A 144,179-nucleotide genomic window follows, 5' to 3' on the forward strand; every position below is an offset into this window, starting at 1 on the left:
GATAGGGCAAGGTGAAATTAAAGTGCAGTGAAGACTATTGAGGGGAGAAGGACTAAGTGGCAATAAAAGCTTAATGGACTTTTACAAAAAATAGTATGCTTTAGTTGAGAGGAAGAGGTGGGAAAAAACGTGGAACAATGAAAAGTAAGAGCGTGCGATGGGCAGAAATTCTTCAGAATCTAATTTAGCGACAGTCAGTAGTAGGCAATTGTTAAATACATTTTGTTGCTCTCCTTTAGCAGAAGTAACGAACATTAACCTACATTGTTATCTAGTCATAATAGGAGTGACTGGATTACCGTATGCAATCACGGTTAACCTTAGTGCTTTTTTGTTGTTGTTGCCAAATGTCTATCTCAGCTTGCTTACTCAGTTTGAGGAACAATGGTTTCAGATGTGCACATCGAACAAGCTCACCCAATTAAGCATTTATCTGGAAATCATACCACCAGCCCTGATATTCTAACTATTATAGTACATGCATTTGGGAACACACACTGACAATGCATACATTCCTTATGCACACACACACACACTCAAACAACATCATGTTTTGGCATAAATGTCCCTGCAATGACACAGCTCCCCATCCATCCCTTAGGCGCACATCTTTTGTTATTGATGACACATGGTAATGTAATGGTATATGCCTCACCCTTCCCAGCCCTATGCACAAAAGCAAATATAGCCTATCACACTGCAGCGCACACAGACTGGTTACCCTTGTGCCGGGAGCTCCCCAGCGCTTATTCATCAGAGCGAGAGATCCTTGTATTTTGCTGTATGACTGAGTTGAGCTGAATGTTGGCGATGTGCGCAGAGAGGAAACCACCGCACGCAACGCTAAGAATGACACTTCGGTTTATCGGTCGGCTTCGAGAACTTTGGATGTTTAGCTGCTATTTCAACTTTTAGCATTAATGGAATCAACAAGAGACGAGTAAAATCGCTGCCTTCACAGCACCAGCAAAACATGTGTTGGAATTTAGGCTAAGAAGCAGCGGCTACAGATTGAAATAATTAGCCGTTTTTTTTCATTCTTCAAAACAACAACAGTGATATACATTAGGCAATAATTCAGTCGCCTACTTCAGAAATTCACATAACTTTTGTGTTATTTATGATCCCAAATACCAGCCAGAGCTTAGAGAATTTTCCTATAGGCCTAGTGTTGCCAATTTAGCTTAGCCTATAGCCTAGTTGGTAGACACTCCTGGCATACCTAGAGAGCTCTTTTTTAAATAAAAGGTTTTCTGGGTTTAAAAAAAAGTAGGCAATTCAAGAAAACAACAGTTCAAATCTACTGTTCAAACTAAATTGAAGGAACGTGTCAGGAGATCAAGGATTTGCACTCTAGTAGGAGTGGTGCGCAACAAAATGTTCCTCGCGCGAAGCGCAATGTCTTTACAGCCTCGCATCTCCCATTGACAGGACAGCGGGGAGACAATCAACCAAGAACATCTGTGCCACTTGTGGAAGAGATACAAAAAAATGGCGAGAAATAAACATCGACATTAAGGTAAAAATTTAATTTTAATTCAATTTAGGCCAATCATGGAAAGTTTCACGCAATAGTCCAGTGTTCCCCAACTGCCATCCCACTGGTGATTTTATTTGGGGGGGGGGACATAAAATACTGTAAAAACACCAGCAAATCAGTTCGAAGTGATTTTAATTTTGGAAATCTCTTCCGAAGTACGCACGCACAATAGAGAGATGTGATCTTATACAAATGTAAGCACGGTTTGAAATGCTTGTTTTAGTCAAATTGTATATCTGCTTGGGCTTCTTGCGGTCAATTTGCAGTCTACAAATTATTTGTAATTAAGTTCTAACCCCGTGACCATCTTCTCAAGAGAAAATCGGCTGAATCAAGTTGATGATCCCTACAATAGGCTATCTGATATTAACAGTTCGAGTAGCTAGTCTATTTGGCTGCAAAGATGAGCACGCACTGACAGCTGGGTTAGTTTTGGCTTCACACACGCAATGGCATGGTAGTGAATCTTTTTAACTAGTCACAGGTTGGCTACGGGGTTATACTACATTTTTTGGTGTCTCAAGTAAGAAACTGACTGTTATGCAATTGCTATATAAGCTATTTAAAGTTAAGTATACAGTGGCAGGTCTAGCCATCCTCACTAACAAAGCAGTCAAATGCTAGACTTTATCATATCATGTGTCTTATCCACACACACCAAATAAGTAGATTAGAACCTGTTAATACCATGATGCTTCCCTTATCCCCCACCACCTTTTTTTAACCCTTATTCTGTCAATCGCCATCCATCCAAATTCCATGATATTTCACATAGAATAAATTCAACACTGCTTTGGTAGTCTTATCTAGTGGTTATTCAAAATCCTGCTACAGAATTGAACTGAATCGAAGAATCATTCAAAATAACAGCCACATGCCTCTGGGAGTTGGGTTGGTGTCATGTTATAAATCATTATTCACAGGCCACCTCATGCACTGTGTGTTTGTTCCTGCCAGCCCCCCTGTGGTTGATGGTGATGCCTGAGTCCAACCCAGCAATGCAGAGGACGAGAACCTGGTGGTGGCAGGGACAACTGGGGGTTTCTCTGCTGTTTCTGGTTTTCCCGCTCCTCAGGACCGAACCGCTCCAACTCGAGCTGTCTTTCAATGGACTTTCGGAACCCCAGAATGTGACACTGGCTGCTATTCTGCCTTTGAGCAACACTGAATACCCGTGGGCCTGGCCTCGCGTGGGGCCCGCTCTGATGAGGGCTCTGGAGCGAGTCAATGACGACCCCACTCTGCTACCGGGCCACCGCCTTCGAATAGTCTACGACAGCAGCGAAAACAAGGATGGCGTCTGCTCCGACTCAGTGGCGCCATTGGTGGCCGTGGACTTTAAGTTCTCCTACGACCCATGGGCCTTCATCGGCCCTGGCTGCGACTACGCTTCGTCTCCCGTGGGCCGCTTCACTACCCACTGGGACGTTCCCATGGTGACGGCCGGGGCAGCGGCCATCGGCTTCCACTTGTACACATCCATCACCAACACGGGCCCCACGCACAAGAAGTTGGGCGAGTTTGGGGTGCGCCTGCATCGGCATTTTGGCTGGCACAGACACGCCATGCTCATGTTCAGCGACAACAAGAACGACGACCGGCCGTACTACTTTACGGCCGAGGGGTTGTACACGCAGCTACAGCTGGACAACATCACCACAGCAGACAAGGTCTTCAATGAGCAGAATGGACCGGTCCAGTATGATGACCTCATCAGTGACATCAGCCAGAGTGCCCGAGGTGAGCTCCATGTCTAATCTCTATCCATCTGACCTTTATCCTTTTTCTACCTAAAGTCTTCTGGACACCCTCTGCCATTATCTGGGTGACTGTTCCTCGTTATCATCTTGATAGTAATTTTTGTTTGTTTGTTTGTTTGTACAATTGCAAACCATGTTGACATGGTTTTCTCATGCCAAAGACATGAGAAAATAGCTCTCAATCGGTCACAAACCCAGGTAGCAGTAGATTTGGTCAAATTTTTATCACCGCGCATTAAAGCCATATGTTTCATGTGTGAAAATAAGTGGCCTGAATAATTGCTGTTGGCAGTAATGGTATTTTAATTCCATTATTTCATGAAGCTGTAGCGAGCAGTCATTCCCAGTTGGTCCTTATTTTAAGACCCCCCATGTGTATGCTTTTTTCATTTCCAACCACTCTTTTAATTATTTTGAATTGACCTGTAAACTTACTAATTATGTCGACACATGACGTCCCAATTACCAGAATTAGGCCTTCTTGCACATGCACAGTTTAAGTCCAATAGATTGAATGATATTATTTGAGTTTATGTTTTGTTGACCTAGTGAGTCAAACAGATGGAAAATTTAACCAAAAGCCTAATTAATGCATTGTCCTGGCAGATCGAGTATTCAAAATGCTGTCAACTTGCCACAACGACAATTAACACACAACACAGTGAGGGAGAGAAAACAGACATCTGTTAAAACACAATTAACAGACAGCATGACAATGTACACAACAAACACAACGCATATTTCACTCTCCACTTTTAAAATCCACCAAGGGATCAACTATTTTGGAGAAATTCAAATTAAAGCAAGGCAACAGTAAACATCTCGTCCTCCACGAACGATCTCTGTGGCAAGCCGTATCATTCACCCAAGTATCGTCAAAATTGGGCCAGTGCTGTGAGAGATGTCGCGTGTGACTAACGTATTAACGGACGGAGACAAATCCACAGTCCCCTCCCCGATTTCATTGTGGGGGACAATGAATCCTGGCAGGTAAAAAAATGGAGAGTGGAGAGGGAGTTAGAGTGAAAAAGAGAGCATGTGCACAAGCAAAGTGATGGGTCTGTCAAATATATAATGGACAAAACAGGATGGTGAGAGATAAATAAAGATATACAGATAGAGTGCAAATAGTTAGACGACGTAGTCCTGCTGTCAGAGAGACAGCAAGTGTTGAAGTACAATAGTGTTGAAAGGAAGTAGAATAGTACTCCCTGCTTTGCTGGGCTATGGATGGTATTTGGTGTTTTTGGTATTTTATTAAGATCCCCGTTAGCTGTTGCAAAAGCAGCAGCTACTCTTCCTGGGGTCCACATGAAACATGACATAATACAGAACATTAATAGACAAGAACAGCTCATGGACAGAACTACATCATTTAAAAAAAAAACTATCTAGGTCAAATATGAATCATAAATAGTCCACTCCTCTGCTTTAGCTCCGTGTGTGGCAGTGGTCCTATCCATATGGCAGCAGGAGAACACCCTGTGTGCACATTCTGAAACGACATCTCACCACGTCTTCCCATTTAAGAGATGCTGCGTCTGGCACTGTGTCTGCAGGTGTGAGGAGCCTCGCTGGCATCACCTTGCTGCAGCCAGGCCACACAGGCACTAAAGTTTAGGAGAGAAGTAGAGGAAATGCGTCCAGGAAATGCTGACAGAACATGTTCCTGAAAACTCTCTCTCACACACACACACACACTAAGTTGGGCACCTCCCCACCAAATAGCAATGGAAAGTTAAGGCCAACGTCAGCAGAGGCAACTCCACTTGGCATACAGATAACCTTATTATGTACTTGAGTGCTTCATTGTTATTTCAAATATGTAACTAATTAAAGGTGCACTATGCCAAAATTGCTCAGACATTTCCTGGTTGCTAAAATTCGAATAGTTGCCTAATTTAAATTTTATGTGACATAACAAGCAAGTATAGTGTAGAGAATCACTACCATCTAAACCGCTGTGAAATATATTGTCCATAACCAAAAATATTGTTATTTCAGCTGTTTGAAGCTGGTGTGCAAAACCGAAAGTAAAAGACACAAAAACTAAACTTAAGAATGGGAAGCATAGAAATAGCGCACATAGACCAAATCTACCACTTCTTAGACTTGATTTCAATGAGAATGGCAGAACTATAACTCACATTTCTATGTTAATTTTTTTCGATCGCCCAAAGAGTTACATATTGCAGGTATAAGTGCTCCCTGGCTAGCGCCCTTAACTGAACCACTACCAAGCAATCAATATATCCAATATGAAGTTTGCGAGTACTATGAACTTTAATTCGATGTAGCTTTAATTCGGCTTTAATTCGTTAATTGTCTAGTTCAGATGTTGAAATGTGTTGTCAGACTGGGTCGTCCCCCAAGAGAGAGGCCAAGACATACTGGAGGAGGCCACCTAGAGAGAGAGAGAGAATAGGAGGAAGAGAGAGAGAATGAAAATAAACATGTTTTGGAGCCCTTCAGTTGGTGTGCTGTTTGAGCGTGAAGTTGACCTGAGACAAAGCTGTCATGTCCAGGCAAAATAACTCTTGTACAAAGGGCAAATGTGAACGGAAGAGGGAGATGTACAAAGGGCAAATGGGAATGGAAGAGGGAGCTTGTTTTATCTTCTGAGACCTACAGTATTTCATTAGCGTTTTTTCACACTACTAAGTTTTTTATTTTGGAATTAATCCACAAAGAAACTGTATCTAGTTGGCTGTAAAATCCAACAATGTGTGAATGGGAATACTTGATTGTTTCTAGTTTGATTGTAATGGATAAAGTCTTTGTTTCCTTTAAGTAGACCTGCATTTCTGTTGCCAGTACTTTGTGTTCTTAGCCTCAGGACACACTGAAGAAGGTACATGAAATCACATTGAATGATCAGAACTCATTTTCTATAGATTTTACTTTTGACTTCTTCAATTTGATCATAAGCTATTTTATTATTATTAGCAGATGGTATTCATTTTAGCATGGCTTCTTTCAATTTATTTGGCTTGCTGCATAGCTGTAAATGTGGAATTTTGATAATGTGGCTCATGGTTTCTGAAACAGGACATTACGTGAACTTGAATGGTAGAATGTAGGTGGTATAACTGCCCCTGTCAGGAACCACCTCGCACTGTGCCCGGCCTCAGCCCACTCCCCCAGTTCCCACATGGACAACATTTCTAATTAAAAGTCCCAAACTTAAGCAAGAGGTCAATCCAGTGGCCCCTCTTTGACTTTATAAGGCAAACGGCTTGGGACATTTCTGACACCAAGATATTTCCTGTGAAACATAATTCGTCTAGATTTTTTTGTTCTCTAATGTTTTGTAGGGCTATTTCTGGTACCGGCCCCGTATGATCGCCATCTGAGTTTATTGACTGTCAGACAGTCGTTTGTCTCACCTAGCAACCGGGGAATCAATTTTCAGGCTAAGCTGACCCAGCAGGGGCGAAGTGGTGATGGGTGGGAGAGAGAAGGAGAGAGAGAAGTGGGATGGCTGGCTCTTCAGCTTTACCCCAGTCCATTGTGGGGGATGCTCCGTTCTCACATGGTCTTCACCGCACTCCCACTCCCTCACCAGGAACCTCACCAGGAAAGTTTTTGTGGTTGGTCAAAATAATACAGGACCATCAGTGCCCCCCTGCCTCTCTTCAACAACCACCGCTTCACGAGATTAGGTAACCAATGGGAACCACTCTTAACTGGTCAGAACACACAGTTTTAAAATGAATTATTCTTTCAATTACCCAGGGCTCCGGACAATATCAGAGTGTTTTCCTCTTGTATTTTAACAGTTATAGCCTGTCCAAGCCCCAGGGCCTCTGGAATGATTTAAGGCTGGTGGTAAAAGGGGTTTGGGGTTTGGGTTTTGGGGGAGAGGGGGTGGGGGGGGAGCTCTGTAACAACGTGATTTGCAAGCAGAGATCTATATCGGAGTCAGCAGTCCCATTTTTAAAAGGCATAAAAATAAGCCTGGTTTCTCTGGCTCTTTGGGTTGGAGTGGAGGCAGAGAGTGCCCCTAATTCAAACAGCATGGAGACTTCCAGTGTGGGATTACTTAGTGGTGCTGTGGCTGTCTCATCCTTCATGTTTACCCAATCCCCCCCCCTCCCCCAGCGGTATTTAGCAAATCAAAGCTGGGGATAGTATCGGTTTGTTAGACTGGAAGGCTAGAGAAGGGGATAGAGAGAGAATGAGAGAAGGAAAACAGTTTTCAGAATGTTTTCTAATTGATTTGACATTGGGAATGTTTTCAAATAGTTCAGAGAACATTAAGAAACAACGTTCTTCTGAGGGAATTTCAGTACTTCAGCATAACGTTTCTTCATGGTTCTATTTAAAGATGCACTATGCAGAAATCGCTCCGTCATTTCCCGGTTGCTAAAATTTGAATAATTTCAGTTTTTCTGACAAAACAAGCAGTCATTGTGTAGAGAATCATTGTACCATCTAAACTGCTGTGAAATACAGTATATTTTCCATAATCACAAATATTGTATTTTCAGCTGTTTTGAAGCTGGTGTGCAAAACCGAAAGTAAAAATCATCAAATTAAATTGTATTTGTCACATGTGCTGAATACAACAGGTGCCGTGAAATGCTTACTAAAAGCCCTTAACCAACAATGCAGTTTTAAGGAAAATAAGTGTTAAAGTATTTATTTACTCAAATAAACTGAAGTAAAAAATAAAAATAAAATGTACATGGAGGTAGAGGAAAAGTGACTATGTATAGATAATTAACAGAGTAGCAGCAGCTGGGGGTGGGTGAGGGGGGTCAATGCAAATAGTCCAGGTAGCCATTTGATTAGCTGTTCAGGAGTCTAATGGCTTGGGGTTAGAAGCTGTTAAGAAGCTAAAAATAAACTTAAGAATGGGAAGTATAGAAATAGTGCACATAAAACAGATCTACCACTTATTAGACTTACTTTCATAGAGCATGAAAGATCTATAACTTGCATTTCTATGATAATTGGGTCGGTCATGTTCTGAAATTGTTCTGAGAACATTAAGAAAACTTTCCATAAAAACCACAATTTTAAGATTCAGAGAAAGTTCTAAGAATGTTATTTAAAAATATACATGCCATTCTCAGCATCAACAAAACTCTTATCCTCTATCTTGTTTTATGTGTTCAGGTGTGTTGGTGGCACCCACTGATTGGCCACACCTGATTTTAATCAGTGCTTTGTTCCTTTGAATGGGGTCTGTTTCAATAGACTAAAATGAACAGCTTTGAATGCGTAAAAAACTTATGACATGCTAGCTCCATTCTGGTGACACAGTGGACTCATTCCATGGATAGAGAACAGAAGATTATAGGTTCAAATCTCACTGATGCCATGTCACAATAAAAAAATGTGTTTGCATGTTTATGCCTAAGGTAATTAATTTCCATGTGTCCTATCTGTGATTGGTTCAACGAAGTTAACTCAAAATGAGCTAGCAGTGTTATTAAAAGTCTTAATGAAATGTTCAATGAACGTTTTTAGGAAGTTATTCAAAAACCTCCAAATAACCTATAATTTCCATTCTTAGTGTTAATAAAACCTCCCAGGAAAATCTCCAACGAACCAGAGTAAAACATTCTCACAACCTTCCTGCAACCTAAAAATTAAAGTTCCCAGAACAGGCAACAATTTCACTTCTGTTCTCAGAACGTTTAAAAAATGTTCAGTTTACCGGTCAGGAAATGCATGGCTTCGTTCCCACAACCAATGTGAAACCAAAATTATACGTTCCCACAGGTTCCAAGAAACCAAATGTGCTAGCTGGGAGAGATTTTGTAATACTGTTCCATTATTACTTCTAATTTCCCTGGCAGCATTGCGTCTTTCACAGTCATACTGATAAAGAGTACTTGGATCACAACATTCATTTGCCAGAGTCATAGATCTCACCAGAAGGGGAGACTGAGTGTGTCAGAATGTGGCAGCTTGTCAAACAACCCGAGGGGCAATGAGAGAACTGTTTGGTGTAACTTGCTCCCAGAGAAATATGCAAAGTCATTTTTTTGATCGCATTCCAAATGATTTAGTTCTGGCTGTTTTATCTTCCCGTTAAAATTTCAACCAATTGTAGTACTTTACTTGAATCAATATTACTGTCCCTGTGTCGATGCAAAGAAAGTTACAAAACAAGTAGTTGGAAACATAGAAACGAGTGAGAGAAGTAAAGACAGAAAGAGATGGTGGAGTCTTGGCCAGTGAGGGGTGTCTCTGAGAAAGAAAGAAAAATACCGAGAGCCAAGGCAGAAGGAATGCGAGAAATACACATTTAGTGTGAATGAAAGCACAGAGCTGTTTTGTAAAGCTCACTACGTCTAAACCGCATCTTAGCTGGATTTGAGAGTTTACCCTTCACTGAGGAGGGATTATGAGGCCCTGGCACTGTCAAGCTATTTGGATCGATGCTCCATTTTCTTTCCTACTCTCGATGTGCCATGATGAAAGTTTGACGGACAGGAGGATCCGCAATCATGTCTGAGCCGAGGAGATTGTTTCCATGGCGACAGGCAGCATCTGCGCGGGAACGTGTGGGCATGACAGGAGCTGTCACCTGCCCTCCCGTGTCGTATATTTTCATCGGGCGCACAGTGGAACTGTCAGTGTGACCATCACACTGTACTCCCTCTCTTTCACATGCTCTCAAACATACAGAAGCACACAGTCTCTCTCTCTCTCTCTCTCTCTCTCTCTCTCTCTCTCTCTCTCTCTCTCTCTCTCTCTCTGTCTCTCTGTCTCTCTGTCTCTCTGTCTCTCTGTCTCTCTCTCTGTCTCTCTCTCATATTCAAATACACACAATAACCATATGTTCAAAAACATGTCACATTGTCTATGCATGTGCACCTGACAGGGTAAATTGAACGTGTTGATGTTCAATGCTCTCAGATACACGTAGATCAAATCAAAGATGTGCTTTTTACCTAAACATCTAACTGGACTCATATGAGAAAAAAAGCATGCAATTGCCATAAATAATTTACAAGCCAGGACTTCGAGAACTGACATATGGATGCTTCAGCAGAGTAACTTTGGACTAGCCTTTTATTACCTGACTGAATCCGTGTAGGACAACAGAATGTAAGCTCGCAAGACTTCCAGATGGTTGTACGAGGTTAACTTTGGACTCCCATTTAATCACAATCCTATCTATTTTGACCCTCACCTCAATTGCTTTAAATTGCTTGTCTTTTTCTAAATACAAGGATGTAAAACAAAACGGACCAGTTTCTACAGGAGCAATATGGCAGAGCCTTACCTCATCACACTCTAGATGGAATATGTTGACAGGACTCTGCATTCTTAGAGTATCTACAATGAATTGTACCCCAGGGAGAATTCTTTTACATTTGAACTCTGGCGACATGGTTACAAAATGAACAGACAAACTAGTGATTGCTTTAATTGAAGTGACTTGTTACATTGTTAGGTTGCTGAACTGTAGAGATTATTTGCAAGCATTTATTCACTTTTTTCAACTTGCCTGGATTTGATTCACTTTAAACTAGAAATTGGTTGTGCAAGCAAGGGCATCGCTAGACGTTTTGTCGGGCACATTAATTAATGTAAAATAAAGCAACTATTCCCATTCATTAAACTATGTTCTGTTTTATCTATGCAACTGCAACTGCTACTGTGAAATGTTTTATTTGCCACGATCTACAACAGTTTAAGTCACATCTTTTCGTATTGGCAAACTAGGTTGCCTTTTTTCTTCTCATTTTGGCAGAAAATGCTATCACACCTGTTAAAAAACAAAACAAGCAACCCCTTTCAAATGATCCAGGTTTGACAGATATCCACCTTAGATGGTCCATGGCGGTCAGTACGGATATGAAGTACAGTTGACCGGACATTGCTGAACGCACCCTGAATCTAACACCCCCTCCAATTGAGCCAGATGTGAAAGACAACTGAAGAGGAATCCACCTGAGGGGGGTCAGTGTTTAGGCCTAACACTCAGACAGGACGATGCACCTGGACACCGGCGCGGCTACGCAACAGACGTGGCGTGTTCTTTGGCTGAACCACTGAAACGCGGCTCCGGGGTCGACGCCTCGCTAAATGGCGCAACACACACACACACACACACAACACGGGAAGACACACAGAGGAGCGAAGGGTCTGACCCTATCTGATTTATAACGGCTGATACTGTTGAGCGTGACTCTGATAGATTGATTGCTGGGCTGGTTAGCATGGCAAACGCTCCCCTGGTTTCAGTGGGCTATAATAAAGGGGGCCATCTGTTGCCGCTGGAGATGCGAGGCCTACGTGCCGTGTGCCAAGACAGGAGCGGCTGTAATTGCTGCTGTTTGCCGTATGCAAGGCCCGCCGTTGCTCGTCATGGACGTGCTGGCCGTAGTGTGTAAACAAGATGGGCCTGCTGCTGCTTTTCTTTCACCACGTAGAAGCCAACTCTGCCATATGTACTTCCTCGACACAAGAAAAATGGGTTAGACGGAATGGAAATATGTTACTCCGAGCTAAACATTTGAACATAATGTCAGAGAGCTTAGTCAACCTGCTAATATTCCCTGGCAAGAAGCAAATATAAAATTTCTTACTAACACAAAGTCCTTATTCACCTTCACCCCTAGAATTTAGAATTTTTGAATGTACATCAAGCCAGGTATAGTTTTGTGGTTGTAAATTATTTAGGCAGGGCACTTTGCATGTACAGATCATGCAAATCGCTGTATCCAGGATTGATAGAACCTTTCACCCTACCTTCCCCTTTGTAGAGTGAGTGTGAGATTATGGAGTCTGGCAATTCAAGTTTAGATCGGTAGTCATTAAGATTGTGAGGTTTAACATTGGAATAAAATCCAGGCTTTTATACCCTAGTCGATGAATTGATTGGTTGCAGAATACTTAGGGCACTTTGCATTCCACCGATGTAAAACAAATGCATGTTAACAAATCCATGTATGCAGGATAGTGACTAAGATTGCGGGGTTTAATACTGATTTAAAATCCAGCCTTTTAGACCCTTGTCAATGTATTGATAATATTCTGTTTGACATGTTGCTTCCATTAACCAGAGGGTCTTTTTGCATGAAATCTGCCTGCCCTTCATGCAAATGACTACAGATCTGGCAACTCTCACCCGTCCCAACCCTCATCAATCCTCTGCACGGGGCAGCCACTAATCAACACTGTGGACAGATGACACTCAGAGGACATCCCTGCATCTACAGTGCCTTCAGAGAGTATTCATACTCCTTGACTTGTTCCACATTTTGTTGTTACAGCCTGAAATCAAAATGTGTTAAATAGATATATTGTCACGCCCTGGCCTTAGTATTCTTTGTTTTCTTTATTATTTTAGTTAGGTCAGGGTGTGACATGGGGAATGTTTGTGTTTTGTTGGTTTTGGGTGTTTTTATGGTAAAGGGGTTGTTGGGTATAGTATATGGGTTTGTGTGGAGTACATGTGTCTAGTGTTGTCTATGTATGTTTAGTTGTCTAGGAGAGTCTATGGTTACCTGAATGAGTTCCCAATTAGAGACAGCTGATTTCGGTTGTCTCTGATTGGGAGCCTTATTTAGGGTAGCCATAGGCTCTCATTGGTTGTGAGTAGTTGTCTATGTGATACGTTTGTAGCCTGTGTGTGCACATCGTTGTTTTAGCTTCACGATCGTTTTCTTGTTTTATTTAGTGTTTAAGTGTTTTGGTTTCGTGTGCCTTCTTCGTTTAATAAAAAGGAGATGGCTTATTTTCCTAAAGCTGCGTTTTGGTCCGTCAATCCACCACACGATCGTGACATATATTTTTATCTCACCTATCAACGCACGATACCTCATAATGACAAAGTGAAAATATGTTTTTAGAAATGTTTGCAAATGTATTGAAAAATTAAATACAGAAATATGTAATTTACATAATTATTCACATCCCTTAGTCAATACATGTTAGGATGACATTTGGCAGTGATTACAGCTGTGAGTCTTTCTGGGTAAGTCTCTAAGAGCTTTGCACACCTGGATTGTACAATATTTGCCCATGATTCCTTTTAAAATGATTCAACGTCTGTCAAGTTGTTTGTTGATCATTGCTAGACAGCCATTTTCAAGTCTTGCCATTGATTTTCAAGCCGATTTTAAGGCAGAACTGTTACTCCAGTGTATATTTGGTCTTGTGTTTTAGGTTATTGTCCTAACTGAAAGGTGAATTTGTCTCCCAGTCTGTTGAAAAGCAGACTGAACCAGGATTTCCTCTATGATTTTGGCTTTGCTTAGCTCTATTCTGTTTCTTTTATCTTAAAAAATAACCCCCAGTCCTTGGTGATGACAAGCATACCCATAACATGATGCAGCCACCACTATGCTTGAAAATATGAAGAGTGTTACTCAGTAATGTGTTGTGTTGGATTTGCCCCAAACATAACGCTTTGTATTCAGGACACGAAGTTAATTTCATTGCCAAATTTTTTGCAGTTTTAATTTAGTGCCTTATTGCAAACAGGATGCATGTTTTGGAATATTTATTATTCTGTATGGTCTTCCTACTTTTCACTCTGTCATTTAGGTTAGTATTGTGGAGTAATTACAATGTTGTTGATCCATCCTCAGTTTTCTCCTATCACAGCCATTAAACTCTGTTTTAAAGTCACCATTGGCCTCATGATGAAATACCTGAGTGGTTTCCTTTCTCTTAGGAAGGACGCCTGTATCTTTGTAGTGACTAGGTGCATTGATACAACATTCAAAGTGTAATTACAAACTTCACCATGTTTAAAGGGATAGTCAATGTCATTTTTTAAACGTATTTTACCCCATCTACCAATAAGTGCCTTTCTTTGTGAGGCATTGGAAAACCTCCTTGGCTTTGTGGTTGAATCTGTGTTTTAAATTCACTGCTCGGCTGAGGGACCTTGCAGATAATTGTGTGTGGGTTACAGAGCTGAGGTAGTCATTCAAAAATCATGTTATACACTATTATTGCACAAAGAGTAAGTCCATGCAACTTATGTGACTTGTTAAGCACATTTTTACTCCTGAACTTTTATAAGCTTGCCATAATAAAGAGGTTGAACACTAATTGACTCAAGAGATTTCAGCTTTTCATTTGTAATTAATTTGTAAACATTTCCAAAAACATAATTCCCCTTTGACATTATGGGGTATTGTGTGTAGTCCAGTGACACAAATTATCAATATAATACATTTTAAATTCTGGCTGTAACACAACAAAATGTGAAAAAGGTGTGAATACATTCTGAAGGAACTGTACATCATCGACAAGATAGAAACCATATGAGCAAGGGAGAGAAAGGGCAAGAGTGGGGAAAGTGGAAAAAAAGAGAGTGAGAGAGGGAAATGAGAGAGCAATGGAAGAGAGCTATGCAAAAGAAAGGAGAGAGACGACCGTGTATAAATAATGAGTGATTAAAAGGAAAAAGAGGAGAAAGGAGAGATAGAGACAGAATGTCTGTGTGAGAAATGGATTAGCCCGTCCTCCAGTAATTAAGTCTCCCAGCTCCTCAGTCTTAAGTCTCTCACCACGTCAAATTTACTTTAGCCGCTTCACAGCCACATCCAGCAGAACCATTTAATTAGGCAGAATTTGTTTAGAATAATGAACCTTTCTTTGAAGCTTTACATTTGGTATTAGGCTAGGGAATAGTTTGTGGCAGTTGGTATTGTTTTTGTCCATATAAACCTGGTTGTTTTGTCAGGTATAGGGATGGATTTTTTCAGGAAAGGTTGATTTATGCCACAATTTATACATTATATTGACCAGATACTACAGTGGCCACTTTTCAATTAAAAGAAATGTCTTCAGAAATGGAAGGCAGTCTGGAGAAGGTCAAATGGGACCATTATAGCCAATGAGAGTGCAGATATGCGTGTGAACAACAGGTACAAACAGTTCCACTAGTTATCACAGCCACAAAGTAAAAATTGGCTATATCATAAATATTAATGAAAACAAAAATGTGTTTTTTGGTCATATTTTAAGGTTAGCAATGTGGTCAGGGTTAGAATCAACATTTTTTTTTAAATTAAACTTTTTTCAACCACCACAAATTTCTTGTTAAGCTATAGTTTTGGCAAGTCGGTTAGGACATAACAGCAACATGGGCTGTTCACATCATACTGTCATCAGAACATCTGCTGTGAATCAGTTTGAGACCTTCACACAGAACCTGTCAACATATTCGCTCTGTCTATGTAGTTTACTGTATGTCTTCCCCTTAGAGTGGTTCTTGGTATGTTGCAGAATGCACTTCATGTTGTGTGTCTTTACTAGTTGACCTTGTGTATAGTATTCCTCTAACTTGTACCCTATAGTATAAGCAATAAAGAACACTATTTCTATGGAAAATCACCACAACGCGGGATGTAATGTAGTCAAGTATTATATCTTCTCTCTGACACAATGTACACTACAGGACCAATGGCGTGTACTCATGGATGCCAAGGGAAGCCAGGTTTCCCCCCAAAAATGTATTTTAATAATGTATCTTTCGTCTCTCTGTGTTTCACAATTTTACTTCAATTCGCAAGAGGCTTAATGTCTCACTGGAGAAAGCATCCGAGCGAGCGAAACAGCGCCCTTCTTTCTCAGGATGTGTTGCCCATGTTTATTTATTTATTTTTTATTTCACCTTTATTTAACCAGGTAGGCAAACTGAGAACATGTTCTCATTTACAATTGCGACCTGGCCAAGATAAAGCAAAGCAGTTCGATACATACAACAACACATAGTTACACATGGAGTAGAACAAACATACAATCAATAATACAGTGAAAAATAAGTCTATATACAATGTGAGCAAGTGAGGTGAGATAAGGGAGGTGAAGGCAAACAAAATATTTATAAAAATAAATAAAAATATAAAAAGGCCATGGTGGCGAAGTAAATACAATATAGCAAGTAAAAAAAACACTGGAATGGTTGGTTTGCAGTGGAAGAAAGTGCAAAGTAGAGATAGAAATAATGGGGTGCAAAGGAGCAAAAATAAATAAATGAATACAGTAGGTAAAGAGGTAGTTGTTTGGGCTAAATTATAGATGGGCTATGTACAGGTGCAGTAATCTATGAGCTGCTCTGACAGCTGGTGCTTAAAGCTAGTGAGGGAGATAAGTGTTTCCAGTGTCAGAGATTTTTGTAGTTTGTTCCAGTCATTGGCAGCAGAGAACTGGAAGGAGAGGCGGCCAAAGGAAGAATTGGTTTTGGGGGTGACCAGAGAGATATACCTGCTGGAGCGCGTGCTACAGGTAGGTGCTGCTATGGTGACCAGCGAGCTGAGATAAGGGGGGACTTTACCTAGCAGGGTCTTGTAGATGACCTGGAGCCAGTGGGTTTGGCGACGAGTATGAAGCGAGGGCCAGCCAACGAGAGTGTACAGGTCGCAGTGGTGGGTAGTGTAAGGGGCTTTGGTGACAAAACGGATGGCACTGTGATAGACTGCATCCAATTTATTGAGTAGGGTATTGGAGGCTATTTTGTAAATGACATCACCGAAGTCGAGGATTGGTAGGATGGTCAGTTTTACAAGGGTATGTTTGGCAGCATGAGTGAAGGATGCTTTGTTGCGGAATAGGAAGCCAATTCTAGATTTAATTTTGGATTGGAGATGTTTGATGTGAGTCTGGAAGGAGAGTTTACAGTCTAACCAGACACCTAGGTATTTGTAGTTGTCCACATATTCTAAGTCAAAGCCGTCTAGAGTAGTGATGTTGGACAGGCGGGCAGGTGCAGGCAGCGATCGGTTGAAGAGCATGCATTTAGTTTTACTTGTATTTAAGAGCAATTGGAGGCCACGGAAGGAGAGTTGTATGGCATTGAAGCTCGTCTGGAGGGTTGTTAACACAGTGTCAAAAGAAGGGCCAGAAGTATACAGAATAGTGTCGTCTGCGTAGAGGTGGATCAGAGACTCACCAGCAGCAAGAGCGACATCATTGATGTATACAGAGAAGAGAGTCGGTCCAAGAATTGAACCCTGTGGCACCCCCATAGAGACTGCCAGAGGCCCGGACAACAGACCCTCCGATTTGACACACTGAACTCGATTAGAGAAGTAGTTGGTGAACCAGGCGAGGCAATCATTAGAGAAACCAAGGCTGTCTAGTCTGCCGATGAGGATGTGGTGATTGACAGAGTCAAAAGCCTTGGCCAGGTCAATGAATACGGCTGCACAGTATTGTTTCCTATCGATGGCGGTTAAGATATCGTTTATGACCTTGAGCGTGGCTGAGGTGCACCCATGACCAGCTCTGAAACCATGTATCTGAGGCTGTCTGGTAATTAAGAGTATGACATTGTTTTCGCCCGTAGCATTGAATGCAAGGGAAGCCAGCGAGTATTTGGCCTCCCTTGATAAAAACAAGTCAAAATAATAGCCAATCAGCATTGAGCTACACTGAGTGAGCTCATCTGTGAATTTTCCTAAGCGGTCATGAACTTTCGTCAGCCGGTGATTGTCAAGCAAATAACTATCTGTCTCATGGTAATTGACCGTTAATTAACATAAACCCATTTAGCATCTCCTGGCTTCCACACAAGCCACTGATGCAGACCTTTGGAACGTGTACATTTTAAAAGGTCTAATAAATCCATGTAATATAGCCTACACCTTCACAATGAATTCATTATTTATTTTAGACATGTCTAAAGAAACATGATATGAAGAAAATGTAGTCTATTTCAGAAGAACAGAATAGCATACTCTGAGTTGTCCTGATCTGGCTATGCCATATAGCTGTGGGCTACAGTAGGTCATTTAGCAGACAAGATTTGCTTAGAATTCCGTGGAATTATTTTATATTATTTTATAGTATGAACAATACAACCGAACAAAGCTGAATAAAATAGAAAGGATATTTTCTCCAAACGACTTCAAGGAGTGCGCACATGTGGCTATTCTGTGTTGAGCGGTTTACAAAGAATAGATACTCCTATATGCTTAATTTACATTTATTAATGTAACTGTAGTTGTTATACAAACGTTGGGCTATATGTTGATTTTTAATATATTGTAACGTTGCATGATGCGACTCTAATGATGATTTGAAAAAAGTTACTTGAAAGGCATGAGGTCTGCTTTGTTTTTTTGCACAGGCTGAACACACTTCGTCAGTCTCTCGTTCACAATTTGAGGAGCACTTGATAATGCCTCGAATTTCCCAGAGGCATCCCCTTTGTGTGGCCATAATGCACCCCAAAAAATCCATGCCTTTTACAGCCCTTCTCCCTGAGTGCTGCCTGCTCCGAAGCACCTCTCACTCACACAACTCTCCATCAGGTGATTGGGTCTTTCTCACAGGCTATAAGTGAAGACAGACACATAGGGGACTCAACTGCGCACATCCATATCCATATTGGAAGAACTGTCCACATTTACTTTTCGTCAGTCAACAAGATGAGTAGGCCTAATGAACAGTAGATGTCAATCTACTATCCCCCATAGTACAAAAGTTGACTAATTCTGTGCGAAAAATAATTATTCCAAACTTAGTCTGGGACAGTTGTGGGATGCGATAGATCCCAAATAAATACAACCACTAGTATCAAAAATATTTTTTACGCAATGAGGTTGGCGCAACAGATCAGAACGATTAGCTTAAAATGTTGATAAACTGTTAGGCTATTTCTTCACATTATAAGCACAGCGCGAATGTTCCATTTGCGTGAAAACAATTATTTTTTCGCACATTATCAAAAGTCACCACAAATGCGATTATGCATGTAATTCTTTTATTATTAAGGTGCATTTTTATGGTGAAAATTATCTTCCCCAAACTTGAAACTCACCTCCTGCTTATGTACAGTTGAAGTCGGAAGTTTACATAGCACACCTTAGCACACCTTAGCCAAATACATTTAAACTTAGTTTTTCACAATTTCTGACATTTAATCCTAGTAAAAATTACCTGTCTTAGGTCAGTTAGGATCACCACTTTATTTTCAGAATGTGAAATGTCAGACTAATAGTTGAGAGAATTATTTATTTCAGCTTTTATTTATTTCATCACATTTCCAGTGGCTCAGAAGTTTACATACACTCAGTTAGTATTTGGTAGCATTGCCTTTAAATTGTTTAACTTGGGTCAAACATTTCGGGTAGCTTTCCACAAGCTTCCCACAATAAGTTGGGTGAATTTTGGCCCATTCTGTCACGTTCCTGACCTGTTTTCCCTTGTTTTGTATTTATTTAGTATGGTCAGGGCGTGAGTTGGGTGGGTTGTCTATGTGTTGTTTTCTATGTTGGGGTTTTGTGTGTTCGGTCTGGTATGATTCTTAATCAGAGGCAACTGTCAATCGTTGTCCCTGATTGAGAATCATACTTAGGCAGCCGGGGTTTCACGTGTGTTTTGTGGGTGTTTGTTCCTTGTTAGTGTTTCGCCACACGGGACTGTCACGGTAGTTTAATTTTGTTATTTTGTATCGGATATTTGTTTTCGTGTTATTAAATTACCATGGAAACCAACCACTCTGCATATTGGTCCGATCCTTCTCGCCTCTCCTCGTCCGATGAGGAGGACGATATAGACTATCGTAACACATTCCTCCTGACAGAGCTGGTGTAACTGAGTCAGGTTTGTAGGCCTCCTTACTCGCACACGCTTTTTCAGTTCTGCCCACAAATTTTCTATAGGATTGAGGTCAGGGCTTTGTGATGGCCACTCCAATACCTTGACCTTGTTGTCCTTAAGCCATTTTGCCACAACTTTGGAAGTATGCTTGGGGTCATTATCCATTTGGAAGACCCATTTGAGACCAAGCTTTAACTTCCTGACTGATGTGTTGAGATGTTGCTTCAATATATCCACATAATTTTCCTCCCTCATGATGCCATTTATTTTGTGAAGTGCACCAGTCCTTCCTGCAGGAAAGCACCCCCCTACAACATGATGCTGCCACCCCCGTGCTTCACGGTTCGGATGGTGTTCTTCGGCTTGCAAGCCTCCCCCTTTTTCCCCCAAACATGATGATGGTCATCATGGCCAAACAGTTAAATTTTTGTTTCATCAGACCAGAGGACATTTCTCCAAAAAGTACGATCTTTGTCCCCATGTGCAGTTGCAAACCGTAGTCTGGCTTTTTATGACTGTTTTGGAGCAGTGGCTTCTTCCTGGCTGAGCGGCCTTTCAGGTTATGTCGATATAATACTGGTTTTATTGTGGATATAGATACTTTTGTACCTGTTTCCTCCAGCATCTTCACAAGGTCCTTTGCTGTTGTTATGGGATTGATTTTCACTTTTTGCACCAAAGTACATTCATCTCTAGGAGACAGAACGCGTCTCCTTCCAGAGCGGTATGGCGGCTGCGTGGTCCCATGGTGTTTATACTTGCGTACTATTGTTTGTACAGGTAAACGTGGTATTTTCCGGTGTTTGGAAATTGCTCCCAAGGATGAACCAGACTTGTGGAGATCTACAGTTTTTTTTCTGAGGTCTTGGCTGATTTATTTTGATTTTCCCATGATGTCAAGCAAAGAGGCACTAAGTTTTAAGGTAGGCCTTGAATACATACACAGGTACACCTCTAATTGACTCAAATGATGTCAATTATCCCATCAGAAGCTTCTAAAGCCATGACATCATTTTCTGGATTTTTCCAAGCTTTCTAAAGGCACAGTCAACTTAGTGTATGTAAACTTCTGACCCACTGGAATTGTGATACAGTGAAATATAAGTGAAATAGTCTGTCTGTAAACAATTGTTGGAAATATTACTTGTGTCATGCACAAAGTAGATGTCCTAATCGACTTGCCAAACCTATAGTTAGTTAACAAGAAATTTGTGGAGTGGTTGAAAAACTAGTTTTAATGACTCCAACCTAAGTGTTTGTAAACTTCCGACTTCAACTGTATTCCAGTTAGGCTCTACAGCCCTTGTAAAGCTAATTAATGTGCTTAATTTGAAGAAGTTATTTGTCCACTTTAGTTGTGATACAAACCTTATCAAAACATATAGGCCTATAGGCTAGGCTACATGAGGTGTGCGACTATGATTAGAAAAAGTCACAAAAAAAGGCATTGTTTCTTGTCTTACGCTGGGCATCATTCACACGTAATAATATATAATTCACAAGTGATAGACTAATGTTGTCACCCATCAGACTATTCTAAATAATATATGTGTGAAATATTTTTGATTTAGAATGGAACATTACCATGCACCTGTCTCGAAACATACATGTCATCTCTGCACTTAAGTAGCGAATGGAGGACGCTTTTGTCACGTTCCTGACCTATTTCTGTTAGTTTGTTGTATGTGTTAGTTGGTCAGGACGTTAGTTTAGTTTGTGTTAGTTGGTCAGGACGTTAGTTTTCTGTTTCTATGTTGGTTTAAGGGTTGCCTGGTATGGCTCTTAATTAGAGGTAGGTGTTTGGCGTTTTCCTCTAATTGAGAGTCATATTTAGGTAGGTTGTTTCACAGTGTTCGTGGTGGGTGGTTGTCTCCTGTGTCAGTGTTTGTCGCACCATACGGGACTGTTCGGTTTGTTTTGTACATCGTCATTTTGTGTAGTCTATTTTCCCTGTTCGTGCGTTCTTCTTGTTTAATGTAAGTTGGGGCTGGGGCGGGGAGGTAGTGCCGGAAATACCGGACCGTGAAAGCGTACTGGCTCCCTTGAGCACCGAGCCTGCCCAACCTTACCTGGTTGAATACTCCCCGTCGCCCGACCCGTGCGGGGAGGTGGAATAACCCGCACCGGGCTATGTAGGCGAACCGGGGACACCATGCGTAAGGCTGGTGCCATGTAAGCCGGCCCGAGGACACGCACTGGAGACCAGACGCGTTGAGCCGGCCTCATGACACCTGGCTCAATGCCCAATCTAGCCCTACCAGTGCGGGGAGGTGGAATAACCCGCACTGGGCTATGCACTCGTACAGGAGACACCATGCGCTCTACTGCGTAACACGGTGTCTGCCCGTACTCCCGCTCTCCACGGTTAGCCTGGTAAGTGGGCGCAGGTCTCCTACCTGCCCTTGGCCCACTACCTCTTAACCCCCCCCCAAGAAATTTTTGGGGTCTCCTCTCGGGCTTCCAGCCACGTCTCCTTGCTGCCTCCTCATACCACCGCCTCTCTGCTTTCGCTGCCTCCAGCTCAGCTTTGGGACGGCGATATTCTCCCGGCTGTGCCCATGGACCTTTCCCGTCCAATATTACCCTCCCAAGTCCATGATACCTGTGTAGTCTCCTGCTCGAACTCACGCCGCTTGGTTCTGGATTGGTGGGTGATTCTGTACCGGCTTTCCTCCTCCTCTTCATCAGAAGAGGAGGAGCAGGGATCGAACCAAAATGCAGCTGAGTTTATCGACATGATTTATTAACGAAAAAACACGAATTTGACTATACACTAACAAAACAAATAAACGGTGTAGACAGACCTAGACGACGAACTTACACAAAACATGAAGAACGCACGAATAGAGAAAACAGGCTACACAAAAACAACGATGAACAAACAAACCGAAAACAGTCCTGTGTGGCGCAACGACATACACAAACACAGGAGACAATCACCCACAACGAACACTGTGAAAACACCTACCTAAATATGACTCTTAATTAGAGGAACGCCAAACACCTGCCTCTAATTAAGAGCCATACCAGGCAACCCATAAACCAACATAGAAACAGAAAACATAGAATGCCCACCCAAACTCACGTCCTGACCAACTAACACATATAACAAACTAACAGAAATAGGTCAGGAACGTGACACACCTGTTCGAACTTGTTATCAGTATAAAAGACACCTGTCCACAACCTCAAACAGTCACACTCCAAACTCCACTATGGCCAAGACCAAAGAGCTGTCAAAGGACACCAGAAACAAAATTGTAGACCTGCACCAGGCTGGGAAGACTGAATCCGCAATAGGTAAGCAGCTTTGTTTGAAGAAATCAACTGTGGGAGCAATTATTAGGAAATGGAAGACATACAAGATCACTGATAATCTCCCTCGATCTGGGGCTCACCCCGTAGGGTCAAAATGATCACAAGAACGGTGAGCAAAAATCCCAGAACCACACGGGGGGACCTAGTGAATGACCTGCAGAGAGCTGGGACCAAAATAACAAAGCCTACCATCAGTAACACACTACGCCGCCAGAAGACTCAAATCCTGCAGTGCCAGGCGTGTCCCCCTGCTTAAGCCAGTACATGTCCAGGCCCGTCTGAAGTTTTCTAGAGAGCATTTGGATGATCCAGAAGAAGATTGGGAGAATGTCATATGGTCAGATTAAATCAAAATATAACTTTTTGGTTAAAACTCAACTCGTTGTGTTTGGAGGACAAAGAATGCTGAGTTGCATCCATAGAACACCATACCTACTGTGAAGCATGGGGGTGGAAACATCATGCTTTGGGGCTGTTTTTCTGCAAAGGGACCTGGACGACTGATCCGTGTAAAGGACAGAATGAATGGGGCCATGTATCGTGAGATTTTGAGTGAAAACCTCCTTCCATCAGCAAGGGCATTGAAGATGAAAAGTGGCTGGGTCTTTCAGCATGACAATGATCCCAACACACCGCCCGGGCACTGAAGGAGTGGCTTCGTAAGAAGCATTTCAAGGTCCTGGAGTGGCCTAGCCAGTCTCCAGATCTCAACCCCATAGAAAATCTTTGGAGGGAGTTGAAAGTCCGTGTTGCTCAGCAACAGCCCCAAAACATCACTGCTCTAGAGGAGATCTGCATGGAGGAATGGGCCAAAATACCAGCAACAGTGTGTGAAAACCTTGTGAAGACTTACAGAAAACGTTTGACCTCTGTCATTGCCAACAAAGGGTATATAACAAAGTATTGAGATAAACTTTTGTTATTGACCAAATACTTATTTTCCACCATAATTTGCAAATAAATTCATTAAAAAAAAAAAAATCTCATTTTGTCTGTCATAGTTGAAGTGTACCTATGATGAATATTACAGGCCTCTCTTATCTTTTTAAGTGGGAGAACTTGCACAATTGGTGGTTGACTAAATACTTTTTTGCCCCACTGTATATGATAAACAGAGAGTAGCAGGAGCGTAAAAAGAGGGGTGGGGGGGGGGCACACAATGCAAATAGTCCGGGTAGCCATTTGATTACCTGTTCAGGAGTCTTATGGCTTGGGGGTAAAAACTGTTGAGAAGCCTTTTTGTCCTAGACTTGGCACTCCGGTACTGCTTGCCATGCTTTAGTAGAGAGAACAGTCTATGACTGGCTGGGGTCTTTGACAATTTTTAGGGCCTTCCTCTGACACCGCCTGGTGTAGAGGTCCTGGATGGCAGGCAGCTTAGCCTCAGTGATGTACTGGGCCGTACGCACTATCCTCTGTAGTGCCTTGCGGTCAGAGGCCGAGCAGTTGCCGTACCAGGCAGTGATGCTCTCGATGTTGCAGCTGTAGAAACTTTTGAGGATCTCAGGACCCATGCCAAATCTTTTTAGTTTCCTGAGGGGGAATAGGCTTTGTCGTGTCCTCTTCACGTCTGTCTTGGTGTGTTTGGACCATTCTAGTTTGTTGGTAATGAACTTGAAGCTCCAAGGAACTTGAAGCTCTCAACCTGCTCCACTACAGCCCTGTCGATGAGAATGGGGGCGTGCTCGGTCCTCCTTTTCCTGTAGTCCACAATCATCTCCTTAGTCTTGGTTACGTTGAGGGATAGGTTGTTATTCTGGCACCACCCGGCCAGGTCTCTGACCTCCTCCCTATAGGCTGTCTCGTCGTTGTCGGTGATCAGGACTACCACTGCTGTGTCGTCTGAAAGTTAATGATGGTGTTGGAGTCGTGCCTGGCCATGCAGTTGTTGGTGAACAGGGAGTACAGGAGGGGACTGAGCATGCACCCCTGAGGGGCTCCAGTGTTGAGGATCAGCGTGGCAGATGTGTTACTACCTACCCTCACCACCTGGGGGCGGCCCATCAGGAAGTCCAGGATCCAGTTGCAGAGGGAGGTGTTTAGTCCCAGGGTCCTTAGCTTAATGGTGAGCTTTGAGGGCACTATGGTGTTGAACGCTGTGCTGTAGTCAATGAATAACATTCTCACGTAGGTGTTCCTTTTGTCCAGGTGGGCGAGGGCAGTGTGGAGTGCAATAGAGATCGCATCATCAGTGGATCTGTTTGGGCGGTATGCAAATTGGAGTGGGTCTAGGGTTTCTGGGATAATGGTGTTGATGTGAGCCATTACCAACCTTTCAAAGCACTTCCTGGCTACAGACGTGAGTGCTACGGGTCGATAGTCATTTAGGCAGGTTGCTTTTGTGTTCTTGGGCACAGGGACTATGGTGGTCTGCTTGAAATATGTTGGTATTACAGACTTAATCAGGGACATGTTGAAGATGTCAGTGAAGACACCTGCCAGTTGGTCAGCACATGCCCGGAGCACACGTCCTGGTAATCCGTCTGGCCCTGCAGCCTTGTGTATGTTGACCTGTTTAAAGGTCTTACTCACGTTGGCTACGGAGAGCGTGATCACACAGTCGCCTGGAACAGCTGATGCTCTCACGCATGCCTCAGTGTTGCTTGCCTCGAAGCGAGCATAGAAGTGATTTACCTCATCTGTAGGCTCGTGTCATTGGGCAACTCGTGGCTGTGCTTCCCTTTGTGGTCTGTAATAGTTTGCAAGCCCTGCCTCATAAGAGGACCGTCGGAGCCGGTGTAGTACAATTCAATCTTAGCCCCGTATTGACGCTTTGCCTGTTTGATGGTTCGTCGCAGGGCATAGCAGGATTTCTTGTAAGCTTCCGCGTTAGAGTCCTGCACCTTGAAAGCGGCAGCTCTACCCTTTAGCCAGTGACTGATGTGGTGTATTCCTCAATGCCATCGGAAGAATCCCGGAACATGTTCCAGTCTGTGATAGCAAAACAGTCCTGTAGTTTAGCATCTGCTTCTCATGACCACTTTTTTATAGACCGAGTCACTGGTGCTTCCTGCTTTAATTTTTGCTTGTAAGCAGGAATCAGGAGGATAGAGTTGTGGTCGGATTTACCAAATGGAGAGCTTTGTACGGGTGATCTAGAATTGTTTTCCCTCTGGTTGCACATGTTGATGGAAATTTGGTAGAACTGATTTAAGTTTCCCTGCATTAAAGTCTCCGGCCACTAGGAGTGTCGCCTCTGGGTGAGTGGTTTCCTGTTTGCTTATTTCCTTATACAGCTGACTGAGTGCGGTCTTAGTGCCAGCATCTGTCTGTGGTGGTAAATAAACAGCCACGAAAAGTATAGCTGAAAACTTTTTAGGCAAGTAGTGTGGCCTGCAATTTATCACAACATACTCTACTTCAGGCGTTCAAAATCTAGAGACTTCCTTAGATTTCGTGCACCAGCTGTTGTTTACAAATATGCACAGACCGCCCACCCTCGTCTTACCGGAGTGTGCTGTTCTATCCTGCCGGTGCAGCGTGTATCCCGCTAGCTGAATATCCATGTCGTCATTCAGCCACGATTCCGTGAAACATAGGATATTGCAGTTTTTGATGTCCCGTTGGTAGGATATTCATAATCGTACCTCTTCTAGTTTATTGTCCAATTATTGCACGTTGGCGAGTAGTATTGACGGTAACGGCAGCTTTCCCACTCGCCTTTTTCGGGTCCTGACCAGGCATCCGGTTCTGGTGTGTGTACAGCAGCAGAGGCTATGTTGTTCTCCAAAGGCTGCACAAGTGTTTTTGTCTGTCATTCTGCTTTAGTAGTGTCCCTAAAGTCTACTATTCATAAACAGTAGATGCTACAGTATGCTACAGTATACTCTCTCTCTCTCTCTCTCTCTCTCTCTCTCTCTCTCTCTCCTCTCTTCCTCTCCTCTCTCTCTGTCTCTCTCTCTCTTCTCCTCTCTCTCCTCTCTCTCTCTCTCCTCTCCTCTCTCTCTCTCTCCCGATCTCCCTCGCTCTCTCTCTCTCACTTTCTCCCCTCCCTTCCTCTCTCTCTCTCTCTCCTCTCTCCTCTCTCTCTCTCTCTCTCTCTCTCTCTCTCTCTCTCTCTCTCTCCTCTCTCTCTCTCTCTCTCTCTCTCTCTCCTCTCTCTCTCTCTCTCTCTCTCTCTCTCTGTTGTCTGTCTTTAGTAATGCACACAGCACAGTGGTTGCTACATTCTTTCATCTTTGTCCTTTTTCTTCAGTGGTGCACCTGTATTGCCCATTAACAGTAGTAGCCAATTCCCCTTATTGTTTTCTCTCCACCCTCTGTAGTTGCTCACAAACAGTACCACAGGGGTAGAAAACTATTTTCCTGGAGTGCTGCAGGTACTGCAGGATTTTGTTCCAACATAGGCACCACATCTGACCAACTGAGCTAATTGATCAGTTCAGTGATTGCCTAAATTCAACACACACAGAACATGGGTAAATTGCACTGTGAATCACAAACAGTAGCACATGGGTAAATTCCACGGATATACATGTCGTTGATACATTCTCTCTTCTATGTCTCTTCTTCTTCAGTGGTGTACATGTGCTGCTCACGGGACACTTTCCGGATGCTGATGGTACAGTTTTGGAGGGAGGGCTTGCCCCCGGAGGACTATGCTTTCTTCTTCATCGACCTGTTCGGCCACAGCCTGAGGAAGCGTCCCGCTAGGCCCTGGTACAGAGGAGACGCAGACGACCACGCCGCTAAGAAGGCCTTCAGGGTGAGAGGGAGATGACAGAGGGATGGATGAGGGAGGTCTGTAGGAATGAAGGGAGGGGTAGATTGAGTAGGGGTTATAGGAGATGAATTTAATGGGATTTAGTGGGGACGCCATCTTTGGGTCCGGGAAAAGCACTTTAATCGGATGTATTACTGTCATTACACTACAGTTATGAGTGAGATTTGACTGGTATGAAGGAGGGATGAGAGAATTGTTTTATTTAATTTAACTCTACTTTTACCAGATAGCCTAATAAAGAGGAATGTAGGGGATATAGGAGAGGAATTTAGTTGGATACTGTACTGTAGTTTTAAGTGATATTATAAAGGCAGGGAGGGTAAATGAGTGATGACTGAGCAGCAGATAAGAGAAAAAAGGCATCAGTCATGCAGCTGTATTGGTAGGTAATGAGAGGTACATGATACATTTTGAGAATATTATGAAATAGGACGTTTTATCGCAAGTTCAAGGAAATAGCACTAACCCAGTAAAAAATTGGAGAGTGGTTGCCTAAACATGCATCTTTTTTCTGTGATATATATGTACCTTTTTCAAGAGAGAAATGGATGAGAGACTAAGGAATGAGGAAAAGGAATGACTGAGGAACAAAGGACTATGGCAAAAATGTAACCAAACATACCAGCTGTAGCGTATCTTCCATTACACTGTCAGATAGAGTAACACTGAGTGAGGAATACAGGGTGTTAAGCATTCAGATGACTTGTCTTGATGACAGTACCCAGACAGCAAAACTATTACGGCCCAAATCCAGTCCACATCTACAATGTTACAGCCAGTTATAACTTGGTATTACGGTCAATTAACCCAAGCTACTCCATTTTCCCGGGCATACTAAACCATTTGACAAAACAAACTTGCAGAGTGAATTGAAGTTATGTTTGTCTCTCTGGCGGACAGATGCAAATAGATGCAAGCTGCACCACACTACTGGGGAAAAAACGTGCATCTCAAGGGGTAGGCCAGCTTTGTACAGCGCTGTCAGCATGTTTTCTCACCCTAAATAGCCATGTACTGTAGTCTGTACTGTAAATCAAATATTTTTCACTCCTTCACAAATAAAATCTGACGCTTCGTTAGCATACTTACTGTGTAGTACACGCTTACAAAAAAAGGTGCTAACTGGAACCAAAAAGGGTTCTCCTATAAGGACAGCCAAATAACCATTTGGAACCCTTTGTTCTAAGAGTGTACAGCATAAAGTTTGGTAGGATTGTTAGATTTTTGCAGAATGCATGCTCTGAACATTATCGCCACATTCCTAAATTACAGCCATGTTTTTACTCACAAGCTCGTGGGAGATCGGGCCCCTCGTCTTAGAAGTGTCATATGTAGCACAGAGCCTATTCGTCACACATTCCTAATTATTACATCGATAGAATATGTCTCACGTCCTGAGCATTATAGATTGCCTAAATGTATACAGCCATGTTAAATGACTAGTTACTTGGTCTATGGACAGTATGTACAGTTCAGCGGGTAATCTTTTGATTGCCGTCTACAATACAAGAAGAAGAGTGAGCAAGAAAAATGAATAAAAATAGATTGGAAAATTGAAAGAAGGCAGCAGCATGTCACAAAGATGTAGTGAATGTTTTGAACATGTAAAAATACAGGGAAAAGGATGATGAGTCGGAGGTAGGGTAGGGAAACAGTATCCACACTAGCATACCACTTAACCTTCTAGACTAGAGTCTAAGCCTTTAGATGGCGATATGTACTAACTTATGGAATTGTTTTACGATGGTAATTTGCCTACCCAGACTCCTTGCTCTGGCTAAACGCTACGCCACACCCACGCACGTTAGTTTCTCTTCCTCAATGACTTCCTTCCCAACGATTTCTAGATTGAAAACACATTCTAGTCCCAAAAACCGATGGGTTGGGACAACTATATTAATTTGGGGACAGGTTGAAACACACATGAAACATTTATGGACATTTAGCTAGTTTGCTGTTTCTAGCTAATTTGTACTGGAAAATAAACATTGGGTTGTTATTTTACCTGAAATGCATATAGTCCTTTTTTTTGCTGGATCTTTGTCGAATTTTGATCCATGTTGATTCATACAAAATATTTTCTAGATTGTTTTTCTCCTTGTTCGTTCTTCTTTTTCTTAAGATTTTTACAATTTAAAATATATCTGTGAGCAGCAATGAACGAAGTTCATAGGATGTCAGAAAGGACACAAGATCAGTTGGATAACAAAGAAGGCACTCTATCGTGTAGGAACTACCTTCCTTTATGTCCCATCATGAGACAAATACAAAATCTGGAGTGAATCTGACTATGGTTCATGAAGAGAAAATTATTTTGAGAATTAGCATTACATATGCAAAGAATGAGTTGCTAGTAGTTTCCTTGTTTTTCAAGATGGCAATACCAAATTCATTGTGGTTTTTGAAGTATTTGTAGCATATCTTAGCATATGTACTAATATGCATCTACTAGAATAGTGTAGCCATCAACGTTATTTTCACAATCTCTTTAGGGACAATTGTGATGAGTTCAAAGACTAAATTTGAGTGAATCTGACTTTTAGTCCATGAGAAGATTTTCACATAATCAAAAGTGAATTTTTAATAGTTTCCTTATTTTTAAAGATATCAATGCCAAACTAATACAAAATAGAACCTGGTTGTTTTCACCCACACTAAAACAGTTTATTTTTTAAACATATGAAAAATATATATTTTTATAATTATATATATTTCAGCAGCTTAGGGAAAGAAAAAAAATGCATCATGGTAATATCTTTGACGATCCTAAAAAGTTCCAAGTGTTAAGTTGATTTACAGAGGAGTGGATTTACAAAGGATTTAAATGGACATGTAAAATCCGATTTCCTGATTTATCAATAACTCAGCTATCTCTTAACCAATGCCATAGCTCAAACTAAGTTAAGAGATTTACTATGGTCATACATACTGAATATGGTGTTATTTGGACTTGTGTTTTTTAAAGATTTTCCAAAAGTTCTAAGATGGAGGAAAGTCTGTCCTGATGGACCATATGTGTTCTTGAGGCAAATTTGTTCAGCATGAGGAAAGACCGCTACATGCAAAGTTCCAAGTCTCTAGGTCATACAGGGCGGTGGATATGAGGGTTTAAGTGAGACTGCTTATAACAACGCCACCTATTGGCCAATTGGTGCAATTATAATTTTTTTTTTTTCACAGCTTTGCTGTGAACCCCTAATTACAATGAGACGGAGGAGTTGACGAGTGTTTGTACAATATCTAACATGAGACTATGGCAATGTGTATGTCATAATCAATATGTTATGTTATTGCCTTTTTCTGACTGGTTGTCATTCATTTTTATTGACAGAGTGTGAAGATCCTGACCTACAAAGAGCCACAGAACCCAGAGTACCTGGAGTTTGTGTCCAACCTGAAGACGGACGCATTGAACATGTTCAACTTCACCGTAGAAGACTCACTGGTAAGTGGGGATGGCTGATTGGTTGCTTGACTGGTTTGTTGGTTGATTGACAGGCATTGGGAGGTCAGAATTTAAAAAAAAATCTATTTTATTTCACCTTTATTTAACCAGGTAGGCAAGTTGAGGACAAGTTCTCATTTACAATTGCGACCTGGCCAAGATAAAGCAAAGCAGTTCAACACATACAACAACACAGAGTTACACATGGAGTAAAACAAACATAGAAAAATAAGTCTATATACAATGTGAGCAAGTGAGGTGAGATAAGGGAGGTGAAGGCAAAAAAAAGTCCATGGTGGCGAAGTAAATACAATATAGCAAGTAAAACACTGGAATGGTTGATTTGCAGTGGAAGAATGTGCAAAGTAGAGATATAAATAATGGGGTGCAAAGGAGCTAAATAAATAAATACAGTATGGGGATGAGGTAGATTGGATGGGCTATTTACAGATGAGCTATGTGCAGTGATTTGTGAGCTGCTTTGACAGCTGGTGCTTAAAGCTAGTGAGGGAGGTAAGAGTCTCCAGCTTTAGTGATTTTTGCAGTTCGTTCCAGTCATTGGCAGCAGAGAACTGGAAGGAGAGGCGGCCAAAGGAAGAATTGGCTTTGGGGGTGACCAGTGAGATATACCTGCTGGGGCGTGTGCTACGGGTGGGTGCTGCTATGGTGACCAGTGAGCTGAGATAAGGTGGGGCTTTACCTAGCAGACACTTGTAGATGACTTGGAGCCAGTGGGTTTGGCAACGAGTATGAAACGAGGGCCAGCCAACGAGAGCGTACAGGTCGCAGTGGTGGGTAGTATATGGGGCTTTGGTGACAAAACGGATGGCACTGTGGTAGACTTCATCCAATTTGTTGAGTAGAGTGTTGGAGGCTATTTTGTAAATGACATCGCCGAAGTCGAGGATCGGTAGGATAGTCAGTTTTACGAGGGTATGTTTGGCAGCATGAGTGAAGGATGCTTTGTTGCAGAATAGGAAGCTGATTCTAGATTTAATTTTGGATTGGAGATGCTTAATGTGAGTCTGGAAGGAGAGTTTACAGTCTAACCAGACACCTAGGTATTTGTAGTTGTCCACATATTCTAAGTCAGAACCGTCCAGAGTGGTGATGCTGGACGGGCGGGCAGGTGCGGGCAGCAATCGGTTGAAGAGCATGCATTTAGTTTTATTTGCATTTAAGAGCAGTTGGAGGCAACGGAAGGAGTGTTGTATGGCATTGAAGCTCGTCTGGAGGTTTGTTAACACAGTGTCCAAAGATGTACCAGAGGTATACAGAATGGTGTCGTCTGCGTAGAGGTGGATCAAAGAATCACCAGCAGCAAGAGCGACATCATTGATGTATACAGAGAAGAGAGTCGGCCCGAGAATTGAACCCTGTGGCACCCCCATAGAGACTGCCAGGGTTGGGCAACTGGCGGCCCGCTGGCCCCCCTTTTGTAGGCCCGCTGACCAATAAATAAAATCAAACCAAAGAATATTTTGGAACTCAGTCGTGGCCCAAATTACTGTTGCGAGTTATAACAATATAATACAATAAAAGGTTATAATAATAAAAGGTGCAATTTCAAAATTTGGTTGTACATCAGCAGTCACTCAATTATCCCATGTCAGCAAATTATTTTTTAGATTGATACGTTAGTCTAGCGGCCAGCTATCTAAACGTGTAGTAAGCATGGTCGAATCCCCAACCGGGGTGGGGCTCATTGATCATCAGTTATCATATTAAAAACAGCGAAATCTTTCCCTCAGCCCCATGGCAAAATGTGTAGAATTACAGGAAATGAACTTAACATTTTTTGTTTTCGCTGTCATGAAGGGGATCGCTAAAATGTTTTGCTCGCAAGGTGGGTAACTGGCTCACTGTTACCGATGTGGGCCCAAACTGTATCGCCTTTACCTGCCTTCACAATGCATGACCTTTCAAAGTGTCACGCGGGACTAGGTGGGTGAAAGAATCAGACGCAGAGAGAGAGCCGCTTGGGAAAAATATTCCTTTTTACTATTTCACAAAAATGATAAGCTCGAACATCCAGGGCGCAGAGAAACACTTGAAAAACCCAAAACACACACACGTAACCAAAAGACAATCCCGCACAAAATAAGGGCGGGCCAAACTCCTAAATATAGGGAAGCTCATTTATGAAAACAAAAACCACAGGTGCAACTAATAAGACAAAACAAACAGACAAACGAAAAAGGGATCGGTGGCGGCTAGTAGGACGGTGACGACGACCGCCGAGCACCGCCCGGACAGGCAAGGGAGCCAACTTCGGCGGAAGTCGTGACACAAAGGCTGTTGGGACAAGAGAGGACATCCAAGAGGCTGTAGAATTTTCATGATTTTCCCTCAGTCCTAATAGATCTCATGGTAAAAAAACATAGGTAGGTTTATTCTTTGCCAATACAGATGTTCTGCAATGTGATGTGTGTAACACTAGTCCTTAAATGGTATTTGAATCGCAACCATAGATATGGAATATTGTCATTTGATGCACCATTGTCAACGATTTAATTCGGTCCTATGAGGATTGGACGGAAAATTGTACGATACACTTTTATAGTAATTCCTCATTGTCCCCAATAGAGATCCTTGGGTTGTCCCATTCCATCTACAGGGTTTACTGGATAAATGTTGCTTGTATGAGTTATTCAGGGCAGAGCATGCCATTTAAGCTTCTGGTGACTTAAATGGGGTGGTTAAGACTCTGGCCCCTCATATATCAAAAAACACCTTCACAATTTCCTCTACCCTCTCTTTTCTCCTCTCCCACTCTTTCTCTTTATTTAGATAGTTCTGCTCTCTCTCTCTCTCTGGACATGGGATTACCATTAACAACAACTACAACAACAATATTAATCAGAACAACAATAAATTAAAGCAACAGTAGTAGACCAGTGTCAATATGACTTGAGAAGACATATGACCTGGTATGAAAGACAAAACAAAACTAAGCTAAATGGGAAATATTATCAATATTACTTTGCATTTTTCACTGGCTGTCCCTCAGGTTGTGGCAGGAGGACACATATTTGGCTGCCAAAACTGCACATTTTGGCTTTTCACCCAATAAATATTTGATTTTTTCTTCATCTTTTATAGTTTCAAATTCTTTGTATTGAGTTATAATTTTGGGAAAGAAATATCTCTCTCTCTCTCTCTCTCTCTCTCTCTCTCTCTCTCTCTCTCTCTCTCTCTCTTCTTTCCTGTTCTAAAACCAGCTGTAATTATTTATATAAAGGTGAAGATTGGAGTCTATGCTTTGAATCTACACCCTTAGAAAAACCAAAACGTTTTTTGGGGTTGAACCCTTTGAAGAACCCTTTTTGGTTCCAGGTAGAACCCTTCTACCTGGAACCCAAAAGGGTTTTTACCTGGAACCAAAAAGGGTTCTCCTATGTGGACAGCTGAAGAACCCTTTTGGAACCCTTTTTGTGTAGAGAATTAACATTCTGGCGTTTTGCCTTCTGGCTCTGGCTGGATTTGCTAGTATAGAATTACCTTAATTACCAGTATGCAAATATCAAACTGTAAGTATAGGTGTTGCATTTAAATTACAGTATTTTAAAGTCAGTCAGCGATCGCTGTGGGACATCTAGAAATGGTCATTTCCTTGCACTTGGTTTGCACAATCCCTAAGTATGATTGTCAAGTAAAATTACAACTTAATTAGACTGTTGTCTTGCAACAGATTTAGATGTTCCACTTAAATGCTAGATTCTGCATGTTGGGACATGCAGTTCTGGTAACCATTGCTACAATAAATGGTTAGCTATGCATTCATTAAAAAAACAGTGTTCTTTTTGGCTATGCTAATATAGTATAGGTTATAGAACCGATAACAAGCTCTCAATGTGATATACTGTACAGAAGCATCTTGCAGAAATTAAACTTGGCTGAATGCCAGTGACTTACTGCTTTTTCTGTCTCTGAGAATCCTGGTGTTGAAACAGACAGTAGTAGCATTCATGAATCTCATGCGTCACCCTGTTTTCTAAGTGGATTATTGGGCTTGCTAGAGTGTATATTTTCCACACAAACCTGGCTTTCGATGGATGAAGTTATGCCACAGGTCTTTTTATACTGCAAACAGGGATTTATCTGTCAAATAGAGCATATTGAGTTACATATCTCCCCTTGGGAACATTTTGGGGATCTTTTTTGGTGTGTGGCATCATGTTGTTTATGGAAAATAACAAACTGTTGCTTTATAGCCACTGCTGGGTTCAATGTCAGTGAGCTGAGGTTGTTGGAAAGTCTCTCACAGACTCTCATAAGCATGGTGGGGCTGAGCTAATTCGAGTGATAGGGCTGTGTGTCACACCCCAGTGTCTCTAGTCTCAGCCCAATCAATGGCCCCTCAGTTAGGAAGCTAGCGAGCTGGTCACTAATTAGCGCAGCAACAGTCCAGGAAAGGTAGAAAGTTACGCTTCCCCTCTCATTTGGCACTTAGGAAAACTTGATGATATCGTAATTGCCATAGCAACACGGATCCGATGTAGAAATGTCAGCCATTATTGCACAGTGTACTTGAACAGCCCTGCTTATTACACTAGGAGACAGGGGTTAAAGTTCAGGCTAAACATCTATGTGGATTTGTCAGCTCGTGAAAGCAGTTCCATGCATCTTTAGATCACATTGCATTTGTGCGGTAGACATAGTAAGTTTCACCTAAATACACAAATTGAAATGTCTCTATGAACATTTTGTAAATTACACGGTTTTTGCAAGACATTCATTGTGTGAAACCATGTCAAGGTATATAAATGATGTTATTATGTTTGAGTTGTGGGTGGTAATAGAGGTGTAGGGGGAGTGTGGGTGTAGAGAGCTGCCTGGCTAAAATTCTGGGTTTTCCTCTGTAAGAGAGCTTAAATTGGTACTCAACGTCCCTAGGTGGTGCCAGCTAAAGTGCTGAACGAGAGATGTGGGGGGCAGGCGCTCCACCTTTATTTGAGCCAACGAGGGATGAAGTGTGGGGACGGTTGTTTGCTCAGGGGCCAGCTCATGTACCTGTGTCTGTCTGTGTCTGCCTGCCTGCCTGCCTGTTAAAGGGCCAATGCAGCCATTTTTATCTCAATATCAAATCCTTTCTGGATACAATTAAGTACCTAACTGTGATTGTTTTCAATTAAAATGGTAAAAATAAACAAAAATAGCTTCTTAGCAAGAGCAATTTCTCAAGCAAGAATTTTACTAGGACTGTCTGGGAGTGGCCTGCAGACTAGCAGTTATTGGCAGAGAGGTTTGGAACTCTCTTTCTTATTGGTCTATTAACCAATTTACCGTGATGTCACCAGACAGGCCAAAACCCCATCCCACCAAACAGTTCTAACACTAAAAGGGCATTATTGTCGTTTTCACAATTTCACAGTATTATTCTAACTTCATAGTGTGGAAGAATATGTAAAGCACAGAGAAATCACGTTTTTGACTGCACTGGGCCTTTAAGCCACATTTATGGTAGAAAGGTGGCGTCCTGGTGAGTCACAGACACAATTCTGTGCAACTCCACTGTGGCCAACACCTACTTCATTTTGTCTGCTTTGCCGTCACATCTGTCTGCACCTCACCAGGACGAAACTCGCCTTTTCTAACATCAATTTGGCTTTTGTCTGTCTGTCCGCCTGTTAGTCCGTCCGTCTGTCCTTCTGTCTGTCTTTTACCAGTGAACAGCTCTCTCCATATCCCAAGCTTTATTTTTCTCTCTTCCATGTGTCTGTACTGGGCTTGAATCAGTCCACCTGGCCACTGTTTTTGACATATTAAGTCTTTCAGCCCCCCAACACGTTAAATGCCCATATTGGAAGTTATTTTTCTCACCCCTACAACTAATTCTGCATGCTTTGGAGATTCATTATAGATTCATAGTTTCATTATTAAACTCCTTTATATCTTCATCTCTTGTTACCTGTGGGCAACAACGGCAGCGTCTGTCAAAATACCTACCACAGCACGAGTCACTGAAATCCAATCACTACTGTACTTATTGATAATACACACTGAATCCCACAACATGTACAGAGTAAAAGGTCAATTTAAATAGAAACAGATGGAGAAGAGAACTGGCTAAATACGCATTAAATGTTTGTTTATATTAAGCTTATGTTTGATTAATGTATGAAGGAATAGTTGGTTGGTTGGATGGGTGGGTGTATAGTTTGTCGGCAATGTTTTAGCTAACATTGCTTGGATTTTAAGGTTTGCTGGTGGATGGGTGGGAGGATGGATAGATGGATGGATGGATAGATGGCTGGCTGGCTGGATGAACGACAGGTAGCCTTGTGGTTAAAGCGTTGGACTAGTAACCGAAAGGTTGCAAAATCAAATCCCCGAGCTGACAAGGTAAAAATCTGTCATTCTGCTCCTGTACAAGGTAGTTTACCCACTGTTCCTAGGCCGTCATTGTAAATAAGAATTTGTTCTTAACTGACTTGCCTAGTTAAATAAAGGTAGAATAAATGGACATACAGTCAAGTCCAGAATTATTGGCACCCTTGATAAAGATGAACAAAAAGACTGAATAAAATAAATAATACAAATTGTATCCTCCCAAAAACATTTTTATTTTAAACTAATACAAGGTCCTGGGACTCTTCTTAAGGTCAATGGCATCATGAACCTTACCCAGTACCTGGACATTTTAGCCAAAAACCTGTTTGCCTCGGCCAGAGGGCTGAACATTGTAGTCAAGTGGATCTTCCAGCAAGACAATAACACATACAAATCCACAAAGAAATTGTTAATTGACCAGAAAATCAACATTTTGCAATGGGCATCACAGTCTCCGGAATTGATCTGAAAAGATTGTGGAGGAATGGTCTAAGATCCCTCCCAAAGTGTTCTGTAGTCTCATAAAACATTTTAGAAAAAGTGTCAGTGCCGTTATCTTTGCACGGTGAGGTATTGGAAAGTACTGAAAACAGGGGTGCCAATACATTTGACCCCTATGTTTTTAAGATAAAGAATTATTACTTGTTAAACAAAATCTCTTTCTCTGACATTTTTTTTTAGCACACGCTCATTATTTCTATGATTTATTTCATACAGTCTTTTTTTCTCATATTTTATCAAGGGTGCCAACAGTTCTGGACCTGACTGTAGATGGCTTGAATTATGATTCAGTGAAAGATACGAAGCTACTCAGAGGATATTCCAGTGGACTGTGCCATTTACAGCGTCGTCAAGGTTCATTTACAGGGCTTCTCCAGCTGTCCCAAGTCCGCAGTGGGAGGTTAGACATATTTCTAACCACAGGGGAATAGGATCTATTTCTCCATGTCTGAGTGGTGTGGGGATATGGCCAATTTTGGCCCAATGTAAATCAAAGCTCCTAGTCTGGGCTCTAACTCAAACAAATACAGGTTTTACTTATGAGCCTGTGTTAGGCATTCTGTAATAGTTCATATTTATAGTTACACAGTTACATTCGGGGCCAGTAAATAATCCCTATGTCAGCGTGAACTCTTTCAAGGTCCATTCAAGACACACAGTCGTGCTTACAAACACAGAGTAACATACAGGCTTGACTCTGGCTCACACACACACACGCGCGCACACACGCACACACGCACACACGCACACAAACATGTAGACAAACACACACACACACACCATTACACGCACAAACAAAAACACTGTTATGGATACTCTCAGACACACTCAGACGTGTGTCTGAGAGAGGTAGAGGACTAAAAAGTGAATGAAAAGATAGACAGGTAGGAAACAAGTAACAATAAACAGATGAAGAGGAGAGAACAGCAGATGGTATGAGAGTGGATATAACAAGATTTGATGACGATCCTCCTCCCTCCATCTTTCTAGACGAACCTGATAGCAGGAGGCTTCTATGACGGGGTAATGCTTTACTCTCAGGCCCTGAACGAGACCATGGCCGAGGGAGGGGGCCGGCCGCGAGGGGACATCGTCACCAAGAGGATGTGGAACCGCACGTACCACGGTGAGTCAATGCAGATACACACACACAAACAATGCCCTTATCAATACAATATTCCAAACTTATTTTGCAGTAGTGCCATACCGTCCATTTGAAATGATATGGTTGTTTTTGGTAAGATCACTATTTAGCTCACTTTAAGGCCTGTGCATTGGACAGAAAATGTCACCCATCATCTGTACACTTTTGGGAAAAAAGGTGCTATCTAGAACCTAAAGAGTTCTACCTGGAACCAAAAAGGGTTCTCCTATGGGGACAGCCGAATAACCCTTTTGTAACCCTTTTTTCTAAGAAGTATACATATAGCTTACACAATGAGATAGATGACACAATATGCTGTACAAAATATTACAATAACATGATATTATTATGTGATTAATCCCACATAAAAAATACTATGGTATACAATGGTATAAATACTATAGTATTCACTGTAGTGTTTTTGAGAAATTTACTGTAGTATTCACTGTAGTATTTACTGCAGTATACAGTAGCATTTATAGTTAACTATAGTATAAATAATGTAGTAAAATATAACTGTAGTATATACTATATTATATACTGGGTGGTTCGAGTCCTGAATGCTGATTGGCTGACAGCCGTGTTATTTAATGGCATCAAGGCACTTCTGGGGTTTGTGGTATATGGCCAATATACATCGGCTAAGGGCTGTATCCAGGCACTCCGCAAGAACAGCCCTTAGCCGTGGTATATTGGCCATATACCACACCCACACAGGCCTTATTTCTTAAGTAATTAATGTAGTGTTTTTGCAGATTGTAGTATACTGCAGACTGTAGTATATACTGTAGTTTTTTCAGACTAGTATACTGTAGTGTTTGCAGACATTAATCTATTATTTACCATAGTGTTAATATCTATGACTTAAAAATTTTGTCTTTCTCCTTTTATTTGATTTAACTAGGCAAGTCAGTTAAGAACAAATTCTTATTTACAATGACAGCCTAGGAACAGTCAGTTATCTGCCTTGTTCAGGGGCAGAACAACACATTTTTACCTTGGGGATTCGATCTAGTAACCTTTCGGTTACTGGCCCTACTCTCTAACCACTAGGCTACCTGCTTCCCCAAATTCCTCCTTGAGGAATTAGTTTTATTATTACTATTTTAACTGAACCTATATTTAACTAGGCAAGTCAGTTAAGAACACATTCTTATTTACAATGATGGCCTACCAAAAGGCAAAAGGCCTCCTGTGGGGACGGGGGCTGGGATTAAACATTTAAAATTAAATTAAAATATAGGACAAAACACACATCACGACAAGAGAGACACCACAACACTACATAAAGAGAGAACTAAGACAACAACATAGCATGGCAGCAACACATAACACAGCATGGTAGCAAACATAATGGAGAAATAATAAAATAGCACATTTTCCATAACCTGTAACAATGATCAACAACCAATTTGACGGAGCTTGAAGAATTTTGAAAGGAATAATGGGCAAATGTTGCACAATCCAGGTGTGGAAAGCTCTTAGAGACTTACCCAGAAAAACTCTCACGGCTTTAATGGCTGCCAAAGGTACTTCTACAAGTATTGACTCAGGGGTGTGAATACTTATGTAAATGAGTTATTTCTGTATTTTATTTTCAATACATTTGCAGCAATTTCTAGAAACATGTTTTCAATTTGTCATTATGTGGTATTGTTTGTAGATGGGTGAGAAACTATAATTTAATACATTTTGAATTCAGGCTGTAACACAACAAAATGTGGAATAAGTCAAGGGGAATGGATACTTTCTGAAGGCACTGTACATATAGGTATGGGTAAAGTGACTAGGCAACAGGATAGATCATAAACAGTAGCAGCAGTGTATGTGATGAGTCAAAAGAGAGTGTAAAAGGGTAAATGCAGAGAGTGCGGGTAGCTGTCTGGTTAACTTTTTAGGAGTCTTGTGGCTTTGAGGGTAGAATCTGTTCAGGGTTCTGTTAGTTCCAGACTTAGTGCATTTCTTGCCGTGCGGTAGCAGAAAGTGAACAGTCTATGACCTGGGTGGCTGGAGTCTTTGACAATTTGTAGGGCCTTCCTCTGACACGGCCTCGTATAGAGGTCCTGGATGGCAGGGAGCTCAGCCCCAGTGATGTAGGGCCGTACGCCACACTGCCAGGTCCCCGACCTCCTCCCTAGCTGTTTCATTGTCGTCGGTGGAAATGGCATACCACTGTCATGGTAGGCCTGATCATGGATGATGTTGGAGTCATGTGCTGCCACACAGTCATGGGTGAACAGGGAGTAAGCACACACCCCAGAGGGGCTCCTGTGTTGATGGTCAGCATGGCGGATGTTGTTACCTACCCGTATCACCTATCAGGAAGTCCAAGATCCAGTTGCAGAGGAAGGTGTTCAGTCCCAGGGTCCTGAGCTTAGTGATGAGCTTGGAGGGCACTATGCTGTTGAACGTTAAGCTGTAGTGAATGAACAGCATTCTCACATAGGTGTTCCTCTTGTCCTGGTAGTAGAGGACAGTGTGGAGTACAATAAAAATTGCGACATCTGCAGATCTGTTGGGGTGGTATGCGAATTGGAGTGGGTCCAGAGTGCCTGGGATGATGGTGTTGTTGTGAGCCATGACCAGGCTTTTAAAGCATTTGATGGCTCAAGATGTGATTGCTATGGGGCAATAGTCATTTAGACAGGTTACCTTGCTGTTCTTGGGCACAGGGACTATGGTGATCTGCTTGAAACATGTAAGTGTTACAGACTGGGTCATTGAAAATGTCAATGAAGAAACTTGCCAGCTGGTCAGCGCATGCTCTGAGTACACATCCTGGTAATCCATCTGGCCCTGCAGCTTTGTGAATGTTAACCTGTTTAAAGGTCTTACTCACATTGGCTATGGAGAGCGAGATAACACAGTTGTCCAGAAACAGGTGGTGCTCTTATGCATGGTTCAGTGTTGCTTACCTCGAAACGAGCATAGAATGCATTTAGCTCATCTGGTAGGCTTGTGTCACTGGGCAGCTCATGGCTGGGTTTCTCTTTCTGCCACATCCAACAAGCGTCAGAGCTGCCGATCTTAGTCCTGTATTGATGCATTGCCTGTTTCATGGCTCATGGGAGGTCGTAGCGGGTTTCTTATAAGCATCCGGATTAGTGTCCTGTTCCTTGAAAGCGGCAGCTCTAGCCTTTATTACAGTGCGAATGTTGCCTGTATTTTGTAGCTTCTGTTTGGGATATGTACATATCAAGGTTTCCCTTAGAAAAATGTGGCACTGGACAACGTTACCGGGAAGATTTAAATTAGGGAGTCCACCCACTGTGCTTAAAATGACAGAAATCACATTTAAATTATGGTAATGCATCTTAACAGAACATGCAACTAATGTAATGAAGCAGCCAATAAAATGTCATTTTCAAACATTTGCCAAAATGCAATTCACGGGAAAACACCCGTTCTAAACAGCGCATCTGATAGCGGTTCCATATGTGACAGATGAAAATCTCTTTTAGAAACTTGGAAAGAGGGGTAATCTAAAAATTCAACAACTAGGATGGATTGCTAAAATGACTAGGATTGTGCCTTTGGCTTCTGGAAAACAAAATAAAGTTGATATGAAAATCAATAGAACAGGAGAGAAAAAGCATAGCGGATCCAATAGGGAAGTAAACGGAAATCAATTTGCCAAAATGATATTATTACTCCTGTCTTTACAGAAATAAATAAAATAATACACAGTACTTCACCAGAAAGCATGACTTTGCCACAGAGGAAATGAGGATCATAAGCTTCTTTCAAAAAATATCTGTGGATTGTTTCAAATCCCAAGCTCGTAGGCCTATGCCTATTTTGGAAGCCCGCAATTTGGACAGCGTGCGTGACGATAGACCTAGCTGATTACTGAGTGGTGGCTGTCAGTGAAAAGCATCTAAAATATGTGTGAAGATAATGTGTCTTGAGTATAATTTTAAATGTTGAGACAAGAAGGGAGGGATGTGTGGCGAAGATACAGTGCATTCCAAAAGTATTCAGACCCCTCGACTTTTTTCATATTTTGTTACGTTACAGCCTTACTCTAAAATATATATATTTTTTATCCCTCATAAATCTACACAGCCAGCAGCATACCACCCTGCATACCACTGCTGGCTTGCTTCTGAAGCTAAGCAGGGTTGGTCCTGGTCAGTCCCTGGATGGGAGACCAGATGCTGCTGGAAGTGGTGTTGGAGGGCCAGTAGGAGGCACTCTTTCCTCTGGTCTAAAAAATATCCCAATGCCCCCTGTGTAGGGTGCCGTCTTTCGGATGGGACGTTAAACGGGTGTCCTGACTCTCTGAGGTCATTAAAGATCCCATGGCACTTATCGTAAGAGTAGGGGTGTTAACCCCGGTGTCCTGGCTAAATTCCCAATCTGGCCCACAAACCATCATGGTCACCTATTAATCCCCAGTTTACAATTGGCTCATTCATCCCCCTCCTCTCCCCTGTAACTATTCCCCAGGTCGTTGCTGCAAATGAGAACGTGTTCTCAGTCAACTTACCTGGTAAAATAAATAAATAAACACACAATACCCCATAATGACAAAGCAAAAACTAGGTTTCAGAAATTTTAGCAAATGTATTAAAAAACGGAAATATCACATTTACATAAGTATTCAGAACCTTTACTCAGTACTTTGTTGAAGTACCTTTGATAGCGATTACAGCCTCAAGTCTTCTTGGGTATGACACTATAATCTTGGCGCACCTGTATTTGGGGAGTTTCTCTCATTCTTCTCTGCAGATCCTCTCAAGCTCTGTCAGGTTGGATTTGGAGCGTCGCTGCACAGCTATTTTCAGTCTCTCCAGAGATGTTCGATCAGGTTCAAGTCCGGGCTCTGGCTGGGCCACTCAAGGACATTCAGAGACATGTCCCGAAGCCACTCCTGTGTTGTCTTGGCTGTGTGCTAAGGGTTGTTTTCCTGTTTGAAGGTGAACCTTTGCCCCAGTCTGAGATCCTGTGCGCTCTGGCGCAGGTTTTCATCAAGGATCTCTCTATACTTTTCTCTGTTCGATCCTGACTAGCCTCCCAGTCCCTGCCGCTGAAAAACATCCCCACAGCATGATGCTGCCACCACCATGCTTCACCGTAGGGATGGTGCCAGGTTTCCTCCAGACATGACGCTTGGCATTCAGACCAAAGAGTTCAATCTTCTTTTCATCAGACCAGAGAATCTTGTTTTTCATGGTCTGACAGTCCTTTAGGTGCCCTTTGTAAAACTCCAAGCGGGCTGTCATGTGCATTTTACTGAGGAGTGTCTTCTGTCTGGCAACTCCACCATAAATACCTGATTGGTGGAGTGCTGCAGAGATGGTTGTCCTTCTGGAAGGTTCTCCCACCTCCACAGAGGAACTCTGGAGCTCTGGTCACTCTGTCAGAGTGACCATCGGGTTCTTTGTCACCTTCCTGACCTAGGCCCTTCTCCCCTGATTGCTCAGTTTGGCCAGGTGGCCAGCTCTAGGAAGAGTCTAGGTGGGTCTAAACTTATTCCATTTATGAATGATGGAGGTCAGTGTGTTCATGGGAACCTTCAATGCTGCAGATATTTTTTGGTACCCTTCCCCAGATCTGTGCCTTGACACCATCCTGGCTCGGAGCTCTACAGACAATTCCTGAGACCTCATGGCTTGGTTTTTGCTCTGACATGCACTGTCAACTGTGGGACCTTATATAGACAGGTGTGTTTCTTTCCAAATCCTATCCAATCAATTTCGAGTATCATAGCAAAGGGTATGAATACTTATGTAAATAAGATATATCTGTTTTTTATTTGTAATACATTTTCTAAAAAATCAAAAAACCTGTTTTCGCTTTGTCATTATGGGGTATTGTGTGTAGATTGATGAGGATTTTTATTTTATTTAATTAATTTTAGAATAAGACAAAATATGTCAAAAGTAAATGGGTTTTAATACTTTCCAAATGCACTGTATAGGCGAATCTCTCTCCAGAATGGCTCAGCTGTCCCCCGCCAATTCTTGCGCATTCATTGTTCCATTGTGTGAATTATTTTCCCTTTGTTTCTTTTCAATCAATTCCCCATTACATATGTCACCAGTAGTCAATGTACCCTTAATCCCTGTCATTTGGTTACATTTATTTCTGTTAATGCATGTATTAATCACAGTCATTTACTGTTCTCATTCTCAGAGTGGAAACGTTGTTACAACCTGCTACCCTTGTGAGAAACAAGTTTTGATTTATTTCATAACCAACATATATGAGACTTGTACATTTTTTCATTGTCTTTTGTTTGGAGTGCACCATGTGAGCAATGAGCATTTATCTGGTTTCTCCTTCCTGATAATGTTTAGTAACTGGAAATGTGGAAATGTAGGAAAGTGTTGTTTTTTTACATCCATTACGAATGATAATATATTAATTCTATAGTTCCTCACAGTAAGCTATTTGAAAAATCTTTCCAACAATCTCCACCTCGATAATCACCAATCCTCAGTGGGAAAGAGAAATGGAAGTTAAAGGCCTAGTGCTGCATTTGGCCTATAGGCTATGAGTTCCATGCACTCATTTTTTTAGCTGCCAATGGATCATGGTGTATCAATGTGTACATATGGCAGAGGCTGGTGATATCGCATTAGTTGACTTTTAACTTTTAGATTTGTATCATTTTTAGTCAGATTTGTATGATTAACCACATGATTGACATGAAACTGTTCCACAGAAATGCATATGTGAAAATCATAACTGGCATGCAGAATGGTAGAAATGGTAGGAGTGGCATGCAGAATGGTAGGAGTGGCATGCAGAATGGTAGGAGTGGCATGCAGAATGGTAGGAGTGGCATGCAGAATGGTAAAAGTTGCATGCAGAATGGTAGCAGTGGCATGCAAAATGGTAAGAGTGGCATGCAGAATGGTAGGAGTGGCATGCAGAATGGTAGAAATGGTAGGAGTGGCAGGCAGAATGGTAGAATGGTAGGAGTGGCATGCAGAATGGTAGGAGTGGCATGCAGAATGGTAGAAATGGTAGGAGTGGCATGCAGAATGGTAGAAATGGTAGGAGTGGCAGGCAGAATGGTAGGAGTGGCAGGCAGAATGGTAGGAGTGGCATGCAGAATGGTAGGAGTGGCATGCAGAATGGTAGAAATGGTAGGAGTGACATGCAGAATGGTAGAAATGGTAGGAGTGGCATGCAGAATGGTAGGAGTGGTAGGAGTGGCAGGCAGAATGGTAGAAATGGTAGGAGTGGCAGGCAGAATGGTAGAAATGGTAGGAGTGGCATGCAGAATGGTAGGAGTGGCATGCAGAATGGTAGAAATGGTAGGAGTGGCATGCAGAATGGTAGAAATGGTAGGAGTGGCATGCAGAATGGTAGAAATGGTAGGAGTGGCATGCAGAATGGTAGAAATGGCATGCAGAATGGTAGAAATGGTAGGAGTGGCAGGCAGGTATTCTAGCGGTTAAGAGCGTTGGGCCAGTAACCAAAAGTTTGCTGGCTTGAATCCATGAGCTGACTAGGTGAAAAATCTGTTGATGTGCCCTTGAGTAAGTCACTTAACCCTAATTGCTCTTGTAAGTTGATCTGGATAAGAGCATCTGCTAAATTATGTAAATGTAGGATGAACTGTAAGCTTCCCCAAACTTGAAAGTCTTTATAAAATAATTGCCTCCACGTCCATGGTCGGATTTTGCCTAAAAGCTACTTTGAAGTAAGATAATAATATTCAGGGTTCAAATAATTAAGTATGTTTTCAAAATGCATACTGCCTCCAGCTCACATTGTAAAGTGGTCGGTGACACACTGACCACCCTGCACTTAATTGGTGAATGGGAGACGTGCTTCAATTACCAGTTGAGAAATAAAAATAGCAGCTCTTTTTAATCGTGCCCCAAAAGTTTTTTAAGATTGCATTTAGAGTTGTTACGTATTGAATTGGCTTTGAAAAGCACATGTTTTACTACAGTAGAAATCCAGTTCAAAATAGTCTCTGTATGCAGTACTGTCACGTTGGTATGAAGGGTCGGGAGAGAGGTGCAGGAATGCGTATTATTTTTTTTTATTAAGCCCAAATTATGGCGTGCCGTATAAAGGCACGGGGACGGGCCAGTTGCCGCTGCGGATGGACCATTTGCAGCTGCTGAAGTTGCATCGTCGGACGGACCCGTTGTGGCGGCGTTGGACAGCCAGTTGCAGCTGCTGAAGTTGCGTCTTCGGACGGACCCATTGTGGCGACGTTGGACCGCCCTGATGCAGCTGCTGAAGTTGCGTCGTCGGACGGATCTGTTGTGGCGGAGTTGGACCGGCCTGTTGCAGCTGCCAAAGTTGCGGCGTGGCCGGACGGACCAGTCGCAGAGTCGTCGGACAGGCCATTCCCGCTGTCTCCCTTAATGGCCGATTATTCTGTCACTTGGTACAGTATGAAGAGATTCGGGAGACGGGTGCAGGAATGCTTAATAGGGTTTTTTATTAAGCCCAAATGACGGCGTGCCGTGTTAAGGCACGGGGACGAAGACCAAATCAACACAATACAAAACACAGGGTTGAAACCCAAACAAAAGAGCGAGGAGTACCTTGAATAAATAACACACGCGCACAATGATTAACACACGGGACGAGACCCGTAATCATCTGGCAATCCATAAGGGCACGAAAGCCCAAAACAAACAGCACAGGTACTCACACGACCAACGAACATAGTAACAATACTCAATACCACCATGGTGAACAAAGGGCACATATATACAAATACAATCAGTGGGAATAGGGGCCAGGTGTGCGTAATGAAAGTTCTGAAGGGATCCGTGACAAGTACGCATGTAATAGTTATGTGGGATAAATTAGATAGGACTACATGATGACTAATGAAAATACACACAGGCCAATTTAATTCCACAGAATTATGCAAACTAACCTACAGACCAATAAGCAAATCTATTTACATCGACTGGTATTTCCATCAATGTATAAACAGCATTATTTTGCAACGGGATTTTCTTCTCCCTGTCACTTTAGTCGGCAACAATTTTAATTATCTGCTTTTTTTTCAAATACCAGTTAACGGAAACCCAGGTATGTTTGGTCACTGTGGGGATGACGTTGTCGATGCACTGATGTGGTAAACTGCTCAATGTTATCTGATCAATCCCAGAACATATTCCAGTCTGTGCTAGCGAAACAGTCATGTAGCTTAGCATGCACTTCATCGGACCACTTCTGTATTGAGGGTGTGCGTCACTGGTACTTCCTGTTTTCAGTTTTTGCTTGTAAGCAGGAATCAGGAGGATATAGTTATGGTCAGATTTGCCAAAGGGAGGGTGAGGGAGAGACTTGTATGCACTTCTGTGGGTGGAGTAAAGCTGGCCTAGAGTTTTGTTGCCTCTAGTTGCACAGGTGACACGCTGGTAAAAATAGGTCAAATGGATTTCAGTTTCCCTGCATTAAAATCCCTGGTCACGAGAAGTGGCTGCTCTAGATGTGCATTTTTGTAACAGTCCTGACCTATTTATGTTAGTTTTTATGTGTTTTGGTCAGGGCATGTGTTTTGGGTGGGCAGTCTATGTTATTCGTTTCTATGTTGGTTTTGGTTTGCCTGGTATGGCTCTTGATTAGAGGCAGGTGGTTTGCATTTTCCTCTAATCAAGAGTCATATTTAGGTAGGGCATTCACACTGTTTGTTTGTGGGTGGTTGTCTCCTGTGTCTGTGTGATGTTACGCCACATGGGACTGTAGCGTTTGTTTGTAGTCGTGTACCTGTTCGTGCGTTCTTCAAGTTATATGTAAGTTCGTGTCCAGGTCTGTTTTCATCGTTTATTTGTTTTGTAGTTTATTCAAGTATAGTTTCGTTTTCTGTCTACGTCGTGTTTGTTATTTTGTCGTGTCTTTAATAAATCATTATGTCTTCACAATCCGCTGCGCCTTGGTTCCCTCAATACTCCTCCTTTTCGGTTGAAGAGGAGGAGGATTATGTATACAGAACCACCCACCTCTCCAGAGCCAAGCAGCGGAGTCAAAGGAGAAAGGGACAGGAAAAGAAGGAGCAATGGACATGGGACGATGTTCTGGATGGAAAGGGTGTCTACACATGGGAGGAGATCCTAGCTGGTAGAGATCGCCTCCCATGGGAACAGCTGGAGGCACTGAGGAGAGCGGAGGCTACCGGAGAGAGGAACCGGAGCTATGAGGGAACGCGTCTGGCACGGAAGCCGAAAAAGCCCGTGAGTAACTCCCAAAAATTTCTTGGGGGGGGGGCTAAAGGGTAGTGGGCCAAAGGGTAGTGGGCCAAGGGCAGGTAGGAGACCTGCGCCCACTTCCCAGGCTTACCGTGGAGAGCGGGAGTACGGGCAGGCGCCGTGTTACGCAGTAGAGCGCACGGTGTCTCCTGTACGAGTGCATAGCCCAGTGCGGGTTATTCCACCTCCCCGCACTGGGAGGGCTAGATTGGGCATTGAGCCAGGTGTCATGAGGCCGGCTCAACGCGTCTGGTCTCCAGTGCGTCTCCTCGGGCCGGCATACATGGCACCTGCCTTACGCATGGTTTCCCAGGTTCGCCTACATAGGCCGGTGCGGGTTATTCCACCTCCCCGCACTGGTCGGGCAACCGGGAGTATTCAACCAGGTAAGGTTGGGCAAGCTCAATGCTCAAGAGTGCCAGTACGCCTCCACGGTCCGGTATTTCCGGCACCACCTCCCCGCCCCAGCCTAGTACCTACAGTGTCTACACTATGCACTAGGCTACCAGTGCGTATCCTGAGCCCTGTTCCTCCTCCACGCACTCTCCCTGTGGTGCGTGTATTTAGCCCGGTGCCTCCAGTTCCGGGCCCACGCACTAAGCTACCAGTGCGTCTCCAGAGCCCTGTACACACTGTATATTCTCCCCCTACTAATCCTGATGTGCTTGTCCTCAGCCCGGCGTCACCAGTGCCGGTACCACGCATCAGGGATAGAGTAGGCTTTGAGAATACAGTATGCCCTGTCCCTGCTCCCCGCACTAGTAGGAAGGTGCTTGTCATTAGCACGGTGCCTCCAGTTCCGGCACCACGCACCAGGTCTACAGTGCGCCATATCCGGCCAGAGCCATCCGTCTCCCCAGCGCCATCTGAGCCATCCGTCTCCCCAGCGCCATCTGAGCCATCCGTCTCCCCAGCGCCATCTGAGCCATCCGTCTCCCCAGCGCCATCTGAGCCATCCGTCTCCCCAGCGCCATCTGAGCCATCCGTCTGCCAGGAGCCTGCAAAGCCGCCCGTCTGCCATGAGCCTGCAAAGCCGCCCGTCTGCCATGAGCCTACAGAGCCGTCGGCCAGACAGGAGCCGCTAGAGCCATCAGCCAGACAGGATCTGCCAGAGCCGCCAGACAGACAGGATCTGCCAGAGCCGCCAACCAGACAGGATCTGCCAGAGCCGCCAACCAGACAGGATCTGCCAGAGCCGCCAACCAGACAGGATCTGCCAGAGCCGCCAACCAGACAGGATCTGCCAGAGCCGCCAACCAGACAGGATCTGCCAGAGCCGCCAGCGAGCCATGAGCAGCCAGAGCCGTCAGAGAGCCATGAGCAGCCAGAGCCGTCAGTGAGCCATGAGCAGCCAGAGCCGTCAGTGAGCCATGAGCAGCCAGAGCCGTCAGAGCGCCATGAGCGTCGAGAGCCGTCAGCCTGCCATGAGCGTCGAGAGCCGTCAGCCTGCCATGAGCGTCGAGAGCCGTCAGCCTGCCATGAGCGTCGAGAGCCGTCGGCCTGCCATGAGCGTCGAGAGCCGTCAGCCTGCCATGAGCGTCGAGAGCCGTCAGTCTGCCATGAGCGTCGAGAGCCGTCAGCCAGCATGGACCTGCCAGAGCCGTCCAAACAGGACCTGCCAGAGTCCTTCAGCCGGGATCTGCCCCTTGTCCCGGTGTTGCCCCTTGTCCCGGTGCTGCCCCTTGTCCCGGTGCTGCCCCTTGTCCCGGTGCTGCCCCTTGTCCCGGTGCTGCCCCTTGTCCCGGTGCTGCCCCTTGTCCCGGTGCTGCCCCTTGTCCCGGTGCTGCCCCTTGTCCCGGTGCTGCCCCTTGTCCCGGTGCTGCCCCTTATTCCAGTGATGGTCCTTATCCTGGTGCTGCCCCTTGTTCTGGTGCTGCCCCTTGTCCCGGTGCTACCCCTTGTCCCGGTGCTGCCCTTTGTCCCGGTGCTAGCTGTTTATTTAGGGGAAGCTAATGTTTGGGTGGTCAGTGGAAGGGGTAGAAAGAAGAGGGGAGTGACTATGGTGGTGCGGGGACAGCGTCCTGAACCGGAGCCACCACCGTGGTCAACTGCCCACCCGGACCCTCCCCTGGACTTTGTGCTGGTGCGCCCGGCGTTCGCACCTTGGGGGGGGGGTACTGTAACAGTCCTGACCTATTTATGTTAGTTTTTATGTGTTTTGGTCAGGGCATGTGTTTTGGGTGGGCAGTCTATGTTATTCGTTTCTATGTTGGTTTTGGTTTGCCTGGTATGGCTCTTGATTAGAGGCAGGTGGTTTGCATTTTCCTCTAATCAAGAGTCATATTTAGGTAGGGCATTCACACTGTTTGTTTGTGGGTGGTTGTCTCCTGTGTCTGTGTGATGTTACGCCACATGGGACTGTAGCGTTTGTTTGTAGTCGTGTACCTGTTCGTGCGTTCTTCAAGTTATATGTAAGTTCGTGTCCAGGTCTGTTTTCATCGTTTATTTGTTTTGTAGTTTATTCAAGTATAGTTTCGTTTTCTGTCTACGTCGTGTTTGTTATTTTGTCGTGTCTTTAATAAATCATTATGTCTTCACAATCCGCTGCGCCTTGGTTCCCTCAATACTCCTCCTTTTCGGTTGAAGAGGAGGAGGATTATCGTTACAATTTTCTTGTTTGCTTATGGCCCTAAACAGCTCGTTGAGTGCAGTCTTAGTGCCAGCATCAGTTTGTGGTGGTAAATAGATAGCTACAAAAAACGGTAAATAGTATAGTCTGTAGCTTATCTTGAGGTATTCTAACTCAGGCGAGCAAAAACGTGAGACTTCTTTAACATTAGAGAGCACCAGCTGTTGTTAACAAAGAGACACACCCCTCCCTCGTTCATCTTACCCGAGGCTGCTGTCCGGACTTGATGATGCATGGAAAAAACAATGAGATGTAAATTAGGATCACGTCAGATGGCTGCTATCCACTGCGGCGCCATTTTCATCGGTAGGTAGGATTTAGGTCTAAACGGATCGTCCAGAGCTTCTGCACTTTTCTATAACCTGTAGGGAAGGTAATACAGTATATGATCTATACTTGGCATGTTCAGTAGGTTTCTCACTTATGGGTGGCAGAAATTGGCATATAGGGGAGGGGAATGGGCAGGGTATATGCAAATTGTATACTGTAGTATTTACTATAGTTTAAAAAGTGTAATATTTTTGCGGAATGTAGTGTTTTTATTCGGATAGTACTGTAGTATTTTCTATAAACTGTAGTATTTTTTCATGTGGGTAGCAAACTGGGCTGTAATTGGGTACATTTTCTACATAGACTAATCCAGTTACCTAGGCATTATCTGTGTGAAAAAAAAATCTAATGACACACTTCAAAGGGCTTAAATGTGCAAAAATAATTTAAAGTGCAGTAATTGGAGGCCTGCAGTGACCACACACTGTCAGGGCTTTCAAACGTTGAAATGTTAGTCTACTTCTCACAGTCAGTCTTTGTATCAAAGCGCTACTTTACTCTGCACCCTGCACAGCATGGAAGACCACCACTTTCCATTCCCTGTCTCCATAACAACAGTCTAACCCCCACACACCCCGACTACCCAACCCCCACCCCACCTCTAAAACTGATTACGCTGATGAGTAGAGCACACATAAGCTCCTCTCGCTGTCCCCAATAAGCACTAACCAGCCAATCAAAGGGTCAAAAGGCAATTTAAGCATTTATAGAACGTTCAATATCAAAGATGTCAGTGCAGGCACACACACACAGAATGTATAATCACCTGTATTTGTGAAGAGTTGACATCAATGAAGGGAGGATATTGAACTAATGCATGCATGTGTGTGCTGGCGACTAACTAAATGTCAACTTGTAGGACAAATCATCAAATCATCACCTAGCCTTTTGGAGGCCATAGGTGACATTTTGTTGGCAAAACAGACCCTCCAGGATACTGCAATTCTGTGATCGCACGTCAACAATTTCCTACATATTATGCAAGGGATTGCAAATTTGGGTAACACTTTACTTAACACCTAGTGTCATAACACGTTATGACACTGTCATAACCATGTCATAATATGTCATAACAGCTGACATAACTTGAGATAACCTTACCATAATATGGTCATAACACTGTCATGACCAATATATTCAAACCTGTCGTGACATATATTGCGTTATTTTATGGCTGGTTATGACACCTTCATAATAGTGTCAAAACCCACATTTATTGAAATGTGTTTTTTCCCTGCCAAGAAGTTTCCTTTCATTTGAACGTTTGTTTATTAAATCTTTTGTTTTTGTTGTAATAAATTATTTTTTTCATCATATTTTAAATAACTTGTGGAAAATACACTTTATGACACTGTCAAGGTGCATTATGAACGTCATAATCATATAAGCCAGATAGGCCTGCCCTTGTCAGCCCCTTTCAGAAAATGTTATAAAACAAAAAATATACTTGACAGGTAGGCTATGGTAAAATGGAATGTTTTGTGGGTTTTGACACTCCTATGTAGGTTTCGTAACCAGCCATAAAATACCTACCGTGGTATGTTATGTGGGGTTTTGAAACTCTTATGTCGGTGTCATAACCAGCCATAAAATAATGCAATACTGTATACAGTATGTCACAGCATGTCTAAATATATGTCATGACAGTGTTTATGACAGGTTATGACAAGTTATGTCAGCTTTTTTAAAGAATGACTACATGCCTAAATGACTACTGCCCCGTAGCACTCACGTCGGTAGCCATGAAGTGCTTTGAAAGGCTGGTCATGGCTCACATCAACCCCATTATCCCAGAAACCCTAGACACACTCAAATTTGCATACCGCCCCATCAGATCCACAGATGACACAATCTCAATCGCGCCACACGCGGCCCTTTCCGACCTGGACAAAAGGAACACCTATGTGAGCATACTGTTTATTGACTACAGCTCAGCGTTCAACACCATAGTGCTCATAAATCCCGAGGACTAAACACCTTCCTCTGCAACTGGTTCCTGGACTTCCTGACGGGCCGCCCCCAGGTGGTAAGGGTAGGTAACAACACATCTGCCACGTTGATCCTTAACACGGGGGCCTCAGGGGTGCGTGCTTAGTCCCCTCCTGTACTCCCTGTTCACCCACAACTGTGTGGCGAAGCGTAGTGTGTACGGCCCAGTATATCACTGGGGCCAAGCTTTCTGCCATCCAGGACCTACTCTACCTTTCAAAGGTTTGGGGTCACTTAGAAATGTCCTTGTTTTTGAAAGAAAAGCACATTTTATGTCCATTAAAATAACATCAAATTGATCAGATATACAGTGTAGACATTGTTAATGTTGTAAATGACTATTGTAGCTGGAAACGGCTGATTGTTTATGGAATATCTACATAGGCGTATAGAGGCCCATTATCAGCAACCATCATTCCTGTGTTCCAATGACACGTTGTGTTAGCGAATACAAGTTTATAATTATAACAGGCTAATTGATCATTTTAGAAGGCCAGAATCCTGGAGTCGCCTCTTCACTGTTGACATTGAGACTGGTGTTTTGCGGGTACTATTTAATGAAGCTGCCAGTTGAGGACTTGTGAGGCATCTGTTTCTAAAACTAGACACTTTAATGTACTTGCCCTCTTGCTCAGTTGTGCACCGGGGCCTCCCATTCCTCTTTCTATTCTGGTTAGAGCCAATTTGCGCTGTTCAGTGACGGGAGTAGTACACAGCGTTGTACGAGATCTTCAGTTTCTTGACAATTTCTTGCAAGGAATAGCTTTCATTTCTCAGAACAAGAATATACTGACGAGTTTCAGATGAAAGTTCTTTGTGTCTGTCCATTTTGAGCCTGTAATCGAAACCACGTTTGCTGATGCTCCAGATACTCAACTAGTCTAAAGAAGGCCAGTTTTATTGCTTCTTTAATTCAGAACAACAGTTTTCAGCTGTGCTAACATCATTGCAAAAGGGTTTTCTAATGATCAATTAGCCTTTTAAAATGTTAACTTGGATAAGCTAACACAACGTGCCATTGGAACACAGGAGTGAAGGTTGCTGATTGTGGACCTCTGTATGCCTATGTAGATATTCCATAAACAATCAGCCGTTTCCAGCTACAATAGTCATTTACAACATTAACAATGTCTACACTGAATTTCTGATCAATTTGATGTTATTTTAATGGACAAAAATGTCATAAACAAGGACATTTTTAAGTGACCCCAAACTTTTGAACGGTAGTGTATATACTAGGCAGTGTCAGAGGAAGGCCCCAAAAATTGTCAAAGACTCCAGTCACCCAAGACATAGACTGTTTTCTCTGCTACCGCACGGCAAGCGGTACCTGAGTGCCAAGTCTAGGTGCAAAATGCTCCTTAACAGCTTCTACCCCCAAGCCATAAAACTGCTGAACAATTAATCAAATGACCGCCCGGATAATTTGCATTTTTTTTTACACTGCTGCTACTCGCTGTTTATTATCTATGCATAGTCACTTTACCCCTACCTACAGTTGAAGTCGGAAGTTTACATACAACTTAGGCAAATATATTTAAACTCAGTTTTAATCCTAGTAAAAATTCCCTGTCTTAGGTCAGTTAGGATCACCACTTTATTTTAAGATTGTGAAATGTCAGAATAATAGTAGTGTAGCCCAGATCCTTCTCCTGCTTCCGAGCTAGCTCCTCGAAACGCCGCCTCTCTGCTTTCGCTGCCTCCAGCTCAGCTTTGGGGCGGCGATATTCTCCTGGTTGAGCCCAGGGTCCCTTTCCGTCCAATATTTCCTCCCAAGTCCACGAGTCCTGGTTCTTTGGCCGCTGCTGCTGGTTCCTCTCACGCTGCTTGATCCATGGTAGGTGGGTGGTTCTGTAACGGTTGTTCTCCTCCTCTTCGTCCGAAGAGGAGGAGTATGGATTGGACCAAAGCGCAGCGTGGAATGTGGACATAATGAAGTTTATTAAAGTAAAGACGAAAACAGTTAAACAAACTACAAAATAACAAACAACGTAGACTGACCTAAAACATGAGAACTTACATAACACGAAGAACGCACGAACAGGTACAGACTACAACAAACGAAACAGTCCCGTGTGGTGCACAGACACAAACACGGAAGAAAACCACCCACAAACAAACAGTGTGAACAACCTACCTTAATATGGTTCTCAATCAGAGGAAACATAAAACACCTGTCCCAGATTGAGAACCATATCAGGCTAAATGACAATGAACCTAAACATAGAAACACATAACACAGAATGCCCACCCCAACTCACGCCCTGACCAACTAAACACATACAAAAACAAGAGAAAACAGGTCAGGAACGTGACAATAATAGTAGAGAGATTGATTTATTTAAGCTTTTATTTCTGTCATCACATTCCCAGTGGGTCAGAAGTTCACATACACTCAATTAGAATTTGGTAGCATTGCCTTTAAATGGTTAAACTTGGGTCAAACGTTCCGGGTAGCCTCCCACAAGCTTCCCACAATAAGTTGGGTGAATTTTGGCCCATTCCTCCTGACAGAGCTGGTGTAACTGAGTCAGGTTTGTAGGCCTCCTTGCCCGCACATGCTTTTTCAGTTCTGCCCACAACATTTCTATGGGATTGAGGTCAGGGCTTTGTGATGGCCACTCCAATACTTGAACTTTGATGTCCTTATGCCATTTTGCCACAATTTTGGAAGTATGTTTGATGTCATTGTCCATTTGGAAGACCCATTTGCAACCAAGCTTTAACTTCCTGACTGATGTCTTGAGATGTTGCGTCAATATATCCACATAATTTTCCTCCCTCATGATGCCATCTATTTTGTGAAGTGCACCAGTCCCTTCTGCAGCAAAGCACCCCCACAACATGATGCTGCCACCCCCGTGCTTCACGGTTGGGATGGTATTCTTCGGCTTGCAAGCCTCCCCCTTTTTCCTCCAAACATAACGATGGTCATTATGGATAACAGTTCTATTTTTGTTTCATCAGACCAGAGGATATTTCTCCAAAAAGTATGATCTTTGTCCCCATGTGCAGTTGCAAACCGTAGTCTGGCTTTTTTATGCAGGTTTTGGAGCAGTGGTTTCTTCCTTGCTGAGCGACCTTTAAGGTTATGTCGATATAGGACTCGTTTTACTGTGGCTATAGATATTTGTGTACCTGTTTCCTCTATTCATCTTCACACGGTCCTTTTCTTGTTGTTCTGGGATTGATTTTCACTTTTCGCAGCAAAGTACGTTCATCTCTAGGAGACAGAACGCGTCTCCTTCCAGAGCGGTATGACAGCTGTGTGGTCCCATGGTGTTTATACTTGTGTACTATTGTTTGTACAAATGAACGTGGTACCTTCAGGCATTTGGAAATTGCTCCCAAGGGTAAACCAGACATGTGGAGGCCTTGAAATACATCCACAGGTACACCTCCAATTGACTCAAATTATGTCAATTAGCCAATCAGAAGCTTCTAAAGCCATTACATAATTTTCTGGAATTTTCCAAGCTGTTTAAAGGCACAGTCAACTTAGTGTATGTAAACTTTTGACCCACTGGAATTGTGATACAGTGAATTATAAGTGAAATAATCTATCTGTTAACAATTGTTGGAAAAATTACTTGTGTCATGCACAAAGTAGATGTCCTAACCGACTTGCCAAAACTATAGTTTGTAAACAAAACATTATTTGTGGAGTGGTTGAAAAACAAGTTTTAATGACTCCAACCTAAGCGTATGTAAACTTCCGACTTCAACTGTACATGTACAAATTACCTCGACTAATCTGTACCCCCACACATTGACTCGGTACCGGTCATTTCATTATTTTTTTTATTTTTTTATTATTTAGTAAATATTTTCTTAACTTTCTTAAAACTGCATTGTTTGTTAAGGTAAGCATGTAGGTAAGCATTTCACGGTAAGGTCGACACCTGCTGTATTCGGTGCATGTCACAAATAGGTTTGATTTGATTTTGATTTGATTTGACTTTAGGTGTTGAGTAACATGTTACCCATTCGATCCATCACTGCACTATTTCCAGTAATGTGTATTCATGGATAACAAGGGAAGCCAGGCTTCCCAAAAAAATGGACCAAGAAATAACATAAAAGAATGTATCTTTTGTCTCTCTGAGTTTTCATAATTTTCCTTCAATTCGCAAGATGCTGAACGTATCTCAACAGCGAAAGCTTCCGAGCGAAAAAGCGCCCCTCTGTCTCTGTGTGCCATCTATCTATAAACTGAGTGAGCTCAACTGTGAATGGTCCTGGTGCAGCAAAAAAAAGCGTCAATTGAAGCCAGTTTGGATTTGGCTTCACCCCATCACCGAGAAATGCGTCATTGTTAGAAACAACTTGAATTTGTCACGTTCCTGACCTGTTTCTGTTAGTTTTTTATGTGGTAGTTGGTCAGGACGTGAGTTTGGGTGGGCAGTCTATGTTTTCTGTTTCTATGTTTGTTTAAGGGTTGCCTGGTATGGCTCTCAATTAGAGGCAGGTGTTTGGCGTTTCCTCTAATTGAGAGTCATATTAAGGTAGGTTGTTTCACATTGTTTGTTGTGGGTGGTTGTCTCCTGTGTCTGTGTATGTCGGTGCGCCACATGGGACTGTTTCGGGGTTGTTTGTTCGTTCGTTTTATGTAGGCAGTTTTCGTGTTCATGCGTTCTTCGTGTTTCATGTGAGTTCGTCGTTCAGGTCTGTCTACATCGTTTATTTGTTTTGTAACTTCAAGTGTTCGTTTGTGTTTTCTGTTTTGTTTATTAAACATCATGTCATATTCCAACGCTGCGTTTTGGTCGAATCCCTGCTCCTCCTCTTCGGAGGAAGAGGAGGAGGAGAACCGTTACAGAATTGTTGCATCTCGTTGTGTTGTTGTCCTTCGTTGGCTAGCTAGCTAAAATTGTCCCTTTCCTAAATAAGCTATGGATAGGGATAAGCATTTGGACTGGTTGTTTTACTTAATTCTCCGTTCTGGCCAATGATTAGAACGGCGAATCCGATCCAACCGTAAAATACATTGTGCCCCTGGACTGAGAAGATGGAAGTTTCATGTAGCTAGATGTAGAAGGCTAATATTAACTAGAAAACATTGGCCATGAAAGAAAATTGTAGGTCATGTACCTGTTCGTTACATGCTATATGCTTTGTGGACTTCACCGGACAGAGGTTGCTCTCCGGTTTTGTGATGAAACAAAGGTGTGGTTGAATTTATTCAGCCACTGTGTTTTCTTGTTGTGTTGGCCTTAGGCATATAACACAGTCACAAGGCATATGAACTAACAGGTTATAGAGTAAACAACGCAATTATCACAACACCTATGTTGTAATATGGCAATTTTTTCTGGCTTGACTTCCCCAATGATTTTACCCACACATCGCTACTGACTATTTCCTCATAAAACAATCAAAGCATTGCAATATTATCGCATAAAACTAACCCATCACCACAGTACAAAAAAAGTGCTCTCAATTTCAACCATTCACCACACATTTACTGCATAACATGGTTCAATCGAGCCACACATCAACAAAATGTTTCCCTCGTCAGTGCATAATGCCATGTTAAATGTCAGAATCGCCAGAGCAAAATCAAGCATTTTTGGCCACAAATATCACAAAAAACTGAAACCACAAGTGGCCCCCGTATTGATGGCTGATATAAAATAAATTGAGTTAGAGGTATAGAGGAAATTATGCAGTTTTAAAGTGAGTTTGCAGCAATTATACACATTTTGCCATAGGGTGGCGAGACATTCTTGCTGTTTTAAAGCTAATTTCCTGCAGTTCTATACATTTTGTCATGACTTATGCCATGTTCATATGATACCTGAGTGAGAGTGACTAACTAAATCAATGGGGGGCCCTCTAGAGGTCAGATAGCTTGCTAGACTAACTTACAATCAAAATTGAGTGACTATCAATGACTCACATAAGAGATACACTGCCAATGCACAGCCACATTTCGAAATGGCACCTTGTGCATTCTACTATTCTAACTCTCAACAGGAAGTTGAGACGCCAACAGAGTTCCTAAAAAATACCACTTATGTCGCTTATGCCCAGGGCCGGCCCTGCCTATCATCACCACGCAGCAAAACCTTCACTTGATTGCACTGATTTAAAAAATATATACAATATTAAGATTACAGATGATCCTCAGGGGTTTCTCATTCTGACAACACAACGATTAGCTTGTCGTGCCGAAGTCCATACTTCTCGCTTGAGGCCTTTCCGAGCTCTTATCTCTGGTTTTGTTCCTGATGTCATCGTGCTAACGAGTTAGCTGACTGGGCACCGTTTGCGTCGCTACGCCAGCGGGCCTTCTTTTCATCATGAAGATAAGCTCACAGCGGCCAATGGTCACATTCAGCGACAGCCTGTTACAGCACCATCGATTCGTATCTGTGTTTGATAGGATTGCATTGTAAGATGTTGTATGGGTACATTGTCATATTGACGGTTTGCCTCGAAGGATTTATATTGGGTACATTGTGTTTGGTGGCTGACAGGGAATAGCATAATGTAGGGAGAGAAAGCATGTGAGAGAGAGAGAGGGGAAGAGTTATGTAGAGGAAAGAAAGAGACAGATGGATAGAAAATGATGAGTGAGAGCGACAGAGAGAGAGATGGAGACGGACACTGATTAATACAAGAAATGTTGATGAAGGGTCTATCAGGTGTCTAACTGTCGCCGTTATTAGGGAGAGCACCAACTTCAGCTCTATTCTGTTCTGCTTCCAGGTTATTGACCAGCAGCCCCTGACTGACTCAGTTAGGAAAGCTGCACAGTCCCTCAGGAATTTTGTGTCTGCTCCGACCAAGGCACACAAGAGCCAGTCACCTACCACAGTCATCCCACGAGAGAGAGAGAGAGAGAAAGAGAGAGAGAGAGAGAGAGAGAGAGAGAAAATTTGGTATTTTAATAGGATCTCCATTCACTACTAAAGCATCAGCTACTCTTCTTGGAGTGCCGTGTGTGTTAATCCAGACTACTTAGTGGGAGGAAAGCTCTCTGTTCTACAGTTGGTTATTTTAAGCCATCTCTGCTGGGTTGTCTTCATGTGTCGGCAGATAGGAGTAAACACACTGTGACATGAGATAGATAATACGTAGAGGGTAGAGGTGAACTCCTCCGAGACAGCACACCGACACTGGAATGTGTGTGTATATTATACAGTATAAACACCCAGGTCTGTGCACCTTCTTAACTGGATTCAAGTGTGATACTTGTGCGTGAATCTGTCAGCACAAGTTCATCGCTGTCACGTTCCTGACCTATTTATGTTAGTTTGTTATGTGTGTTAGTTGGTCAGGACGTGAGGTTGGGTGGGCATTCTATGTTTTCTGTTTCTGTGTTGGTTTTGGGTTGCCTGGTATGGCTCTTAATTAGAGGCAGGTGTTTGGCGTTCCTCTAATTAAGAGTCATATTTAGGTAGGCGTTGTCACAGTGTTCGTTGTGGGTGATTGTCTTCCGTGTCTGTGTAATTGTTTGCACCATACTGGACTGTTACGGTTTGTTCGGTTTGTGTAGTCTAATTGTCCTATTCCTGCGTTCTTCTTGTTTTATGTGAGTTCGTCGTATAGGTCTGTCTACACCGTTTGTTATTTTTGTTAGTTTATACAAGTTGGTGTTTTCGTTAATTAAATATGTCTGTTCACTACGCTGCGCCTTGGTTCCCTCAATACTCCTCCTCTTCCGAAGATGAAGAGGAGGAGGAATGCCGTTACAATCGCTCTCCATGTTTATGTTTGTACCTACTGTACCTGGATCACTAACAGGAGTTGGGGCCTTGCGGTGGCACGAGCACGACCATGAAAGGTACTGCTGGCAAGTACAGCATAAAGAGTATATTCTTAAGCTTTCTAAAGCTGCCGTGATCCTTTTACATTACATTAAGGAGCAAGGCACATTACCTCTACGTGATCCTTTTACATTACATTAAGGAGCAAGGCACATTACCTCTACGTGATCCTTTTACATTACATTAAGGAGCAAGGCACATTACCTCTACGTGATCCTTTTACATTACATTAAGGAGCAAGGCACATTACCTCTACGTGATCCTTTTACATTACATTAAGGAGCAAGGCACATTACCTCTACGTGATCCTTTTACATTACATTAAGGAGCAAGGCACATTACCTCTACGTGATCCTTTTACATTACATTAAGGAGCAAGGCACATTACCTCTACGTGATCCAGGGGTGCTGCTCTGTTGCACGCCTCTCCAAAGTGGGCACAGTTCCTAAGTCATTTCAATGCACTTTTATGACTCAAGGAAAGAGCCTTTAACTACTAGGTGCTCTTTTAAGCTCTCTAAGCTGTGCCGTTGAAGGACTGATGCAAGCACACTTGTAGTTTTTGGTTTGGAACACCGCACTGCATCCCCACACGATGACTGTTGTTGTTTATTCATTCCGTTACAAATCGCAAACTGGGTCACGAGGGCATCACTTGAAAGCTTATTCGATTACCAACATGACTAGCTAAGTTCCAAAGTAGGATCTTACAGTGTTAGGTTTTCACAAAGCACAGAGAAACACATTGTAATTTTAGTGCGTAGAGGAGTCATGAGTGCATTTCGGTGTGCGTTCCGTGGCTACTTTTCTTCAGAATACTGCGAACATGGGCTTATTCTTGTCAGAACAACCGGGCGTATGACACCGTGTCATCTTCGTAACTGTACATACTGTGACACTTAGCAATTCTAAATGTCGATACTGTAAATGAAATGAGTTTTGTCGTACATGCATTTCAAGAGCACATTTGGACTCACGGTTGTGTGGTTTGCTTGTGTGACATCAACGTCTTATTTATTATAATCCTCAAAGTTTCATCTTTCAGAACACTTCAACTCCTCTCCAATTTGCTGCATTCCCCTCACTTTACTCAGACAACACCAACATGTGCAAAAGTAACCCCATTGGCAGGAAGGATGGGGGCATCTTCTCGTTGCAGGTCATGCTCCCACTTAGAGCGTATTTCAGTTGAATCACGTACAGCGCTGGAAAGCAGAGACCCTGAGCTCTGACATCATGTATAGCATGTTACTGTACAGCAACTGTTCCTATTTATACATTAAATAGGGTTACACTTGATCAGGCGCAGCATGCTGCACGGTTGTGTTGTCAGTACCAGAATAAATGGAATCTTTTTTTAGAAACGCAAAACGCCTGCTTTCCTAATATTAAGAATCATTTATTGCACTTACCTTTCGACAAACAACATTTTAAATGACATTTTAGAGGGTTGCTTCTGAGATCGCTTAATGTGCCATCTCTTCATTCTGGCCTTCTATGGCTCTGATAATGTCATCCTCATATCAAGCTTCATCCTTCAATGAAAGACACCTACTGTATTGATGCCAGCCCTTGATTAGCTGAAACCACCTTCAGCTGGGGCTGAAGATGCAAGGTTCCAAAAGGGTTCTTCGGCCTGTCCCCATAGGAGAACGCTTTTTGGTATCCAAGTAGAACTCTTTTGGGTTCTCTCTGGGTTCTACAATGGAACACAATAGGGCTCTACCTGGAACCAAACAGGGTTCTTCAAAGGGTTATTCTATGGGGATAGCCAAAGAACCCTTTTAGGTTCTTGATATAACCTTTTGTGTAGGTTGTGTGTGCTCATGGGACGTGTAGTCTTTGTGGGCAGGACAATGACTGACATCTTCACGAGATGTACCACAAAATGCCACTCAGTAGTAAAGCTCATTCTGGCTTAATCCCTTCTCCTCTACATTGACAGACCCAATCTGTTTACCATTTAAAAAACAGATGCTCAGCCTGCTGCCTCAATGACCTGTCTGCTCTATTCTCTCTCCTCCATGTCCATTATCACCATCCCTCCATCCTCTCACCTCTTCATCTCCATCCTCTCCTTACCCCAACCACCGCTTGACACTTATTATCTCACCTAAAGATCAGCCTCCCTTTGATAGGCGCCTTAATTCCATCTCAAGTATTTAGCCACCACATCTAGCTAGACTTGAATCTTGCTCTCTTTGTATTGCTGCTGTTCTGAAGATGGACCAGCCATCAGAAATCAGTAATAAAGCCTTTAGGCCTGAGAGAAAGAAAGGGAGATAGAGGGGAAAGAGAGCGTGAGATATAAAGAGGGGAAAGAAAGAGTGAGATATAGAGAGGGGGAAGAAAGAGTGAGATACAGAGAGGGGAAAGAGAGAGTGAGATATGGAGAGGGGAAAGAGAGAGTGAGATATGGAGAGGGGAAAGAGAGAGTGAGATACAGAGAGGGGAAAGAGAGAGAGAGAGAAATAGAGAGGGGAAAGAGAGAGTGAGATACAGAGAGGGGAAAGAGAGCGTGAGATATAGAGAGGGGAAAGAGAGAGTGAGATACAGAGAGGGGAAAGAGAGAGAGAGAGAAATAGAGAGGGGAAAGAGGGAGTGAGATATAGAGAGGGGAAAGAGAGAGAGAGAGAGAGAAATAGAGAGGGGAAAGAGGGAGTGAGATATAGAGAGGGGAAAGAGAGAGTGAGATATAGAGAGGGGAAAGAGAGAGTGAGATACAGAGAGGGGAAAGAGAGAGTGAGATATAGAGACGGGAAAGAGAGAGTGAGATATAGGGAGGAGGGAGAGGGAGATATAGAGAGGTGAAAGAGAGAGTGAGATATAGAGAGGGAAAAGAGAGAGAGAGATATAGAGAGGGGAAAGAGGGAGTGGGATACAGAGAGGGGAAAGAGGGAATGAGATATAGAGAGGGGAAAGAGAGAGTGAGATATAGAGACGGGAAAGAGAGAGTGAGATATAGGGAAGAGGGAGAGGGAGATATAGAGTGGTGAAAGAGAGAGTGAGATATAGAGAGGGGAAAGAGAGAGAGAGATATAAAGAGGGGAAAGAGGGAGTGAGATATAGAGAGGGGAAAGAGAGAGTGAGATATAGAGACGGGAAAGAGAGAGTGAGATATAGGGAGGAGGGAGAGGGAGATATAGAGAGGTGAAAGAGAGAGTGAGATATAGAGAGGGGAAAGAGAGAGAGAGATATAGAGAGGGGAAAGAGGGAGTGAGATACAGAGAGGGGAAAGAGAGAGTGAGATACAGAGAGGGGAAAGAGAGAGTGAGATACAGAGAGGGGAAAGAGAGAGTGAGATATAGAGAGGGGAAAGAGGGAGATATAGAGAGGGGAAAGAGAGAGTGAGATATAGAGACAGGAAAGAAAGAGTGAGATATAGGGAGGGGAAAGAGGGAGTGAGATACAGAGAAGGGAAAGAGGGAGTGAGATACAGAGAGGGGAAAGAGGGAGTGAGATACAGAGAGGGGAAAGAGAGAGTGAGATACGGAGAGGGGAAAGAGAGAGTGAGATACAGAGAGGGGAAAGAGAGAGTGAGATACAGAGAGGGGAAAGAGAGAGTGAGATACAGAGAGGGGAAAGAGAGAGTGAGATATAGAGAGGGGAAAGAGGGAGATATAGAGAGGGGTAAGAGAGAGTGAGATATAGAGAGGGGAAAGAGAGAGTGAGATACAGAGAGGGGAAAGAGGGAGTGAGATACAGAGAGGGGAAAGAGGGAGTGAGATACAGAGAGGGGAAAGAGAGAGTGAGATATAGGGAGGAGGGAGAGGGAGATATAGAGAGGTGAAAGAGAGAGAGATATAGAGAGGGGAAAGAGGGAGTGAGATACAGAGAGGGGAAAGAGAGAGTGAGATATAGAGACGGGAAAGAGAGAGTGAGATATAGGGAGGAGGGAGAGGGAGATATAGAGAGGTGAAAGAGAGAGTGAGATATAGAGAGGGGAAAGAGAGAGAGATATAGAGAGGGGAAAGAGGGAGTGAGATACAGAGAGGGGAAAGAGAGAGTGAGATATAGAGAGGGGAAAGAGAGAGTGAGATACAGAGAGGGGGAAGAGAGAGTGAGATACAGAGTGGGGAAAGAGAGAGTGAGATATAGAAAGGGGAAAGAGAGAGTGAGATATAGAGAGGGGAAAGAGAGAGTGAGATATAGAGAGGGGAAAGAGAGAGTGAGATATAGAGAGGGGAAAGAGAGAGTGAGATATAGAGAGGGGAAAGAGAGAGTGAGATATAGAGAGGGGAAAGAGAGAGTGAGATATAGGGAGGAGAGAGAAAGAGAAAAGAGAAAGCAGAGGCCCAGAGGGTCCCTCCACATAAAGAGTAACTTTATATATATAATTATTATTTTTATTGTCACATAGGTGCAGTGAAATGTTTTGTATTACAGGGTCAGCCATAGTAGTAAATCAGGGTGAAGTGCCTTGCTCAGAGACACATTGACAGATTTTACACCTTGACGGCTCAAGTATTCGAACCAGCGACCTGTCGGTTACTGGTCTAACGCTCTAACCGCTAGGCTACCTGTCGGTTACTGGTCTAACGCTCTAACCGCTAGGCTACCTGTCGGTTACTGGTCTAACGCTCTAACCGCTAGGCTACCTGTCGGTTACTGGTCTAACGCTCTAACCGCTAGGCTACCTGTCGGTTACTGGTCTAACGCTCTAACCGCTAGGCTACCTGTCGGTTACTGGTCTAACGCTCTAACCGCTAGGCTACCTGTCGGTTACTGGTCTAACGCTCTAACCTCTAGGCTACCTGTCGGTTACTGGTCTAACGCTCTGACCGCTAGGCTACCTGCCGCCCTATAAACTGGTCTCTCAGTCCTGAGCAAACTGTCCCTCACTATATTTATAGTGTGAAGTGGGGATCTGGGGGAGTTTGCCCTGGATTTGCGTCATGAGTGGCCGTGCGGTCAGCTAATCGCTCCTCTGTGGCTAGCGGGTGTAAACGGCCGGGGGAGAGATGGAGACGGATGTGGTGTAGAATTGGAGCGAGCCCCGCTTATCACATTAGTTGATGGGGCCTGATTGAATCTGAACGTGGTGATATAGCATGGTTTTTGTGTTGGGAATGGTTACAAAGTTTTCAGCATAACAAAATACAATCCTATTCACCATCCCTGTAGATAAAGCACGCAATGACCATAATCATTTTCATTCCTTTGAATTAGACATTTCTGCAGTTATGATGAAACCCCTCCACAAGATCATCCTGCTGGTCGCCTGAAAAGATCAAGTTACCCTCATGAGCAAGCAACGAGCACAAAGATGATGAACGTTTTTTTTTAAATCAGGAATGTTCCCTTTTCCCAGGAGCAATGTATTGTAGTTTCAATGACTTGAAATGATGTGTCAGAGTAATGGCCTATGGGAGGGATTTGTCTTAGTTCTGCTGAACTAGGTTGTCCTGCTGGGTTGTCTTCATGTGTCGGCAGATGGAAGTAAACACACTGTGACATGAGATAGATAATACGTAGAGGGTAGAGGTGAACTCCGACCAGACAGCACACAGACACTGGAATGTGTGTTTATGCTCGTGCTGATATGCATATGTGTGTGCGTGAGTAGTGAAATGCATGTAAGTGTGTGTGTGTGCGTGATAAGGATACAGTAAGTCCACACCTCAGTGAGTCAGTCAGTGGAGGAAGTTTCCATGGGTTGCATATCCACCTTTCATGTCCTTGCATATCCACCCCCCCCCCCCCCCCCCCCCCCGTCGTCGTCGTCGTCGCCTCCCTCGTCCAGTCCAGTCCTGCATGGCGTTAAAACACCCGTGTGGGTTCTGTCAGGACACACGGCGCTGCAGGACCTCAATAATAAAAGGGAGGGAATCTAATAAAGGGGAGACAGAGCGTCCTGTTTATCTCTCCCATCTGGGTCCCGTCTCGCTCTGCCTCCGTCATACAGAGAACAGCACAGCAGAGCAGCAGCCTCCCCTCTTAAATCAGTTTTAGCCTCACACTTTGTCTCTATCTTGTTGCTAATCCTACCCAGTGTGCTGGTGGCGCTAAAGTTATTATGGAGTGTTTTGGGATGTCACGTTCAGGTTGTTTACTAGTTATAGAAGGACGTTTTCTAGACATCTTTTTAGTGATCAGAAAAATACATCTTTCACTGGTTGTAATCTGGTAATCTGACCAAAATTATGTATTTAAGTAACGTCTGGATGACGTCATGAAAAAAGACGTCTCTACATGGTTCACACAATAATCTGACGTCTCTACAACCACGAAGCTTGTTTTCAACTAGATAATGACATCATCATGCAAAATGTTGCCTTTTTCCCCTCCTCAAAACTGCTGTGTCCTTTTAAGTTGGTCTCCTTCTGTCCATGCTCTCGATCTTGTTGTTTATTTCACCCTCTTTTTATTACCCCTTTACCTGTCTAACTTCTTTATCCTGTTCATCTTGTACTCTTGTTACTATCTTGCTACTTTACTTTTACGGTCTGTCTGGCTACTTTGTCTTGTTTATCTTCTCTTTTCATTGCCCCATCTGTTTATCCTTCCTTCTCTCCCTTGGTCTGTTCCTTGAAGCCAGGATTTCACAATTGGCGGCCCGCCGGCCAAAATTTGGCCCACAATATTTTTTATTTAGCCCCCCAAGTGATATGAAGAAAACAAATGGAGGCTGTTCTGAGGGCAAAACTGGGTGCGCAACTCAATATTAGGAAGGTGTTCTCAATGTTTGGTACAGTATGCTCAGTGTATGTGACCGTATACAAATGTAAGCAAGGTTTGAAATTATTATGTTTTGGTCAAATATGATATCTTCTTGCGCTGAATTTGCAGTCTACAAATGATTTGTATTTATGTTCCGGCCCCCAGACAATCCTTTCAAGAAAAAAATCAGCCTGTGGCTGAATCTATTGATGATTGCTGCTCTAAGCTCTCTTTCCCTTTCTCGATGCTCCCCGACTTCTGAGGTCTCTTCTGAGTTTTTTTTGCTATCCATCCCTCTCCACACTCTATTTCTCCTTCTTTCTTCTCCTTTTCCTTTATAATTTTACACAGTGGGCTCACTCTCTCTGACCCGCCATCCCCGACCGAAGACTGCCAGGAACTCGGCCTCAATGTATCCTCAACTTTCTCTAACTTTGCTATTACATCCTGAACATGTATTTTAGACTTTCATTGCTTCAAACACCCCAGTCCCCCCCTCCTTTCTCCCCCTCTTCTTTCTTTCCTCATTATCAGAAAGTATTCAGACCCGTTTACTTTTTTCCACATGTTGTTAGGTTACAGCCTTATTAATTGATTAAATTGTTTTTCTCCCTCATCATAATCCACACACAATACCTCATAATGACAAAGCAAAAACATTTTTGTGAAATTTGTGCTAATAAAATAAAAAACTGAAATCTCACTTTTACATAACTATTAAGACCCTTTACTCAGTAATTTGTTGACACACTTTTGGTAGCGATTACAGCCTAGATTCCTCTTGGGTATGACGCCACAACCTTGGCACACCTGTATTTGGGGAGTTTCTCCCATTCTTCTCTGCAGATCCTCTCAAGCTAAGTCAGGTTGGATGGGAATCGTTGCTGCACAGCTATTTTTGGGTCTCTCCAGAGATGTTTGATCGGGTTCAAGTCCGGGGTCTGGCTGGGACAGTCGAGGACATTCAGAGACTTGTCCCGAAGCCACTCCAGCATTGTCTTGGCTGTGTGTTTAGGGTTGTTGTCCTGTTGCAAGGTGAACCTTCACCCCAATCTGTGGTCCTGAGCTCTCTGGAGCAGGTTTTCATCTGTACTTCTCTGTACTTTGCTCCGTTCATCTTTCCCTCGATCCTGACTAGTCTCCCAGTCCCTGCCGCTGAAAAACAACTCCACACAGCATGATGCTTCACCGTATGGATCGTGCCAGGTTTCTTCCAGAAGTGACGTTTGCCATTCAGGCCGAAGAGTTCAATCTTGCTTTCATCAGACCAGAGAATCTTGTTCCTCATGGTCTGAGATTCTTTAGGTGTGTTTTGGCATCTCCAAGTGTGCTGTCATGTGACTTTTACTGAGGAGTGGCTTCCGTCTGGCCACTCTACCATAAAGGCCTGATTGGTGGAGTGTTGAAGAGATGGTTATCTTTCTGGAAGGTTCTCCCACCTCCACAGAGGAACTCTAGAGCTCTGTCAGAGTGGCCATTGGGTTTTTTGTCACCTCCCTGACCAAGGCCCTTCTCCCCCGATTGTTCAGTTTGGCCCGGCGGTCATCTCTAGGAAGAGTCTAATTGCAAACTTCTTCCATTTAAGAATGATGGAGACCACTGGGTTTTTGGGGACCTTCAATGCTGCAGAAATGTTTTGGTACCCTTCACCAGATCTGTGCCTCGACACAATCCTGTCTCAGAACTCTACGGATAATTCCTTCGGCCTCACTGCTTGATTTTTGTTTTTGACATGCACTCTCAACTATGGGACCTAATATAGACAGGTGTGTGCCTTTCCAAATCATGTCCAATCAATTACGTTTACCACAGGTGGACTCAAATCAAGTTGTAGAAACATATAAAGGATGATCAATGGAAACAAGATGCACCTGAACTCAATTTCTATTTAACCTTTATTTAACTAGACAAGTCAGTTAAAAACAAATTCTTATTTACAATGGCGGTCTACCAAAAGGCAAAAGGCCTCCTGCGGGGACGGAGGCCTGGGAATAAATAAATACAATATAAATATAGGACAAAACACACATCACAACAAGAGAGACACAACACTACATAAAGAGAGACCTAAGACAACAACATAACAGCAAAACATGACAACACAGCATGCTAGCAACACAACATGGTAGCAACACAACATGGTAGCGGCACAAAAACATGGTACAAACATTATTTGGCAAAGTCAACGTCACAAAGGTCAAGAAGGTAGAAACAACAATAACGTGGTGACATGTGGTCTGCGGTTGTGAGGCCAGTTGGATGTCCTGCCAGATTCTCTAAAACAACGTTGGAGGTGGCTTATGTTGAAATGAACATTCAATTCTCTGGCAACAGCTCTGGTAGACTTTCCTGCAGTCAGCATGCCAATTGCACGTTCCCTCAAAAATGATCATGCTGTTTAATTCATTTCTTGATACCTCACACCCGTCAGGTGGATGGATTATCTTGGCAAAGGAGAAAGGCTCACTAACAGGGATGTAAAGAAATTTGTGCACAGAATGAGAGAAAAAAGCTTTTTGTCCTACTTAATGTTTGGGGGATCTTTTATTTCAGTTCATGAAACACTGGTCCAACACTTTACATGTTGCGTTTATATTTTTGTTCCGTATCGAAGTGCTTTGTCAATTAGGCACCCGGCCCTAAATGGACTATATTTACTGCTGATTACTACTGATTAGAGCCCTAATGAAATTCTGCACTGGTTGATGTCACACGTCAGGAAAAGGAGGGAAGGCAGACTGGCAATGATTAGTAGCAAGAGAGATTATCACACTGTTGACGTGTCAGTGTTACTCCAGTCCCAATCATTCCAATGCTTCTTCGGCGGTTGTAACAAGAACAGGCAATCTGATAATCAAAACATGTATGTTTGTGTCCTGTACAAATATAAAGACCACAGGTTTATGACACTAAAATATTAGTCCAACTCAAAATCTACAGTGCGATAGAAACATTGATCCAGATGCGATGGAAAAGTACAGTGCCACCAGCAACAAGGGACTTTCTCATACCAGCTGTCCTATACCGTAATAAAATGATTAAGTATATTACCATATATAAAACATTTGTTCAATCAACATTGTGCGAAATCCAAACAGAAGTACCACCAGTGCCTGGCAACCAACCACAGAAAAGAGGGACTCCACTTTCTCTTATTCAAAACATATGGGTGCTTCCCAAATGGCCCATAGGGCTCTGGTCAAAAGTAGTGCACTGTATAGGGAATAGGTGCCATTTGGACGCACACATGGACACAGGAAGTGTGTCCATCAAGGGAATTGACAGGCTGGGCCCAGCTGCAGCTGGCAGCTAATCTAATCAGTGAGAGGAGAGATGGGGAGGTGGAGATAAACAGGGGGGAGGGTATTCAGAGCGGTCCGAGGGACTAAAATGAATGGATTTGGGATGCCGACCTTCTTTGGAAAGGGTAAAGTCAATAATGTGTGTGTGTGAGGTTTGGGGGGAGGGGGTGTATACGAGTGCAATTGAGACCTCCAAGGATAAAAAGATACTTGGTGGGATATAGGGTGGAAGTGCACGGCACACTTTAGGGACATAATTCAAAGAGGTACTTACATTTAACAATTGGAGGCTGGAAAGATCGTCTAATTCCCTAACCAGATTTTTTTGGTCAATCAAAACAACTTTTATTAAAGAAAAAGATGGAAAGAGACAAAGAGAAAGAGAGCGAGAGAGAAAGAGACACTGAAAAATAAAGAGAGAGGGAGAAGGGGGACTGAAAGAGAGAGAAACCAACAGTCATCAAAGAGCTACCTGCAATTTTGAGGGCTCCCGAGTGGCGCAGTGGTCTAAGACTGCATCTCAGTGCTAGTGGCATCACTACAGACACCCTGGTTTGATTCCAGGCTGTATCACAACCGGCAGTGATTGGGAGTCCCATAGGGTGGCGCACAATTGGCCCAGTGTCGTCCGGGTTTGGCCGGTGTAGGCCGGCATTGTAAATAAGAATTTGTTCTTAATTGACTTGCCTAGTTATATAAAGGTTACATTTTATATATATATATTTTTTAAATGAACCCCTATGCAAAGAAGACTTCACTTAGGCCTTCATGACAAACTCCCTCCTCCAGGTAGTCCATGACAAACTCCCTCCTCCAGGTAGTCCATGACAAACTCCCTCCTCCAGGTAGACCATGACAAACTCCCTCCTCCAGGTAGTCCATGACCAACTCCCTCCTCCAGGTAGTCCATGACCAACTCCCTCCTCCAGGTAGTCCATGACAAACTCCCTCCTCCAGGTAGTCCATGACAAACTCCCTCCTCCAGGTAGTCCATGACCAACTCCCTCCTCCAGGTAGACCATGACCAACTCCCTCCTCCAGGTAGTCCATGACCAACTCCCTCCTCCAGGTAGTCCATGACCAACTCCCTCCTCCAGGTAGTCCATGACAAACTCCCTCCTCCAGGTAGACCATGACCAACTCCCTCCTCCAGGTAGTCCATGACAAACTCCCTCCTCCAGGTAGTCCATGACAAACTCCCTCCTCCAGGTAGTCCATGACCAACTCCCTCCTCCAGGTAGTCCATGACCAACTCCCTCCTCCAGGTAGTCCATGACCAACTCCCTCCTCCAGGTAGTCCATGACCAACTCCCTCCTCCAGGTAGTCCATGACAAACTCCCTCCTCCAGGTAGTCCATGACCACCATGACCTCCTCCAGGTAGTCCATGACCAACTCCATCCTCCAGGTAGTCCATGACAAACTCCCTCCTCCAGGTAGTCCATGACCAACTCCCTCCTCCATGTAGTCCATGACCAACTCCCTCCTCCAGGTAGTCCATGACCAACTCCCTCCTCCAGGTAGTCCATGACCAACTCCCTCCTCCAGGTAGTCCATGACCAACTCCCTCCTCCAGGTAGTCCATGACCAACTCCCTCCTCCAGGTAGTCCATGACCAACTCCCTCCTCCAGGTAGACCATGACCAACTCCCTCCTCCAGGTAGTCCATGACCAACTCCCTCCTCCAGGTAGTCCATGACCAACTCCCTCCTCCAGGTAGTCCATGACCAACTCCCTCCTCCAGGTAGTCCATGACAAACTCCCTCCTCCAGGTAGTCCATGACAAACTCCCTCCTCCAGGTAGTCCATGACAAACTCCCTCCTCCAGGTAGACCATGACCAACTCCCTCCTCCAGGTAGACCATGACCAACTCCCTCCTCCAGGTAGTCCATGACAAACTCCCTCCTCCAGGTAGACCATGACCAACTCCCTCGTCCAGGTAGACCATGACCAACTCCCTCCTCCAGGTAGACCATGACCAACTCCCTCCTCCAGGTAGTCCATGACCAACTCCCTCCTCCAGGTAGACCATGACCAACTCCCTCCTCCAGGTAGACCATGACCAACTCCCTCCTCCAGGTAGTCCAGATGGGTGAAAAGGCTCAGTAGCACACAGGTCAGTACAGTGGGGATGGACACACACACACACACACACACACACACACACACACACACACACACACACACACACACACACACACACACACACACACACACACACACACACACACACACACACACACACACACACACACACACACACACACACACACACACACACACACAGCACAGTGAGGATGGAGACACACAGCACAGGTCAGCACAGTGAGGATGGAGACACACACAGACACACAGGTCAGCACAGTGGGGATGGAGACACACACACACACACAGACACACAGGTCAGCACAGTGGGGATGGAGACACACACACACACAGACACACAGGTCAGGACAGTGGGGATGGAGACACACACACACACAGACACACAGGTCAGGACAGTGGGGATGGAGACACACAGACACACACAGACACACAGGTCAGCACAGTGGGGATGGAGACACAGACACACAGGTCAGCACAGTGGGAAGGGAGACACACACACACACAGACACACAGGTCAGCACAATGGGGATGGAGACACACACACACACAGACACACAGGTCAGTACAGTGGGGATAGAGGCACACAGACACACAGGTCACCACAATGGGGATGGAGACACACACACACACAGACAAACAGGTCAGCACAGTGGGAAGGGAGACACACACACACACACACACAGACACACAGGTCAGTACAGTGGGGATAGAGGTACACACACACACACACACACAGACACACAGGTCAGTACAGTGGGGATAGAGGCACACAGGGAAGCAGGCTGACCTCAGTGTAACAGGAGGCCATGATGATTCAGTAGTCAGCAGCACACCACAGAGCTCACATTACCCACAGGCAGCCTCTGGCAACATAATGGCTGTTTAGCTCTACATCCCCCAGGGCTGAATAGATTGAATAACCACTTGTAACCAGTTTTGAAGACTTAATAAAAAAATAATGCACAAGCGCCAAGGGCGATTTATCGAATCAATCCAGGGGTTGAACTGTTGCCAGGTTTTTAAGTCATGTGGACCTTGTGCAGTTTGTTTCACTTTGTTTAGTTAGCAAAACTTTTGACACTTGTTCTCAATAGAAATGAACCACACTGGATCCAAAACAAACCCTGAAGTCAGCTGAATGATCACATTCTAAGCTGTGCTGCAATGAACTGCAACAGAATGTTTCCTTTTCTGAAACACAACTCCACCAATGTGCGCCTGTAAACTATTTTACGTGCACACAGGAGCTCTCATTCCACAATACAGTTTAGAGCCATTTAGAACTTAGGGGGAAAAATGGTTTTGGAGGTACAGTAAAACACACATTAGTCTGAGTAAATTGGTTAAGTAGTATAAGGTGCAGAAACAGTCACATTGAACTGACACTCCATTCCGAACAGAAGCTCACAGCCATGATCCACTGACCTCGGACCTGTTTGGTCATTGTTGAAGAGGATAGACGTCAGGCTCAGACCACTTAGAGTAATGTGACCTCTGACCGGCACTATCAAGATAATAATATCAGTTGGGGGGTGCTTATATTTGTCCTGTTACACACAAGTGTATAATATATTGTTGTTGTTGCATATCCCAACCCTCCCCAAGACACCCGCAGGGAGTGGGGTCACAGTGCCCCTGGAACAATTAGGATTAAGTGCCTTGCTCAATGGTACAGCGATAGGATTTTTTTTTTTTTTTTAGCTTGTTGGCTCCGGTATTCCATCCAGCAACCTTTCGTTTACTGGCCAATACACTAACCTCGAGGCTACTTGATGCCCATAAGTTCAACCAATCAATTATTGAATGATCTACCCATGCAATGTATGAGTTAGGAAGCGTATGAGTTCCCTGAGTGACCTGCTGCATGTAAATAGCGTATATTCTGTCATTTTATCTACACAATTGACTAGCATATAAAACATCCATGACAGCTAAAGCAAACCAATAAGCATACGTTTGACGCAAATTAGCTAAGGAATATGTTATGTTAAGAACACCAAATAATTATACATATAGTGAGTCATATAGGCCAAACTGGGATAAGAAGGGCACTATACCAACACGGCATGTGGCTATGACAGTCCAACACTGTACATTGTCCGTCAGAACTACAGTACAAGAATAATGACCAAGCGAAAGGTATAGACTGACATCAGGCTGCCTTTGTTTCCCTTCCCACTGATAAGGGTGACTGGGTGACCAGCGTCCATTTTGTGCCAGTCAGGGTCAGCTGACACGGCTCTGGTGTTGTGATGATGTGTCTGCTCTTTGTCCAGGCTGCCTTTTACAGTGCCTTCGGAAAGTATTCAGACCCCTTGACATTTTTCACATTTTGTTATGTTACAGTCTTATTCTGAAATGGCTTAAAAAAAAAAAAACATTTCCTCAGCAATCTACTCACAATACCCCACAATGACAAAGCGAAAACAGGTGCATAGAAATTTTTGCTAATTTAAAAATATAAACAGAAATAGCTTATTTATATAAGTATTGGGGTGGCAGGTAGCCTAGTGGTTAGAGCGTTGGGCCAGTAACCGAAAGGTTGGTGGCTCAAATCCCCGAGCTGACAAGGTAAAAATCTGTCGTTCTGCCCCTGAAAAGGCAGTTATCCCACTGTTCCTAGGCCGTCATTGTAAATAAGAATTTGTTCTTAACTGACTTGCCTAGTTAAATAAAGGTTAAATAAATAAAACCACGCCAGCCAGAACCTCCACATCTGGCTTCTTCACCTGCGGGATCGTCTGAGACCATCCACCCGGATAGCTGGTGGAACTGTGGGTTTCCACAACCAAAGAATTTCTCAACAGTCAGAAACCGTCTTAAGGAAGCTCATTTGCGTGCTTGTCATCCTCACCAGGGTCTTGAATTGACTGCTGTTTGGCGTCTTAACCGAATTCAGTGGGCAAATGCTCACCTTCGATGGCCACTGGCACGTTGGAGAAGGGTGCTCTTCACAGATGAATCCCAGTTTCAACTGTACTGGGCAGATAGCAGACACTGTGTATGGCGTCGAGTGCCCATGGTGTCGGTGGGGTTATGGTGTGAGTAGGCATAAGCTACAGACAACAAACACAATTGCATTTTATCAATAGCAATTAGATGCACAGAGATACTGTGATGAGACCCTGAGGTCCATTGTCGTGCCATTCTTCCGCTGCCATCACCTCATGTTTCAGCATGATAATGCATGGCCCCATGTTGCAAGGATCTGTACACAATTCCTTGAAGCTGAAAATGTCCCAGTTCTTCCATGGCCTGCATACTCACCAGACATGTCATCCATTGAAAATGTTTGGGATGCTCTGGATCGACGTGCACGACAGTGTGTTCCAGTTCCCACCAATATCCAGCAGCTTCGCACAGCCATTGACGAGGAGTGGGACAACATTCCACAGGCCACAATCAACAGCCTGATCAAGCTATGTGAAGGAGATGTCGCACTACATGGCGCAAATGGTGGTCACACCAGATACTGACTGGTTTTCTGATCCACGCCCCTACTTTAAAAAAATAAATACATTTGTGACCAACAGATGCATATCTGTATTCCCAGTGATGTGAAATCCATAGATTAGATGGCCTCCCAAGTGGCACAGCCTCGCTGTGCTTGAGGCGTCACTACAGACCCGTGTTCGATCCCAGGCTGTGTCACAACTGGCCATGACCGGGAGTCCCACACAACTGGCCCAGCGTTGTCCGGGTAAGGGTTTGGGTTTGGCCGGGGGGGCTTTACTTAGCTCACCGTGCTTTAGCGACTCCTTGTGGCAGGCTGGGCGCCTGCAAGCTGACTCTGGTCGTCAGTTAAACAGTGTTTCCTCCGACACATTGGTGCGGCTGGGTTAAGTGGGCAGTGTTAAGAAGCACGGTTTGGCAGGTCATGTTTCGTAGGATGCATGACTCAACCTTCACCTCTATCGAGCCCTTTGGGGAGTTGCAGGGATGAGACAAGATCATAATTGGATATCACGAAAAAGGGTGTAAAATACAAAAAATAAACAATCCATAGATTAGGGCCTAATGAATATATTTCAATTGACTGATTTCCTTATATGAACTGTAACGTTTAGATTTTTGTTCAGTGTAATATAGATAGAAATAGAAGGCCTGAAACACACACACACACACAGGCTAGCTTGGATGATTAATGAATAAACAAATCTTACATTTGAATCATCTACGTGGAGAAATCTCAATGACTGAACCAAAATGACAATAATAGATGGGCGAGACTGGAAATGAAAGGCACAATCCCAGTTATCTGATGGTAATTATTTGGATGATTACCTTAAATTAGTTTAATAGTATCATGTAATATATTCCAACCAAATAACCACCTACCACATCAAAGCTCACAATACACCTTTACCTGATGCACGTAGTGGCTCCATGGCCTCTGTACTTCAATGAGCAGTTAAATAATGACACACTCTGAAAGCACAGGGCCCTTGAGAAAAACAAGAACATTATCTTCTTTCAAGATATGATATAACCCAGCTAAATGGGTGCCAAGAAACATCCAGAACTACAAAATGTCAATAAATCTGTTGAAAATCAACCACTCTGCCTTACATTACGCCGATTCTCAGCATAGCATTCACTAGCGACATTGTGCCAAATTTAGCGTCACTGTACAATACCACATCCTTGAATCATTCTGAGAGTACATTTTTAGAGGAGTTGTATCGATTGAGCACATACAGATGTAGGATCGTAATTTGAGCCAGTTTTCTACAGCAGGAAAATGATCCTGCAGGAACAGGAAATGTGAATTATTATGTGGATTATAATTATTGGCTATTTTTTGTAGGGGTTGATAAAAATAAATTAAGTGGAAACTACAAACTGGAAGCCTTTTTAAACCTCACATTCACTACGCTTGCATGTCCTGCAGTGCAGGGAAATTCTCAGCAACAAAAGAGTGATCAAATGAAGGTCCTACATCTGTATGTAATCTGTTCAACTCTATCGACAGAAATCAGGACCCACTAGCCTAACTATATCAACAGACTCCTGTAGCAAAGGACGCTCAACCAAAAAATCCCACTCTTTACTCCATAAATTAAGCCTCATCAACCAATCACCTCAGAGACAGGAAGGCATCTACCCAGTGGGGGTACATGGGAACATGGAGGCTGGAGGTTGATGTTGTTCTCTTGTGATTTCCATCTTTCGCCTTTTCCTAATCCCAACCTGCGAGTGGGATCACTCGCTCTCTCCTATTCCCACAGCCCACACTCTGAACTCCACAAGCCTCTTCTCATAGCTCTTCAGTTACCCACAACCCCCTCGTGACAATACGGGGCGGCACTGTTGCATATCGTAAGGGAAAGCCTGTATTATTGCATGATGAATCCATATGTGGTCATATCTGTGTGGTTGCTCATTGAGCAGTGGTTGGTTCCTCTGTGACTTCTTGGCTGGTTTCTTCTGTGTTGACCGTTATAAGAGGCCCCCGTTAGATTGAGACATGCATGTTTTGGGTTGTCTAACAGCCGTGGGTTCCTATGTGTTTCCTTGCTGATTGTTTCAATGTGACATGGAAGATGCCACTACATTGGAATGTATTGCTTTAAAACATACAGGGAAAAGAAAGGAAATTTAATTAAAATGGCCCATTTATAATATGTGAGAGATGGCCTTCAAAATTGACATTTCTAAAGCAAACACGCATCTTCACAGTGATAATTACAAAGGAAATGTCAATTTAGCTCGTTATCGAGTGACCTTTCTTTGCCATTTATTAATCAATTATAATATATTAATAAGGCATGAATAAAACATGAGTAAGGCATGAATAAGCTATATTAACAAGAGGGGCCGACGCTGAAAGGGACTCCATTAATGGAGGTTTCAAAGAACAGGGGTACGACAGGTACTTCTTCATTAGACCTGAGCAGCAAGTGACAGATGGGTAGAGTGCTCTGCTCTCATCACAAAGGGACAGATTGGTGGAGGAGAGGGAGCTGTTAGTGGATTGGGCTATGTAATCACCACAATGGGCTAGCCAGGTCTCTTATAGAGACCTATACTGAAACCCACTGAGCCTGGCGACTCAGGCAGATTGGCAACAGATAGATGGAGAGATTGGAGGAGGTTACGAAAGTGTGGAGCGAGAGTGGAAGAGATGTGAAGAGGAGAGATGGATAGAGGAGATGGTAGGGTGATGGACTGAGGTGGTTACAGAGAGGGAAAGGAGAGATGTGGAAAGAAGGAGAGAGGGAAAGAGAGGAGAAGAGATAAAAGGTTGAGAGAGTGCTTTTAGAAAGAGTGGGTAAATAAGATGGGGAGTGGGGCAGAGAGGGGAAGGAGAGGTGAGAGAGATGAAAACAACATTGTAGGACACAGAAATAGGAAAATAGTGAATGGAATTTAAAGAGACAGTAAAGAGAGAAATACATTAACACTGGACTATAAATACAGTCAGGTCAACAATTATTGGCACCCTTGATAGAAAAAACACTGTTAAATAAATACATATCCAAATGCTGTGCTATATTGTATGCTCAGATTTGTTTACAAATGATATTATTTTATACTCATACAATTGACTTGACTGTACATAGCAAAACAAATAGAAAGGAAGAATAAATAGAATGAGGCAGATTGGTCCTGTGAAGTGAATGACAGTGTTCAGTTAGGACTTATACTGCCAATGGAGCAGCACAGACACCAGGAGCCAGAGCATTGAGTTTCAGCTTCTACACAGAGGGGCTCCGATTACAATGACTAATGGACCAGGGGTTTTTGTGTGTGTGTGTGTGTGTGTGTGTGTTTTCAACATATGAGACTGAAAGCCAGAAAGCTTTTTTCAAATCACCCTGTGTGAAATTAAAAGCAGCATCACTGTTATCATTCAGTTAAATGCAAATTCTCTTCTTTTTTTGTGGTGGTGCACGGGACACTCCTCGGGTTCTGCCTGTCTAAGAGCTGGGAAAACATGTCAGACGAGATCTGCTTCTCTTCCTCTCTCTCTTTCTACACACACACTTTACTTGCTTTAATTACAGTTCTGTTTTCAATGCACCCCTTGACCACTCCCCTGTTCACCCGCCTAGTTGAAAGCACATGCCACTGCTACCACGATTAGTCTTGTCAGAGACGAGCGCTGCTGCCACTGTGCTTTTTACTCCTACGCTAATTAGCCGGGTATTTTACAACACAATGGATGGAGATTTTAGAACAAGGACAGTTTAACCACCTGGCGAAGAGAAGAAAGATGATTCCCTTTTTTGTGGAGAAAGAAATAGCGATGATTTTTTACATTTAGACATAGGGTCCTGCTAGAATACTTTTCAAATGCATCCTACCTCCCTTCCTTCAGTCCTTCCCTTCTTCCTTCCTTTCTTCCTTCTTTGAAGTAATCCTAGATCTGACATTTTTGGACTAGGTTAAATTATGTAGTGGAACCCTTGCTTTCACCTTTCCAGTCGTGTACGATTAGTGATAATTACTTCAAGGCAGGGAGCGGAGGGATACATTTCACAACTATTCAAAACGGTTTTAGTCAGATTTACAAGTGATGGATATCTGTCCTGTAGATTCGAAGTTGAGTAGCTGCTCAAATCAAATCAAATTTTATTTGTCACATACACATGGTTAGCAGATGTTAATGCGAGTGTAGCGAAAGATTGTGCTTCTAGTTCTGACAGTGCAGTAATATCTAACAAGTAATCTAACAATTCCCCAACAACTACCTAATACACACAAATCTAAAGGGGGAATGAGATAATGTACCTGTAAGTATATGGATGAGCGATGGCCGAGCGGCATAGGCAAGGTGCAATAGATGGTATAAAATACAGTATATACATGTGATATGAGTAATGTAAGATATGTAAGCATTATTAAAGTGGCATTATTTAGAGTGGCATTGTTTAAAGTGACTAGTGATTCATTTATTAAAGTGCCCAGTGATTGGGTCTCAATGTTGGCAGCAGACTCTCTGAGTTAGTGATTGCTGTTTAGCAGTCTGATGACCTTGAGATAGAAGCTGTTTTTCAGTCTCTCAGTCCCAGCTTTGATGCACCTGTACTGACCTTGCCTCTATAGTTTGACATTGAGAAGCCATAAAATGGCACTATCATCATGATTCCTTATAGACGGACATCATGTATTGTAGCAACAAATTAGATCCTTTTTAGGGAACGCGTTTACTGTACATTATGTCCTTGGGGGTCCGTCATATGTATGTCAGAATAGACTGTGCCACCATAGCCATCTGTGCCGAATACCTTTGGAAATAGGAACGTAGATGAATTATACGATGACTAACCCCCATACAATGTAAAGTACTTTGAGACCTAGGCCTTGAACGTTATATAAATGCATTCCATCCGTGATTCACCCTGTTAACCTTAGAGATCTTGTAATATATAAGCAGTAATTTGGTACAGTGAGCTGTACTACCTCAGTCAACTATGAGCCTTATAGACTCAGGTCAGGGACAGCCACTGTATGATACCTTGCATATCTGATCTGAGGTCAGAGCAGTGGAACATGTAGGAGGCAGCATGTTGGACACAGAGATAAATAAATGTATTAAATTAATTATGATTATGCAATGATTCATTTCTGATGGCGGTGAGCAAGGTAGAGACTCAATCATAGAAGTAGTAAATATAACATAATAAAGTGATTGTTACGACTTCCGCCAAAGTCGGTTCCTCTCCTTGTTCGGGCGGCGTTCGGCAGTCGACGTTACCGGTCTTCTAGCCATCGCCGATCCACCTATCATTTTCTATTTGTTTTGTCTTGTTCTCTCACACCTGGTTTACATTCCCTCATTACTTGTCGTGTATTTAACCCTCTGTTCCCCCCATGTCTTTGTGTGAGATTGTTTGTTGTAAGTGCATGTGCACTTCTGACTGGTTTTGCGACGGGTTATTTTACCCGTATTTTGTTGTTCTGGGTACAGCTTGGTTTTGAATTATTAAAGTGCTCCAGTTGTTACCCACTTCTGCTTCCCTGCAGCCAGTTACGCACCGCTTACAGTGATCTTATTTCTATGAGCTCAATTAAAATCTGTTCAACTCTGACTCAAGAGATAGAGGAATTTGAGAGTGCCGAAAGAGAAAGAGATTTTATCCAAACTTTAATACTACACTCTTCCAGCACAGCGGTCTGAAAGAAGTAAAGAAGTGGGAGGTTTGGGTTAGGAGGCTAGGCTTTTGACTGTGAGGTTGCAGGTTCAGTTCCCAGACACTGTGTGTCTCTGTCATTGATCAAATAAGCCTAAGAGGTGAAGTATGGGAAATGCCTAGGTGTCTGTGAAGTTCTAAAAACTTCAAAACGAAAAGTCAGATCACGCCATTTTATTGGCAGAACTATTGCTGCAGTGCATGTGCAACACAGTGCTATAACATCTTCTAGTACAGGTTTTTGTTTTAGTTTTTTTGTATCAAGCTAACTTTTTAGGTCTCACAACTGTAGGGCCAAGAGCCAAACTAAGAGATGGCATCAGTTTGAATCAACTAATATATTTTCCTTCGTTTCACCTAAACCCTATTGATATTCAAAACCATGTCCGTCTCCAGTGTGCACGCTGTAGTTGAAGTTTGGTTTTAAGCGAGCTTGATAAATGTGCCGTATGGATTACTTAACCAAAGACTTGATTCAAGAGAGGGACTTTACATCACATTATGCTCCTATTTCCCATTACCCCCTCCACAACATTAAAGACTGTCACGATCGTCTATGGGTGAGAGAGAGGACCAAGGCGCAGCGTGTGCAAAATACATCTTCTTTTATTTAGAAGAGAGAAAAAAACACGAAACGAACAACTATACACAAACTAACAAAATAACAAACTGACGACCGTGAAGCTATAAAGACAAATAGTGCTGACACAAACACTACACAGACATTTACCCACATAAACCTAGAGCCTATGGCTGTATTAAATAGGGTTCCCAATCAGAGACAATTAATGACATCTGTCTCTGATTGAGAACCATTCAGGCAACCATAGACACAGCTAGACACCTACACTAAACACTAACCCATCTACTCTACTTAACCCCCTAAACCATACAACCACCCTAGACAATACAAAAAACACATACCTTCCCCATGTCACACCCTGACCTAACTAAAATAATAAAGGAAACAAAGACTACTAAGGCCAGGGCGTGACAGTACCCCCCCCCCCCCCCCCCCCCCCCCCAAGGCTCGGGCGCGGGATGAGGCCCCCACTCCACCATTGTCAATACCCGCTTTGGTGGCGCCTCTGGAGCGGCGGCCCTTGTAGAAAGTCCCGGACTGAAAACCATCCCAGAGGGCGCCACCGGACGGATGGGTAGCTCCGGACTGAGAGGTAGCTCCGGACTGAGGGGGGGTAGCTCCGGACTGAGGGACTGCAGCTCCGGACTGAGAGGTAGCTCCGGACTGAGGGGGGGTAGCTCCGGACTGAGGGACTGCAGCTCCGGACTGAGGGACGGCAGCTCCGGACTGAGGGACGGCAGCTCCGGACTGAGGGACTGCAGCTCATGGCTGGCTGACGGATCTGGCTGCTCATGGCTGGCTGACGGATCTGGCTGCTCATGGCTGGCTGACGGATCTGGCTGCTCATGGCTGGCTGACGGATCTGGCTGCTCATGGCTGGCTGACGGATCTGGCTGCTCATGGCTGGCTGACGGATCTGGCTGCTCATGGCTGGCTGACGGAAGGCTCTGACTGCTCATGGCTGGCTGGCGGAAGGCTCTGGCTGCTCATGGCTGGCTGGCGGAAGGCTCTGGCTGATCCTGTCTGGCGGAAGGCTCTGGCTGATCCTGTCTGGCGGAAGGCTCTGGCTGATCCTGTCTGGCGGAAGGCTCTGGCTGATCCTGTCTGGCCGAAGGCTCTGGCTGATCCTGTCTGGCCGAAGGCTCTGGCTGATCCTGTCTGGCGGAAGGCTTTTGCTGCTCCTGTCTGGCGGAAGGCTTTTGCTGCTCCTGTCTGGCGGAAGGCTCTGAAGGCTCATGGCAGACGGGCGGCTTTGCAGGCTCAGTACAGACGGGCGGCTTTGCAGGCTCAGTACAGACGGGCAGTTCATACGGCGTTTGGCAGACGGACAGTTCAGACAGCGTTGGGCAGACGGGCAGTTCAGGCGCCGTTGGGCTAACGGGCAGTTCAGGCGCCGTTGGGCAGACGGGCAGTTCAGGCGCCGTTGGGCAGACGGGCAGTTCAGGCGCCGTTGGGCTAACGGGCAGTTCAGGCGCCGTTGGGCAGACGGGCAGTTCAGGCGCCGTTGGGCAGACGGGCAGTTCAGGCGCCGTTGGGCAGACGGGCAGTTCAGGCGCCGTTGGGCTAACGGGCAGTTCAGGCGCCGTTGGGCAGACGGGCAGTTCAGGCGCCGTTGGGCAGACGGGCAGTTCAGGCGCCGTTGGGCAGACGGGCAGTTCAGGCGCCGTTGGGCAGACGGGCAGTTCAGGCGCCGTTGGGCAGACGGCAGACTCTGGCCGGCTGACGCACAGGACTCTAGGGACACACAGGAGGCTTGGTGCGTGGTGTAGGCACTGGTGGTACTGGGCTGGAGACACACACCATAGAGCTAGTGCGTGGAGGAGGCACAGGGCTCTGAAGACGCACAGGAAGCCTGGTGGGTGGTGTAGGCACTGGTGGTACTGGGTTGGGGCGGGGAGGTGGCGCCGGAAATACCAGACCGTGCAGGCGTACTGGCTCCCTTGAGCACTGAGCCTGCCCAACCTTACCTGGGTGTATGCTCCCCGTCGCCCGACCAGTGGGGGGAGGTGGAATAACCCGCACCGGGCTATGTAGGCGAACCGGGGACACCATGCGTAAGGCTGGTGCCATGTAAGCCGGCCATGTAAGCCGACACACAGGGACTGGCAACAGGTGGTGCTACACAATATGGTCCCAGGTGGCTAGTTTGTTCATTTATTTTGTAAAGGGCAACAAAATCAATCAACGGGATTGAACAAAGGGCCCATCTCTCAATCTTGAAAGCAATGAGGAAATAGCACAGCTTGCGCCCAGATTGTGCACCTGAATCCTTTGTGTTAATCTCTCTGTTCTTTCTTTCTTTCTTTCTCTCTCTCTCTCTCTCTCTCTCTCTCTCTCTCTCTCTCTCTCTCTCACTCTCTCTCTCTCTCTCTCCCCCCCCCTCTTCTGTGGCAGGTGTTACTGGCTTGGTTCAAATTGATGGAGAAGGCGATCGGGAGATTGACTTTGCCTTGTGGGACATGACCGATCTTGACTCTGGGGTCTTTCAGGTAGGCACTGACTGCTCCTCTAGCAAAATGGTGGTTAGGCACAAACACACACTGGCACATAAATACACATTCACACTCTGTAGCTGTGTTCTTTGTCCTCTTCCAGTGCAGCAGCTATAAAACCTGCAATGACATGCACTTTCGTTCAACACCCAAAGTGAGGCTAACCATCTATCCTGTGTATCTCCAGATCGTATCCGTCTACAACAGCACCCTGAAGGAGTTGGTTCCAGTGCCGGGCATGAAGGTCCAGTGGCCGGGGGGCGCCCCGCCCCAAGACATCCCCGACTGTGGCTTCAAGAATGACAAGCCTGCTTGCTTAGCACGTATGCACTGAAGAACAAATATGTATATTTGCATATGAATAAACAAAACCCCCAGGAGATTTTATAAACACTGAGAGAAACATTAAAATGTTGTGCTGCTCACAATTAGGGCTGTTGCGGTGGCCATATTTACACCACACCGGCAGTCGTGATGATAGGAGACAAATATCCTGTGACCGTTGATCACGGTAATCTCAATCCAAAACTTTGCAAATGAATGGCGCTGATGGGTAGCCTACCAAACTTGCTAATGGCCCTTGCTAATGACCTGGTACTCAACGCTCAGCATGCTTTTTGCAGTTTGGAAGAGTTTGTGCAAATATTATGATGACATTTTGTGACGTTTTTGATCATTTTGGACTTCGGTAAGGATTTTTACGTCAAAAATAATGACAGATTTCTTCAGTTATCTTAGACTAATTCTAACTATTTTGAGGAAGTGTATGCTGGCTATGGCATCTTAAAATGGTCAAACAGTACTATTGCCGATTTTGTTTCTCATTCGGTTCGACTAGCCGACTTTGGCTAGCCACCAGCCGAACTGAAGCATTCTGACTCCTTCAGAGTGCTGTTACGAAATGGACACGGTAAAGCCCGGACCCGTTATGCATAGATTTTTTAAACCTGTTCCGAAAGGACCAAAGGGACAAACTGTCGAATACGAGTGAAGGAAGCAGCAGAAATTGTTTTGCCAATTGCCAAATGTTTTTCTACTTTATTCAACCGGAGCCATGGAGAAAGGGGGAGAGAGAGAGAGACAAAGAGCGAGCAGCTGTAGACTATTAGGAGGAGTGGAGGCCGTTTGGTGTGTGTATGTGTGTGTGAGTAACACACGGGAAGCTCAGAGCACCATGAGGCACAGAGGGAGAGACCGCAACCACTTATCTCATGCTACACTAACTTCTTGCTAGTTATTTATCATCCCATCTGGGTACATAGTAGCTGTCTTCAATCAAAATCAAGTCAAATGTATTCATATAGCCCTTCTTACATCAGCTGTTATATCTCGAAGTGCTGTACAGAAACCCAGCCTAAAACCCCAAACAGCAAGCAGTGCAGGTGTAGAAGCACGGTGGCTAGGAAAAACTCTCTAGAAAGCCCAAAACCTAGGAAGAAACCTAGAGAGGAACCAGGCTATGAGGGGTGGCCAGTCCTCTTCTGGCTGTGCCGGGTGGAGATTATAACAGAACATGGCCAAGATGTTCAAATGTTCATAAATGACCAGCATGGTCAAATAATAATAATCACAGTAGTTGTCGAGGGTGCAACAAGTCAGCAACTCAGGAGTAAATGCCAGTTGGCTTTTCATAGCCGATCATTGAGAGTATCTCTACCTTTCCTGCTGTCTCTAGAGAGATGAAAACAGCAGGTCTGGGACAGCAAGCACGTCCGGTGAACAGGTCAGGGTTCCATAGCCGCAGGCAGAACAGTTGAAACTGGAGCAGCAGCACGGCCAGGTGGACTGGGGACAGCAAAGAGTCATCATGCCAGGTAGTCCTGAGGCATGGTCCTAGGGTTCAGGTCCTCCGAGAGAGAGAAAGAAAGAAAGAGAGAAAGAGAGAATTAGAGAGAGCATACTTAATTTCACACAGGACACCGGATAAGACAGGAGAAATACTATAGATATAACAGACCGACCCTAGCCCCCCGACACATAAACTACTGCAGCATAAATACTGGAGGCTGAGACAGGAGGGGTCAGGAGACTGTGGCCCCATCCGATGATACCCCCGGACAGGGCCAAACAGGAGGGTATAACCCCACCCACTTTGCCAAAGCACAGCCCCCACACCACTAGAGGGATATCTTCAACCACCAACTTACCATCCTGAGACAAGGCCGAGTATAGCCCAACAAAGATCTCCGCCAGGGCACAACCCAAGGGAGGGCGCCAACCCAGACAGGAAGACCACGTCAGTGACTCAACCCACTCAAGTGACGCACGCCTCCTAGGGATGGCATGGAAGAGCACCAGTAAGCCAGTGACTCAGCCCCTGTAATAGGGTTAGAGGCAGAGAATCCCAGTGGAGAGAGGGGAACCGGCCAGGCAGAGACAGCAAGGGCCGTTCGTTGCTCCAGAGCCTTTCCGTTCACCTTCACACTCCTGGGCCAGACTACACTCAATCATATTACCCACTGAAGAGATTAGTCTTCAGTAAAGACTTAAAGGTTGAGACCGAGTCTGCGTCTCTCACATGGGTAGGCAGACCATTCCATAAAAATGGAGATCTAAAGCCCTGCCTCCAGCTGTTTGCTTAGAAATTCTAGGGACAATTAGGAGGCCTGCGTCTTGTGACCGTAGCGTACGTGTAGGTATGTACGGCAGGACAAAATCGGAAAGAAGCAAGGTAGGAGCTAGGAGCAAGCCCATGTAACACTTTGTAGGTTAGCAGTAAAACCTTGAAATCAGCCCTTACCTTAACAGGAAGCCAGTGTAGGGAGGCTAGCACTGGAGAAATATGATAAAAAATGTTGGTTCTAGTCAGGATTCTAGCAGCCGTATTTAGCACTAACTAAAGTTTATTTAGTGCTTTATCCGGGTAGCCGGAAAGTAGAGCATTGCAGTAGTCTAACCTAGAAGTAACAAAAGCATGGACTTTTGGACAAAAAGTTTCAAATTTTTGCAATGTTACGTAGATGGGAAAAAAAGCTGTCCTTGAAACAGTCTTGAAATGTTCGTCAAAAGAGAGATCAGGGTCCAGAGTAACGCCGAGGTCCTTCACAGTTTTATTTGAGACGACTGTACAACCATCAAGATTAATTGTCAGATTCAACAGAAAATCTCTTTGTTTCTTGGGACCTAGAACAAGCATCTCTGTTTTGTCCAAGTTTAAAAGTAGAAAGTTTGCAGCCATCCACTTCCTTATGTCTGAAACACAGGCTTCTAGCGAGGGCAATTTTGGTGCTTCACCATGTTTCATTGAAATGTACAGCTGTGTGTCATCCTCATAGCAGTGAAAGTTAGCATTATGTTTTCGACTGCATCAAACTGAAAGCAGCTAGCTAGCTAGGCTAATTGAGTCTAGCCATAACATTACTGAGCTTTTCACCGCCCTACAGTTAGCTACACATGTTTCTATTTTTTTTCACCTTTATTTAACCAGGTAGGCCAGTTGAGAACAAGTTCTCATTTACACCTGCGAACTGGCCAAGATAAAGCAAAGCAGTGCGACAAAACAAAAACACAGAGTTACACATGAGATAAACAGATGTACAGTCAATAACGCAATAGAACAATCTGTATACAGTGTGTGCAAATGAAGTAAGGAGGTAAGGCAATAAATAGGCCAATAGTGGCGATGTATTTACAATTTAGCCATTTACACTGGAGTGATATGTGTGCAGATGAGGATGTGCAAGTAGAAATACTGGTGTGCAAAAGAGCAGAAAAACAAAACCAAATATGGGGATGAGGTAGGTAGTTGGTTGGATGGGCTATTTACAGATGGGCTGTGTACAGCTGCAGCGATCGGTAAGTTGCTCTGACAGCTGACGCTTAAAGTTGGAAGGAAAGGCGGCCAAAGGGGGTGTTGGCTTTGGGGATGACCAGTGAAATATACCTGCTGGAGCGTGTGCTACTGGTGGGTGTTGCTATGGTGACCAGTGAGCTGAGATAAGGCGGAACTTTACCAAGATGACCTGGAGCCAGTGGGTTTGGTGACGAATATGTAGTGAGGTCCAGCCAACGAGAGCATACAGGTCGCAGTGGTGGGTAGTATATGGGGTTTTGGTGACAAAACGGATGGCACTGTGATAGACTGCATCCAATTTGCTGAGTAGTGTTGGAGGCTATTTTGTAAATGACATCGCCGAAGTCAAGGATCGGTAGGATAGTTGGTTTTACGAGGGTATGTTTGGCAGCATAAGTGAAGGAGGCTTTGTTGCGAAATAGGGAGCAGATTCTAGATTTAACTTTGGATTGGAGATGCTTAATGTGAGTCTGGAAGGAGAGTTTACAGTCTAGCCAGACACCTAGGTATTTATAGTTGTCCACATATTCTAAGTCAGAACCGTCCAGAGTAGCGATGCTAGTCGGGCGGGCGGGTGCGGGCAGCAATCGGTTGAAGAGCATACATTTAGTTTTACTAGCATTTAAGAGCAGTTGGAGGCCACGGAAGGAGTGTTGTATGGCGTTGAAGCTTGTTTGGAGGTTTGTTTACACAGTGTCCAAAGAAGGGCCAGATGTACAGTTGAAGTCGGAATTTTACATACACTTAGGTTGGAGTCATTAAAACTCATTTTTAAACCACTCGACAATTCCTTGCTAACAAACTATGGTTTTGACAAGTCGGGTTAGCACATCTACTAGTAATTTTCCCAAAATTGTTTAAAGACAGATTATTTCATTTATAATTCACTGTATCACATTTCCAGTGGGTCAGAAGTTTACATACAGTAAGTTGACTGTGCCTTTAAACAGCTTGGAAAATTCCAGAAAATGATGCCATGGCTTTAGAAGCTTCTGATAGGCTAATTGACATAATTTGAGTCAATTGGAGGTGTACCCGTGGATGTATTTCAAGGCCTACCTTCAAACTCAGTACCTCTTTGCTTGACATCATGGGAAAATCAAAAGAAATCAGCCAAGACCTCAGAAAAAAATTGTAGACCTCCACAAGTCTGGTTCATCCTTAGGAGCAATTTCCAAACGCCTGAAGGTACCACGTTCATCTGTACAAACAATAGTACGCAAGTATAAACACCATGGGACCACGCAGCCATCATACCGCTCAGGAAGGAGACGTGATCTGTCTCCTAGAGATGAACGTACTTTGGTGTGAAAAGTAAAAATCAATCCCAGAACAACAGCAAAGGACCTTGTGAAGATGCTGGAGGAAACAGGTACAAAAATATCTATATCCACAGTAAAACCAGTCCTATATCGACAAATCCTGAAAGGCCGCTCAGCAAGGAAGAAGCCACTACTCCAAAACCGCCATTAAAAGCCAGACTACTGTTTGCAATTGCACATGGGGACAAAGATCATACTTTTTGGAGAAATATCCTCTGGTCTGATGAAACAAAAATAGAACTGTTTGGCAAAAATGACCATCGTTATGTTTGGAGGAAGAAGGGGGGGGGCTTGCAAGCCGAAGAACACCATCCCAACAATGAAGCACGGGGGTGGCAACATCATGTTGTGGGGGTGCTTTGCTGCAGGAGGGACTGGTGCACTTCACAAAATATATGTCATCATGAGGCGTGAAAATGATGTGGATATATTGAAGCAACATCTCAAGACATCAGTCAGGGACTTAAAGCTCGGTCGCAAATGGGTCTTCCAAATGGACAATGACCCCAAGCATACTTCTTAAGGACAACAAAGTCAAGGACAACAAAGTCAAGATATTGGAGTGGCCATCACAAAGCCCTGACCTCAATCCAATAGAAAATTAGTGGGCAGAACTGAAAAAGTGTGTGGGAGCAAGGAGGCCTACAAACCTGACTCAGTTACACCAGCTCTGTCAGGAGGAATGGGCCAAAATTCACCCAACTTATTGTGGGAAGCTTGTGGAAGGCTACTCGAAACGTTTGACCCAAGTTAAACAACTTAAAGGCAATGCTACCAAATACTAATTGAGTGTATGTAAACTTCTGACCCACTGGGAATGTGATGAAAGAAATAAAAGCTGAAAGAAATCATTCTCTCGACTATTAGTCTGACATTTCACATTCTTAAAATGAAGTCGTGATCCTAACTGACCTAAGACAGGCAATTTTTACCAGGATTATATGTCAGGAATTGTGAAAAACTGAGTTTAAATGTATTTGGCTAAGGTGTATGTAAACTTTCGACTTCAACTGTAAATAGAATGGTGTCGTCTGCGTAGAGGTGGATCAAAGAATCACACGCAGCAAGAGCGACATCATTGCTATATACAGAGAAAAGAGTGGGCCCGAGAATTGAGCCCTGTGGCACCCCCATAGAGACTGCCCGAGGTCCGGACAACAGGCCCTCCGCTTTGACACACTGAACTCTATCTGAGAAGTAGTTAGTGAACCACGCGAGGCAGTCATTAGAAAAACCAAGGCTGTTGATTCTGCCGATAAGAATACGGTGATTGACAGAGTCGAAAGCCTTGGCCAGGTCAATGAAGACGGCTGCACAGTACTATCTTTTATTGATGACGGTTATGATATCGTTTAGGACCTTGAGCGTGGCTGAGGTGCAGCCGTGACCAGCTCAGAAACCAGATTGCATAGAGGAGAAGGTACGGTGGGATTCGATAATGGTCGGTGATCTGTTTGTTAACTTGGCTTTCGAAGACTTTAGAAAGGCAGGGCAGAATGGATATAGGTTATAATGGATATAACAGTTTGGGTCTAAAGGATCTCCCCCTTTGAAGAGGGGGATGACTGCGGCCGCTTTCCAATCTTTAGGAATCGCAGACGATACGAAAGTGAGGTTGAACAGACTAGTAATAGGGTTTGGCGGCAGATGATGGCGACAGATCATTTTAGGAAGAGAGGGTCCAGATTGTCTATCCCAGCTGATTTGTAGGGATCCAGATTTTGGAGCTCTTTCTGAACATCAGCTGTCTGGATTTGGGTGAAGGAGAAGCGGGGGGGAGGGGGGGGGGGCTTGGGCCAATTGCTGCGGGGGGTGCGGAGCTGTTGGTTGGGGTAGACAGGTGGAAAGCATGCTTAGTCAAATTCTCGATTATCGTGGATAACATAACAACTCCACTCTGATTATAGCGTAAATAGCAGCCTACCTGTTGGCTTTTGGTCATTGTAACTATTCTTTCTCATTTCTGTCATTTAATTCCATCTTTCGTTGATTAGATATCCCCTAACTTTATTGCTACAAAGCATAGCAGCAATGCAGTTGTCTCTCTCTCCCTGCTGGAAGGGAAAGGATCAGAGCTCATGCCTTTTTTTTGCAACTTTTTCCAAATCATGAATATAGAGTTGCATCAAATCAAATACATTTGCATTTGTCACGTGTGCCGAATACAACAAGTATAGACCTTACGGTGAAATGCTTACTTACAAGCCCTTAATGCAGTTCAAGAAATAGAGTTAAGAAAATATGTAATAAATATCTTTATTTAGTGAAGTTCTAAATAACTTTATGAAGTAAAGTAAAAAAAAAGTAACACAATAAAATAACAATGACGAGACTATATACAGGGGGTACCGATACTGAGTCAATGTGTGGGGGTACAGGTTAGTCGAGGTAATTTGTACATGTAGGTACGGGTAAAGTGACTATAAATAGATAAGAAACAATGAGTAGCAGCAGTGTAAAAAAAACGGGGGGGTCAATGTAAATAGTCTGGGTGGCCATTTGATGAGTTGTTCAGCAGTCTTATGGCTTGGGGGTAGAAGCTGTTAAGGAGACTTTTGGCGCTCCGGTACTGCTTGCCGTGCGGTAGCAGAGAGAACAGTCTATGACTTGGTTGACTGGAGTCAATTTTGACAATTGACAATTTTTTGAGCCTTCCTCTGTCACCGCCTAGTATATAGGTCCTGGATGTCAGGAAGCTTGTCCCCGATGATGTACTGGGACGTACGCACTCCCCTCTGTCGCGCCTCACGGTCAGATGCAGAGCAGTTGCCATACCAGACGGTGATGCAACCGATCAGGATGCTCTCGATGGTGCAGCTGTATAACTCTTTGAGGATCTGGGGACCCATGCCGAATCTTTTCAGTCTCCTGAGGGGGAAAAGGTGTTGTCGTGTCCTCTTCACGACTCTCTTGGTGTGTTTGGACCATGATAGTTTGTTGGTGATGTGGACACCAAGGAACTTGAAACTCTCAAACCGTTGCACTACAGCCCAGTCGATGTTAATGTGGGCCTGTTTTGCCCGCCTTCTCCTATAGTCCACGATCAGCTCCTTTTTTGTCTTGCTCACATTGAGGAAGAGGTTGTTGTCCTGGCACCACACTGACAGGTCTCTGACCTCCTCCCTATAGGCTGTCTTGTCAGTGATCAGGCCTACCACTGTTGTGTCGTCAGCAAACTTAATGATGGTGTTAGAGTCGTGTTTGGCCATGCAGTCGTGGTTGAACAGGGAGTACAGGACGGGACTAAGCACGCACCCCTGAGGGGCCCCAGTGTTGAGGTTTAGCATGGCAGATATGTTGTTGCCTATCCTTACCACCTGGGGGCGGCCCATCAGGAAGTCCAGGATCCAGTTGCAGAGAGAGGTGTTTAGTCCCAGGGTCCTGAGCTTAGTGATGAGCTTTGTGGGCACTATTGTGTTGAACGCTCAGCTGTAGTCAATGAACAGCATTCTCACATAGGTGTTCCTTTTGACCAGGTGGGAAAGGTCAGTGTGGAGCGCGATTGAGATTGAGTCATCTGTGGATCTGTTGGGGCGTTATGCAAATTGGGGTGGGACTAGGGTTTCCGGAATGATGGTGTTGATGTGAGCCATGACCAGCCTTTCAAAGCACTTCATGGCTACCAACATGAGTGCTACAGCGCGGTAATCATTTAGGCATGTTACCTTCGCTTCCTTGGGCACAGGGACTATGGTGGTCTGCTTGAAACATCAAATCAAATTGTATTGGTCACATAAACATATTTCGCAGATGTAGTGAAATGCTTGTTTTCCTAGTTCCAACAGTGCAGTAGTATTTAAAAACGATGCACAATACACGCAATCTAAAAGTAAAAGAGTGGATTTAAGAAATATATAAATATTAGATCAAGCAATGTCGGAGTGGTATTGACTAAAATACAGTAGAATAGAATACAGTAAACACATATGAGTTGAGTAAAGCAGTATTTAAACATTATTAATGTGACCAGTGTTCCATTATTAAAGGGGCCAGTGATTCCATGTATATAGGGCAGCAGCCTCAAAGGTGCAGGGTTGCGTAACCGGGTGGAAGCCGGCTAGTGATGGCTATTTAACAATCTGATGGCCTTAAGATAGAAGCTGTTTTTCAGTCTCTCGATCTCATCTTTGATGCACCTGTACTGACCTCGCCTTCTGGATGATAGCGGGGTGAACAGGCCATGGCTCGGGTGGTTGATGTCCTTGATTGTCTGTTTACCCTTCCTGTGACATCTGGTGCTGTAGGTGTACTGGAGGGCAGGTAGTTTGCCCCCGGTGATGCGTTGGGCAGACCGCACCACCCTCTGGAGATACCAGGCGGTACCAGGCGGTGATACAGCCCGACAGGATGCTCTCAATTGCGCATCTGTGAAAGTTTGTGAGGGATTTAGGTGCCAAGCCAAAAACATGTACGTATTACAGACTCAGTCAGGGTGCGGTTGACAATGTCAGTGAAGTCCTGTAGCATAGCATCGGCGTCATCCGACCACTTCCGTATTGAGGGAGTCACTGGTACTTCCTGCTTTAGTTTTTGCTTGTAAGCAGGAATCAGGATGATAGAATTATGGTCAGATTTGCCAAATGGAGGGCGAGGGAGAGCTTTGTATGCGTCTCTGTGTGTGGAGTAAAGGTGGTCTAGAGTTTTTTTTACTCTGGCTGCACATGTGACATCCTGGTAGAAATTAGGTAAAACGGATTTAGGTTTGCCTGCATTAAAGTCCCTGGCCGCTAGGAGGGCCGCTTCTGGATGAGCATTTTCTTGTTTGCTTATGGCCGGATACTTCTCATAGATATGGCTTTATACAGCTGCGTCATGCAGCCCTTATGTTTTGATTTCAAAGAGATTCTCAGGTTTAGAAGCCTATCATAACTAATTAAATAATGGATTTTATTTTGATGGCTATATTAAATGGATTTATTTACTTGTTTTAGCAACTTATATTATTTGGTTATTTTTACCTACCTTAGCTGAATGCACATGCTATAAGTGGCTATGGATAAGAGTGTCTGCTATATGACTAAAATGTAAATGTATTTATTTTATTTATTTAACCTTTATTTAACTTGGCAAGTCAGTTAAGAACAAATTCTTATTTGCAATAACGGCCTACTCCGGCCAATCACGGACCAAGCTGGGTCAACTGTGCTCCTCCCTATGCGACTGTAGTAGCTATATGAACAAAACCTTGCCATATGCTACACATAATGTCAGATGTTATTGAATTTGGCCCTGGGTATAACTTCATAGAATTCAGTAACATAGTTTGTTCTTTCCTCCCAGGGACTGTCACTATGCACCAGATGGTGGCCATCGTTGTGTGCTTCATCTTCATCATCATCGTCACCGTCACCGTCTTCATCTACAGGTCAGTGGTGCCCCTTTTTTTACCGTACAGTGTACCCCTTCCCTGAGCAAGACACTGGTCGATGGTTATGGGTTCTGATGCCACCCCTCCACTCCCGACCTCTCCTCCACCCATCCTCTATCGCTATCGCCATTCTGTTCACTCTCTTCCCATTCTCTGCACATCTTTCATTTTCTCTATTTTATCCCCCCTATCTCTTCCTCTTCTGTTTGTTTTTCTGCCTTTAATCTCTACAATCATGGTATGTTTTTGCCTCCCTGTTTAACTTTCTTACCCACATTGTTACTCTGTCTATCTCTCTCTTGTCCTCTTCACCCTACGACTCTCCTCTTTTCACTATCTTTCTTCCTCTGCCCTCTTTTTCCTTACTCTTTCTTTACACATTACAGGGAGATCACTGCCAGGCCAAGAAGGAACGAATCAAAGTGTTTCTGTCTCCTCTTCAGTGATGACTCACCACCAGGGTCATGTTCATTAGGCACCACACAGAAATAAACAGACAGAAACAGTGAGGGACTACCTGGACCTGTTTAATAAAAACATTCATTTTCGTTTTCCATTGAAATGTGTTTTTATATATTTACCTCCAACCCCGTGTTTGCCCTTTGACCCTTTCCTCTGGCCTGTTTCCAGCTCCATCAGTCTTGCAGCTGAAAAGGTCACTTGCTTTAATGCTTGTCGTGTCTTGTGATGAAATTGTTTAACATTGAGTGCAAGTCCAGGTGAAAGTATACCTTACTTTCTAAATAATTGTTTTCTCTGGAGGAATATCAGGCCTAAGGTCGAAGTATATTATGTCTCGTATCAAATATAAAAAAGCAATATGTTTTTACATTTTCTAGAGATTTATGTTCACTTTGATAGGTGAAAAGTGAAGCAGTTCAAGTTCAGTTACATATTCTAGCCAATAATTATGCTGAAGTCACTTTGTGTTTGATATAAGCTATCCTCAATCTTTACTTTTGTCTGATATTTCCGATATTTCACATTTTATTAAAGGAATACTTCGGAATTTTGGCAATCAGGCCCTTATCTACTTCCCCAGAGTCAGGTGAACTTGTGCATACCATTTTTATGTTTCTAGCGCTAGCACAATTGCTAACTAGCGCTAGCACAATTGCTAACTAGCGTTAGCGCAATGACTGGAACTCTATGGGTATCTGCTAGTGTGCTATGGGTATCTACTAGCACTCTAGCAGATAACCATAGACTTCCAGTCATTGTGCTAATGCTAGTAAGCATTGGCTCATGAAAGTAACTTCCTTTTTACTGAACACAGAGGCATACACATTTTATCCACAAGTTAATCTGACTCTGGGGAAGTAGATAAAGGGCCTCATTGCCAAAATCCCAAAGAATCCCTTTAAATGTGCTGTAAAATTACACAGACCCTTTTTGCACTTTTTTTTCACGTTATAAAATACAGCAATGTGTAGTACATTTGAATAGCACATAGCCGTAGACGAATACATTTATGAATTTTTATTTTCATATTTTTACTGTATGAATGACTTAGTCTAAAGATTACTAAATCTATGTGAAGTGTATCTGTAAATGTATTGCTTGAAGTAAATGGAAGCTACTCTATGATGTGTTTGTATGTTCATAGATTTAAAAAAACAACAACAACATAAATGTGTTATTACTACACATGAATAGTGACTTTTTGACCTCTTCTTACATAATGTTCCATTACAGCAAAGAATGTTAGATCAAGCACAGGAGGCTGCTGAGGGGAGGACGGCTCATAATAATGGCTGGAATGGAGTGAAAGGAATAGTATCAAACACATGGAAACCATGTGTGTGACGTGCTTGATACCATTCCATTGATTCCGTTCCAGCCATTACTATGAGCCCGTCCTCCTCAATTAAGGTTCAACCAGCCGCCTGTGATATCAATGAACATGTCTGAACAACTTCACACATACAGCACTGTTGGTGAATGATGACACGATTAAGTTGTATTCACAAATTGAGGGGCGACACTCCAATCAGGTCACCCACTATAATAGAGCTCAAATCACAGATATTAATCTCTATCCAAACTCAATGAATTAATCCCATCCCCAATGCTATAGTTAGTTTGCATTTGTTTCTGAGAAATGTGTGTGTGAATACAGTTTGTAGTGGGTGGTGGGTGATAGAGGTTCTGATTTTGGAGTGTTGATGGCCTGTGTGGGTAGAGGTTCAGTCCTACACCGTGTACACTCACGCTGAAACACATCCATCCCTCTCCTTAATCTCTGTCCTTTATTCTGGATTCTCATTCTCTCTCCCTCTTTCTCTTTATTGATTTCTCTTTCTCCGTCGCCCTCACACAATTTTTGTCTTCCACCATCCTCACCTCCTTTCTCTACTCTATCCTTCTACCTATTTCTCCTTCTCTCTCTCTCTCTCTCTCTCTCTCTCTCTCTCTCTCTCTCTCTCTCAAGCCTCCTCTCCATCACCCTTTGTCTCCCTTTCTCTCACCTTCCACCTTCTCTTTCTGTTTGTTCCTCTCTCACCCCCCCTACACCCTCTCCATCAGGAAACTGAAGTTGGAGAATGAGTTGGCTGCTCAGCTCTGGCGGGTGCAGTGGGAGGACGTGCAGATGAGTGACCTGGAGAAAGTGATGCGCAGGGCCTGCAGCAGACTCACCCTGTCTCTGGTACTGCACGGAGAAACACACACATACAGTATATAGAGGCTTGAAATACAGTACACCTACACACTTACACAGGGAAGCACACTGTGTTGAAAAGGACACTGTTCTCATTCCCTCTCTATGTCTCTATATGGTCCACAGAGAGGCTCCAACTATGGCTCCCTCCTGACCATGGACGGAAACTTCCAGATCTACGCCAAGACTGGCTACTACAAGGTCTGTCCTTTTACACAGGGATTGTTGTAATAGACTGACAATGCTTATGATGTTTGCTTTATTAAGGATGTGTGTAGTGATACCTACACTAGTTGGATACATAAAGGCTTCATAAGCACTACATAAATGCTTCACAAATCATCTATAAACGTATGACATACTCTATATATCAGGGGTTCTCAAACTTTTGGGGGGGCTGGGGACCCCTTTTACGATAGCAAATTCATCAGGGACGCCTCATAGTCAGAACACAACTGGAGTGAGATACAAATATCATAAAAGGAGTATGATTATGACTCTGGGAGTGCAGGGCCGGACCAACCAAGTCTCGGGCCCTGGGGATGACATTTAAATCCCGCCTCTAAGAATCTGAGAGAAAATGTTGCCGTTTTCAAGCTAATTTCCTGCAGTTTGACACATTTTGTCATGGGGCAGAGAGATTTTTTTTGTTGATTCAGCTTTGAAGGATATTTAAAGCTCATATCCTGCAATTCCATGTATTTTGCCATGAGGCAGAGAGAAAACTTTATAGTTTTGAAGCTTAAATTACAGTGCATTTATGTTTTAAAAAACTTTTTTTTTTAAGTATTCAGTTAAAACCTTGATAATTGGTTGAGAACCGTGGATACCAATAACCCTGTGACCCTCCCAGGCCCATGTTGCCTTGGGTTAATAACGTACATTGTAGATGAATAATATTACATTGTATTGCAGTACGCCCTCTAAACGTATTCCACAGATCCCTTTGCCAAAATTAGTTAAATCTGTTGTTGTTAGTAATATTCACAAAAAAAATATCTGTCCGCGGACCCCCCTGCAGTACCTGGAACACACTTTGAGAACCTCTGCTATAAACGGTGTATAAACATACATAGTGTGTTATGTCACATTTGGCAATTCGCTCTACAGTAGGAATAATTATGTCACCCTTTATTAACCATTTAAAGTGTATGACATACGCTTACAGATTATTTGTGATGCATTTATGTAGTGCTTATGAAGCCTTTATGAATGCTATATAAAGCCTTTATAAGTTTCACTTTGTTTAAAATGGGACCCAATATTTGCCAGTGATAAGTGTTCGTCCCGGGATTCTGATAGGCTTCACCTGGGCATTTGCATCGTTTACATCCTTGGAGTCGGAATTACAAGTTAATTACAATCCTTTTACATCACCCCATATTACTGACGGACACAGATAGTAAAATAATGGTGAAATATTGTGTTAATAAATGTGTCCTCCTTTCCAGGGAAACATTGCGGCCATTAAGTACGTCACTAACAAGAAGCGCATCGAGCTCACCAGGATGGTGCTCTTTGAGCTTAAACATGTGAGGGTTTTATTCAGTAGGCTTGTAAACATGTTGCCAGAGCAACAATGTCCTTTCTATTATTTTGTCTACTCATTATGTTGTAAGGTGTATACTTTTCTCAGGTGTAAATGCTTTTGTATGTTGGTGATTATGTATGCAGTTGCTAGTATGTTGGTGATTATGTATGCAGTTGCTAGTATGTTGGTGATTATGTATGCAGTTGCTAGTATGTTGGTGATTATGTATGCAGTTGCTAGTATGTTGGTGATTATGTATGCAGTTGCTAGTATGTTGGTGATTATGTATGCAGTTGCTGGTATGTTGGTGATTATGTATGCAGTTGCTGGTATGTTGGTGATTATGTATGCAGTTGCTAGTATGTTGGTGATTATGTATGCAGTTGCTAGTATGTTGGTGATTATGTATGCAGTTGCTAGTATGTTGGTGATTATGTATGCAGTTGCTAGTATGTTGGTGATTATGTATGCAGTTGCTAGTATGTTGGTGATTATGTATGCAGTTGCTGGTATGTTGGTGATTATGTATGCAGTTGCTGGTATGTTGGTGATTATGTATGCAGTTGCTGGTATGTTGGTGATTATGTATGCAGTTGATAGTATGTTGGTGATTATGTATGCAGTTGCTAGTATGTTGGTGATTATGTATGCAGTTGCTAGTATGTTGGTGATTATGTATGCAGTTGCTGGTATGTTGGTGATTATGTATGCAGTTGCTGGTATGTTGGTGATTATGTATGCAGTTGCTAGTATGTTGGTGATTATGTATGCAGTTGCTCGTATGTTGGTGATTATGTATGCAGTTGCTAGTATGTTGGTGATTATGTATGCAGTTGCTAGTATGTTGGTGATTATGTATGCAGTTGCTAGTATGTTGGTGATTATGTATGCAGTTGCTGGTATGTTGGTGATTATGTATGCAGTTGCTGGTATGTTGGTGATTATGTATGCAGTTGCTAGTATGTTGGTGATTATGTATGCAGTTGCTGGTATGTTGGTGATTATGTATGCAGTTGCTAGTATGTTGGTGATTATGTATGCAGTTGCTAGTATGTTGGTGATTATGTATGCAGTTGCTAGTATGTTGGTGATTATGTATGCAGTTGCTGGTATGTTGGTGATTATGTATGCAGTTGCTAGTATGTTGGTGATTATGTATGCAGTTGCTAGTATGTTGGTGATTATGTATGCAGTTGCTAGTATGTTGGTGATTATGTATGCAGTTGCTGGTATGTTGGTGATTATGTATGCAGTTGCTGGTATGTTGGTGATTATGTATGCAGTTGCTGGTATGTTGGTGATTATGTATGCAGTTGCTAGTATGTTGGTGATTATGTATGCAGTTGCTGGTATGTTGGTGATTATGTATGCAGTTGCTAGTATGTTGGTGATTATGTATGCAGTTGCTAGTATGTTGGTGATTATGTATGCAGTTGCTAGTATGTTGGTGATTATGTATGCAGTTGCTAGTATGTTGGTGATTATGTATGCAGTTGCTAGTATGTTGGTGATTATGTATGCAGTTGCTGGTATGTTGGTGATTATGTATGCAGTTGCTGGTATGTTGGTGATTATGTATGCAGTTGCTGGTATGTTGGTGATTATGTATGCAGTTGCTAGTATGTTGGTGATTATGTATGCAGTTGCTAGTATGTTGGTGATTATGTATGCAGTTGCTAGTATGTTGGTGATTATGTATGCAGTTGCTAGTATGTTGGTGATTATGTATGCAGTTGCTAGTATGTTGGTGATTATGTATGCAGTTGCTAGTATGTTGGTGATTATGTATGCAGTTGCTAGTATGTTGGTGATTATGTATGCAGTTGCTAGTATGTTGGTGATTATGTATGCAGTTGCTAGTATGTTGGTGATTATGTATGCAGTTGCTAGTATGTTGGTGATTATGTATGCAGTTGCTAGTATGTTGGTGATTATGTATGCAGTTGCTAGTATGTTGGTGATTATGTATGCAGTTGCTAGTATGTTGGTGATTATGTATGCAGTTGCTAGTATGTTGGTGATTATGTATGCAGTTGCTAGTATGTTGGTGATTATGTATGCAGTTGCTAGTATGTTGGTGATTATGTATGCAGTTGCTAGTATGTTGGTGATTATGTATGCAGTTGCTAGTATGTTGGTGATTATGTATGCAGTTGCTGGTATGTTGGTGATTATGTATGCAGTTGCTAGTATGTTGGTGATTATGTATGCAGTTGCTGGTATGTTGGTGATTATGTATGCAGTTGCTAGTATGTTGGTGATTATGTATGCAGTTGCTAGTATGTTGGTGATTATGTATGCAGTTGCTAGTATGTTGGTGATTATGTATGCAGTTGCTGGTATGTTGGTGATTATGTATGCAGTTGCTAGTATGTTGGTGATTATGTATGCAGTTGCTAGTATGTTGGTGATTATGTATGCAGTTGCTAGTATGTTGGTGATTATGTATGCAGTTGCTGGTATGTTGGTGATTATGTATGCAGTTGCTGGTATGTTGGTGATTATGTATGCAGTTGCTAGTATGTTGGTGATTATGTATGCAGTTGCTAGTATGTTGGTGATTATGTATGCAGTTGCTGGTATGTTGGTGATTATGTATGCAGTTGCTAGTATGTTGGTGATTATGTATGCAGTTGCTAGTATGTTGGTGATTATGTATGCAGTTGCTAGTATGTTGGTGATTATGTATGCAGTTGCTAGTATGTTGGTGATTATGTATGCAGTTGCTAGTATGTTGGTGATTATGTATGCAGTTGCTGGTATGTTGGTGATTATGTATGCAGTTGCTGGTATGTTGGTGATTATGTATGCAGTTGCTGGTATGTTGGTGATTATGTATGCAGTTGCTAGTATGTTGGTGATTATGTATGCAGTTGCTAGTATGTTGGTGATTATGTATGCAGTTGCTAGTATGTTGGTGATTATGTATGCAGTTGCTAGTATGTTGGTGATTATGTATGCAGTTGCTAGTATGTTGGTGATTATGTATGCAGTTGCTAGTATGTTGGTGATTATGTATGCAGTTGCTAGTATGTTGGTGATTATGTATGCAGTTGCTAGTATGTTGGTGATTATGTATGCAGTTGCTAGTATGTTGGTGATTATGTATGCAGTTGCTAGTATGTTGGTGATTATGTATGCAGTTGCTAGTATGTTGGTGATTATGTATGCAGTTGCTAGTATGTTGGTGATTATGTATGCAGTTGCTAGTATGTTGGTGATTATGTATGCAGTTGCTAGTATGTTGGTGATTATGTATGCAGTTGCTAGTATGTTGGTGATTATGTATGCAGTTGCTAGTATGTTGGTGATTATGTATGCAGTTGCTAGTATGTTGGTGATTATGTATGCAGTTGCTAGTATGTTGGTGATTATGTATGCAGTTGCTAGTATGTTGGTGATTATGTATGCAGTTGCTAGTATGTTGGTGATTATGTATGCAGTTGCTAGTATGTTGGTGATTATGTATGCAGTTGCTAGTATGTTGGTGATTATGTATGCAGTTGCTAGTATGTTGGTGATTATGTATGCAGTTGCTAGTATGTTGGTGATTATGTATGCAGTTGCTAGTATGTTGGTGATTATGTATGCAGTTGCTGGTATGTTGGTGATTATGTATGCAGTTGCTGGTATGTTGGTGATTATGTATGCAGTTGCTAGTATGTTGGTATTGATGTTAATCTTCTTTCCTCCAGATGCGTGATGTTCAAAACGAGCACCTGACTCGCTTTATCGGAGCCTGTATTGATCCTCCCAACATCTGTATCATCACAGAGTACTGTCCCCGGGGCAGCCTGCAGGTACTTCACACAGCCTATAGGATCTAATTGTTCTATTCTATATTATTCCTTTCTATTCTTTAACCTTAAATAACCTTAGCGTTGTGAACCAAAACCCCTATTGGTCTCTTATCTCCCACATCACACATTCTCACAATGAGTAAGTCATGAACCATCTAGCCTACAATTACAACCCTTGGGTCTTGAGATGGTTGGTTTATCCTCTAGGCTACATGTGTTGAATACCGACAGCCTGTGTGAAAGGAATATGACATGTCATGCATATTCTGATGTTAGCATTGTGGACTGGGATTATTAACCTCTGGGTGACTTTCATGTCTGGCTGATTTGAAACATGTTCTGAATATTTGTGTGTATGTGTGTCTGTGTAAATTGTCATGTTTGTGTTCATGTGTTGTGCAGGATCTTATGGAGAGCGAGACCATCACCTTGGACTGGATGTTCAGATACTCTCTCATCAACGACATTGTTAAGGTGTTTCTCCATGCTTCATCCTCCATTCAGAGATTTTAAACAAAGACACAAGCCAGTGTAGGAGGAAAGAGAGGAGGAGGTTTGTGATTAAGTAGCGATTGGTCCAGGATTCTCAACCAATGGGGTCACGGGCATATATGTACTGATTGTACTGATACTTAATGTTACATTCACAGTATGGATGCTAACTTTGTGCAAGGGGAGAGGTAGAAAATATTCAAATAATATTTATTCTGTCATACTTCTTCAGTTTTTTTATATTGTCAATACAAAAAGTTATGCCAAGCATGTTACCTCTCACTTTATTTCATGCTCTTACGCTGATTTGTATCATATATTTTCAACAAGATGTTTGGGATTACACCAGATCCAACTAACCCGTCATGTGTATTGCCTGCAGCAGGAGTTGGGATTGTCCAGGCTTTGTAGATGCATGCGGCCAGGCATGTGAGGCATGTCAGGCTGCTATTCCAGTTTCAACTGTTCTGCCTGCGGTTATGGAACCCCTACCTGTCCCAGACCTGCTGTTTTCAACTCTTAATGATCGGCTATGAAAAGCCAACTGACATTTATTCCTGATTATTATTTGACCATGCTTGTCACTTATGAACATTTTGAACATCTTGGCCATGTTCTGTTATAATCTCCACCCGGCACAGCCAGAAGAGGACTGGCCACCCCTCATAGCCTGGTTCCTCTCTAGGTTTCTTCCTAGGTTTTGGCCTTTCTAGGGAGTTTATCCTAGCCACCGTGCTTCTACACCTGCATTGCTTGCTGTTTGGGGTTTTAGGCTGGGTTTCTGTACAGCACTTTGAGATATAACAGCTGATGTACCTAGGGCTATATAAAATAAACTTGATTGATTTGATTTTATGTGTGATGCTTATAATGAAGGGTAGACGGTTGGTGTCTGACACCTCCTGGTGTCCTGGTTAGAATGATGAATGAAGAGCTCACGCCTTTTACTTGAGTTAGCCTCGATTTAATGCCCCTCAATGTACATTCTAGCAGAGATAGCTGTCGTGAGAAGGCTACCTCCGTACTTTGCAAAGGAAGCTATGCATATCTTCAATGGAAGTTAATGGGAGGGTACAGAACTGTTGGTTATTGACTTGCAATGCATACTGTAGATTGTTCAGCAAATGCAATTTCGTTGGCTAAAAGTATGTGTGACAGTTCCCGCCCCTCTGCATGGAACTGTACGGGAAACATTTTACGCAGGGTCATCCACTGGTTGCATACCTTGTGAATCACACCGTCTTTGATTCTAGGGGATGGCCTTCCTTCACAACAGCGTCATCGTCTCCCATGGTAACCTGAAGTCCTCTAACTGTGTGGTGGACAGTCGCTTTGTTCTGAAGATTACTGACTACGGGCTGGCCAGCTTCCGCGAAAAGTCCAATATGGAGGACACACACGCCTACTATGCCCGTGAGTTACCTGAGCTGCAGAAACACACTCACACGTAGACAAAGACACACAGATTCGAACCCATGAGCAAACACACACACACTCTAAATAACTCAAACCAAGTGATTTCCCTGCCATTGTTGTTGTTATTCAAAAACCAAACATGCCCATTTTCTGATACAATTGGCTGTTTGTTTTACACAATAGATTTCTGTCTAAATGTTCTGTAACAATGTCCCCTCCTGAGAGAAAGCCCTTGCTGGCTCCATTGAAATACATGTCATTGATGTGGCGTAACAGTCAAATCACCTGGCTGAAAAAGTCTTGATTAGTTGCTGATTGAAAAGGTGGGTATTTAAACTCCCAGTTAATCTGGGAGGTTCAATTAAAACAATTAAGGAAACTGTATCCACCTCTTCTCTCTCCCTCTTTCCCCCTCTACCTCCCTCTTTCTTTCTCTCCAACCCCCCTTTACAGGAAAATTGTGGGCAGCTCCAGAGCTGCTGAGGGCAGAGTGTCCCCCACCATGTGGCACTCAGAAAGGGGATATCTACAGCTTCGGCATCATCCTGCAGGAGCTGGCCCTGCTCCGAGGGGTCTTCCACATCGAGGGGGACACCTTCAGCCCCAAAGGTGTGTGTGTAAATCAAATCAAGTGTTGTTTGTCACATGCACTGAATACAACAGGTAATACAACCTTACCGTGAAATGCTTACTTACAAGCTCTTAACCAACGATGCAGTTTAAGAAATAGAGTTAAGAAAATATTTACCAAATAAACTAAAGTTTTAAAAATTACATCAAAAAGTAACACAATAAAATTACATAACAATAAAGCGGCTATATACAGGTATAGGTTAGTTGAGTTAATTTGTAAAGTGACTATGCATAAATAATAAACAGCGAGTAGCAGCAGTGTAAAAACGAAGGGGGGGGGGGGGGTCAATGTAAAGTCTGGGTGGTCATTTGAGGAATTCTTCAGCAGTCTTATGGCTTGGGGGTAGAAGCTGTTAAGGAGCCTTTAGGTCCTAGACTTGGTGCTCCGGTACTGTTTTCCGTGCGGTAGCAGAAAGAACAGTCTATTACTTTGGAGTCTTTGACAACCTAGTATACAGGTCCTGGATGTCAGGGAGTTCGACCCCAGTGGTGCACTGGGCCATACGCACTACCCTCTGTAGCGCCTTACAATCAGATCCCGAGCAGTTGCCATACCAGGCGGTGATGCAACCGGTCAGGATGCTCTCGATGGTGCAGCTGTATAACTTTTTGAGGTCTCCTGAAAATATTTGTGTGTCTGTGCGTGTTCTTCAGGCAAGGACAGGCATGTACAGTGTCTTCAGTAAGTATTTACACCCCTTGACTTTTTCCACATTTTCTTGTATTGCAGCCTGAATTTAAAATTGATTCAATTGAGATTTTTTTTGTCACTGGCCTACAATTATGTTTTTAAAAATGTTTACCAATTATTTAAAAATGAAAAGATGAAATATCTTGAGTCAATAAGTAAGCCTAAATAAGTTCAGGAGGAAACATTTCCTTAACAAGTCACATAATAAGTTGCATGGACTCACTCTGTGTGCAATAGTAGTGTTTAACATGATTTTTGATTGACTACCTCATCTCTGTACCCCACACCATTATCTGTAAGGTCCCTCAGTCGAGCAGTGAATTTCAAACACAGATTCAACCACAAAGACCAGGGAGGTTTTCCAATGCCTCACAAAGAAGGGCGCCTATTGGTAGATGGGTAAAGTAAAAAAATGCACACGGGAATTGTGCATTGTGAGTTACCAATTACACTTTAGATGGTGTATCAATACACCGTCACTAAAAGATACAAGCGTCCTTCCTAACTCAGTTGCCGGAGAGGAAGGAAACCGCTCAGGGATTTTACCATGAAGCCAGTGGTGACTTTAAAATAGTTACAGAGTGTAAGGGCTGTGATAGGAGAACACTGAAGATGGATCAACAACATACAACAGTGTAGTTACTCCACAATACTAACCTAATTGACGAGGTGAAAAGAAGGAAGCTTGTTTGAAACAAGGCACTAAAGTATAACTGCAAAAAATGTCTCAGCAATTACATTTTTGTCCTAAATACAATGTGTTATGTTTCGGGCAAATCCAATACAACACATTACTGAGTACCACTCTCCATATTTTCAAGCATAGTGGTGGCTGCATCATGTTATGGGTATGCTTGTAATTGTTAATGACAGGGGAGTTTTTCAGGATAAAAAAAATAAACAAAATGGAGCTAAGCACAGGCAAATCATGTAGGAAAACCTGCTTCAGTCTGCTTTCTACCAGATACTGGGAGATTAATTCACCTTTCAGCAGGACAATAACCTAAAACAGAAGGCCAAATCTACACTGGAATTGCTTACCAAGAAGACAGTGAATGTTCCTGAGTGGCCGAGTTGCAGTTTTGACTTAAATCTGCTTGAAAATCTATGGAAAGACCTGAAAATGGTCTAGCAATGATCAACAACCAATTTGACAGAGCTTGAATAATTTTTAAAACAATAATGGGCAAATGTTGCACAGTCCAGGTGTGGAAAGCTCTTAGAGACTTACCCAGAAATACTCACAGCTGTAATCACTGCCAACGGTGCTTCTACAAAGTATTGACATTTACTTATGTAAATTAGTTATTTCTGTATTTCCTTTTCAATAAATGTGCAAACATTTCTAGAAACATTATGGGGTATTTTTGTAGATGGGGAGAGAGAAAAAATCTATTTAATCCATTTTGAATTCAGGCTGTAACACAACTAAATGTGGAATAAGGGGTATGAATAATTTCTGAAGGCACTGCAATTATATGCGAATATATATCAAGGTAAATATGTTTAGGGTTAAAGATGAATGTACAGACAAATATGGATGGGCACTTGAAACAATGAAAATAAAAATCCAATCTGGGCCCTCTCCCAATCTGGGCCCTCTCTTTCTAAAATGATTTGCCGGAATTGTTGCAACCCCTATTACTAGCCTGTTCAACCTCTCTTTCGTATCATCTGAGATTCCCAAAGATTGGAAAGCTGCCGCGGTCATCCCCCTCTTCAAAGGGGGAGACATTCTAGACCCAAACTGCTACAGACCTATATCTACCCTACCCTGCCTTTCTAAGGTCTTCGAAAGCCAAGTCAACAAACAGATTATCGACCATTTTGAATCCCACCGTACCTTCTCCGTTATGCAATCTGGTTTCCGAGCTTGTCATGGGTGCTCCTCAGCCACGCTCAAGGTCCTAAACGATATCATAACCACCATCGATAAGAGACATTACTGTGCAGCCGAATTCATCAACCTGGCCAAGGCTTTTGACTCTGTCAATCACTACATTCTTATCGGCAGACTCAACAGCCTTGGTTTCTCAAATGACTGCCTCGCCTGGTTCACGAACTACTTCTCTGATAGAGTTCAGTGTGTCAAATCGGGGGGCCTGTTGTCCGGACCTCTGGCAGTCTCTATGGGGGTGCCACAGGGTTCAATTCTCGGGCCGACTCTCTTCTCTGTATACATCAATGATGTCGCTCTTGCTGCTGGTGATTCTCTGATCCACCTCTACGCAGACGACACCATTCTGTATACTTCTGTCCCTTCACTGTGTTAACTAACTTCCAGACGCGCTTCAATGCCATACAACTCTCCTTTCGTGGCCTCCAACTGCTCTTAAATGCAAGTAAAACTAAATGCATGCTCTTCAACCGATCGCTGCCCGCACCTGCCCGCCCGTCCAGCATCACTACTCTGGACGGTTCTGACTTAGAATATGTGGACAACTACAAATACCTAGGTGTCTGGTTAGACTGTAAACTCTCCTTCCAGACTCACATTAAGCATCTCCAATCCAAAATTAAATCTAAAATCAGCTTCCTATTTCACAACAAAGCATCCTTCACTCATGCTGTCAAACATACCCTCGTAAAACTGACTATCCTACCGATCCTCGACTTCGGCAATGTCATTTACAAAATGACCACCACAAGGGGAGATCTTGCATGGAGCCCCAGACCGAGGGTGATTGACCGTCATCTTGAACTTCTTCCATTTTCTAATAATTGCGCCAACATTTGTTGCCTTCTCACCAAGCTGCTTTCCTATTGTCCTGTAGCCCATCCCAGCCTTGTGCAGGTCTACAATTGTATCCCTGATGTCCTTACACAGCTCTCTGGTCTTGGCCATTATGGAGAGGTTGGAGTCTGTTTGATTGAGTGTGTGGACAGGTGTTTTTTATACAGGTAACGAGTTCAAACAGGTGCAGTTAATACAGGTAATGAGTGGAGAACAGGAGGGCTTCTTAAAGAAAAACTAACAGGTCTGTGAGAGCCGGAATTCGTACTGGTTGGTAGGTCTTCAAATACTTATGTCATGCAATAAAAGGCAAATTAATTACTTAAAAATCATACAATGTGATTTTCTAAATTTTTGTTTTAGATTCCGTCTCTCACATTTGAAGTGTACCTATGATAAAAATTACAGACCTCTACATGCTTTGTAAGTAGGAAAACCTGCAAAATGGGCAGTGTATCAAATACTTGTTCTCCCCACTGTATGTGTCGAACTGCTTTGCTTTACCTTGTCCAGGTCGCAGTTGTAAATGAGAACTTGTTCTCAACTAGCCTACCTGGTTAAATAAAGGTAAAAAAAAAAAAACTATACCTAGGCAGGCTCTTATGAAAGCACATTGAAATACTGTACCTTTTTCTATAGCTCAATCGGTTGGTACGTTGTCGAGCGGACGGTCACATGTGTTGGTGAGGTAGAGCAGGGGTTCCCAACCTTTTCCCCCGGGGCCCCTGTTTCACATTTTCATTGTCATCAACATTTTCATTATCGAGATTCCCTATTTTAAATACACCGCCAGCTTGGTTTTGTTTAATTAGATGGACCTAGGAAATGTTTTGTTTGAAGCTAATTTCCTGCAATTCCTTCGTAGTTTAACAAGACTCCTCTTTTAGGTAGGCTATTTAATGATAATAATAATAATTATTATTATTATAATTATGATAATAATGTTTAAGGAAATAAAGTCTAGACCCAATTTCCTCAAATGTAATTCTGTGACCGAATATGTTTTATTATGATCATTTATATGAACCCTTAATTTAATTATACATATTCTCTTTTACAGAAAGTGATTATATCAATTGATAGCGACAGTGACACAATGTATAAGATAACGTCCAAAGCAAATTCCAATTTCTTTGACTACTCGACTTTAGAAGGTCGTAGCTCAGCTTCATATGAACGTCTTAGAGACAAACCAAAGATATTCCCATGTGCATCAGAGCCACGTCTTCCTCTGGCATTTTACCACTTGTTTCTAGCCTTGCAGGTGTATGCGTCATTTTAGATCGGTATAAACAATCGTTAATTGTGTATTTTAAAATGGAAGGTCCTGTGCACCCCCACAAAATGTTGGCGCCCCCTAGATTGGGAACCACTGAGGTAGGGGACCCTGGTTCATGGAGGCAGTGCTATATGCTAAGCTAGCACACTTACGGCAGTTGAACACACATTGAATTGAAGAGGTGGGTGGGTCATATCATTTATGTGTGAGAGACGAGACAGAAGTTGGGAACGAAAAATAAGAGGAAAATAACTTCAATGAGAAGAGAGAGGGGGGATGGACAATGAGTTCAGGACATTAGCACTGGCAGAGCCCGGTCCCCGGATGGAAATATTGTTGGTTTATGGAATGAAGAAGAGCTGATATGGAGAGTAAACATGGGAGGTGACCCAGATACAGTATTGAGTATTGACACATTTAACAGAACACATCATTTCCTTCAACCTCATTCTGCATTGCCTTTCATCTTCCATATTCAAGTCTATTGGGATGGCGCTGCGTTTCAAGTGCCGCCTTGTTCGGAACAGAAAAGAAAGGAAGCAGAGAGAGAGGGAAGAAAGGAAGGATATGGAGAGATTAGATGACAGAGTTATATCTCTGAAACTATTGACCATGAGAAAGAGGCTGGTTTTACTGTCACCTTGGGAATATTTGAACGTGTCGTGTTCTTGTTATGTGAAAGGAAAAGAGGCTTGCCTGTCCAAGGGCTGTGTAAGCTCCCTTGAACTCCACCTCTCTCTCTCTCTGCTTCTCTATCTCTCGTTCTCTCTCTGAAATTGATGTGTGCCTTAGTACAATAGTACAAAATGGTTATATGAATTCGCACATCCCCCTTTCTTACTTCCTCCCTCTTTCTCTCTACCAGAGATCGTAGAGCGCGTGGCCCTGGGCCAGTGGCCCTACCTGCGACCCTCCCTCTGCCCCCAGAGCCACAGTGAAGAGGTGGGCCAGCTCATGCAGCGCTGCTGGAGCGAGGACATGAACGAGAGGCCCGAGTTCCACCACATCAAGCTGCTGCTGCGCAAACACAACAGGTACTCTATTTCTGTACGCACTGCTTAAACCTCTGCACTTTATATGGTTCCTGATCTACAGACACGCGCTTATACCCATCCACTCACTTTAGAGATCTTCCTTCCTCTGCATTCAAAATAACACTCCACACACAAGCATGTATTTATTATCCCCAGTGCCTTTTTATACTCACAACAACAGGTTTGCACTGCTCTGACCACTATCTTCCAAACCTCCCTCCAATGTTTTACCCGTTCTTTACTCCGCTCCTCCATCCCTCTCTCCATCATTCCTTCTGCAGAGGTTATGGGTCTAATATCCTGGACAACCTGTTGTCTCGTATGGAGCAGTACGCCAATAACCTGGAAGAACTGGTGGAGGAAAGAACACAGGCTTACCATGAAGAGAAACGCAAGGCCGAGGCACTGCTCTACCAGATACTTCCACAGTGAGTGTATTAAGAGGATCACAATGTAAATATGTAGTTAAACCTTTTTGTGTTGTCCTCAATGATTTTGAATGCAGTGTATCCACTGAGTTGTGACAAAAAAAGGACACAAACACACCCTCACACAGAAATACTCATCAGAGTGGAGCCACTCTGCAGAGGACGAATAAATCCAAGCATCATTTGGTGATTGGACTGAATCATACACACACACACACACACGCACATACACGCACACGCACTCGTACACAAACAGACTCTCTTGCACACACACACACACACACACAGCCTACTCACTCTGATTAACACTGTGTCTTACATAGCTCTGTAGCGGAGCAGTTGAAGAGAGGGGAGACGGTGCAGGCTGAGGCCTTTGACTCAGTCACCATCTACTTCAGTGACATTGTGGGCTTTACCGCCATCTCAGCAGAGAGCACGCCCATGCAGGTCAGTCCAGAATGAACTCCTGAAATACAATGGCTTTAGGCTGTCATGAATGAGAAGTGGAGTATGCCGATTTTCAGAGCAAATTAAAATTATATATTTGAGTTGGGACCGATGAACTGCACTCCATTGAAGCATACTTGTGTTCAATGTGCACTTTTCAGAAGTTGACTGTATTGAAAATGACTTATAATGCTCGGCAAATTAATTAACTGTTATTCTACTGAAAGGAAACATATTTTATGCAGGAGCTAATAATCTTCATGTTTTCCCATAGGTGGTGACCCTATTGAATGACCTCTACACGTGTTTCGATGCCATCATCGACAACTTCGATGTTTACAAGGTGAAGTCAGAGTCTAAACCTTGTTATTCACACATGGTCACAGGGTGTGCAAGCTTTTGTTCCAGTCCAGCATTAATACAACTGATTCAGCTAATCAAGTGCTTGGGGATTAGTTGAATCAGCTGTGTTGGAGCTAGAATGTCACAAAGACCACAAAGACACACTGCGGTCCTCCTGTACTACACTTACCCACCACTGGTTTAGGGACATATTTAGAGGGAAATTTCTAATAATTTCAACTTCACATTCATCATCTCCAGCACCACCCCAACATCATCATATGTGAAAATGGCACTTTTCTATGTTTTGTAGTAAAAAAGGTAAATTAAGATGTTTTCAATGACATCACCGGTGTGCATCGTGTTTATGATGTCATTGAAAACATCTTAATTTACCTTTTTTACTACAAAACATAGAAAAGTGCCATTTTCAAATATGATGATGTTGGGGTGGTGCTGGAGATGATGAACATGAAGTTGAAAAATTGTGAAGTTTCCCTTTAAGAACCCTAGTGACAGTGTGACCGTCTCGCTCTCTCTGTGGCGCCCTCAGGTGGAAACGATAGGTGATGCGTACATGGTGGTATCTGGGCTGCCGGTGAGGAACGGCAAGCTGCACGGCCGAGAGATCGCCCGTATGTCCCTGGCCCTGCTGGAGGCCGTACACTCCTTCAGGATCCGCCACCGACCTGCCCAGCAGCTCCGTCTGCGCAGTGGCATCCACAGTGGTGAGCAGCGGTGGGGGCAGGATTGTAGAATTCAAGCAGTACTGTATTTGTTTTCGGACAAATGCACTTCATTGAGCTTTTCTGACACTGTGGAATCATTGGAGTCTGTGGAATATTGAAATAGGTTGTCTGTGTGTTCCCTCCAGGCCCTGTATGTGCTGGCGTTGTAGGACTGAAGATGCCTCGGTTCTGTTTGTTTGGAGATACAGTCAACACAGCCTCTCGCATGGAGTCCAATGGGGAGGGTGAGAGTGACCAACCTCTTTTATCTACTGTCTCATGACCTATCAGGACAAACACTATCCCTTCTCTGGTTTAAATGACCACATTTCTGTCATGTTATCATCCCTCAGCCCTGAAGATCCACGTGTCGGAGGCCACGCGCGTGGTGCTGGACGACTTCAACTGTTTCCAGCTGGAGCTGAGAGGAGACGTGGAGATGAAGGGCAAAGGGAGGATGAAGACCTACTGGCTACTGGGGGAAAGCATCAACAACATGGCTTAGTAGAGAGAGAGAGAATTAGACATAGACAGTATTGGAAAGATGCCGTAGAAAAGATTGTTTAGGCAAGGGAGGACTGAGGTAAAAGGAACAGACATGCATACAGATACACATAGGAATGGGGTGAAATAGAAATAAGCAACAAACAAATACTCCTGATAACCACCTCCAGAATGATAGTCTCATCGACTCAGTCTCACTGCTCTTCAAGGGCATTCCTTGGTTCCTTTAGGTGGAAACGCTCTCTCTAGATTGACTTACTATGGTGCATAAGCTATCAACGTTGACCTTCCATGGACAGCTTTAGACTTGTACCTCTCCAACCAAAGGAAAGCTATCACTGTTACACCACCGTGTGCCGAAAGGTGAGGCCCCACCTCCTCCGATTCGCATTTGCGAACAGCTCCACCCAGTGTTCAAGAGTTGCAACTTTCGCTTTCAAGAACGAACATTTTGGACAATCTTGTTGGACCTGTTGTTTATCGTGACGAGAGTAGTCCAATGTGTTATTTTGTGGTTATTTCACTTTGTGACTGATTGGTGTTCTCTAACATGTAGAGGCCTTAGTGTTATGTGAAGCCTTCACAGGCATTATTCTATTTGTTTCACGGTGGTGTTTGTTCTGTATCACAATATCAGTTTGTTCTATATCTATATAATTGAGCATTAATCAAGTGAAGACCAGAGGGGTATACTACGAATGTAGCTAGATGTACTCAGGCTTTTCTGAAATGACCTAACTTCATGAACTGCGCGTTCATGTCGCACATGGCTAGTCGAACGCCGAACTCTTCATTGAGACAATGCTGAAACATCAATCCGTGGACGAGTCAGTGCCATATTTACATTTTTGCCGAAATCAATTTACCTGCAAATTCAGCAGGCTATGGTGTGAAATGGGCAACTAGACGTTTATTTACATACGATGTTTGTTTGTTGTGCTTATCAATGCACAAGTCCCATGATTCCCCCCTCCTAACGATACAAAAATAGTATTAAGTCATACGAAAGTTTTACTGCACGTGAAGTTTCAAATGTGTCATTACTAAATGTGTTATTACTATTACTGTTTTTAACACAAGAATTTGATTGGTCCTCGGCTCAAACACTTCATTCAATATAAGTGGGACAAGCCCTGAGTTAGCCTGTCCGGGAGCAGGTTACTTCTGAAGGATTCGTTGCCGTAGAAATGTTACTGACTAGAGCCATATTCGTGTCACCACTTATCCCGAGTTGATCTCAGAGTTGACCAAAGTTACCTCAACTCCTCAAACCTGATTCATAGTGTACTGCTCAATTATCCATAATAATACCAGTTCACAAAGTGTGTTCTACAGCCTGCTTGGCTATGTGCTTTAGGATGAAGTAGTGGAGGTAATCACCTCCATGCCACAATGTGGGCTATCTAATTGACATTGGTGAAATGTCTCAAATGGACACTTATGGTGTTAAGTTGTGAATTAGCATTCAACAGGAATGTTCAAAATCTTTTTGGTCATAAAAAAACAATTCATTGCTTTAGTCTGCTCAAGATAAACTGCGATGACAATGAAGAATGGGGAGTTAGATTTGGCCATAAATGACAACTTCTGGGTGAATTAATATTGTCGCAACCTGTTCTCAGAGCATTTTGTTTTATTCTATACGTAAATCCAAGACACTCCATTTAGTTACATAAAACAGATGGTCACTTATAGACAGATGGTTACTTGTAATCAGCTAGCCCTCTCCCATTAAGTTCTTATATTACAGACTCATTTTGAGGTTCATATTTTCTAATTGTCCTTTTTCCTTTACTTACAAGATGATGTCATAATAACTTATATTTCACACTCAAGGGTACAAAATAATGAGGGAGTCTAGCTCTTCACTTCTCTTACTGTTACTGATGAGAAAAGTGAATATTTTCAGATTGAGAGTCCTACTAAATGGCATACACAGTACAATGAAAATATATACACAGAACAAAAAAACAAACGCAACATGTATAGTGTTGGTACCATGTTTCATGAGCTAAAATAAAAGATCCCCGACATCCCCGACATCCATACACACAAAATTATTATTTCTCTCAAATTTTGTGCACACATTTCTTTACATCCCTGTTAGTGAGCATTTATCCTTTGCCAAGATAATCTACCCACCTGACAGGTGTGGCATGTCATGAAGCTGATAAAACAACATGATCATTACAGAGGTGCACCTTGTGCTGGGGACAATAAAAGGCAACTCTAAAATGTGCAGTTTTGTCACACAACACAATGCCACAGATATTTAAAGTTTTGAGGGAGCAAGCAATTGGCATGCTGACTGCAGGAATTTCCACCAGAGCTGTTGCCAGAGAATTTAATGTTAATTTCTCTACCTTAAGCCACCTCCAAAATCGTTTTAGAGAATTTGGCAGTATGTCCAACCGGCCTCACAACAGCAGACCATGTGTATGGCATCATGTGGGCGAGCGGTTTGCTGTTGTCAATATGTGAACAGAGTGCCCCATGGTGGCAGTGGGGTTATGGTATGGGCAGGCATAAGCTATGGACAACGAACACAATTGCATTTTATCGATGTCAATTTGAATGCACAAAGATACCGTGCCGAGATCCTGAGGCCCATTGTCGTGCCATTCATCCGCCTCATTTTTAAGCATGATAATGCACGGCCCCATGTCGCAAAGATCTGTACACAATTCCTGGAAGCTGAAAATGTCCCAGTTCTTCCCTGGCCTTCATACTCACCAAACATGTCACCCATTGAGCATGTTTGGGATGTTCTGCATCGACGTTTACGACAGCATGTTCCAGTAGTTGCCAATATCTAGCAACTTCGCACAGCCATTGAAGAGGAGTGGGACAACATTCCACAGGCCACAATCAACAACCTGATCAACTCTATGCGAAGGAGATGTGTAACGCTGCATGAGGCAAATGGTGGTCACACCAGATACGGACTAGTTTTCTGATCCATGCCCCTACCTTTTTTTGAAGATATCTGTGACCAACAGATGCATATCTGTATTCCCAGTCTTGTGAAATCCATAGATTAGGGCCTAACGAATTTATTTAAATTTACTGATTTCCTTATATGATCTGTAACTCGGTAAAATCTTTGATATTCTTGAATGTTGCGTTGATATTTTTGTTCGGTATATTTAAAATTCTCAAAGTTGACTCTCTGAGGATACTTCTTTGGCTTGTGATTTGCAAACATGTTACAACAAACTGTACTCTTTGCCTTTTGTTCTCTGGTATTTTTGGGTGGTTCTGCTCAGTTGAAAGGGAACAACTGCATCACCTAGCTACTCAGCTTAGAAGTGGAGCATCACTGATAGGCAGTAGGCACCCATTTCCCAACCAGCACTATGGACCATGTGAATGTGTTCTCAGTTGAACGCCCCTACACCTTAAAGTTATCATCAGTGAGATTTTCCACTTTCCAACTTAAGTCTAAATGTTTGATCATTTCATTTTCCATGATTGAATTTATCACCTAAGGACTAAGCCAAAGCCAATACTCCTGAAAGGATCAGGATTAGTAATGAGACGTGGTAAATGCTAACAGCTCTGTGTAATGTCAGGGAGACAAGTTATTGATCAGTAGTAACTCACCCAATGTCAGGCTTGATCTGACAGGTAACCCAGCGTGCAAAACTGGTTTCAATGATGTCAGTATAATCTATTTTATGAGGTCATGGTCAGGTTGCATACTGGTTGTGTTAAAGTTTTTGCAGAAGTTAACGTATTTTTAGCAACCAGAAAAATATGTCTTTGTCTAGTTTTAATCTGACCAGATAACATCCAAAATATGATGTCTTTCCCATTGTTTTCTTGTTGTGAAAAATGTCTTTACCAGGTTGTAACAGAGACCAGTTGGTTGTAATGTTATTTTTCAGATCAGAAATGTACATCATTAAGACGATTCCAAGTCAGGTCCGTCTGCATACGGTATATGTCCACTATGAATGTGCTCCCATGGGTTCTGTAAATGGATCTCTGATGCAGTAAAATGTATTGTGTTGTTTTGGTTGCTTTGTATTTTAGAGGAGTGGGTTGGTCTTTGAATTACTGTGTGTTACCATGTATTGTTTGGTGTGCTTTAAAATATGACATTGGCATTGTTTTTGGGGCGAGAAAGAAATGTTCAGTTACATTGCCTGTCTTGTTTCTAGTCAGTTGAATGTCTTTATAAAATCAGTTGAGAACCAAAATCTTCTGAGTTAATAGCAATGTGTTATTGTGCTTTATGTAATTTTGGCCGATGAACTTTCCATGTTTAGTTATTTATTAGACCTTACAAGTGGGGCAGTCCATGCATACAATTGCATTTTGTATCACAGTAGGGCACAACAACCCACATACTTGTAGTCTAATCTACAGGTTACAAATGTCCATCTTTACAGTATATAAACTTGAAATAATGGGGATATAGAGTAACTACAAGTAAGTACAAACAACACTTACAAACAACACAGTAAAACAACAGCTCAAAGACATCCCTTTGACTGCTTTTATTTGTACTGTGTAGCAATTAGAAAAAAGTTGTCTGTCACACAGCACTTAAATAATATGCTGACAAGGCAGATACTTCCCACAGATTTAACGATGAAACATGAAAGGAAAAGGAACCAAATGAGGAGTCTATTTTTCTCTGGCAAGTGAGCTGAATGTTCAGATTTTGTCCAGGTCAAGAGACCAGTCCCTGCATCTGTTTAGGAATCCGATGGAAGCAGGCCTGATGTGGTCTTAAGTGTCCAATCCAATGAAGGTCCCATCCAATTGGGAACTCTGACAGAGGCTGGAACAGTTGGCAGTCATGGCCAGACCGAGGGCTGTGGTTGACACAGCAGCCAGGGCATAACGGAAAGAAGCTTCAGTCTAGCGATGGCAGGGGGTTAAAGTCATATCAACTGTAACAGAGAAAACATTGTAGCATAGACAGAGGCTCAGAGAAAAAACACAAACATGCAATCAGAACAAATGAGTTAGTGCCTCATTGAGGAATAAAGAAGAAGCTCAATACAGAGCATCTGGTCCGGACATATTCTTCCTAGGTGCAGGCCGTCATTTTTAACAAGAATTTGTTCTTAGCTGACTTGCCTAGTTAAATAGGCGTCCCGGGACAGTTGTAAATCATGCAGTGCCGTGTGTCACGATCGCAGATTTTAGAGAAACAAATGTCGGTACATATAGGTGTCTTATATTGGCTGAAAGCTTCAATTCTTGTTAATATAACTGCACTGTCAACTTACAGTAGCTATTACTGCGAGAAAATGCCATGCTATTGTTTGAGGAGAGCTAACAAAACACTTTTTTCACCTCTGAAGGTGAAATGTGTACTTACATTCTGAAATCTTGCTCTGATTTATCATCCAAAGGGTCCCAGAGATAACATGAAGTGTCATTTTGTTCGCTAAAATCCTTTTTCATGTCCTAAAAAAGGTCCATATACCACTCGTTCAATTTGCAAAGAAAGGAATGTGAAAATCTAAGCCTAAACGTTGTTTCAACCAGTCAAATCACATTTGTATTTATTCCTCAGAGATAACCAGACTTCACTATATCATTAGGAGTGTAGTATATCCTATAGGACCCCAAATTTGAGAGAGCGACACCAAACAAGAGAGCGACGCCTTCATGGCGCGCCGATGACGCAGGCGGTCTCCACTTGACTGATTGAAACTTTGTCAAATAAGCACCAATCGGGGTCAAACAAAGCTAGCTAGATAGCCAATGAACTGGGCTTTACGGGAGTATGCATATCTGTCGCAAAATGTTGCTGCTAACCTTGTGCGACAGCAAGCCTTTTCCTTTTGGACAAAAATTACAAGAATATGGAGAGTTATGAAGTTATGAAAACTGGGTGTTTTGCAAATGTTCAACTTACAATATGGCTACTAATACTGGAAAAGCTAAATCAAAGTCCAAGTTTACAGATTTGATGATATTCTTGCGGAAAAATGTAATGTAAATGTAAATGTCTCCCTCACGATTTGCCCAAATGTACCTGGGTGACTTCACACTAAATGTCATGTAGCTTGCTCATAGTTTAAGTTTTCCATCTGAAACATTGCAAATACACTGCTGCCCGCTTGTGGACACCATCGGAATTACAACCAGAGTGATGGCTAGATTTGGGACCTTTCTGTTGCATTTCAAAAATGGTGGTAGGGTAAAAAAGGTGGTTGTTTTCTTTGTATTTTCTTCTACCAGATCTATTGTGTTATATTCTCCTACATTCAATGAAACTACTTTTCATGTGTCTAGATCTAAACCCATGTCTCACAGCCCTTTGTCTCCTGTTCCTTCAACACAGTCTGCACTTGGGTCTTACCTGAAACTTGATAGCCGGAAGTCTACAGCCACTCACCATCTTCCAGCCGTCATCATTGGTAGCTTCATGGTGAGGCACATCTCGGTTCCTGGAGCAGAAACACAGCCAAGGGCTGCTGATGTCCTAGTGCATGTGGGATTAAATGATATAAAAAATATTAAATCAGAGCTAATGAAACAGGATTTTATTGAGCTGATCAACACCCTGAAAGGCTCTGCATTCAATTATCTCTAGCCCTGTGCTGTCGCTGGGTCGTGGATGCGAAAGGTGCAGCAGGTTCTTAGCACTTCATAACTTTTATTGACAATTTCGTTACTTTTTGGAAATAAAAGATGCTCTACAGAGATAATGGACTCCACCCAAACAATCTAGGAGCCTGGGCCCTCTCTTCACATTTCAAGGCTGCATTAAGATATTGACCTAGGGGGGCGCTAGAGAGCGTGCTATGGAGTAGACGTGCTTTGCTAGAGCTCCGCTCTATTTTGAAACAAATTAGTATTTATCTTAACCTTTAACAACCTATAACTTCAAACAAATATGACAAAGGGAAAAGGCACCAAAAAAGAGGGCGCTAATTTGAATGAGATAGACAACGAACCAATTTCAACGTCGCCGACCCACGAGGAGTTAGCTGAAGAGGCTAGCTTCCAAGAGTTCCCCACAGATCCTACTCAAAGTGACATACTGGCTGCCATGAACTCACTAAGCAAGAAGGTGGACACAAGGTTGGCTGATATCTCAAAGAACATTGGGACTTTGGCCGAAAGTGTGAAGGCAACTAAGGGAAGGGTGCATGAGGTTGAGCAGACGACAGTCGATCACGAGGCCAGGCTACAGGACATAGAGAAACAGTGCGCAACGTTAAAAAATGACAACAAAACCCTGAAGGCCCGACTGGAAATGCTCGAGTCGCATTCAAGACGCCAGAACATCCGAATATGTGGGATCCAGGAGGACACTGAGAAAGGGAAACCCACTGAATTTGTCTCGGAGCTAATACTGGCATTGCTGGGGAGTGAACACTTCAAAACGGCCATCCTGATCGACCGCGCACACAGATCTCAGGCAACGAAGCCGGCCAAGGGCGGGCCACCAAGGCCATTCATTGTACGGCTGCACTATCCCCAGACCAGGGATCTCATCCTCAAGCTGGCTAGTCAAAAGTTCCCCCTTAACTACAACGCAGCCAGGGTGTCTTTCTACCCAGATCTTACCTTGGAGGTGAGGAACCAACGGAAAGAGTATGATGAGGTACGCAACAAATGCAGGGCGGCCAACATCCGGTATGGATTCCTCTTCCCAGTCCGGTTTAAGGTGACAGTCGAGGGATCAACACGTACGTTTGACAACCCAAAAGAGGCCGATCTGTTCTTGACAAGCAAGCTCCCCGGCTGAGGATACAGAACGGCTGTGTCAGCCGGCTAAATGGCCAAATACAAAAAATACAGGTCAGGAATGTGTTTGAATTTCCGGCCTATGTCTTTTCGATCAGAAGATCAGAAATTGGGACTTATATGATAGGTGAGATGTTGTGGCTAATATAGCATTGTTTAGCATATCATGTTTTAGCGCCACTCACCCCCTAACGTGAGAGTTAAGTGTTATTTAATATTAGTTTATATGCGGAGCATCTATAGAAGACGAGTTAGTTCAAGCTGTATGTCTAGACACCCTAAGGTTTGGGTGTTAGCCAAGGAGTGCTTCGTTTGGGGAAGTCACCCAGTAATGGGACGAGCTAAGGTTTTTTTCTCATCTTAAATCACTGGGTGCTGACATAGTGCTTCTTCAAGAAACTCATATTAAACGCTCCGCTCAAGCCAAGCTACGAGTCGGCTGGATCGGTCAGATATACCAGTCTAACTTTGATGCAAAAGCGAGAGGGGTAGCAATCCTGATAAGGAAAAATATTCCTTTTGTTTACTCATCCTCGATTTCAGATCCTAATGGTCGGTATATTATTGTGGCTGGTACACTGAATTCAAAACCAATAACCTTGGTCAATTTATATGGACCCAACTTCGATGATCCATTATTTTTTCAAAGGGTATTTAAGGCCATACCAAATATCTCGGATACAAGTGTTATTGTTGGAGGTGACTAACTGTACGTTAGATCCTCTTTTAGATAAACAGCTATCAAGGTCACTTCAACAATCAAATGCCAGTGTCTGTCTAAATACATTGATGACAAACCTTAACATTGTCGATATTTGGAGACTGACGCACCCAACAGACAGGGATTATTCTTTCTTTTCATCAGTTCATAAATCATATTCCAGGATTTACTATTTTCTTTGGACTCCAAACTAATTTCAGCAGATGAGTCGGTTACCTATCACCCTATTCTAATTACGGACCACTCTCCTCTGTCCATGGTGCTGAAACTCGACAATATGTCGACAGGTCGGCGACCGTGGCGCTTAGACGCATACCTGTTGAAAGATGAGGCTTTTTGTCAGTATTTGAAGGAGCAGATTGCCTTTTTCCTCGGAACTAACGCCATGGGGGATGTTGACGACTCCACCCCTTGGGAATCTCTAAAGGCTGTGATTAGAGGTTACATTATTTCTTATACATCAGAGAGGAAGAAACGTGCCAATACTAGGCTGAGATAAATTGAAAGAGAGTTAGGGGAACAGGAGAACGTTTTTAGGATGAATTCCTCGTATACAGTCCTTGAGAAGATCACAAAGTTAAAATATGAATACAATACCATCCTTCGAAACGGGTGGGCTCTTTACTTGCTAGAACGCAACAAAGTTATTTTGAACTGGGTGACAAACCACATAAATTATTAGCAAGACAGCTAAGGCATGTACAGGCATCTAGAGCTATTCACAAAATAAAAGACAAGAAGGGTAAAATAGTAACAGATCCGCAGGATATTAATAAATGCTTTGCACAGTTTTACTCAGAGCTATACCAATCAAAATGCGATGCTACTGATCCACAAACTATGGAACGCTTTCTCGCTGAATGTGAACTTCCTAAACTAGACAGGGGAACAGCTGTTGCACTCGATGCAGGGATAACTTTAGTGGAAATTTACACAGCGATAGCACAATTTAGAAACAGCAAGGCCCCTGGGCCCGATGGATATGTAATAGAATTCTATAAGAAGTACAGCGCCAGTCTACCTCCACTTATGTTTGCGAATGTTTAAACACTCCAAAAAAAATGCCAAACTCCCGCAAACACTGTATAAGGCTACAATAGCACTGATCTTGAAAAAAGATAGAGATTCCATGGAGATGTCGTCGTATCGCCCCGTGTCGTTACTCCCCATAGAAAACAAGGTGTTGACAAAGATATTGGCAAACCGATTGAAAAAATATATTTCCGACATCATACACCCTGACCAGACAGGTTTTATCCCGGGCCGACATACATACTACAATTTGAGATGCCTTTTCAACGTAATGTATCATGATCATAAAGTTGAGGCAGTGGTAATAGCTCTTGATGCAGAGAAGGCGTTTGATCAGATTGAGTGAAAGTATATGATGTCGGTTCTGGAGCATTTTGGGTTTGGAAAGGAATTTATTAATTGGATAAGAATTATTTATGCACACCCAATGGCCTCCGTGGTAACCAATCAGGAAATGTCGCAGTCATTCCGCCTGTTCAAGGGGTGCCGACAGGGGTGCCCTATTTCACCTGCTCTTTTCGCTATAGCCATGGAACCCCTTGCTACTCGCATTCGGGCATGTGCCGATATAGCTTCTGTTAAAATAAAAGACACACAGCACAAAATGTCCCTATATGCAGACGATGTTCTTTTGTTTTTCTCCAAGCCTAAAACTTCTATTCCACCCTCTTCTACTTAACTTGATAAACACATTCGGCTCCTTCTCTGGCTACAAGATAAACTGGCAAAAAAGTGAGTTGATGCCAATATCACGGCCTGTGGATATGCAATTTCTGCAATCTACCACGTTTAGAACAGTGAGGGACAAGTTCACAAGCCTTGGCATTGTAGTGACAAGAGACCTTGATCAGCTATTGAAAGCGAATTGGGACATGAAAATATATCAGCTTAAACAAAATATAGATTTTTGGAAAACTCTGCCTATTTCCTTGGTTGGTCGTATAAACGCTATTAAAGATGGTTGTCCTACCCAGGTTTCTTTACCTCTTCCAATGTCTACCCAATTTCATACCACAAAGCTATTTTAAGAAACTGGATTCAATAGTAACTCCATTTTTATGGGATAACAAGGCAGACAGAATTTCAAAGAAGCATTTATGCAAGTACAAGATAGAGGCGGGCTTTGGCCTTCCTCACTTCAAACTGTATTATTGGGCTGCTAATCTGAACATTGTGTCTTTGTGGAGGGAAAGTTTACCTGCGATGAGACAGAATGATATGCCTTCATGGCTTTTGATTGAGCAGGCCTCTTGTCAACGTTCCTCACACCCTGCACTTGTTAATAGTCCATCATATGTGAAAAAAAGTCACTTATGACTCTAATCCAGTCATTTGTCATACGCTTAGGATCTGGAAACAGATTAGGTATTTTCTTAACATACCCACTGTTTACATAGACAGCCCAATTTGCCTGAATCATGCTTTCCACCCTGCATTGGATGATGTGGTGTTTTCACAGTGGAGGGAGAAGGGGCTCACAACAATTGGTAATCTATACATAGATGGTCAGTTAGCTTCATTCCAACAATTACAGGCAAAGTTCAACATGCCAACAACACATTTTTTTCAGATACCTACAAATCAGGAATTTCTTAAAGGACACATATCCCACAGTATGGCATGAAGCCAAATAGTCCTACATTAGATAGCTTGATCCTTGTCAAACCCCATTCAAAAGGGTCAGTCTCTAGACTGTATGATGTGCTACAGGCCCACATAGAGGTATCCACAGACACCATTAAAAGGGCTTGGGAACAAGAACTTGGTTCAGAAATCTCAGATGAGGACTGGATAGAAGCTCTCAGGAATATAAACCACAGTTCAGTGAATGCCAGACACAACCTTGTACAGTTTAAGGTGATACACAGGTTACATTACTCAAAAGTAAAACTGCATAAAATATTCCCGGACATCTCACCACTGTGTGAGAGGTGCAAGCAGGATGAGGGGACGTTGACCCACTTATTCTGGACATGCCCTAAGTTACATGCTTACTGGGCTACTTATCTAAAGCCTTTGATAGAGTTATAGGCCCAGACCAATTGACCGCTCTGTTTGGTACAGTTGATGGGAATAACCAGGAAGGGAAAGCTGTCTCTCTTTGTACTCTATTAGCCAAAAGGCTCATATTGCAATTTTGGAAATTTGAGACTGTACCTACCTTTGAAATGTGGTTACGGGATTTAGGGAATGTAATACATATGGAAAAGATTCGATACAATACCTCCAATAGAAGTCCAGTGTTTTACAAAATATGGCAGCCGATACTGGATAAATGGTCTAGTGTCGCTTCATAACCTGGTTGATGATCTGCTGCTACTCTGTGCTGTACTCCACTCAATATTTATTTTTGGCTTAACTACACTGCTTGTAATGACTATATGCTGTCTTCTTATACATGTACCACCTAATAGGATTTTGTTTTACTTTGTGTATATGTGAGTTAAGTTTTGTTTTGTCCTCTAAATTGGCCATCCCATTCAACAGTACAATGAATGTCATTTTTATTTTATTTTTATTGGGAAATAATAAACATATTATAAAAAAAAGAAGATATTGAACTAGAGACAGATCAAGTCCTGCTCAGGTTTTACCAACAAAACCAAGGTTCTTCAGTGTGAAAATGTTGCCATTTTCAGTGAGTCCGCTCAGGTGATCCCAACCATAAACGATCAGCATTGTCATCATACTGAAGGCCCGCAACAAGTAACCCTCAATGACCGACTCATTGACTGTTTTAACCCGCGTCCACACACGAGGCATAGGTCTATTGGTTAAGTTCTAGACAATCTTGTACCTATACAATTCAAACCAACCAATCTTATAGTATTTTCTAATAAGGGGTTACCTGTCACGCCTGCGCTCTAGGGCGCCAGGATCCCCAACAGTTGGGGGTGATGTCGGTCCTGGGTCGCCGCCGATGGAACCGGGGATGCCTAGCCAGCTCGTCGGGCTTCCACGCCCTAGCTGGCTTGAGAGGTTTCCTTGCCCCGGTTGGCTCGGAAGGCGCCCATCCCACGTCGGGCCTCAGCCGGATCGTCAGGTCTTGTTCACCCAGCCGGCTTATCAGACTGTTATGTCTTCGCCGGATCATCGTGCTTCCACTCCGCAGTGGGATCGTTAGGCTCCTATGCCTCAGCCGGCTCGCCAGGCTTCCACGCCCCTGCCGGTTCATTTGGAGTTTGCCGCATGGCGCCCCTAGAGGGGGGGGGTACTGTCATGCCTGCGCGCGCTCTTCCTCCTCCTGGCACTCGAGGGCGCCAGGATCCCCAGCATTACGCACTCAAGCCACCATCAGTACGCACACCTGCCTTCCTCCCGTCACGCGCATCAGCGATCATTGGACTCTCGTGGACTCAATTACTTGTGTCATTACCTTCCCTATATCTGTCTGTTCCCAAGCTCTGTTCCCTGCTTCGGGATTGATTGTCATATGTCCGTGTTACCCGTGTTCTGACGCTGTTCCTGTCTTGTTCTATGTCTGTTCCCTATTAAATGTTTGACTCCCCGTACCTCTTTCTCCTCTCTAGCGTCACTCCTTACATTACCTACTGATCATAGCATACTTGTATTAGAGACTCCATCTGACCTGAAATCCCGCAGCTGTGGTCTTGGATTTGTACATATACATTTGATTACAAAGATTTTTGGCATATCAATCTAGAGTTCTGGTTTCTCGATCCAATGTGGACATTTTGATTATTTCTGAAACTTGGTTGAGTAGTTCTTTGTCTCTAACTGGTTATAATGTTTACAGATCGGACAGAATTGACAGATATCGGTGTTTCCATATTTACAAAGCAGTTTGATTGTCTTGTTCTTAATGTGGGCCTTGGTCATAATAACCAGCTGACACTAGTAGGGGTGTATCACCCTCCCTCGGCTCCCTCGTGTGCTCTTAACAATTTAGCTGAATTGCTATCCAAGTATGGTCTATCTGAACTACTAATTATGGGCGATTTATAATATTGATTGGAGGATGTCAGTGTCAGATATGCTGAAAGATATTTGCTCTGAGCTAAATCTGCCTCAGCTGATAACTGAGGCTACACTGCCGAATCCTAAACATCCATCGAAATCTACCTCGATTGATTTATTTTGACGAATACCCCAAATAAATATACTGAACCAAAATATAAATCACAACATCCAACACTTTCAAATATTTTACTGCGTTACAGTTCATGTAAGGAAATCAGTAAATTGAAATACATTCATTAGGCCCTAATCTATGGATTGCACATGACTGTGAATACAGTGTGGTCACAGATACCTTTAAAAAAAGGTAGGGGCGTGGATCTGAAAACCAATCGGGTATCTGGTTTGACTGCCATTTGCCTCATGCAGCGCGACACCTGTCCTTCGCAGCCTGGTGATTGTGGCCTGTGAAATTTTGTCCCACTCCTCTTCGATGTCTGTGCGAAGAGAACTTGGGAAGGTTGAAAACCGGGCTGCAGCATTCTGGATAAGTTGCAGGGGTTTAATGGCAGGGAGCCCAGCCAAAAACGACTTGCAGTTGTCCAGACAGGAGAGGACAAGTGCCTGGATTAGGACCTGCGCCACTTCCTCTGTGAGGTAGAGTTGTGCTCTACGGATGTTGTAGAGCATTAACCTGCCGGAGTAAGTCACTGCTATCATATTCGCAGAGAAAGACAGGGTGTTGTCCAGGGTCACGTCAAGGTTCTTTGCACTCTGGGAGGGCGACACTGTGGAGTTGTCAACCGTGATGGAGAGGCCTTTGAGCGGGCAGGCATTCCCGCCGAGATCCAAGTTCAGATGTCACAACTTGGGTGTCAGAAAGGGGGGAGAAAAGAAGTTGAGTGTCATCCGCATAGCAATGATAGGAGAGACAATGTAAGGATATGACGGAACCGAGTGACTTGGCGTATAGAGAGAAGAGGAGATGGCCTAGAACCGGGGGACACCAGTAGTGAGAGTATATGGTGCAGACACAGATCCTCTCCACGTCAACTGGTAGGAGTGGCCTGCCAGTTAGGATGAAATCAAAGAGTGTGCAGAGCCTGAGACGCCCAGCCCTGAGAGGTTGGAGAGGAGGTTCTGATGGTTCACAGTGTCGAAGGCAGCGGATAGATCTAGGAGGATGAGAACAGAGGAGAGAGAGTCAGCTTTGGCAGTGAGGAGAGCCTCTGTGACACAGAAGAGCAGTCTCGGTTGAGTGACTCGTCTTGAAGCCTGACTGGTTGGGGTTAAGAAGATCGTTCTGAGAGGTAACAAGAAATTTGATCAGAGACAGCACGCTCAGGTGTTGAAAGAAAAGAAAGAAGGGATACAGGTCTATAGTTTTTTTTATTTCGTATGAGTCGAGTGTTGGTTTCTTGAGGAGAGGGGCGACTCGGGACATTTTGAAGTCAGAGGAAACGCAGCCAGCGGTCAGGGATTAGTTGATGAGGGAAATTAGGAATGGGAGAAGATCTCCAGAGATGGTCTGAAGTGAGGAGGGGATGGGGTCGGAGATGGGGTCGGACAGGTTATCGAGTGGCCAGACCTTACTAGTCACAGGATTTAATCTGGAGAGAGAGGCGAGAAAGAGGTGAAGGCGTAGGGTAATTCCGTGTGAGTGAGACCAGTGGATTCAATAGGCTGAGTGAATGAGTAGCGGATGTCGTCAACCTTCTTTTCAAAGGGGCTGACAAAGTTGTCCACAGAGAGGGAGGAGGGGGTGGAGGATTAAGGAGGGAAGAGAAGGTGGAATAGAGTTTCCTAAATCAAATCAAATGTATTTATAAAGCCCTTTTTACATCAGCAGATGACACAAAGTGCTTATACAGAAACCCAGCCTAAAACCCCAAAGAGCAAGCAATGCAGATGTAGAAGCACGGTGGCATGGAAAAACTCCCTATAAAGGCAGAAACCTAGGAAGAAACCTAGATAGGAACCAGGCTCTGAGGGGTGGCCAGTCCTCTTCTGGCTGTGCCGGGTGGAGATTATAAGAGTAGATGGCTATTAAGGCCAGATTGTTCTTCAAGATGTTCAAACGTTATTAGATGACCAGCAGGGTCAAATAATAATCACAGTGGTTGTAGAGGGTGCAACAGGTCAGCACCTCAGGAGTAAATGTGAGTTGGCTTTTCATAGCTGATCATTCAGAGGTTGAGAGAGCAGGTGCGGTAGAGAGGGAGGGGAAGAGAGAGAGGGAGAGGGTCGAAAACAGCAGGTCCGGGACAAGGTAAAACAGCTATTCTCCTGACTTCTATCTTTAGATTTGCTCATACGAGCTAACGTCACTCAAGTAAGAACACGGAACAAAAATATAAATGCAACATGTAAACTGTTGGTCCCATGTTTCATGAGCGGAAATAAAATATCCCAGAAATGTTCGATTATTACAAAAAGCTTATTTCTCTCAAATTTTGTGCACAAATTTGTTTACAAACTTTTCAGTGAGAATTTTTCCTCTTCCAAGGTAATCCATCCATCTGAAACGTTTGGCATATCAAGAAGCTGATTAAACAGCATGATCATTACACATGTGCATCTTGTGCAGGGGACAATAAAAGGTTACTCTAAAATGTGCAGTTTTGTAACACTACAGATGTCTCACGTTTTGAGGGAGCATGCAGTTGGCATGCTGACTGCAGGAACATCCACCACAGCTGTTGCCAGAGAATTGGATGTACATTTCTCTACCATAAGCTGCCTCCAACGTAATTTTAGAGAATTTGGCAGAACATGCAACTGACTGGCCTCACAACTGCAGACCACGTGTAAGGCGTTGTGTGGGCAAGCGGTTTGCTGATGTCAACGATGTGAACATAGTACCCCATGGTGACAGTGAGGTTGTGTTATGGGCAGGCATAAAATATGAACAATGAACACAATTGCATTTCATCAATGGCAATTTGAATGCACAGAGATATCATGACGAGATTTTGAGGTCCATTGTCATGTACGACAACCTGTTCCAATATCCAGCAACTTCGCACAGCCATTGAAGAAGAGTGGAACAACATTCCACAGGCCACAATCAACAGCCTGATCAACTCTATGTGAAGGAGATGTGTCGGGCTGCACGATGCAAATGGTGGTAACACCAGATACTGACAGGTTTTCTGATCCACACCCCTACCTATTTTGTAAGGTATCTGTGACCAACAGAGGCATATCTGTATTCCCAATCATGTGAAATCCATAGATTAGGAGCTGATGAATTTATTTCAATTGACTGATTTCCTTATATGAACTGTAACTCAGTAAAATCTTTGAAATTGTTGCATGTTGCATTCATTCAACAGGGATTATTGAGACAGTGATATGTTCTCTTCCTGCCTTAAATTTCCTGAAAATGCAAGATAACCCTTTCACCTGTGACTGTAGCAGTGCTTGGTTCATCCAGTCGGGGAAGATCAACAACCAAACACAAGTCGTTTATGCTCATGATTTTCTCTGCAAATTCCCAGAGGTTCAGAAAGGCACAAAACTGTTGGATCTTGACATGCACTCTTCTTGGGAAGACATAGCAGGGTTCTTCTATTTCATTCCCACCCCTTCATTTGTCTCTCCTTAAACCTCTTCAGGATCTGCCCCTTTTTTCAATTTTCGCCTAAATTGACATACCCACATCTAACTGCCTGTAGCTAAGGCATTGAAGCAAGGATATGCATATTCTTGATACCATTTGAAAATAAACACTTTGAAGTTTGTAGAAATGTGAAAACGAATGTAGGAGAATATAACACACAGATCTGGTAAAAGCTAATAAAAGTTTTTTTCTATTATTTTGTACCAGCATCTTTGAAATGCAAGAGAAAGGCCTTAATGTATTATTCCAGCCCAGGTGCAATTTATATTTTGGCCACTAGATGGCAGCAGTGTATGTGCAACGTTTTAGACTGATCCAATTAACCATTGCATTTCTGTTCAAAATATTGTATCAAGACTGTCCAAATGTGCCTAATTGGTTTATTAATAACTTTTCAAGTTCATAAATGTACCCTCTCCTCAAACAATTGCATTGTATTCTTTCACTGTAATAGCTACTGTAAATTGGACAGTGCAGTTAGATTAACAAGAATTTAAGCTTTCTGCCAATAACAGATATGTCTATGTCCTTGGAAATGTTCTTGTTACGTACAACGCCATGCTAATCACATTAGTGCATATTAGCTCAACCGTCCTGAGGGTGTGACACCGATCTGTAGAGATCCTTAAGTTAAGCTGCGTGGGTCATTCATCTACCATTTCCGCAGCTGGTTTGGTTTCCCTGTAGCTCTCAAAAACTCTAGGCGGCATTCTGCCTTCTCCCCACAGTTTTCAGCGATTAGCTTTGCCCAAGACTGACTTGTGAACTACAATCCCAACGCTGTTTTTAACTTTTAGAAACTTCAATAATCATTGCTTGCGATGCGGCTTTCGAAACATATTGCCCTTAAATTTCATCAGCAAGAAATAATCCTTCAAATGAAAAAGATACACTTACTGTAGCAGTTTTGCATAGATCCATACAGCTACAGATGTGTCCATCTGACGAAACTACACTTCCACTACACTTCCCGAGTTACACTTACACACAGGTGTTTGGAGCATGCTAGATAGCTAATTAGCATAGGTGGTTGTCTCTGTCTTCCATCTGTTTTCCGTAAACAGTAATATGGAGACATGGCCAAGTGGGAACACTAACCTATAAAGGTGTGTAGCAGTGGAGGCTGCTGAGAGTCACAAAAATGGCCAGAACGGAGCAAATGGAATGGCATCGAACTCCTGGAAACCATGTGTTTGATGTATTTGATACCATTCCATTTATTCCGCTCCAGTCATTACCGCAAACCCGTTCTCCCCAATTAAGGTACCACCAACCTACTGTGGTGTGTAGTAATTTAACCTTTTGTTTTATAAAAATGATTCCTCGCTGATATCAAAGATACGTTCCTTATGTTTTCAAAACAGTACCGCAAGCAATGCGTGTTAATGTTACATCAAGCGTCGGGGCTCTTAACAAAACTCCCCAGTCAGAAGATACTATTGACACTAAAGCATTTAGAGCCTATGAATGGGGTAGTTAGTTTCCCTGTAGATCAGGGATGGGCAACTTTGATGGGTGTGGGTGCCACAAAAAATCTGAACTCATCCTTCAGTCCCCCGCTTGTTCGTTGACATGGGTTGTTGCGCCATCAAGTGGTATAAATATATAGCTAGTAGTTGGCCACAAACTTTTCTTGTCACTCACAAAAGCACATTTACCTTGGAGTAGGCTATATACTATAGGCAGCTATACCTAATATCAACCACGTTGCCAACGTTTTGCTTAATGAACTGTAAAATGTATTAATTAGAAGGTAATTGGTCTGAATGCTATTTTTTTTATTTACCATGATAAGGAAGAACAATTATCCAGATTGTTTTTCAATGCACACATTTCAATAACAAAAAATCCGATACGACTTTTCTGCTCTATCCTTACAAAGTGACACAAATGTGTTGATATCAATGCTCGAATCTATTTATGTTCAAGCTACATCGCTACTCATTTGCCGGTTAACCTCTGCGTTCATTGGTAAACCATTATGTCATTCAAAATAACTAGATCAATCATTGGCTAAAAAAGTCACTACTGCTCCTCCCTTCTGCTAGCTCTGTGAAGGAATACTTCCGCTAGGCCACCATGCCCTCCGGAAGTTAGTTTGTTTTATTCGGACACAGTCGAAAGCACTGGAGTGAGAGTGAAAGGTGGCCAAACCAAGTAAAAAAACACTCGGTGTCCGACGAAGAGCGCGTAAAGAGAGTCTAAACAACTGTCTAGTGTTAGAGGCGCTCCATTGATACAAGAAAATAATTTAGAATTTTCCCCGTACCTTAGTGTCTAACCCCTCAAGTCCTCTGGGGCCAGACGAAGCGAGGCGGGAGGTGATGGAGCCTTCACCGGCAAAGGGGAAACCGCAGGGTCGCCTATTGGTGTCCACGACTCTGGACGCAAAAGATGAGCTGGAGGAGGTAGGTTTACTATATAACATATTATATATAAGCGTTGCTATATCATACTAACAGCTGTTAAACCATACAGCACGTAAAAAAAAAACATTCACGAATACAAAGACACGGAACCATTTTACAGAATAGCCTCGCCTGCATGTTGCTAGCTATCATTCAGCAAGGCTAGTTCCTAATTCTGAAATGCATTTACTAGTCTAGCATGTGTAGGTTTGCAGCACGTATTTGTGCTTTGTTGACGCGGGTTTAAACGATGGGGAATCCAGCAGAATATAACGTAGCATTTAGTATGCTATTTATGTAAACAAATGGATGAGACACGAACCCATGCACATGCGCAAAGGTCATCATACACATGTGAATACAGTACCTTTTCTGACACTACCCTTGTAGTGATTCTTCCCTTAAAAAAAATCAATGTCCTAATCTCCACACCAGATGGCTTAGACATTTTCATACAGTATGTAGCTAGCTCAATTGACAGAGGCGTCAACACATTCTGTTGTTTGTCTGCTGTTTTTGTGTGTGTGTGATTTCTCAGACTTTTTTTTCTCCCTTGGGTGTGAGCCTGCTGTGTTGCTCTGTGGCTTTTTGTGTTTTTTGTTGTTGTCCGTCTGTATGCCCACATTATGTGAATTGTGAATGATTAGGCCTATCTACGTTTGTGTGTGTCTATCTGTTTTTGTGGTTAACATTCTTTTTTGCTTTTGTTCATCAGCGCTTGGAGAGGTGTGTGGGGATCGTCACCTCATTGACAAATGGCCTGTCAGAGCGTGAGGCCAACGATGCCATCACAGCCAATGTGAGTCCCTTTCCCTCTCACTAATAGTCCATCACCATGGGATTGGACACTGCATGCTAGAATGTGCAGTTGAGATGTGGCTACTTGCATGTTTGTATTGAGCCTCAGGATCTACATTACATTAGATGTATAGCATAGGATTGCATTGAATCTAATAGAATGTGACTATGGTCAGACTAATCAGAGTAGGCCTAGTAATTGATCCTTTCTCGTAAACATTTTTTCAATGCCGTTTGTAATTGTGAGTAAAGGAAAGGACGTAAAGGACGTAGTACATATGCTTCATAAGCATATTGAGAAGTGTAGGATTATGTACCGTATGCTACCTGTAGGCTAGGCCTTTATGTTGAATTGAATAGGTTCAAGTGACATGAATCCCTGATATGGCTAAAGCTTCCAATGTCAACACAATGATAAGCAGGTTGATGTTTATTGTCAGGAATCTTGACCTGGAGGCAGAACTGAGCAATTTCTGCTAGATGGTACCTACACACTGAAGATGGCTGCGATGCCGAAACCTCTGTGTACGCTATCCCTGATGCAGTGAATACTTTTTTTTTTAATGAAGTAAGCTTTATGCGACTTCTTTTTGAGTGAGGACAGATGACACATTTTGTTTGTCTGAAATCACAGGTTTTACGCACTAGCCAAGCTTCTGGGAGAGCACATGGTCCCCTTTCGACCAGCTGCTAAGTGAAAATGTCTATATTGTCTTATTTAAGGTTAGGGTTAGGCATTAAGGTTAGCAGTGTGATTTAAGGTTAGTTTTAAAATCAGATTTGTAGCTGTGTCAGATAGTGGCCACTGCAAAACTGCCACCAGGGCCAGATTCATGACAATATATGCCAACCTGACCCATTATAATGGAGGCTACAGCCATATCATGGGTAGGTTAAATGGCACGGTACATTGTCATATTCTCCTAATCCTCCAGGTGTGTAAGGGCCCCCAGCAGCACGAGGAGGTGTGTCTGGGACTCTTTGCTCTGCTGCTCACCGAGCCTCCACAGGCACAGAGGGTAAGGAATTGTTACTACGTTATCCTTATCAGCATTATCATACGTCACATCATTATTATACAGATTATCATTTCATATGATCATTGGGGTTGCCAATTTTGTCTAAGATCTGTACCTTCGTTATTGCATTTTCAAAATACCCTGGAATAGCTTTATTGTTAGCCGGCAGTCAAAAGCCAATTCTGGGAGACTCCGGGTCAAACCAAGAGGGTCGGAAATCCCTCATTATCATGGCACCATTGATTGCATTCATTATACACACGCCAAACGTTTGAATTAGCTTACATAGTGATTCTTGAGAGTGCACTAAAAATAGTGTGCTGTTATCCACACTTATGCCCAGCATGTAATTCCAACCCTAATACCTCAAATATTTTAGGCTCTTTGATATGAATGGAATTATACGCTCTACATACTCCACAACCCAATCTGTACATCACATACGCTGCAAACACTTCACAAACGTTCATGCTATACTCTGAAGCTTCACTGTTCTTGTCAATATTGACACATTTTGCATTTATGGCTCTCACGCGAACAGAACACACACACAGTACAGACACTCATATTTATTACACACACAACACTATAATGACACACACTGCAGCCTCCAAAACCACTGTGTGTGACCACCAGTATCACACACACTTGACACACATCTCATTTCCTCAACCCCCTAACACCTGTATTATAAACACACATCTTCAGACTGTATATGATCAGTATACCTTGTGATGACACATCAACATTTCCACCATAAGGTAATATGGAATGGGACAGTTAGGGCCTTTATGAATTACGACTTGGGGAAATCAATAAGAATAATTTCACCATTCTTGAAATAATGTGCCCGAGTCTGGTGTAGTGTTTAGCCCTACAGACTCCGGAGCACATATACCCCTGGTGCTTTGGGTACGAATCCTCTCACCCCTTCTTGTCTCTCTTCCTCTGTATCTGTCTCCCCTCTGCATTCTGACTTTCACTGTCCATAAAACAATAAAATGAAAATAAAAGAATGGTCAACTTCTATAATATTCCTGTGGCCTCTCTAAATCCTTGTCACCTGAACATGCTTGTCTGGGTGCTCAATTTAATTGAATCCACATTACACTATTTATGCAGTAGGCCCTAATGGGGCACAAACCTGTTAATTATCACACTATGTTGTATGGACACTGTACAGTATGTCCATATGCTGCAAAGCAAATTAGCCTTTGGTCATAATAAAGACATATTCTCTACTTTACTATATTCTACTTAAGCAATAAGTCCCGAGGAGGTGTAGTATATGGCCATATATCACAAACCCCCAAGGTGCCTTATTGCTATTATAACCTGGTTACCAACATAATTAGAGCTGTAAAAATTAATGTTTTGTCATACCCGTGGTATACGGTCTGATATACCACGGCTGTCAGCCAATCAGCATTCAGGGCTCGACCCACCCAGTTTCTAATCTACTATATTTGACTCTACTCTCCACAGTGCTACAGAGACCTCACCCTGGTGAATAGGGACGGCATGAACGTGATCCTGATCAAGATCAACCAGATCCTCATGGAAAAGTTCCTCAAGCTGCAGGACGTGTGCCGCACACAGGTCAACAGTTTGTCTTTGTGTAGAAAAGGCTGAAACCGTTTCCGTGCTCTCAATACAGTTAGCTTTATTGACACAATCCACATGTGGATGTTTTCTCATGAGTAAGTGATTGACTAACGATCTCTCCCTTCAGTTGGTGTGGTTGGTGAGGGAGCTGGTGAAGAGTGGCGTGATCGGCGCGGACGGCGTCCTCATGACCCTTATGAAGCAGATCGCAGGTCAGTCCATTCACCATGTTTACCGTTGGTTTCACTGTTTTGAGTAGCGTCTTGTTTCACCGTTCCTTTCGCATCTAAATTGTGTCAAGACAAAATGGCTTCCTCACCTTTTGTCTATAGTCTCTGTGTAGGTTTGCTTGATTGAGCATCTCTGGCTTTTTTTTCCTGTGTCCAGGAGGAGACATCACCAGTAAGAACCTGTGGCTGGCTGAGAATGTTCTGGACATACTGCTGGATCAAAGGTGTGTTGGAGAGCGATCAACAGGGAACACTCTTTCACTCCATTATCGTCATGCAATAAAAGTCAAACTGGTTCAAAAGGCAAAAAACGTATCACACACAATTATTATTATTTTTTAAATATGTCATGCAATAAAAACTGCCAAAATAAGTGATTTCTGTTGAGTGCGCCAACTCCTTTCTGGCTCATATTAGCACTTTGGGAGTTTTACTTAGTATGCTCTTCTTGTGATTTTTGTCATTGTTGTTAAGCACCCCTCCTTTCCTTGGTTCGCTGAAGCGTGAAGGCCCGCCTGAACTCTAGGCTTATAACACACTCACACTTTTGGACTCGTTTGGTTTGGCGCACAACAGTCTCTCTACAAGAACTACAATCGTCTCTTGTCTCTTCGTCGTCTCTCAGGGAGTGGGTGCTGAAGAGTGGCATGCTGATAGCCATGTCCGTGTACACCTACCTGCGCCTCATCGTGGACCACGGCACCCCGGCACTGCTGGTCCTCAGACAGAAGGAGGTGGACTTGTGTATCGGCCTGCTCCGAGAGAAGGTGAGGGAGGAGAGGAATGAAGGAGGGAATGATGTAATGGCATAAGCGAGGTAAGGAGAAGAGCGATATAGTGAGGGAGGAGTAGATTTGGAGCGAAGATGCGTATGGAGTCTTGAGGACAGATGAGAAAGAAGATTTGTTTCGTATCGTATATGCCCAAGAACACAGACAAACGTATTATACTGTATCTCGGTTTGACAATGGGGAATTTCCACACAGCAGTTCAATAATTGAATGAGTAATGACATATTCCCCTCTTTCTCTCTCCTCCCCCTCATCCCTGTCTAGTTTATGGAGTGTTTTATCATTGGGAGAGACCTGGTGCGTCTGCTGCAGATCGTGGCCCGGATCCCGGAGATGGAGCTACTGTGGAAAGATCTGCTCCACAACCCCCAGGCCCTCAGCCCTCAGTTCACTGGTAAGGGTAAGAGAGTGTCGTTAAGCAGGGGTGGGTCTGTGTGTGTGTGTGTGTGTGTGTGTGAGACCCGTGGCTCAGTTCTAACTCTCTCTCTGGTTCTATAGGTTTGCTGCAGCTCCTGACCGCTCGCACATCCCGCAAGTTCCTGGCTTGTCGCCTCACACCAGACATGGAGACCAAGCTGCTCTTCATGACCTCCAGGGTAAACACACACACACACACACACACTACAACACATCTCAGGACAGTACACACTACAACACATCTCAAGACAGTACACACAAACACTACAACACATCTCAGGACAGTACACACACTACAACACATCTCAGGACAGTATACACACACACACACACACACTACAACACATCTCAGGACAGTATACACACACACACACACACACACACACACACACACACACACACACACTACAACACTTCTCACAACGGTACACACACACTACAACACTTCTCACAACGGTACACACACACACACACACACACACACACACACTACAACACATCTCAGGACGGTACACACACACACACACTACAACACATCTCAGGACGGTACACACACACTACAACACATCTCAGGACGGTACACACACACACACACACTACAACACATCTCAGGATGGTACACACACACACACACACTACAACACATCTCAGGACGGTACACACACACACACACACACACACACACACACTACAACACATCTCAGGACGGTACACACACACACACACACACACACTACAACACATCTCATGACGGTACACACACACACACACTACAAAACATCTCAGGCCGGTACACACACGCACTACAACACATCTCAGGACGGTACATACACACACACACACACTACAACACATCTCATGACGGTACACACACACACACACACACTACAACACGTCTCAGGACGGTACACACACACACACACACACACACACTACAACACATCTCATGGCGGTACACAAAGTACATGCACATACACATTCCTTTATGCCTATCCTCTCTCTGTAGGTGCGTTTTGGCCAGCAGAAGCGCTACCAGGACTGGTTCCAGAGACAGTACCTGTCCACGGCAGAGAGCCAGTCGCTGCGCTGCGACCTGATTCGCTACATCTGCGGCGTGGTGCACCCATCCAATGATGTGCTGAGCTCTGACATCCTGCCCCGCTGGGCTATCATTGGCTGGCTGCTCACCACCTGCACGGTAAGGGGCAGGGCAAAGATTGGTTATAACTTTAAGGCACTTTAATGCAAAGATGGGTAATGATTTATTTTATAGTAGGCCCAAGATTATTTTCTGTCTAATGTTAATCTAGTAAACAATAAAGCTTTTTGAATTGACCTCGTATTTACAACTATTTACCCATACAGATAATTGTAAAATAGTAATTACATTGAAATATTTAAATGTTTTATTACTTGCGTCTTTAGTCTAACGTGGCGGCCTCGAACGCCAAGCTTGCCCTGTTCTACGACTGGCTCTTCTTCAGCCCAGAGAAGGACAGCATCATGAACATAGGTAAGACGGGGGAACAGAAAACACTACCTGTATCTCTTCATGTGTAGGGTAAGGGACCAATGTGCTCAACTAAATGTTTAGAAGTAGGGAAAACATGTGGGTGTTGGGTTAGTGGTATATTAGAATAACGAGTAAACTGGAACAGAGGTTACAGGATGGACGCATTTCTGCCATCACCTTCTCTATCCACCACAGTATGCACTTTTGTCTCTTTCTCTTTTCATGGTTTTACCCATCCGTTCTCTCTTCCCACTCCCTCTTTCAGAGCCGGCCATCTTAGTGATGCACCACTCCATGAAGCCTCATCCAGCCATCACTGCCACTCTCCTGGACTTCATGTGTCGGGTGAGTGGATGCACACATTACACAACGGAGCTGATTCAGATCACTTAACTGTGGTGAATGTACCACTTTTTTAGCTATTCAAAGTGGAATAGACTTGTGCTTCATGCTCAGTGTGTTAGCGAAGCATTAGAGTGCGAAGAGATGTTTTGACATTTCCTGCCGTATTCACTAGAGGTCGGCCGATTAATCGGAATGGCTGATTAATTAGGGCCGATTTCAAGTTTTCATAACAATCGGTAATCTGCATTTTTGGACACCGATCATGGCCGATTACATTGCACTCCATGAGGAGACTGCGTGGCAGACTAACTACCTGTTATGCGAGTGCAGCAAGGAGCCAAGGTAAGGTGCTAGCTAGCATTAAACGTATCTTATAAAAAACAATCAATCTTAATAACATAATCACTAGTTAACTACACATGGTTGATGATATTACTAGTTTATCTAGCTTGTCCTGCGTTGCATATAATCGATGCGGTGTCTGTTAATTTATAATTGAATCACAGCCTACTTCGCCAAACGGGTGATTTAACAAGAGCATTCGCAAAAAACCACTGTCGTTGCACCAATGTGTACCTAACCATAAACATCAACGCCTTTCTTAAAATCAATACACAAGTATATATTTTTTAACCTGCATATTTAGTTAATATTGCCTGCTAGCGTGAATTTCCTATAACTAGGGAAATTGTGTCACTTCTCTTGCGTTCTGTGCAACTGAGTCGGGGTATATGCAGCAGTTTGGGCCGCCTGGCTCGTTGCGAACTGTGTGAAGACCATTTTTTCCTAACAAAGACAGCCTACTTCGCCAAACGGGTGATTTAACAAGCGCATTCGTGAAAAAAGCACTGTCGTTGCACCAATGTGTACCTAACCATAAACATCAATGTCTTTCTTAAAATCAATACACAGAAGTATATTTTTTTAAACCTGCATATTTTTTTATTTTTTTATTCATGCTAGCAGGCAATATTGTACTAGGGAAATTGTGTCACTTCTCTTGCGTTCATTGCATGCAGAGTCAGGGTATATGCAACAGTTTGGGCCGCCTGGCTCGTTGCGAACTAATTTGCCAGAATTTTACGTAATTATAACATAACATTGAAGGTTGTGCAATGTAACAGGAATATTTAGACTTATGGATGCCATCCGGAACGGTTCCGTATTTCACTGAAAGAATAAATGTTTTGTTTTCGAAATGATAGTTTCCGGATTTGACCATATTAATGACCTACGGCTTGTATTTCTGTGTGTTATTATATTATAATTAAGTCTATGATTTGATAGTGCAGTCTGACTGAGCGGTGGTAGGCAGCAGCATGCTTGTAAGCATTCATTCAAACAGCACTTTCCTGCGTTTGCCAGCAGCTCAACTCCCGAGATTAGGCTGGCAATACTAAAGTACCTATTAGAACATTCAATAGTCAAAGGTATATGAAATACAAATCAGTATTGGCTTTTTTTGGTCCTCCAATAATCGGTATCGGCGTTGAAAAATCTTAATCGGTCGACCTCTAGTATTCACCCGTTTTGTCTGACTTGGGAAGCGAGTGGTACATTTACAGCAGTGAGGAAGTTTAATGATAACTTTCATTTGTGTTAGTTGTGCCATGCTTTAGAGAAGTTGTGTGGTATTTTGGCATTCTCGCAGATGTTTGACTCATCTCGTTTTTTGACTCTCTCTTGCCTTTTGACTCTCTTGCCTTCAACGGATCCTACTCTGTTTTGCTCTCTTCCCCCCCTCCCCTTGCTCCCTCACAGATCATCCCTCACTTTTTCCCCCCTCTGGAGGGGCAGGTGCGGCAGGGTGTCTTCAACTCTCTCACCTTCATCATGGAGAAAAGAGTGCTGGCGTGAGTCTTTCTCTCTCACACGCACACATTCATGCACCCACCATCGCCATCCATCATGGGATATATTTGACCTTGGACACTGTTGTACATTAAAATAACATATTTAAATTGAACCTCTGCAGATTTTACATTTTTGATCAAGTGATTTTGGTATCGTCAGTGATTTTGTTATTTTATTACATTTTATGTCAGTGAATCTTCATCGCCCTTATTTGAAGCCCCTAATCTGTCTGTATTTTGCTCCCTCAGTCATCTAGCTCCTCTGTTTGACAACCCCAAACTGGACCGGGAGCTGCGCTCCATGCTGAGGGAACGCTTCGCAGAGTTCTGCAGTTCCCCCTCACCCCCCACCGAGGGAAGGGATGAAGGTGCAAATGAAAGTAATTCAACTTTTATTTGTTAACATGAATTAATTAATTAATTAACACTGTTGGTGGTCCTTGAAGAGGACTTTCTTTACACGACTCACTACAGTTACTTACATGTAAAAGAAACATCCCTTCTCTTCAACCATC

At 43.2% G+C, this 144,179-nt stretch overlaps 2 protein-coding genes across 6 annotated transcripts in view; both read left to right on the forward strand.

The window, feature by feature from the left end:
• The first annotated feature begins 491 nt into the window (after window positions 1-491).
• Window positions 492-119,875, forward strand: LOC129831162 (atrial natriuretic peptide receptor 1-like). 2 transcript variants are annotated; one of them, XM_055894248.1, is made up of 22 exons: window positions 492-1,519; window positions 2,464-3,280; window positions 27,666-27,853; window positions 31,203-31,316; window positions 39,141-39,276; window positions 86,375-86,469; window positions 86,660-86,795; window positions 96,868-96,952; window positions 99,482-99,602; window positions 99,741-99,815; window positions 101,066-101,146; window positions 104,841-104,945; window positions 105,348-105,419; window positions 106,691-106,850; window positions 107,307-107,462; window positions 113,056-113,224; window positions 113,506-113,652; window positions 113,976-114,099; window positions 114,374-114,442; window positions 114,995-115,169; window positions 115,316-115,414; window positions 115,523-119,875. In XM_055894248.1, the coding sequence occupies exons 2-22, from the start codon at window positions 2,512-2,514 to the stop codon at window positions 115,672-115,674; spliced, it is 3,228 nt and encodes a 1,075-aa protein (XP_055750223.1). In that variant the 5' UTR covers window positions 492-1,519; window positions 2,464-2,511; the 3' UTR covers window positions 115,675-119,875. The 2 variants fall into 2 exon arrangements, with proteins under 2 accessions (XP_055750223.1, XP_055750222.1); XM_055894247.1 differs by having other exon boundaries at window positions 494-1,519; window positions 2,498-3,280.
• Window positions 119,876-135,008: 15,133 nt separating this feature from the next.
• The window catches only part of LOC129831163 (integrator complex subunit 3-like), a 21,437-nt gene continuing 12,266 nt past the window's right edge, over window positions 135,009-144,179 (forward strand). For 2 of the 4 annotated variants that reach the window (XM_055894249.1, XM_055894250.1), the window contains exons 1-14: window positions 135,009-135,093; window positions 135,809-135,892; window positions 136,827-136,910; window positions 138,396-138,509; window positions 138,643-138,727; window positions 138,903-138,969; window positions 139,371-139,512; window positions 139,801-139,936; window positions 140,035-140,132; window positions 140,960-141,151; window positions 141,379-141,466; window positions 141,732-141,811; window positions 143,573-143,664; window positions 143,914-144,044. In XM_055894249.1, the coding sequence (XP_055750224.1) occupies window positions 135,010-135,093; window positions 135,809-135,892; window positions 136,827-136,910; window positions 138,396-138,509; window positions 138,643-138,727; window positions 138,903-138,969; window positions 139,371-139,512; window positions 139,801-139,936; window positions 140,035-140,132; window positions 140,960-141,151; window positions 141,379-141,466; window positions 141,732-141,811; window positions 143,573-143,664; window positions 143,914-144,044 (1,477 nt within the window). In that variant the 5' untranslated portion in view covers window position 135,009. The remainder of the gene's footprint in view (window positions 135,094-135,808; window positions 135,893-136,826; window positions 136,911-138,395; window positions 138,510-138,642; window positions 138,728-138,902; window positions 138,970-139,370; window positions 139,513-139,800; window positions 139,937-140,034; window positions 140,133-140,959; window positions 141,152-141,378; window positions 141,467-141,731; window positions 141,812-143,572; window positions 143,665-143,913; window positions 144,045-144,179) is intronic. The other 2 variants (XM_055894251.1, XM_055894252.1) reach the window with 1 other exon arrangement.

Source organism: Salvelinus fontinalis, chromosome 32 (genome assembly GCF_029448725.1).
Source record: "Salvelinus fontinalis isolate EN_2023a chromosome 32, ASM2944872v1, whole genome shotgun sequence".
Lineage (NCBI taxonomy): Eukaryota > Metazoa > Chordata > Actinopteri > Salmoniformes > Salmonidae > Salvelinus > Salvelinus fontinalis.

Excerpts from the sequence above, each read along its gene's own strand:
- LOC129831162 (XM_055894248.1), top strand. The coding sequence starts at position 2,512 with ATGGTGATGCCTGAGTCCAACCCAGCAATGCAGAGGACGAGAACCTGG. Across the intron at positions 3,281-27,665 it reads CATCAGCCAGAGTGCCCGAG|TGGTGTACATGTGCTGCTCA; the intron begins GTGAGCTCCATG and ends CTTCTTCTTCAG. Across the intron at positions 104,946-105,347 it reads GTCCCCGGGGCAGCCTGCAG|GATCTTATGGAGAGCGAGAC; the intron begins GTACTTCACACA and ends TGTGTTGTGCAG.